This window comes from Gossypium raimondii, chromosome 9 (genome assembly GCF_025698545.1).
Source record: "Gossypium raimondii isolate GPD5lz chromosome 9, ASM2569854v1, whole genome shotgun sequence".
Classification (NCBI taxonomy): Eukaryota; Viridiplantae; Streptophyta; class Magnoliopsida; order Malvales; family Malvaceae; genus Gossypium; species Gossypium raimondii.
In genome coordinates, this window is record NC_068573.1 from 42,300,945 (window position 1) to 42,428,292 (window position 127,348).

The 127,348-nt window shown below is 33.3% G+C and overlaps 16 protein-coding genes and 1 non-coding gene across 25 annotated transcripts; 10 read left to right on the plus strand and 7 right to left on the minus strand.

Moving 5' to 3' along the window:
- Positions 1–2,694: 2,694 nt before the first annotated feature.
- On the plus strand, positions 2,695–7,770 carry LOC105799880 (uncharacterized). 2 transcript variants are annotated; one of them, XM_012630677.2, is made up of 5 exons: positions 2,695–3,112; positions 3,835–3,923; positions 4,099–6,096; positions 6,634–6,814; positions 6,924–7,770. In XM_012630677.2, exons 1-5 carry the CDS (start codon positions 3,007–3,009, stop codon positions 7,535–7,537), a joined length of 2,988 nt encoding a protein of 995 aa, XP_012486131.1. In that variant the 5' UTR covers positions 2,695–3,006; the 3' UTR covers positions 7,538–7,770. The 2 variants fall into 2 exon arrangements, with proteins under 2 accessions (XP_012486131.1, XP_052476577.1); XM_052620617.1 differs by having other exon boundaries at positions 4,122–6,096.
- A 144-nt stretch (positions 7,771–7,914) lies between these two features.
- LOC105799881 (probable pectate lyase 4) lies at positions 7,915–10,447 on the minus strand. Its single transcript, XM_012630679.2, has 5 exons — positions 9,994–10,447; positions 9,208–9,559; positions 8,927–9,137; positions 8,757–8,825; positions 7,915–8,388 (listed from the first exon to the last, which is right to left on the minus strand). Exons 1-5 carry the CDS (start codon positions 10,238–10,240, stop codon positions 8,158–8,160), a joined length of 1,110 nt encoding a protein of 369 aa, XP_012486133.1. The 5' UTR covers positions 10,241–10,447; the 3' UTR covers positions 7,915–8,157.
- A 2,697-nt stretch (positions 10,448–13,144) lies between these two features.
- Positions 13,145–16,298, plus strand: LOC105799882 (ankyrin repeat-containing protein ITN1). The gene is made up of 5 exons (XM_012630680.2): positions 13,145–13,474; positions 13,845–14,203; positions 14,362–14,554; positions 14,857–15,266; positions 15,350–16,298. Exons 1-5 carry the CDS (start codon positions 13,453–13,455, stop codon positions 16,172–16,174), a joined length of 1,809 nt encoding a protein of 602 aa, XP_012486134.1. The 5' UTR covers positions 13,145–13,452; the 3' UTR covers positions 16,175–16,298.
- A 1,604-nt stretch (positions 16,299–17,902) lies between these two features.
- Positions 17,903–20,996, plus strand: LOC105799883 (ankyrin repeat-containing protein At5g02620). Of its 2 annotated transcripts, none has more exons than XM_012630685.2 (4): positions 17,903–18,153; positions 18,567–18,956; positions 19,158–19,567; positions 19,914–20,996. In XM_012630685.2, the coding sequence occupies exons 2-4, from the start codon at positions 18,647–18,649 to the stop codon at positions 20,787–20,789; spliced, it is 1,596 nt and encodes a 531-aa protein (XP_012486139.1). In that variant the 5' UTR covers positions 17,903–18,153; positions 18,567–18,646; the 3' UTR covers positions 20,790–20,996. The 2 variants fall into 2 exon arrangements, with proteins under 2 accessions (XP_012486139.1, XP_012486137.1); XM_012630683.2 differs by having other exon boundaries at positions 17,903–18,139.
- Positions 20,997–22,837: 1,841 nt separating this feature from the next.
- On the minus strand, positions 22,838–24,787 carry LOC105799884 (probable membrane-associated kinase regulator 3). Its single transcript, XM_012630686.2, has one exon. It carries the CDS (start codon positions 24,604–24,606, stop codon positions 23,551–23,553), a length of 1,056 nt encoding a protein of 351 aa, XP_012486140.1. The 5' UTR covers positions 24,607–24,787; the 3' UTR covers positions 22,838–23,550.
- Positions 24,788–28,200: 3,413 nt separating this feature from the next.
- On the minus strand, positions 28,201–33,665 carry LOC105799885 (phosphatidate phosphatase PAH1). The gene is made up of 10 exons (XM_012630687.2): positions 31,625–33,665; positions 30,938–31,518; positions 30,774–30,847; positions 30,290–30,374; positions 29,726–29,812; positions 29,385–29,457; positions 29,016–29,059; positions 28,783–28,911; positions 28,591–28,689; positions 28,201–28,482 (listed from the first exon to the last, which is right to left on the minus strand). Exons 1-10 carry the CDS (start codon positions 33,048–33,050, stop codon positions 28,429–28,431), a joined length of 2,652 nt encoding a protein of 883 aa, XP_012486141.1. The 5' UTR covers positions 33,051–33,665; the 3' UTR covers positions 28,201–28,428.
- Positions 33,666–38,022: 4,357 nt separating this feature from the next.
- Positions 38,023–39,781, plus strand: LOC105799886 (protein CANDIDATE G-PROTEIN COUPLED RECEPTOR 7). The gene has a single exon (XM_012630689.2). The coding sequence runs from the start codon at positions 38,183–38,185 to the stop codon at positions 39,497–39,499; it is 1,317 nt and encodes a 438-aa protein (XP_012486143.2). The 5' UTR covers positions 38,023–38,182; the 3' UTR covers positions 39,500–39,781.
- Positions 39,782–42,097: 2,316 nt separating this feature from the next.
- LOC105797963 (uncharacterized) lies at positions 42,098–43,154 on the minus strand. Its single transcript, XM_012627825.2, has one exon. The coding sequence runs from the start codon at positions 42,778–42,780 to the stop codon at positions 42,358–42,360; it is 423 nt and encodes a 140-aa protein (XP_012483279.1). The 5' UTR covers positions 42,781–43,154; the 3' UTR covers positions 42,098–42,357.
- A 1,800-nt stretch (positions 43,155–44,954) lies between these two features.
- On the plus strand, positions 44,955–47,814 carry LOC105799887 (pentatricopeptide repeat-containing protein At2g37310). The gene has a single exon (XM_012630690.2). It carries the CDS (start codon positions 45,516–45,518, stop codon positions 47,508–47,510), a length of 1,995 nt encoding a protein of 664 aa, XP_012486144.1. The 5' UTR covers positions 44,955–45,515; the 3' UTR covers positions 47,511–47,814.
- Positions 47,815–49,033: 1,219 nt separating this feature from the next.
- On the plus strand, positions 49,034–50,770 carry LOC105799888 (uncharacterized). Its single transcript, XM_012630692.2, has 4 exons — positions 49,034–49,382; positions 49,489–49,606; positions 49,683–50,065; positions 50,144–50,770. The coding sequence occupies exons 1-4, from the start codon at positions 49,333–49,335 to the stop codon at positions 50,391–50,393; spliced, it is 801 nt and encodes a 266-aa protein (XP_012486146.1). The 5' UTR covers positions 49,034–49,332; the 3' UTR covers positions 50,394–50,770.
- A 968-nt stretch (positions 50,771–51,738) lies between these two features.
- Positions 51,739–53,949, plus strand: LOC105799889 (probable protein phosphatase 2C 38). Its single transcript, XM_052620415.1, has 4 exons — positions 51,739–52,673; positions 52,748–53,115; positions 53,199–53,435; positions 53,523–53,949. The coding sequence occupies exons 1-4, from the start codon at positions 52,394–52,396 to the stop codon at positions 53,751–53,753; spliced, it is 1,116 nt and encodes a 371-aa protein (XP_052476375.1). The 5' UTR covers positions 51,739–52,393; the 3' UTR covers positions 53,754–53,949.
- An 825-nt stretch (positions 53,950–54,774) lies between these two features.
- LOC105799891 (protein MODIFIER OF SNC1 11) lies at positions 54,775–57,924 on the minus strand. Its single transcript, XM_012630697.2, has 6 exons — positions 57,471–57,924; positions 56,798–56,878; positions 56,595–56,723; positions 56,415–56,475; positions 56,269–56,309; positions 54,775–56,156 (listed from the first exon to the last, which is right to left on the minus strand). Exons 1-4 carry the CDS (start codon positions 57,785–57,787, stop codon positions 56,442–56,444), a joined length of 561 nt encoding a protein of 186 aa, XP_012486151.1. The 5' UTR covers positions 57,788–57,924; the 3' UTR covers positions 54,775–56,156; positions 56,269–56,309; positions 56,415–56,441.
- Positions 57,925–60,471: 2,547 nt separating this feature from the next.
- Positions 60,472–62,870, plus strand: LOC105799890 (glutathione S-transferase L3). The gene is made up of 10 exons (XM_012630696.2): positions 60,472–60,622; positions 60,710–60,781; positions 60,920–60,980; positions 61,103–61,189; positions 61,352–61,450; positions 61,532–61,634; positions 61,721–61,797; positions 61,924–62,031; positions 62,439–62,522; positions 62,625–62,870. Exons 1-10 carry the CDS (start codon positions 60,612–60,614, stop codon positions 62,634–62,636), a joined length of 714 nt encoding a protein of 237 aa, XP_012486150.1. The 5' UTR covers positions 60,472–60,611; the 3' UTR covers positions 62,637–62,870.
- Positions 62,871–71,353: 8,483 nt separating this feature from the next.
- Positions 71,354–77,865, minus strand: LOC105799892 (two-component response regulator-like APRR7). Of its 4 annotated transcripts, none has more exons than XM_052620429.1 (11): positions 77,752–77,865; positions 77,585–77,641; positions 77,068–77,135; positions 76,520–76,865; positions 75,762–75,923; positions 75,508–75,641; positions 75,022–75,183; positions 74,079–74,262; positions 73,041–73,491; positions 72,105–72,924; positions 71,354–71,798 (listed from the first exon to the last, which is right to left on the minus strand). In XM_052620429.1, exons 4-11 carry the CDS (start codon positions 76,851–76,853, stop codon positions 71,688–71,690), a joined length of 2,358 nt encoding a protein of 785 aa, XP_052476389.1. In that variant the 5' UTR covers positions 76,854–76,865; positions 77,068–77,135; positions 77,585–77,641; positions 77,752–77,865; the 3' UTR covers positions 71,354–71,687. The 4 variants fall into 4 exon arrangements, with proteins under 4 accessions (XP_052476389.1, XP_052476390.1, XP_012486153.1 ...); XM_052620430.1 differs by having other exon boundaries at positions 77,065–77,135; XM_012630699.2 differs by having other exon boundaries at positions 77,585–77,849.
- Positions 77,866–82,782: 4,917 nt separating this feature from the next.
- On the plus strand, positions 82,783–85,023 carry LOC105799893 (thioredoxin-like protein AAED1, chloroplastic). Of its 3 annotated transcripts, XR_008188549.1 has the most exons (10): positions 82,783–83,037; positions 83,141–83,283; positions 83,381–83,426; positions 83,522–83,581; positions 83,755–83,791; positions 83,890–83,969; positions 84,082–84,173; positions 84,398–84,448; positions 84,590–84,650; positions 84,830–85,023. XR_008188549.1 is itself a non-coding variant. In XM_052620478.1 (9 exons), exons 1-9 carry the CDS (start codon positions 82,852–82,854, stop codon positions 84,887–84,889), a joined length of 747 nt encoding a protein of 248 aa, XP_052476438.1. In that variant the 5' UTR covers positions 82,783–82,851; the 3' UTR covers positions 84,890–85,023. The 3 variants fall into 3 exon arrangements, 2 of the variants coding, with proteins under 2 accessions (XP_052476438.1, XP_052476437.1); XM_052620478.1 differs by lacking the exon at positions 84,398–84,448 and having other exon boundaries at positions 82,783–83,042; positions 83,164–83,283; XM_052620477.1 differs by lacking the exon at positions 84,398–84,448 and having other exon boundaries at positions 82,784–83,037.
- A 9,680-nt stretch (positions 85,024–94,703) lies between these two features.
- On the minus strand, positions 94,704–94,810 carry LOC128032901 (small nucleolar RNA R71). The gene has a single exon (XR_008189241.1). It is a non-coding gene; the product is annotated as a small nucleolar RNA R71 (small nucleolar RNA).
- A 20,950-nt stretch (positions 94,811–115,760) lies between these two features.
- LOC105799894 (protein REVEILLE 8) lies at positions 115,761–118,869 on the plus strand. Of its 2 annotated transcripts, none has more exons than XM_012630706.2 (8): positions 115,761–116,108; positions 116,697–116,754; positions 116,837–116,960; positions 117,044–117,205; positions 117,315–117,440; positions 117,534–117,643; positions 117,979–118,038; positions 118,295–118,869. In XM_012630706.2, the coding sequence occupies exons 1-8, from the start codon at positions 115,942–115,944 to the stop codon at positions 118,388–118,390; spliced, it is 903 nt and encodes a 300-aa protein (XP_012486160.1). In that variant the 5' UTR covers positions 115,761–115,941; the 3' UTR covers positions 118,391–118,869. The 2 variants fall into 2 exon arrangements, with proteins under 2 accessions (XP_012486160.1, XP_012486161.1); XM_012630707.2 differs by having other exon boundaries at positions 115,763–116,108; positions 117,047–117,205.
- Positions 118,870–127,348: the final 8,479 nt, after the last annotated feature.

Consider the following 127,348-nt stretch of genomic DNA (forward strand, 5'->3'; position numbering starts at 1 on the left):
TATTGATTATGCATTGATTGTGCTAACCAGACCAAAAAATTGTTAAAATTTTTATTAATGTAAGTTTTTTACATACAAAAATTGTAAAAAATATTTATATTATTAAAAATGGTATTTTTTTAAAATAATTATTAAATATATTAAAATAATTTAAAATTGTAAAAGAGTTATTAAAATTATAAAATAATATTTAAAATTTGTAAAAATAGAAAAATTATTTAAAAATGTAAATAATTATTAAAAATATAAAAATTATTTAAAATTTTGAATTGTTCGCATTTAACCAAAAATTACACAATTTTTAAATGAATTTTACAATTTATACAAATTTTAATCGAATCAAATGTTGTTCTGTTTCAAGACCATGGATCTAAAAACAGTAATGTTAGAATAAATCAAGAAAAGAAAGTAGATGACAACATAGAGAATCTTCTTGTATTATTTTAGAATTTGTAGAGAAAATTGAAGAAGAATTTGTTTTGTTAATTATTTACGATTCTAATAGTTTTTAAAAATTTTAAATAATATTTTGTTATTTTTAATAAATTTTTTTATAATTTTAAAACATTTTAAAAATATTTATTTTTTTTTACAAATTTTAAGTATTTTATTACAATTATATATATTTTAAATATTTTTATATTTTTTAATATTTTTCTACAATTTTTTATTTGGTCAATGCTGTCAATGGCCACATCATCTTCCACATTAGCAGTTGATGGGGACATGTGCGGTGTTCTAATCAGTTTTTTGACACCATTAGCAATAGGGGTCAAAAAGTTCAATAAAACTATAGTGCAGGTACCAAAATGTGATAAAAAGAATTTTAAATACTAATATGAAAAATAAGTATAGTTGAAAGACCAAACAGTAAATAAAGGCAAGTTTAAATAAAATCCAAAGATATATTTGACTTGCAAGAGATGGTACACAGCTAGGATTTCCAAATTCGGTTAGAAATATTAAATAGAATATTTAAAAGATATTAGAAATTAAAAAGATCAACACGATCTACTTTTTGTTTCCAATCAATTATGCATAAATATCGCCTAATTTCAAGTTTACTTGTAAACAGGATCATAATATTAATATAAAATGTATCTTTTCCATGATTTTGACCTAAATTCTTTTGCCTTAACAATTATTGTTTATAATCATCCTCTATTCTTTAATTTAATTATTTTTAAAATTATAAAATTTAATTTTGACATACATGAAATTTATTACATCTATTAATTAGCTTTTTTTTTCAAAGTAATATGTAAAATTATTAAGTTGGTATGATATTAAACAAATGATAATGTGTTGACCGCATAAGATTTTTGAAAATATATAACTTATGTTATGTTGGTTACTAGTGTAATAACGTGAGAAAAAAAAGCGCTTGTTTATGGCATATGCATTACAATAATTAGACATAAAATAAATAATAATTAGTACAAATCTAAACTTAAAATTAGAAAAATAAGTAAAACTCTTGTAAAAATAAGAGCTCTTCAAAATAAGCGGAAACTTTTCGTTCTCTTTACTAAAAATAAGTCATGAAGTTGAGGTTAAATATTACCAATTTAATTAGTTTATTGTTAACTCATATATAAAACATGTGTAAAAATAATATTCCTATTCAATTAATTAACAGTTACTATTCGATCATCATGAAATTTTAAAATTTGAATAGTATAAAGATTAAAATGACCAAATTAAACTACAAGAACTAAACCTACAACTTACACATAATATAGAGGTTGATAACATAATTTTGCCTACTACAATAAAGTTCTTTGTCGAGTTTAAATATCAAAGCTAACTCATAAAAAATTATTTGATTTCGTGTTTAATTTCACAAACTAACTTGTAAAAATTAAAATAAAATAAACAAATTAATCTAAAAATAATTAAGTATTTAAAATTATAAAAATACATGTCATCAACCATATGTGAATCAGTACAATAATTAATTTTGGTGTCTCGTAAAAAGTAACACTAATAGTATACTAGAATAATTTGTATAGCATTTAATAACTTCAATGCTAAAGTGAAAAAAATTAATACTAAATTAAAAAAGTGTAAAATTTAAACACCAAATATTATATTAAACCATTTATTAATAATCAATATTAATATTTGATATAACATAAAATTTAAAGCATCATTTGACTAAATATTTAATTTTTATTTTTGAATATCAAATTAAGGATATGTTTTCTCCAACTCGTCTGTAGGTTTAAAACTTACACTATTGACATATTAAATAGTTATATTCAATAATAATTTATTTTTAAAAATAATTATTAATTAGATAATTTATTTTAACTAAGAATTTTATTATATGCGTATATATATGTGAAAACAATGTATTTTTACGTTTAAAATTTAATATTTTAGTCATAATTTTCACTGATAAATGATTTGATTATTTTAAAATATTAATAGTTAAATTTAACTCTTTTAAAATAATAGTATTAAAATTAATTAAAAATAAAAACTAAATTAAAACATATATATAAATATTAACACATTAATGTGTTGTTATCAAAAACACTTTCTTTTACAAATAAAAACCAGCAAGGGAGAAAAAGTGGAAATACATCAGAGTGACACGTGTAAAATACAGTTCGGGGTACGAGGCTACGAGCAATCCTTTCTTTGCCTCTCTCTGTCTCTCTCATATGTATTTGAATGTTCAAAAATTTTAACATTGTCTTTCTCTCTCTTCACTCGCACGCTCTCTTTCCTTTCCCTTCCCTTCCCTTCCCTGTCTTCGACGGTTCTAACTGACCACTTCCGCGACTCCCTTCTTTATTGCCCCCGCCGTTGTCACGCTCTCAGCTAACTAATTTATTTCTTTTTTTTCTTAAAAATTACTGAACTTTTTTTTTTCCCTTTTGTTTACGAGATCTCTATTCTTTTTCTCTCCTCATTGCTGCCTTTTCTTTTTCTTCTGGATTTTCGAACTAGATTTCTTCGGATTTCCTGTTTCTTTTTTCTCTTTTGTTGGTTAAATGAATGGAAATGGAGACATTTGGGCAACGGAGGCCTAAGATTTCCAGCTTCTCTTCTGATCAGAGCTTAGTCGATTTGCTACCTTCAACTGCCCCTGCTTCATCCAGAGGTTCCATTTTCTCTTCTTTTTTACGTATTTTTGAACGAGGTTTTCGTTTGTTTTTGTTGTTGAGGAATCCGAGGCCAACAGTTTTTTTTTAAAATTTTGTTTTCTTTTAGTTATATGAAGATTCCGTAGTTGCTTTTCCATTTTGAAAATGAGTGAATTACACTGTTAAATGTTAAGTTTTAATCCACTACACTATTCTCCTTACTCTCTTTCTTGAAATTTTAGTTCATTTTTTTGTTCGTTTCTCTTTCTAGCATGCATTTACCTTTTGTTTGTTTTAAAATTTGTTTTCTATGCCCTGCTTCTAGCATTTGCTTATGTGTTCGTTGAAGTTAGTCTTTTTCTAACTACTTTCTGACTTTTCTCAGTGTCTGTAGTGGTATAAACATGATTTTGCTTGTTTTTCTTGGGTCATGATGAGCCATGATTGCTTCGCAACCGAAATTTATTTCCCCATTCTCTGATTTCTTGCTTTATTCTTCTGCTTATTACTACTTGTTTAAACACTTTTGCAAAGATTGAATCTAGATTTGGGGTTTTTATGCCCAGGTTGATTTTTTTGTGTGTGTGAGAGAGAGAGAGAGAGAATAATTCTTATGGTTTTTTCCCCGTTATGTTGATTTGATGAATTTTTAAGCGTAGCTTCTATAATAAGTTTAAATCTGCCCCTTTCTTTATTACTGGAACAGCTATCTAAAACTTTTATAAGGATCTATTTCCAGGAAACAGGCAGCTTCAGAAACAGAGAAAAATTCCAAAATTGGCATCTGATTCTAGTTCTTGCAGTAGTGATACTACAGAGGAAGATCAGGTGTGCTGCTCTTTTTTATTTTTATTTTTCTTGTTTCCATTATTGTTTTATATGGTAAGGCTTATCTTTCCTAGCATTAAACTCTTTTAGCTCTGGATTCTCCTGATTTTTTTATTTTTATATGAAATGATTCATGAGGTAATGGTTAATAAACAATTGTTTCGGGTTGTTGCAGTTAACGTTTGAGTTGACTTGTAGATCTTCAAAACAATCAACTGGGACACCAATGAAGAAGTTGTTAGCGAAAGAGATGACAAAAGAAAACGAATCTAGAAGACGACCACCAAGTGTTATTGCTAGATTGATGGGTCTTGATGGACTGCCACCTCAGCAGCGTGGCCACAAGCAGCAAAAAAGAAATGAGAATAGTCATGAGAAAGTTCAGAAGGGTAGTACATCTTATAGTTGGCAATCTTCTAGGAAAAGCTCCAAGGACGAGCAGGAATTTAAAGATGTTTTTGAAGTTTTAGATGCATTAAAAATGGAGGGTGCTAGTTTCTCTTCACAAGGAACTGTAAAGTCAAAGCTTTCTGATACTGAGGTGGCCTTTATCCGGCACAAGTTTATGGAGGCTAAACGTCTTTCAACTGATGAAAAGCTTCAAGATTCTGAGGAATTCAATGATACCCTTGAAGTTTTAAACTCCAACACTGATCTTCTGCTGAATTACTTTCAACAACCAAATTCATTATTCACTAAGCATTTGCATGATTTGCGAGTGCCACCCCAATCCCATTGTGGTCGAGTATCTGCTATGAAGTCATCGCATACTCTGAATAATGAAAATTGTTGCTTTGCACAAAGAACTGGGAGAGAAACTCAAATGAAGCTCCACTGTAAATCTCCCATGGGGCATCAAGAAGATTGTTTGAATCACTCTTATGGGAGATATACTGCTCACAACCCCCCCAAGTCACCGGTGGTTCAATTAGAAGAGAAAAATGGGCCAACTATTGTACCCACAAGAATTGTTGTCTTGAAACCAAATCTTGGGAAGTCACAGAACTCTTCTAGAACTGCTTCATCACCTTGTTCCTCTCATCATTTTCCATCCAAGTGCACAAGACACTCAGAAATTCTAGGTATCCAAAATAAGGAGGCAGAAATTTGGGGCAAGAATAAGGTTCTTCAAGATACTGGGTTTTCAAGGTATAATTCTAGAGACTCTAGGGAAATGGCCAAGGAGATTACTAGGCAAATGAAAAATAGCTTTAACAATAGCCCAATTACAATTTCAACCTCCAGGTTTAGAGGATATGCAGGGGACGAGAGCTCATGTGATGTATCTGGATCTGAATCTGAATCTGCAAATGATTCAGATGTAACAACGGTATCCTACAGAGATAACATTAGCTGGAATAAGCGACGACATAGGAGGTCATCATCCCGTTCTAGTGAATCATCAGTCAGTAGGGAGGCCAAGAAGAGATTGTCTGAGAGGTGGAAATTAACGCACAAGTCTCAAGAGGTGCACATGGTTAGCAGGGGCAGTACACTGGGTGAGATGCTTGCCACCTCAGATAGGGAAGTTATTCCTGGAAATTCTAGTGGCCCAGTTGGTGTGGAAAGATGCAATGAGATTGGTAATCATTTTAGGCCTGCAGTTTTGAATGAACCATTAGGTATTAGCAGTAGGGACGGTTGGAAGGATGGTTGTCTTGGTAATCTTTCAAGATCACGATCTCTTCCTGCTTCATCTACCAACTTTGGAAGTCCTGGAGTAAGCATCCGTCCTGAAAGTCTTCGCAGAGATAAGAATGTGAATCCAAAAGAGGGTTTCATGTGGGACAGAAACAAGGCAGTAAAAGGCAATTTCAATCAGAGGGGAGCTCCATTACCTAGCAACCAAAGATCCAGTGTTAAGAAATCTCAACTTCTGGGTCGTAGTTGCAGTAGTAGTAAGGAATACAGTGACACTTTAGCAGGTTCTAATGTCACCCCATATCAAGTAAAGCAAAATATAGAAGGGGATAAGCAATCTGAAAACAATGTTTCGGTCTCAGGGGCTTCTAGCTCTGCCATGGATTCAAGTTCAGTTCTTGAAAATGCAGCCGATGTCAATGATCAGAATAAGCCCGTGCTTTCTGAACCTTCTCAGATGGAATTATCACCTCCTGCTTCTTTGAATCCTGCTATAGTTTCTACTAGTGACCTAGATAATTTGGACTCGCAGGTATTTCTGAATGTTGTTTTTGTTTGATGCGTCTATTCTGATCATGCTCATGGTGTTGCATACTGGTTGTTATTTGTTATATTTGACAAACTGGGCAGCCTTTCCCTTTCAAACAAAATTCTGAATATGTTTAATGCACAGTATAGCTTTACAAGATGGACTTCTACGTTTTTATGTCATCTTTCCTTCCTGGTCAATTTTAACCGAACACATCTTTATGTCTTTTTTTTTATTCTTTGGTTTTCTATTCTATCATTCCGTTCTACTATTGAGTATTTTCTTTATCTGTTGCTTTTGCCTTGTAACATGCACACACGGGATGTTTGCTCAATAACAGTCTGTATTCCTAAATTGTGCTGTTAGCAATATATAGATCTTTTTTTTTCAACTGACTACAGTTTCCCATAGTTCTGTTGGAAATTTGCTTGAAATGGTTACCTCAAAATCATTGTTTATAGAATTATAGATTATAGAATTGTTAAGGAGAAATTTCTCTACTCAGTTTGACATATGAATCTCTCTTGTAATAATCTCCAGGAACCATCCGAGGGACCATCTAAGCAAACCACACCGCGTTGCCCTGTATCTGAACTAGAATCTCAAGCAAACTGTAAGGAGGCAGATCAACCTAGCCCAGTCTCAGTTATAGAAGCTCCTTTTACGGATGATTTATCATCTGGTTCTGAATGCTTTGAGAGTATTAGTGCTGATCTCCATGGTAATTTAATGATGGTTTTAGTTTTGTTACCTTTTGTATTTGGCTTCCATTTGGACTAGAAAACCCATTGCTTTTTTTTCCTCCTTTTTACTAGTGTTTATTCTTTCAGAGCTTCGGATGCAACTTCGACAATTAAAGCTAGAATCTGAAGCATATGAAGATGGAACTTTGCTTCTTTCGAGTGATGATGATAGCAATGAAGTGTCTGTCGGGTTTGCTGAGGAAAATGGGAGACCAAAGGCTGAAGAGAATTGGGAATCTGTATACATTGTTGATGTCTTGGTTGGTTCCGGAATTGATGGAGCTGAACTGGATACCTTCTTAGCTGCATGGCATTCTCCAGAATGTCCAGTGAATCCGCTAGTATTCCAACAACTCGAGAAAAAATATTGTAGCCTAAATTATAGGTCAAGGGCTGAAAGGAGGTTGATGTTCGATAGGATTAATTCAAAGATACTGGAGATGTATCAAGAATACAATGACCAACCCCCTTGGATGATATCTGGAAAAAAAATCATTCCAACATGGAACATCAGAGAGCTTGAAGATAGCCTGCACAAGTCACTAGTAAGCCAAAACAAGATAAGGCAGATGGATGTAGGAGAGATGGTGCTTGCAGGGGAATGTCTATGGTTAGACTTGAGATGGGATATTGATACAATAGGACGGGGAATCGAGAGGTTGTTGGTAGATGAACTAGTAGCTGAGGTATTGGCAGGTTAGTAAAGATGCCTTTGGTTTAGGAAATTTATATACAAAATGCTGGAATAGGTCTGATATATGATCATTCATGACTGTATCAATAAGTTCTACATTTTTACACCAGCAAGAATTATGGAAAACCCAGAGTATCAATATAGAATTTGGTTGAAATGTAAAAAGTTAGGTCTGGATTTGGTAGAATTTGTTAAATGACAAACTTTTTCCCCATGAATTTCAAAGCCCATATTCAATTAGCGATGAGTTGAATGCGACGTACTTTTAAAACGAATGCATTTCACTGTTGCAGCCACTTTTAAAATATTCCTCTATTAAAGCCATCTCCCAATATTTTCATGGAATGGTAGCTTTTTTTATAAAATTAAAAGAAATGGAAAATATATCTGAGAAGAGTTAAATATATATAGGTGATGTAATAATAAGTTATCATCATATTCTCTCGAAGTAAAGCAAGAAGACCATAAATTGTGGCAACATATTATTTAAGTTATTATGGTTATGCCCTATGATTGAAAAGGTATATTTTATGAAATTTATATACGCCGTGCAAGAACAGTTGCAGTATAAAGAGTCCAGAGTCCTTTAGGGCTATTGCAGCAGCAAAAAGTCCCGAGGCAAATTGGCTATGAAGATGCTTCAGCTGGCCGAGGAACAGACTGCCATCCAGTAAACTGCTGTACTATATGTTTAAGAGCTTCTGACGGAGGTTCCACTGTCCAAGTAGGGTAGTATTCACTTGGATGAAACATGTTGGACATAACATTCTCGGTCAACAACCCTGCTTGGGTCCCGGTCATAAACAAATCCCCTTCAGACCTTATGCAACCGCTGCAAGCTTCATCCTTGTCTGCAGCCTGTATAACCAATACATCAAATGATAATTGGAAGATGCAGATCCTTTCTTTTTATAGGATCTTCCACACTTTTTTTCCTGCCTCAAAATTTGTGCCCCATGGGGAGTTCATGACTTTCTAGAGGAAATGTTATCGACATTTTAGGCAGTCAGAAGATCAATTGATGATATGCAAAGAGAGTTTATAGCTTCTCAATCCAAGGGAATGGCAAACATGGGTTCCAAAGTAAGACTCAAGGGAACATTAAGCAAGGCAGTAAACTGTTTTCTTCTTCAAAAGCCATAGAGTTCAGATACCAAATGATTCTTCCTGGTAGCATAAGCATTTGCTCAATATACCAAATTTAGAAACAAATCAAGAAGAGATACCTTTTCATGAAGATACTTGAAGGCCACCTTCTTCTGCCCTGCTTCGTATATATTGCACTGAGAGTATATCTGACATCATTTAGTAAATTAAACTGTTATCTTTTCGCCATAAGAAGGTTGAAATGATGAAACCTTGGAAAGAAATTTTAGAATGGTAGGAGAATGATCACCTGTGATTCCACACTGGCACAAACTGCATAAATGCCCCAATTTCTAGTGTAATTATTGTACAAATGTACCTTCCCATATCTAACACGAGGGTGGCGTTGCCGAGTCCCATCGAAAAAGCAATGGTGAATGGTCACCCGGATACACCTATCACCGACATGAGAAGGGTCTGCTCCAATAAGCATCGTCTTGTCATGCTGTGCAAAGTGACACCTGAGAACCCAATTAACAATTTCATTTTGTGTTAACTGCTGTTATTTTCCCTGAAAATAATATACAATACCTGGAAACAGTAATATCAGTGCTTCCTCGGGTGATGTCTATCAACCCATCATCATAATCGTGAAGGCTGCAACGGTCTATCCAAATGTGCTTGGAGTTGGGTTTTATTTGGATCCCATCGACATCTGGTCCTCTACCACCTTCAAACTCCAAATTGCATACGATAACATGCTCACATTCCTTGAGCCTCAAACCTTTCCCGGTGAGTTTTATCCGTTGGCCACGTCCATCAATGGTCTTATAAGATGACACACTCAAGGTAGAAGAAAGATGAATGGTTCCTGAAACTTCAAAGACAATCCAAAGGGGTTCTTTTCTGCGGCAACCATCACGCAGCGATCCTGGTCCATCATCTACAATCACACAGCAAAATTACTTCTACTTTTACTTTAAAGAAACTAAACTATCCACAGTCAATTTCCATACTCTACACAAGGGATCTCAAAGGCCAATATACCACTCAAATGATCAATTCAATAATTTGTAACCCAACCAACAAAAGAAGGTTCCCCACAAAATTCAACTTAAATTGACCAATATCCAGAGCCCTAAAACAATCAGCAATAAATATTTAATCTGGAATTCTAAAAGATGTAGCTAAAGGGGGCTTCAATTTAACTTCAAAACTCTTATTTCATACACAGACAAAACGGAATTCCAAGCACAACCCACCTAGGAGAACTTCAATAGTTCCCCAATCAACCCCCCCCCCCCCAAAAAAAGCTTTTTTTATTTTTATTTTTGTGGTTAACATAGCCAACGAAATAGAAAGGCGAAGGAGTTATACCGGATAAAGTAGTGACATGGTAGATAGGGCCGTGCAGCCCACCAATGGCGAAGCGACCAAAGCCCTCAGCTTGACCGGCAAGAGCTCGAAGACTAGAGTCGACATTTAAATAAGGCAAAGAGTGAGGCATGTGGGGTTGTGGCATGTAGCTTGGGACATAAGGTTGGGGAGATATATAGTAAGGAGGGGTAGGCGTTGGGTGATGGTGGTGGTTACGGTGCTTGCGGTGGGGGTGAGCGTTCCCCATTTATGGTTGTAACAGCTAAGCTGATGAACGTTTAGGAAATTGATTGTTCTGCAACGGAAGAGCCTTGGCTACATATCCTTTCATGCACCAATGATTTTTTGCCGACAAAACATTTTGGGGATACCTACGATACTTGGCGTCTCAATTGATTTATTATAGACTGAATGTGAAGATTTCCGAGTCAAGTGAAAGGATGGAGAAGTGCTCACCGTCGGCCCAATTTCATCTGATTTAGACTATTAATATTTTTTAATAATTATTTTTATTAATATCAATACTAAACATGGATTTTTTTAATAAATTTTGATTTAATTATATATATATATATATATATATGAAATTTTAATAGTGGTTTAATTACGCACATTAAACTTTGATTTTAAATAATTATGAAAATTTAAATAAATAAATATATCTAATTTATTTTTATATTGAATTAATATAGTTATTTGTGTATGTAATATTATGTTGCTAGTGGTTTGTAAAAATTTAATCAAATTAAAATATCATCTATAAAATTACACAAAATCAAAATTTATGTATAGTATTATACATAAAACTAAAGTTCATGGATAATTTTGATATTTATTCCTTAAATTTATTTATTAATCCTTAAGCTACTATATTTTGTTTAAACAATTATACCATATTTGTAGTTATATTGGCTCCTAATCGGTCGCTTTTTACTTACGGACGTTCTTGATTTTAAGTAAAAAATATTTGGGATTTTAAATTAATTTGTATTTAATGTTGATGTGAATTTAATAATAATAGTTTATTAAATAAAAATAAAAATATTTTTTAATTTTTTAAAAGTGCTTACATATAAAACACATTTAATTACTCTTTTGAAAATTTTGATGTCTCTTTTAAATTTTATGTTGATGTTAAGGTGTATATAATTCCTATTGCGTCAAAACAAATTATATAAGAGCTTGAAATTCAAATTTTAGGTTTGGGGCTTATTTAATTTAACTACAAAAATAATTTAAGGGCTTTTAAATAAAATCTTGTAGTTTAAAGGCTCTTTTAGTATATTAAAAAAATATATGTAAAAATTGTATTTACTAAAAGTTTACCTAAAAATTAAATGAATATTCAATTGAAATGATAGAGTCAAAATTTAAATTTAAGGTGTCGATTCAAATCTTATCATAATTCATATGTGAGTATCATACATTGTCAATGGAGTTTTAGATAAAATAATTTTTTAAATATAAAAATAAAATGCATGTTATCTTGTGAAGTTTTTCTATAAAAATTATATATAAAATTAAAAGTATGTATTTGGTATATTAGTAATGTACTTTTCTATTTCACTAATAATCTTAAAAAATTGACATGAATTTATTTTTAAAAATATTTTATTATATCTTTATAAAATATTGGTTGACGCTTGTGGAGTTAAAAATCCGCTAACAGTATGTCAAATAATTTTTAAAAATTAAAATACATATAATTTTTTCTTTCCTGCATGGGAGTTTTTATATAAAAAAGAGACATTATTATGCGAGGACGCGGATCATGAGATTATCATTTTTGTTTGGACAAGATGATCCATGGCCAAAACTCCAACTCTCCTGTTTTTGTTGTGGAAGACCAAGATTTCTGTTATCAGATTGAAGCTGTCCTGAGCTTGGTAGAGAAATTGTCGCAGTACATGTAGTTTGCAGGAATTCAGATCCCAGTTATGAAGACAATCACTACTTTGCTTTATAATATACCCTTCATGGTTTACAATAGCAAAAATCCTTTTTTTTCCATGAGATATAGGCTGTGAAGCCTGATTGCTGGTGGAGAGAAATAAAAGATTGAGGATGTTGCGAGATGACCAACCTCGCATAAATGGTGAACAGTTTAAATGCGAATCATTTTGCGGATTGTTGTTTGACGAACTGTCTCGTTGATTGACATTATGCGGGCAGTCCATATGTGAGAACGAATTTGCGGACACATAAAGCTGCGATCTGTATGGCAGGGTTGAAGAAATGCAGAGTAAATCTGTGGAATGTATCCGAAGATTGAATGAAGATGTTCAGTGATGAGTGCGTGTTTGTTTTAGGTAAAACCAAGCTTAGTTGGTAGATTTTTTGATGTGTTTAGTTAATTTATTTTGTGTATAAAAAATATATTTTAAGTTTCAAGAATGTATTAGTGAAATTTGTTAAATTCTCTTGTAAAGAAAGAGTAAACTCGTTATAACACCAACAGAGAAGATATCAACACTGGTTTAGAATGATCACAATTTAGGAAAGCCTCTGTTCACTGGTTTGCACTGACAATTGCAAAATTTACTGCCTGAATGTCATCTTTTCAGCATGGCTGGTAGAAGGTAAATATATGTTTTACTTAATTTTTTTTAAAAATTTTTTTAAATACAACTTATCAATACATACCAAAATTTCAACTTTGCTTACAATTATCCCTGATAATAATATATCAAATCTTTTTAGTAAACTTTTTAATTCCACATCACATGTCCCAATTATTAAAAAATTGTTTTTATTATTGTATTGCACCCATTTATCCCTTATTTATGAAGTTTTTACTAATAATTTTTCTTTATAAAAATATAGATGATAAATTTTGATTCGTTTGTGTGATATGAAACACGTTTAAAATATTCAAACTAAATTACATTGAAATTTTAAAATATTCAATTTTTTAAAAAATAGAAGAATTGAACTAAAAAGAATCTAAAATAGTTCTATATTTGCACAAAATATAAAAAATCAGAAAACAAGGAAGTCAAAATTATTTAAATATAAAGCAGTTGGGAATGTAGTTGCCTCTGACCAAAAGAAGAATGTTTGTCTGTCGGATTTTCCGAAACGAGGTCTTTCATTTTATTTTTTGGTTCATACAAATACAACAAAAACAAAGCAAAACGGGGGTTATTGGGTATTTCCAACATGTTGTGGAACAACCAGAACGCGACACGACAGGAGACTCTGCCAAAACTACACCACATTACAACTTTAATTCAGCAAAAACTCCCGTACTTACCTGGACTTCCCAATCCTCCGGTGACCCCACTGTTCGGCCTATCTCAGGGCCCGGTCTGTCCATTTCTCCATTCCCCTTTCTCCCTTTTTTTCTTTTCTTTCTTTTTATTTTTTCAAACTCAATTCTTTGCTAGTTTCCATCAGATAATCCATGGAATCAATGACAAATTGATTTAACTTTCTTTTTCTTTCTCTTTTCATCTCCTGATGGACTATTGTAAGCAAGAAGGTACTTTCCAATTCTTTTTTGCTTTCTCATTTTTTGTTTCTCAATCCGATTCATTCATTTTAATTCAATGTTATTGAATTTAAGGGTTCTTTTGAAAGAAGGGAAAATCTGAAAGGTGTATATAATATACATAGGTTGAGAAATGAAACATAGGCATAGGATCTGGGATTTATTTAGATAGGAAAAGGGTTATCCATGTTTGGACATGGATCTGGTGTTAATAAAGACTAAACAATGCAATTTATTTATTACTACACCAGTGCTTAGTTTGACATTGGATTTGGAATTTGATCGATAGAGATTGCTTTTAATAGGGTATGTTTTGGAACTGATGTCATTTTCCTTTGGTTTTTGAATGGAATGTGTAAAGAGTGGGAGAAGGATCTGGAGAAGGGACTTTCTCCACGGAATGTCCCGGCGGCAGTGGCACAACCGACTTCTCCGTCTGCGCTAAGGCGTGCTCTGGTTCTATCTAGTTCATCCAAGGCCCTTTCGGCCTCCAATTCAAGTAAGACCCTTCTGGTCTCCAATTCAAGCAAGTCTCTTCTAGGCTCTAATTCTGGAAAACGATTTGATAAGAAGTATGTCAAACAAGTTACCGGCCGCCACAACGACACTGAGCTACACCTCGCTGCGCAGCGTGACAATGTTGGATATATCAGGCAGATTTTAGCTGAAATTGATTCTCAAATGATGGGGACAGTTGGTGGAGCCGAATTTGATGCAGAGGTAAGGTGTATTGTAGAACAATGCATGATTAGACTCTAGTTTCAATCATGCAATGTGATCCCAAGTGAGATGTGAGTTTAAGAATGCATTGTCAGAAACGAGTCGTTTGTTGCATTTCTCATTCTGATCCTGTCTACATGCTTTCTTATTTTAACAAGGTGGCAGAAATAAGGTTAGCCATTGTGAACGAGGTGAACGAGTTGGGAGAGACTGCGTTGTTCATTGGAGCTGCAAAGGGGTATTTGGATGTGGTTAAGGAGCTTTTGAAGCATACAACTGAGGAGGGGCTTAAATTGAAGAGTAAATCTGGGTTCGATCCATTGCATATTGCTGCAAACCAAGGTCATGAAGGTATTAGGACTAGCCTTCTCTCTTATGAGTTTAATCAATGTAGTTGAAATTAACATATATGTGGTTAACAGCAGAGAACATTCTTGGGTGGTTGTGTAAACAATAATTTTTGCTTGTTTATACTGCCAACAAATTGGCATTGTTTTAGAACTATTGTAACATAAAGTTGTTCTTTACGTCTGCGATGAATCACAAATTGCATGTGTTCTGCTTGCTTGCTGGCTTTCATTTTATTTTGTTGAGCATAAATTACATGTTAGGATTGTGCAGTTTGTCTGAGGTCAATACTTACCTTTATGCAGCCATCGTCCAGTTGCTACTGGATCACAATCCAGAGCTAAGTAAAACAGTTGGACAAGCCAATGCGACCCCTCTTGTATCTGCAGCTACAAAAGGACATACAGCTGTAGTCAATGTATTACTCCGCAAAGATCCTAGCTTGTTGGATATACCAAAAGCAAATGGAAAAATTCCATTACACTTTGCTGCCAGGCAAGGACATGTGGATATTGTTAAAGCATTTCTTGACACGGATCCTCAATTGGCAAGGAAGACTGATAAGAAAGGGCAGACAGCATTGCATATGGCAGTCAAAGGGGTTAACAGTGAGGTGGTGAGGTTGCTTCTTAAGGCTGATTCAGACATTGCTATGCTCCCAGACAAGTTTGGTAATACAGCACTACATGTGGCTACTAGGAAAAAGCGGATAGAGGTATTCGATTAACATTATATATATACATACATAGGCAATAATTTCCTGTTAGTAATTGAAGATACGAAGGTCTTTTGTTGCAGATAGTGAACGAACTTTTGGAACTTCCTAACATTGATGTGAATGCATTATCTAGAGACCATAAAACGGCGATTGACATAGCTGAAGGGCTTCCACTCTCTGGGGAAATCGCTGAAATAAAGGAAAATTTGACTAATTGTGGTGCTGTCAGGGCAAACGAGCTGAACCGGACACATGATGAACTCAGGAAAACTGTGAAAGAGATCAAGAAAGATGTGCATACCCAGCTTGAACAAGCCCGCAAAACCAACAGGAATGTGAATGGCATTGCCGTGGAGTTGCGTAAACTTCATAGGATGGGCGTTATAAATGCCACCAATACAGTCACAGTTGTGGCAGTGCTTTTTGCAACGGTTGCATTTGCAGCTATTTTCACAGTTCCTGGGGGTGATTACGACAGCGGAATAGCTGTTGCCGTCAAATCGACATCATTCAGGATGTTCTACTTTTTTAATGCAATCTCACTCTTCACTTCGCTTTCAGTGGTGGTGGTACAAATGACGGTTGTAAGAGGACAGTTGAAATCAGAGAGAAGAGTAATAGAGGTGATCAATAAGATGCTGTGGGTGGCTGCGGTCTGCACCACTATTTCATTCATGGCTTCGTCGTACATAGTGGTCGGTAAATATAACGAGTGGGCTGCAGTTCTTGTAACAGTTATAGGAGGAATTATAATGGCAGGTGTTCTCATTGCCATGACTTACTATGTTGTGAAAAGCAAACGGATTATAAAAGTAAAAGAGAAGGAGAAGAGTTCGAGGAACAAAACAATGTCAAATAATATATCAGATTCGGAGCCAGAGGTGAACACAATTTATGCCATTTAATGTTCATAGGTACTACTTTGAACTGGCCTATCATCATAACTTGTAATTCAAGGAAAATGAGTGAAGCAGAAAAGAGGAGGCAGTTTTGTGTTGTTGTTGTGAGAAGTAATTTTCTGTAGATACATCTTCTCATCTTTCTTATTCTTTCCTTCATTCCTTTTTATCCCATATTTTTTAGGATGAATATAAAGACACTTGGTCCAAAAAACTTGATGAACATCATCGCATGCTTACATTTTCTTGTGGTATACATACATACATACATACATACATACATCTTGGAGGTTGCGCTCCCTTCTCCATGCTTTATTTGCAGTTGAAGAAGCAGATGGTTAGGACTTTTAGACTTTAGATGTTCTACTGTAAAGTGCAGCAGTTTTGGATTGTATCATTTCTCTTTGTCTAATCGACTCGGGTTAGACGGAACTATGACCTTTGAATAGAAGGCCCCATTTCTCTTTTAATCCGATTTGATCTATAGATAGGTGCCCCCAAAGTCAAAAGAAAAGTCTATGAAGCTATCAAGATATTTGCATATGCAAGGGGGTGGGGGGGGGCAGCGATTAGTTAAGCAATCCCCAATCATGGAAGTAGAGACCTGATTAACACCACTCTATGCCTCCAATTAAATAGATTAGGTACTCTAATCCCAATTAATTCATTTTGATTTCCATTTTAATAAAAAAATAATTTTTAATGTAATTTAATTTGAATTAAGTTTAAATAAAAATTTAAAAAATAGTTGAAATCAGATTAGAGGCGTTCAAACAGTTGGTGAGGTGTTTATAATTAATTTCGGTAGTTAATCGAATTAATCAAAATTAGTTCATGATTTTTCAAATAAGTTTAAAACATAAAAAAATTCATTACGATCTTTTCCTTTGCTTTTAATTCAATACAAATAATACAATAACAATATTAAATCTTAAAACATAATAATAAATATTACATTAAAAACATTAACTTTTACTTTTCTTTGTTTGTTTGTTTTTTTGGTTTAATGCATACTTACTTTAGTCCCTAAAGTATACTGTTTTTCCCACTTTAGTCCTAAAAGTTCTTTTTTACCCTTTTCAGTCCCTAACATTTTCAAACCTTGCTTAGTCTTTTGGCCATTAAAACCAATGAATAAGATATTCAACTAATCATATGCTGCCACATGTCATATAATAATATTATCATTCAAAAGCCATTAAAATAATTTAGAAATAAAAATTCAAAAAGTTTTAAGAAATATAAAAATCCAAAAATATGTTAGAAAATAAAAAATTAGAGAAAAATTATAAAATTACAAAAGAACAATATAAAATTTTACTAATTTTTTAAAATATTAGAAATTTTAATATTTTTAAAATTTTATAAATCACATTTACAAGAGCTTGAATATAAGATCGTTATCTCTTAGAAGAATATCAACTACAATATATTTTTTACAATTCAATCAATCAAAATTTATAATTAGTAGATTCTTTAAGTAATAAATTTAGATTAAAAAATTTCAAATTGTTTAAAAATAACATTAATTTTCATTATTTAAATAAATTTAAATATTGCGAATATCAATATCCTAAACGCTATGCTCCACACGGTTATTACGTAGGAAAGGCCAAAAAAACACCCGCAGGATGTTTGATTGATGATGGGAGAACATAATTGGTTGTTACTGTACGCGTAGGACCCCAACCCAAATGGGATTTTAAGGCAACCCCTGCTCCATGTTTCAGTGGTGTGTGATTGTTGCTTACAAGCTTTTTGCACCAAAAAGTTCTCCTCCACTTGCCCATTTCGACTAACAATCATTCTTTTTGTCCTTTTTTGCTTATAAACTTTCTCTTATTATTTCTTCCTCTTTTTCTTTTGTTCTTCACCGCTCTAAACCACCCTTTTCTTTTTCAATTCCTTTTAATCTGTTTCTAAAACAGAGAAGGCAGGGGGATTTTGGTTTTTCCAGAGCTAGGAACCAAGGTGAGTTAAATAAAGTAAAAGCCATTTCTTTATTTTAGTCTCTCTTTTTTTTTTTTTGAACATTTGGGGTCTTTGGCGTTATAGCTAGTATTAAATTTAACTACTCAATTACTCTCTTTGATTCATTGAATGATAATAAATATTTAAACTTGAAGAAAAAGTTTCCAATTTTTACAGTGCTTATCCAATGGTTTTCTTTTCGTGTCTTTTTCATACGTTTTTGAATGATTTGTGCTAATAAATATATAGATATGAAGCCGTGGGGAGACTAATGTGTCTCATTTTTATTTCAAAGATTAAAACATGTGTACGGAACTTGGGTTGCAAGAGAAATGTTAAGATCATGATGATATCAAGGAAATCAAGCTCTAAGGTTTTCTCCACGTGCCCCGTCAGTCTTCTGAATCATCTTATCTTTTTATTTCAGGGATTCTTTTATGCTTAGGGTGAAGTTTTTGATCCTTTTATATGGTGGATAATTGAAGTTTGCATCAAAGGAAGCAAACTATGGGAGAAGAGCAAATTTTCCAGAAAAAGATGGCAAAGCAGTTGACAGGTAAAAGGGATGATACACCACTTCACTCAGCAGTGAGAGCAGGGGATCTTCACCTGGTTTTGGAAATAATTAGAGGATGCGAAGCTGGGGACTTGTTTGAGCAGAATCAATCTGGTGAAACTGCCTTGTATGTTGCTGCTGAGTGTGGTAGGGCTGATTTAGTGAAGGAACTGATTAAGTATTGTGATATTGTTTTGGCTGGTATTAAAGCAAGGAATGGCTATGATGCTTTTCTTATAGCTGCCAAGCAAGGGAACCTGGGTGAGTTCTTCAGTTTGATTTTCACCTGATAATCATTATGAATGTCCAACCCTGCAATTTCTCTACCAAATAATTTTATGAAATCAATGGTTGTAGTAAAGGTCAACAATTTTGAAGTAATTTTATTTGCATATACAGCTTGAGGGTATTTTATTTGTGTATTTGCCTACTGATTATCCTTTTTTCTCTACTATCTCTCAGAGGTATTGAAGATTCTCATGGAGGCCAATGTTGATCTTTCGATGACTTTTGATTCTTATAACACCACAGCGATGCACACTGCTGCATCACAAGGCCATGCTGAAGTGGTGAATTTCCTCTTGGAAAAAGGCAGCAACGTGGCTGTAATAGCAAAGAGCAATGGTAAAACTGCCTTGCATTCAGCAGCAAGGAATGGGCATGTAGTGATAGTAAAGGCCCTTTTGTCTAAAGAGCCTGGAATCACAACAAGAACAGACAAGAAGGGGCAGACAGCTCTACATATGGCGGTTAAAGGGCATAATATTGAAGTGGTTGATGAGCTGATAAAGTCAGATCCTTGTTTAATAAACATGGTTGATAATAAGGGGAATACTGCTTTGCATATAGGGACTCGAAAGGGTCGAATTCAGGTAGTTAGTATTGAAATTTTGGTGATTGCCGTGTTTCCTGATTAGAGTATGCCTTTTTATTTTGGCCAACTTAATAAGCATACAGGATGAACTTATAATGGCTTTGCATGCTGTCAGATATTGAAAATCATCTTAACTAATCATGTCTTATTTCGAGTAATACAAGGTTTTGCTTTGGGCTTTAGAATAAGCACCAATTTTACTTACTATTCAAGTATTTCTTTTCTACAAATGCGTTCTGCAATGGCCAGAAGTAACTAACCAAAGTTGCTGATAGAACATTTTTGTCTCTCTTATAGTGTTGAAAAGACTGTGTGCTGGTCTAATCTCTAATTCGATCTTTCAGATTGTTGAGAAGCTGCTAAATCAAAATGGAGTTCACAAACTAGTCATCAACAAGTCCGGGGAAACAGCTATTGACATTGCAGAGAAACACAAACTATCTGATATTGCAGGCATCTTAAAAGAGCATGGAGTCCAGTGTGCCAAATTCATCAAGACACAACCTACAAATTCGGCTAAAGAACTAAAACAAACTGTAAGTGATATAAAGAATGGGGTTCATCACCAGTTTGAACACACACGCCAAACGAGAAAACGCATGCAAGGTATAGCTCAACGAATCAACAAAATTCATGTTGACAGTCTCAATAATGCAATCAACTCCACCACAGTGGTGGCTGTTCTCATTGCCACTATTGCGTTTGCTGCCATATTCAGTGTCCCAGGCCAATATGCTGACAGTCCAAAAGATATTTCACCAGGAGTTTCTCCTGGACAAGCGAGAATTGCTTCAAAACTGCCCTTTTTGATTTTTATTGTCTTTGACGCTATAGCCCTCTTCATATCATTGGCTGTTGTGGTGGTGCAAACCTCGATTGTAGTTATACACAGAAAAGCAAAGAAGCAGATGATGGCAGTTATTAATAAGCTCATGTGGTTGGCTTGTGTACTGATTTCAGTTGCATTTCTAGCCCTTTCATATATTGTAGTTGGAGATGAGTGGTGGTTAGCTAATCTAGTTACTGGTATAGGGACTGTTATCATGGTATCAACATTGGGGACATTGTGTTATTGGGTGATTGTGAACCGTATCGAGGCTTCAAAACTACACAGCATCTGGAGATCTTCAATGAATAGTGGATCTCGATCATTTTCAATGTCATATGTGTCTGACACGGAGATTCTGAACAATGAACATAAGAAACTCTATGCAGTTTGAGCTGCAACGCGCCTTATGGCCTTCACCTAGACACCCACCTTTTTATCTGTACATGGATCTCACTAACTGACGCAGACTGTCAGCCTAAGCAAAAAATGCAATATTGAACTTATACAGATTGTATAACATCATATATATGTAGACAGACGTTTTTGTAGTTAAATGGATCGAGGAAAACAAATTAGCCAATGATTTGGCTTTATTGTCTGGATTTTTTGTTACGTTCGTTATATATCTGATAGTTTTTATGTCTGAACGTGTCAAACTACAATCACTCTAATCTCAGAACTTGCTGATTGCTTTGTTCCAATGATAATCCAAAAGCATATCAAATGAGTATGTATGATATATTTCGATATTATGCTGTGCTTTTCCAGGTCGTATGTACAAGATTCCCAGTTAACCGTGCTCCTTTTCCTCTTCTTGCAAGACAAAAAAACAAGGGTGCCGTTAACTGCTGAGCATTGCGGTGATTCTCCTACATAGTTTCCTTCTCAGTGAGTCTCCTTTTACCACATTCATTGCAAAAGAAAATATCTTATGGAATAACTCACAAGTTTTTAAAAAGGGATTACTTAGAACAGTTATGATTATTTTATACATGGTAACATTATGCTGAAGGTGCTTAGTGCTTCAGAACAAAGTGGGAAACAAGTTATTTACAGAAATTTTATACTTCCAAAATACTTTCTTTGAGGATATACTATTGATGCTTTGAATCTATTCTGACATTTTCTTCCACATGCTAAAATGGTCCCAAAGCAAAACTTTGAAAGAGTTCATTGCTGAAACTTACTTCTAGGGGGAGATTATGATTGAATGCAATGGTAAGTTATCTGTAAATCTCATCTGTTCCATCCACTAACACAATATTTCAAAGCAAGAACTAGAAGGGCCCTATTTTTCTATATTTTAAGCAAAGTATATGCAGCAGCAACTTTTCCTTTCTTCAATACCAAATTCAGCTAGCCCCATAGTTTACTCATACAAATTACGCATGATAAGCATATAATTTTGGAATCCAACTTTTAGTTTTTTTCACATAAACATGAAATAAAGATCCAAATTACTAGCTTACAAAGTGTTAGACCCTTGCACTTCCATTTTTTTCTCACCAAGTGGAGAAGAAAAAAAGGTGATGATCATACATGTAGGGAAAAGGACTAGTTGCTTTTCTATTCTTGTCTGTACTCATGGTGCTCAACATCTGTCAAATTAGCTGCAATGCAATTTCATTATTTCCATGTCAAAAATCTAGCAGGCATGTTTTGTTTTAGTTTAATGGTTAGTCAAATTCATGAGAAAAGAACAATAAGATATAATGAATTTCTTTGCTTTATAGTTGGGGTCATATCGTTTTCAGTTAACAATGACATTGCACATTTTCCATGTAGATGGTTACGTATAGGGTAGTGATGAAAATCATTTCATAAATAGAAATATAATTGCAATAACCTAAAGCATTTGGTATAGTTTAGTCTCAAATTGCAGTAAACCATGGTGGTTAGCAGGTGGGATGATCATGCTACTTCTGAATAAAGCATAAGTTGGTTCCTTTAATCAAGTTTTTTTAGGCATCAAAGTATAATTTAAAACCTACTTTTTTTTAAAGTAAGATTGCAGGGTCTCTCTCCTTGATGTCAAGGGAGTTATTTGACCAGTAAAAGAATGACCACTTACTGTTATTTCCTTGTTTAGATTAAGTGAAAATAGATTATTATTATTATTATTATTATTATTATTATTATAATAACTTACTTTACTAAAGTGAAAAGTTAAGAAAGATGGTAGAGGATTTTCTGGACTTGCGGATTTAAATTTTTATGTTAATTCTTATATTTTTAAATTTTATGCAATAAATTTATTATTATTATAATCACTTCGAAAAATGATTTTTATGAATTTCTTTTACCATATCATCCATGATCATTATCAATTAAAATAAACATATACTTAAAAAGTTGATAAAATAATTTTTCTTAAACTGGGAATTTCAGTTTCGTTAGAAAAAAAAAAGCCTGAAAGGCTGAAACGGTAATAAAAAAATTCTATTTCTGGGAAAAGCTTCAGGTAGAAAAAGGGGCTTTTTGTAAAATACGCAGTTTATACAGAATTTAAGATTTAAAGTTCTGCTGATCTTACTGATAGAACGGTTTCTTTTTTCTTTAGGAAAAAAAATTTTGGGGATTCCTATTTCACTGTTATCAACAGAAATTGACTTTTAAACTTGGCATCAATGGAGTAAAACTTTGAGATCATTGTCAAATGTCAAAAGATGCTCTAAGAAAACTGGCAAGTCCTTGTAAAAGAGAATGTCTTGTCCCAGCCCAAGGAGGAAAACAAAAATTAAAAATAAAAAGGAAACAGGGGAAATGAAAATTGAAGCAAACATTCAACCAACTCTAATCATGCAATATCTTGAGCAAGTACAAAAAGGAAAAGGCCATATAGTGACCATTGATTTTGAATGATAATCTTCCATGGAAGAATCTCCACACTTTTTTTTTTTTAAATTAGATTAATAATGGGGTTTTCAATATGTTCTTCCATAGAAAGCTATTACAGTAACATTAACAAATTGATCTTGTCTAACAGTGAAGGAAAATCATGCAAAGTATCTAAAATATCTCACACTGCAACTGCATTGAAAATGACTCACTTTGGAAGAATGTAACAGGAACTGGGTACCAACTTTGTGATTCTCATGGTGGATTTTTCAGTGTCCCCCCCCCCCCAAAAAAAAAAAAGTTCTTTCATATGATTATATGCTGCAAAATCCTGGTCTTTCTTGGTCCCCGTTAACTGAAATCTTTCTTGAACTAGACAGCTGCTGAGACTGCTTACAGTGAGCAATTGCTCCCTCAATAGAATTTTCCATCTCCGAATTGGCGCTGTTGCTTCTTTTCAGCAACTGTAAATCATAGAATCCGCTTGAGCTGAATGAAAACGATGAAGACGACGATGAAGAGGAATCGGATGAAGACGTAGATGAAGACTTTGTTGTAGAATGCCTTTGAATTACTCCTGAAAAGGACCTCCTATGGCTATTTGCAGCATCCTCAACCACCTCCTTATCAATGCTCTTCATAATGATACTTGATATCTTATATCTCTCATTATCAATCTTACCAAATGGATTCTTCTTTGCCATTTTCATGTACTTGTTTACACAATCTTTGTTCTTTGAAACATTACCTGCTTCTACATTGCATGCTGCTTTGGCACAAGATTCATCTGAACACCCAGACTTGCTGAACAAGGACTTAAGATATGCCCGAGATGTCTTGAGCTTTTGGCTTATTGAGGATTGCTTGATCTGCATGAGCTTTCGGCACCAAGACGTCTTCGAAACCGAACCGTTGCCGATGAATCCATTCATTTCAGTTGAACATTCAAAGAAATAGTCATCAGCATTTAGCTCACTACTCACCCTACAGGATTCTGATGCAGAGATGCTGGTGCAGTATTCCAGTGGGAAACTTGTATTAGTTGAAGGGATAGCAGGGTTTGGTTCAATGGGTGGTTGAGTTTTGGAGTCCAAGGCAGCATTGTTGGAACTTTGGCGTAGTTTCTGAACCATTTGGAGGCGAGGAGGGAGGTGGAGGGGAAGGAGCTTGCCCTTGTAGAAGAGTTCATCAGCTGGATAAGTAGAGGTAATATCTCCATCTGGAGAAACTGAACACATTTGGAACTCAAACTCTCTACTTTGAGGTGGAGAGCTTATGGAATAACATAAATAGTTGGAGGATGAGCTTACCTCCATATCTATATAATCTTCATCTGCATGGTTACTTGAAGCTTGGCTTATGGCCATCATTTTTCAACTCTCAAAAGCACCTCTCTTGGTCTTTGGGGGATGCTCAGTTATGGGAAGGTGTGAGGTTGGTGACGAAAGAGAGGGGTATCCTTTAAAGTGAAGATGGAGTCAAGTTAGAAAAAGAAAATCATATGGTAAGGAGTTGTCAGATCTTTTCCATTTTTAATTTGCCACCCTTTTTTTTTCTCCTTTCTAGTAAGTAATATCTTGAATGGTTCCAAATAATAAAATGGCAAAAAACAGCTTCTGACTGACCCATATATGTAGTATTTTTGCATATTTATCCCTTCAATTCTGCATCAAAATGACCTTGCTGTTATTATTTTTACATCAGATACCAATTCCCAAAGGTGAATTACAACCATTTGTCTTTTTATTCCAGATAATTTCCAGTTCTGAAATTAAAAAATGCAAAGAATCTTCTCATGTTAATGAATGATTTGCATCCATAGCCATTAGCCAATGAACTTCTAACAGGTACAAACTAGTAAAGCTTGAAAGATGAGCTTAGAACCATATGATCAAATCCCTATAATGCAACAACTGTTGTTTTAGGAAAGTGGGATAACAATGTTGGTGAACCCCATGTTTATGTACTTTGAATTGAACTTGAAATGTGGTGGCAGAAGGTAAGAATCTTCCAATATCAGCAGAAAGAAAGGTGACAGTTCCCTTTTGTTTTTGCTGAAAGTTTCATTGTAAGCAGCCCATGCATATCTCTTTCAACAGTGTTGAAGAAAATGAAAGTAGGAGAATGAAAAATTTAGATCAAAAGAACTCATGGAATCTTCAAATTATATGATAATGACATGTATAATAATAGTGTATCCACTTGGGAATTCTCAAGGATTTAAGCATCTACTACTTGTCTGCCTCAATTTTAACCTATATTACGTCCACTCTTTATTTAATATACTCGTGTCTAACAGTTAAAAACTTTTGAAATAGAAACAGCATTATTTCCTGAATATAAAACAAAAGACCAATTATTTATTTATATATATATACACAATAGGGGTTGTAGTTTTCTGCACCTCCGCAAACTTCTTTCACTGCAGCAAAATTTAAATTTGAAAAGGGAAAGCCAGCCAGCCCTGTTTCCAAAACCTGTTTTTTTGCAGTGTCAAGTTTTACAATTCAATACTGATAAATTAGAGCCTAAGGGACAGAGAGCTATTATTATATATTGAAAGTTCCAAAACCTTTAAGCTAAGCTAAGCTAAATTATATGTGTTCTCCAAGAGCTGTGATGTGATAATGATCTATCAGAATCAGACAATGCAATGTATGCCAACCAGTATTTGACTTGGTCAAAGCATGGGAGACTTGTACATTCCAGATGAAGTTATCTTTGGAGGATAGTTGTATGAATTAACCTCGGTTTTTAAAACATTAGATATTTTGTATTTTTTTTCCTCTTGATTTTCTTTTTCCTATTTTCATTCACCTCACTAAAAACAAACATAAACGCCATTCATTCACCTACAAAAAAATCAAGTTTAACAAACTCCAATATTTATGTGGTGGGACGTGGTTTATCCAAGGCTGGGGGGCTGCTTTTTATTTTTGCTTGTCTCCTCTTGTACTAATTGTTTAATTTTGGTAAAAAACAACCTTCAAATCTTTGATCCAAAACCACAGCCGCAATATGTTGAATAGGGCTCATTGAACCTTGTATATGCAGTTTTCTACTCTGTACTCCAGCCCGAAAAACAAGAATATATATATATATATTTTTTTTTAGTGTTATGTTATGAGGGTGAAGGCCAAGTTCTGGTGTGGAATAAAAGGGTAAGCTGGGTTTCGCTGCAACAAATGAAGCAGGTGATCACGTGATGCTGGTCACTGAGTTCAGAGGGGGAGGGATCTTACTTTCGGTCGTGGCAATTAGCTTTTAAAACACTAATGCCTGCATCATTTGGCTGAGCCACTGTCAAAAAGACTCAAAGTTGCATCATTTACAACTCAGAGCTGAGATCTCTGAAAAGTTCAAGGCCAAGACCCAATGGGTAATGGGACTCACTTTTATTTTATAAGTGGGTTTTCCTTTTTACTACTTTCTGAGTCTTACAATTGATTCGAATGCATGGCAAAAATATTAACATGTTTCATTCTGAAGCTTTGATCCTGAACCTGCATTTACTCCATCTACATTTATTAGTTTTTCCCTCGTCCTAACATCTTAGCGTCCTTGGTTCTTTACCTTGTTATTTCTGTCCCTGTTTTTGCCTTTTTGTCTCCTTATGGTCCTGTTTCCATGGCCCCTAAAAGTCCTAACACAACAGCATAAATACATCGTGGTTGAAGACCTGGAGGAAGAACTCATAAATTTGGATCTTATATTATTATATAAACTTAATAATTATAAAAAAGTTTATACCATTAATAATTTAACGACTCAACTATTAAATTTATTAATATAATTGTATTTGCTATGTATGGAAATTTTCAAATCAATATAATATATCTATCATATCAATCTAAAATTTTGTATATATTAATATCTATTTAACGGTTAGAAAAATTTCTTTTACATATAACAAATAATTAAAAAATTTAATTTATATCAAATTTGACATGCATAATCTATATAAGTGATCTATAGAAGTGAAATATAATATATGATTATTAGATCCTTAGATAATAATTACATAAAAAAATATAGAAAATGATGTAAAATTAAAAGGTATAAGTGAATCCTTCCCATTTCTTTAAACGGGAGGTTTGCTTTTCAATTGGAGCAAAATACCCTAGTGAAAAATTAGTGCTCCAATGTGGTATGAGGTTCACGATTGAATAAAATTGTTGTTATCTAAACGCAAAATCATGGTACATTTGTACAGAATATGTGAACTCATTGAAACGTGAGTTCTACTCATATCCAAAGGAAGCTGTAATCATCGAAAACAATAGTTGATCCTTAAGGAATGGTTGGGTATTAAAGGCATTGAAAATGTTGATCTTCAACATCTGAATTTTGAGTTCAAATCCATAACATGCCACCATAACAATGCACCAAAGAGAATCGGAAATGTGTTTGTTATTATAGATTTTCATAAAAATGGCGATGAATTATGTTAGAGTAATATTATGTGATCTACAACAATCATCAAATTAATCAAAAAGCATTTGAGCGTTGTGGTAAGATATATTACATTCTCAAAAAAAGAACATAAGTTCGAATTTTAGAAACGATATTATTAAGAAAAACAATTATAAACTCTAAATAATAACAGTAAGAAAAGTTGCATGGAAATGTTTTGTTGAACTTCAGCTAGTGCTCAGTGAATCTTTATATTGGATTTTCAGAGCTGATGATGAAAACATCTTATATAACATTATTAATGGCCTTATCATGCCATATTGCCATAGCTTAGGTTATTGTTACTGCAATCAACCCTTTTAGGAACCAATCCCCTTCAAGATGTAGTTAAACTCAAGTTTTTGTTAATTATGATAGATTGTTCTCTCCCCTCCATGAAACATATTGTCCACTTTTTCATCTTACAATAACAAATATCCATATTTTTAATTGCAATCGACAACTTTTTCGTCTTAGGAACTCTAATCAACCATCCAAATGAATAAGTAGAATGTGTTAAAATGCACTTTATATTAATCATAGAAATCAACAAAACAATGTTTTTATTTCTATGGTACATACATCTGTGGGAGGCAATGATTTTGATTTTGAAGGTCACAGATGAATATAAATGTGTGGGAAGCAGTCACGACAATCTGCTCACCATGGGGCCACTTTACCCAACTCATCATCTCATTAACTAGTTGGTAGAAGCAAACTGTATTCCTTAAGCCACCATCTCACTTAATATCCGGTAATGGCACTTTCCAAAAATTCCATGCGTTATAATCTTCCTGCAAAAGTATTTCCATATCAGGGAAACCATTGAAGGCTCCAAAATAAAATCCAGGGACAATCTTGCAGAGAATTTGTAGTAAAGAGACAGGAAATATACTCCTTACCTGCTCAACCAATGAGGCTGGCGGAAACATGTCATCAACAAGAGTATGCAATGACGTATACGATCTCACATCAATACGTTGACTAATAGCCACCTCACCCTGCCAAGATTATTAGAAAGTCAATAGTAACCGCAAGACAGGCTTCAGTTAAGTTTTATGTCTCTTTTTTCTCATACAATCATATGGTTGTACCTTAGGGTTAATTATAAATATCTTGCCCTTCGGGATTCCAATTTTTCTGTAACTGAGCTCATCTGTGTCTCTGTTTCCAAAGCCAGCATAAAACGGATTGTGATCGGAAGGGAAAAGTTTCTTGATATCCTGCATGCACATGTAACCAAGAAATCAAAGGTGAAAGACTGATCTGATCATAGTAATAGTTTAAATCTATATTGAGAAACAAGGTTTATTATTTCAGAATTTACCTCTAAACATGCTATTTTGAATTCATGAGGTGCTCTTCTTATCACTGCCATGAATAAGGAGGAAATTGTAGAATAACTCGGAATGGTACTCATATGTTATTACAACTAAGAAGAAAATGGAGAGGGGTGAAGAGGATACAAAACATAATGCATGCAAGTACATAACTACATACTACAGTCAAAAGATTTCGACAAAAAAGATCAAAAGTGCAAAAATAGACGCTTTTTATCATTCATGGGTTCTATGATGGGATGTAATTTCCCTTGTGTTACTGAAGCCACAAAGTTGTGATGCAAACTTGAAACAACAAGCTATATTTTACTTCAATAAACAATGGAAAAAATGGGGGGGAAAATAGAAGACCTTACCTTCACGGTACAATGAAGGAAACAAACCATCAGGGGAAATAACAACGGGTCCATTCGGTAAAGCTTTTCCGTCCTGCATGAAAAAAGGAATCAGTTAAGAATTTGATTACATACTCATGATTTCAACGATTTTTTTTTTACAAGATGGCTCTAGATGTGTTGGCTTATTCATTTAGTTGTTATTTTGTCATTTTGCCTTTTTGCTTCCATAAGTAAAACGTAAAAATTGCTTTCGGATGCAACAGAAAACAATTCTTTTGAAGAAATAAAAAATTGTATATTAGAATTTTCTAACATTGAAATAGGAGGTTAAGAGCAGCAAAACCTGGCTATTTTGCTACCTGTTTTAGGTTGAGTAAATAGTTTCTGGTTAAATATGCCTGAACGATTGCACGCGCACTGAGAAATAGCAGCTGATATCCATTCTCCTGTTGTGAACACACAATTCGGTATTTGACATCAGATACCAAGGAAATCACTTTGCTAAATCAAACTCCAAAGTGACTTGATATTGAACCCAATGTTCCATAGAAGCAATATTGTGTTTGTGTATGCAAAAACATGGTAGTAATAGAGAAAAGTTAAGGAGCATAATAATGGGATAACATTCACATCATCATGGTGCTAAGTCTGTCAAATGTTATTCCATAAACTAGCATTATAAAACCCGATGAAAGAATATATCATCACTTAGATCAATAGAAATTTTATAAAGAAGAAGAAGAAGAAGAAACAAGAAAAGGAAAACATGAGACTGAGGCGACTTTTGATTGGTGGTGGGTATACAAAAGGAAAGGAATAATGCTGGAGTCATTTCATAGATCCAGTTTTGCATCATAGTACAGAACAGAATTAAGGCTCAATTAAGTCAAGATAAACAATGAAACATATGAGGAAAAGCATACCTTAATAGCAGAGAAAAGTTTGGCTACACCAGACTGTGTCCAGTCCCTTCCAACTAAAGGCATAAACTGGCCTAAAACGTCAGACCTGAAAGAAATGTGTCAAGGTTATCGAAAGATACATTTTGTTCTTAGACAAGATTGAAACACATTCAAAACAAAGATTTCACCATAAATCAATTAGGAAATGACAGGTTGTGGAAATGCTCATTGTTGCTTTAATGCTGAAGGTCTTAGGGGAAGATCAATCTCAGCTTCAAATATATAAGTACCTGGCTTATTTATCTCCGGTTCTTTTATAATCCAGTTTTACTTATTAGTTCAGTATTGAACTCATCATAACAAGTCTATTAAGGAAATCATGTACCGATTGAGAATACACATATCATAATAAGAATTACAGGTGAGTCTAGACAAGCCCCTAAATGAGTGAAACAGAACATTTTAAATAATGCAGAGAGATACGTCAGGAGGTAAAAATCCCTACTTGGTAATAGTTCCATCAACATCTGAGATTACAATCTTATCATTCCACTTCCACAAGTAAAGATGAGCGTCAACCTGTTAAAGATGCATAGGTTTTAGAGGCTGACATTTAAGCATAACACAAACCTCGAAAACATGATGAGGAATTTAGTAGAGAACTGAAACCTCTTGGTTTCCAAAAACCCTGGTGGAGAAACTGAAAGTAATCATATTTTGACCATCTTTCAGATTCAAGGAAGCTATCTGCTCAGTAGTGGGAACATTGGTTCTAATAAATTGCTTGCGGGAAGAATCAAGAGTTGAACCTGCTTGTGTATTTTGTATATCAGATTCAGAATCAACAAACAACTCCTCACTTGATGAATTGCTATCAGTGTGCTCAAGTGTTTTGCCCTTTGTAAATGGAATAGGCCAGAGGTTCCATCCGCGGCTAGAGGATGTGGAAGTGACTACAGAATCATCACCCCTTGAGTTTGATGACTCATCCTGTTCAACACGGATTGCATCTCGGGGCTCAAGAGATAACTCTGAACCAAATGCAGCCATTCCAAGAATAACAGAAGCAGCTTTTTCCCAAGGAAAATACCTGTCTCCAAACCGGACGATAAGGTTTGAATTCTTAATAATTGACCTTGCATTATTTTTAAATTCTTCCTTTGATATGCGGTGTGCTTCAAAGACTGCAGCTGCAGCATCTAACCCCATACCAGCATGAAGTTTTTTTCCACAGAGAGAGATCTCAAATCCTGAACAGACAAGGTGAGCAAGAGAAACCAAGTACTCCATGAGAATCAAAGCAAGGAAAAAGAGAGGGAAATAATTAAAGGAGGAAAAGGACTCTTAGCTCCTTACCTGGATTAGCATGAGCTTCTGTCTCTTTACCAGAAGTAGATTCAGTTTTGACACTCTCACTTTGGCTACTCTTATTCTCAGGTTCAGGAATTTGTGGACTGCCATTTATCCCATCAGTCAATGCTGATGTGCCAAACTGTTCATCGTTCACTTGAGATCCATTACCAACAGACGCATTGTTAGGACCCAAACAATCAGATTCCAACTCTTTGTTTTCAACTGGTAAGTCAGGAGATCCATTATTGTTGGAAGAAGACAACAAATCTTCCTTTCTGGAGTCACCAACATCTCCATCTTTGATTTCATTAAAGTCTGGAGGGCTGCAAGAAGGTTTATCATGGGAAATGTGAGCTTTAGATGGCTTATTTGTACCTACAGGATCAGTGTTCTCACCATGTCTTCCCAATTCAGATAATTCAAGGCAGCTTTGAAAAACCTCCCCCCTTCTCTTAATCACAGATGCATCTCCAACATCACTTGGCCTGTTAAATTCACTTTGATGGTTAGAAAGGTTTTGAGTTACTTCGGTTTGACAGCCTTGTTCCCTCCCTTCTACACAAACTTCTGGATGGTGTCTCAAAGCAGTTGAATAACTGTTCACACTAATATCATGAGAGTCCTTATCCGCTGCTGAACTGAGCTTATTAATACAACCAGCAGCACACACATCGTCACCTGAAATTAGCTCCTCATTACCATTGCAACACTCAGGTTCTTCACCTGGTCCTATATGAAACCTGGGTGTGCTTAATTGCACATCTTCATCATTTTCCTCCGATGCTGATACAGGGGCTGTAAGCATATGACCATCCACACTGACCAAGACAACTTCTGAATCTAAATCTTGTGCATCACCAAGACATGCACCATCTGAACCATCACATTGGCCAGGCCCGACATCTGACACATTAACTGAATCCTCTAGAAAGGATTGCTCATCTTGAAACTCATAGAACCTAGCATCAGATTCCGACCTTTCAAGCCGCTTCGGATTAATGGCATCTAATTCATCCCTCAACAGAGCCACCCTGGAGTCTGAGAGACTATGTTCAAGTCTACAAAATTGAGCAATGTGTCTATTACCATCATCGTGTGTCAGTTCAGACTCAGAATCTTTCAGCTCACCATTTGTATCATATCCTTTACCAGCATCAACCTCCCTTGCGAAATAGGCTTCCCCAGAGTTATCAAGACACATATGAAAATCTGCTTCAACGCCATTAACAGTTATACGAACAACCTTCTCAGCCCCTTTTAAAACACCCTGAAACTTCCCGAACCGAACATACCATGGCGTGCTTCGAAATGTCCCATCTTGTTGCTGAACAACAATGACATCAACAGCCCCGCCAAAAGGATGGAAAGGGGTAGCAACAGAATATACACCTTGTGAAATTAAACTCCCAACTTTGCCAACCACATTCATTTGTCAAATCTTAATCCTTTTTCGGATTTAACAAAATTCAAGGGAAAATAACGAAAACCCTTTTTCAGATTCTTTATTTTCCAATAAAAAAAGAATAAATAAAAAATCAACTGTATAAATCCAACACCTTCCTTTCCTCTCAATGGTATTCACTCTTAATCTTTAGGTATCTGCATGCAATTCAAAATTAAACCAAAACCCAATGCTCCCCTTTTGATCAACAGCAAAATATAAATAAAAGAAAAAGAAAAGCAAGACCGGGGATCTAACAGCTACTAGTTTCATACAAAATCTTGAAATCCCGCTTCACAAATATTATATGAAACCCAGTACAGAATGTCATGAACATATTACTTAGAATAGAAAAACGGAAGGAAAAAATAAAAGAAACTTAACCTTTTAGAAACAAGAAAAACTGGAATTACTTATTCCGCCAAATTTCTCGGCAACGAAACAGAATTTAAACGATGATTGTACAATTAAAGCAGTCAAACGCAATTGATAGAGACACAGCAATGCACCTAAATCTATTAATGCTAATTACAGAACATCAACTCAATGATAAAATAAAATGGGCACACTAGAAACGTGGGTGGAAGCGAGGAAAAACATCGTGTTAAAATATTTGGAAATATAAGAAATTATTTGACGTTAATGGTTAAAAAAGGAAATATCAGATGTATTCTTTTTTTATTTGGCATAATTTCAAAACTAGTTCCTAACGTTTGATTATTTGGTCAGTTTAGTCTTTTGTTTTTGTTTGGAGCACCTTAACTGGGGTGAGCAAAATCCGATTCGATTCAAAAAACTCAATAATTTTTTTAAATTTTGAATTAAATAGTTTGAGTTATTTGAGTTAATCAAGTTATTTGGATCAACTCGAATAAAAAATTAAGTTTTTTGGTTTAACTTGAATATGAATTACACAATTCGAGTTATTCGAAAATCCGAATAAGAAAAGGCAAAACTACGCCTTTTTGTTAAATGCTTACCTTTTCTAAAGTTAAAAGTCAAAATCATTAAGTTAAAAGGCAAAACTATGTTGTTTTGATAAATGTTTACTCATTAAGTTAAAAGGCAAAACCATTATATTGTTTATGTAGTTAAATAATTTTGTACTTCGTTAACTAGTTAAATAATCGGTTCAATTAAACACAATATTGAGTATAAATAATAATATTCGTTAACTCGACTCGACTTGACTCGAATTTTTTTGACTCCATTCATCCAATTCGAAAAAAATTCAAATTGAGTTTGGTTGCTAAAATAGGATTCGTCAACTCAACTATCTCAAAAAATTTTGACTCGATTCGACTCGACTTGATCAAATACTCACCCCTAGTGATCCCTAAAGTTTTAAAAATTTTAAGTGTTTTCGAAAAATTCTCTAAGTTTTCGATTTAGTCTCAATTTGTTTCTACTGTGTATTTTGGGCCTCGAGGGCTCGTATAAGGGATAATATGAATGATTTTGATTGGTTTTTTATATGAATGTTATATGATATGAAATATTTGCATTTTCTATTTGTTTGGTTTCTAAACTCTAGTAATGCTCTGTAACCTTGTTTCAGCGACGAACTCGGGTTAGGGGTGTTACAAATTATGCGAAAGAATATTATCCAAAACCTGTTGTAGAATTGCATTTTGATTTCCAATGATATTTTGGGGTATGCTTTTAAAAGTTTTCATACTAAAACGTTATATATGTTATTTCGATTTTGGTTTAGGGTTTTATAGTTTAGGGACTTTCGTTTAAGGTTGTTGAATTTGGAGATTCTAGTTTAGTGTTTTTTTAGGATTTTAGTTTAGGGTTTAAGATTTATGGTTTTTGATTTTAGGGATTTTTGTTTAGGGTTTTCAATTTGGCTACTAATTAGAAGAGGAATTTTGGGTATTTTAGTTTTTTTATTGTTTAGGGTTTTCAATTTGGATACTAGAAAGAAGAGGATTTTTTAGTTTTAGTTTCTTGGTTTAGGGTTTTCAATTTCATTAATGATATTGGTCAACCCCAAATTTGACAAATTTACATGTTTCATTATACTTTTTGGTTCAATGCACGATTTTTATCTGGGGGTTATAATGTTGGTTGATGGGGGCATTAGTTCTAGGCAGAGTTCAATAGGTGAACTTATTGAAGTGATCCCTGCATCTTTTGTTGTTGTTATGTTATATATATAAAAATTTTATAAGATTTGATTATATAATTATTAAATCATCTAACTTTATATGCATTTTGTATTGTTTATATTATTTTTATATTTTGTTTGTGTGCACCTTTTTTGGTTGCACTTTGTTTGTCTGTTAGTCTAGAATTTATTGTTTTCTAACTTTTGTAATATGTTTTTTATTGTTATTTAAACTACATATGTTTGTAGAGGAGAAATACTACATAAACTTGTATGTTGGAGGTATTTACGTGATCTCCATATTGGGTATTCAAGTGGTGAGATGTTGAGAATTAAAGAGGATCCAGATACGATATCATATTTTAAGCTGTGTAAAATAGTTAAAAAAGGGTTAGGGTTCAATACAGTGCAACTAATTTATTTCCATGTACATGGTAGTGGGACTTTGCAAGATAACTTTAAGGTTGTGTGGAATGATAGTAGCACTATTGACATGTTGAACTATTAGTTAAGCATAATGAGATAGACCTGTATGTAGAGCTTGAGACTGTCATTGTTGTTTTTGTTGATGATGATTTACTATTAATTGCAACATCTATTGAAGGTTCTGGTGATGGCAATCAAGGTGGTAAGGGTGAAGCTGATGAAGGTGGTAAGGGTGTTTAAGGTTTAAATACGCGAATGCCTCCAATAAATCTTGAACATCCCCCCTTAGAGTAGAACTTTTCACCAACATATCATCAACATACACTTCAGCACTTCGTCCAATTTGCTCTTTAAAAGTTTTGTTTACCAACCTCTGGTAAGTCATATATGTATTCTTCAAACCAAAGGGTATGACCTGATAGTAAAATGAACCTTCCTCGGTAACAAAAGATGTCTTGTCCTGATCCTATAGGGTCATAGATATCTAATTATAACCTGAGAATGCATCTATAAATATCATAAATCTATGCCCCGAGGACGCATCAACCAACCTATCAATCGAGAGTAAAGGAAAAATGTCCTCAGGGCAAACTTTATTAAGGTTGGTGAAGTTAATACACATTCTCCACTTGCCATTAGCCTTCTTCACCATTACCACATCCGAAACCTAATCAGGATATGTGACCTCTCTGATAAATCATGTTGATAGCAGTTTCCCCACCTTCTGATTTCCTGCCTCTACAACCTATGGAGCAAACTTTCTTTTCTTTTGTTTAACTGGTATAACCTTAAGTAACACATTTAACATGTGAACAATTATTTGAGGATCCACCCCAGACATATCCGCAAAAGATTATGCAAAAACATCAGAATTTGTGAGCCATCTCATACAAATCTGCCAAACTCTGTGGCATGTTATAAGTGAACGAGTATTGCACATGCTCATTCAAGACTCCCATAATAAAAGCATCGATGGCCCATTGGTCCTCTAGATTTTTTGTATTTAACGTCGTTGCATGAAAACGATTGATATAATCTTGCAAACTTTCCCCTTCTCTCTGCTTAACAAACATTAAACCCATAGGAGTACCCATTATTGTCCTATGTGCTTGAAACCTACCTAAAAACATTTGACCTAACTGTGAAAAACTTTGAATAGAACCCTGCGGGAGAGATAAATACCAATCTTTTGCGCTTCCCTTAAAGCTCATTGAGAAGGCCTTACACTTCGCAGCATTAGAAGTTCCCAGCACATTCATATGATCATTGTACTGCATAAGATGTGCTCGAGGGTCCCTCCTACTTTCAAACATTTCTTTTGGAACTTTAAAATCAGCTTGTAAACTTATAGTTGCGATCTCAAGAGCTAAAAGATTGTTAGAACAAAACAGTTAATCCATGTCTTGAGAGTTAGGATGCAAAGCCCGTACGTCTCTACGTAGAGCATCCATCTCGTTCTGTCACGATTTTGCATGTACCCCGGGGCCTTTTTTATGCATAATGGCATTATCATGGAAATCATAATTATTTGACTGTTCCTTTTTCCTCAGCTCTTCATTTTGCCTTAATAACTCTTACTAAAATGTTTGTTGCTACTCAAACCTAACATTTTGCAGAGTCATTTGCTCCCTCATCAATCTCATTTGCTCATGAAGAGTAAAAAAATTGTTGTGGGGATGCCTCCTAATCGGAAGGGAGTGATAATTTCTGGCCAAAAGGGATATTCAAGTTAAAAGAATTTGAGGCTCCTGCATGAGCCGAATCACCCAAAATTTCTGGCCGATTGGCAAACCAACCAGCAAATAAATCCATCTCACTGGGCTGATTACCAGCACCAGAAACTCCAGGTTGTCCTATAAAAAATTAATGGGAAAATTCTCATTGGGGTGAGTTATTTTGATTTTTTTACAAACTGAAGATTTGAAGATCGAAAATTCTCCATGCTTATCGCGCCAATTTGTTGAGTGTTTTTCCCTGTCTCTCTTAAATGGTGAGGCTTCTCTATTTATATGATATGGTATTGTTCATCGATATAACATACTAAGTGGATTTCATACATGTCAACATGTATCCTACCCTAAACTTAACACCCGAATAGGTTTTGGGCCGATGATAACAAGTATTATAACAAAAATCAATTTTAAATAATTTCTTTAACGTATTTGATGTTTAGTTAATTTATGAAATCAAAATGATAATTTAACTATAGCAAAAGGACGGGAAGAGTCTTGAGCCTAAAATAAAAATGGGTTGGACCATTTTCAGGCAACGCATTGATTTTTGAACCCATTAAGTTGGACTGACCCAACTCGCCAATGTCCATCAAACATGGAGACCCATTTTCCGGTTCGAAACGACGCCGTGTAGACTTGCCTTGAACTGGAGATTACGATCTGAATTTCTCTGATAGATCATAAAAGCATCACAAAAAGGAAAACAATCTAAGATCCCAAGCAAAACCCGATATCCTTAACCTTTTAAATTCATTCATTATTCATTCACTTCCTCTAGTTTCGTTTCCGTCCAACCCGCCGTAACTACCACGCCGACCGTCATAACTACCGCCGTAAATTCTCCCAAAATGGCGAAACTACCCTTACAGATCCTCCTCCTCTTCCTCCTTTCCCTCATTTCCTCCTCCATCGCAGAGATCAAAACCCTAACCATCAACTCCGACTCTCGCCCCATGATCCTCTTCGAGAAATTCGGCTTCACCCACTCCGGTCACATCGCCATCTCTGTCTCCTCCGTCTCGGTCACTTCCTCCGCCAATGCCCCCAATCCCGACGCTTCCCGCCTTGGCTTCTTCCTCTTATCCGAGGAAGCTCTCCTCCAAGTCCTCCTCGAGATTCAACAGAATCCTCACTTTTGCGTCCTCGATTCTCGCTACATCCAGCATCTCTTCACCTTCGGCGACCTCTCCCCACCTCCCCTCTCGCGTTTCAACCACACTTACCCTGTTTCTTCACCCAATGAATACTCTCTCTTTTTCGCCAATTGCGCCCCCGAAACCCGCGTTTCGATGAACGTCCGAACCGAGACCTACAATCTCGAACGCGACGGTTCCAAAGATTACCTCTCCGCTGGTCTAACCCACCTCCCTTCCCTTTACACCTTCTTCTCCATCCTCTACTTAGTCTTCTTGGGTAGTTGGATCTACGTTTGTTATACCAACAAACGATCCGTGCACCGGATCCATTTATTGATGAGCGGTTTACTTTTATTCAAAGCTTTGAATCTGATCTGCGCTGCCGAAGATAAGCATTACGTTAAGGTTACCGGAACTCCTCACGGCTGGGATGTTTTGTTCTACATTTTTCAATTTATTCGTGTCGTTTTGCTTTTCACCGTCATCATTTTGATCGGCACCGGTTGGTCCTTTTTGAAACCATTTTTACAAGAAAGGGAAAAGAAGGTTTTGATGATCGTGATCCCGCTTCAAGTTTTAGCTAATGTTGCTTCGATCGTGATCGGGGAAACTGGGCCTTTTATTAAAGATTGGGTGACATGGAATCAGTTGTTTTTGCTGGTTGATATCGTCTGCTGTTGCGCTATTATTTTCCCAATTGTTTGGTCGATCCGTTCATTGAGAGAAACTTCGAAGACCGATGGGAAGGCTGCAAGGAATTTGGCGAAGTTGACCCTGTTTAGGCAGTTTTACATTGTGGTGATTGGGTATTTGTATTTCACAAGAATTGTGGTGTTTGCTTTGAGGACGATTGCAGCTTACAAGTATCAATGGGTTAGTAATGCCGCCGAGGAGACCGCGAGTTTGGCGTTTTATTTGGTTATGTTTTACATGTTTAGGCCGGTGGAGAAAAATGAGTACTTTATTCTTGACGAGGAAGATGAAGAGGCTGCTGAAATCGCTCTTAGAGATGAAGAATTCGAGCTTTGAGAAAACCCCTCCGGCCGCTGAAAAGAGAACTTATATAAGGGTACTTTGGATTTTTACTTTTGATGCAAATTGGGGCTAGTTTTGAGGTTTGTTCTTAGTGAATTTTACGGATACAAGTTGCTGCATACAACTGTCGCTGTTCTTCTCTTTACTGTTTTTATTATGTTTAACTTGTTGCTAAAATTTGAATATGTTTCTGTATTTCTGCCTACTGCTTAATGAACTTCTCTCAGAAGGTTGAATTTAGAAACAAAGAGTTTTAAGTTTTTTTCCGTTCTGCAATTCTACGCATTAAATGAAACATTATGTCGAAAATGATTGATTGTCTTGATACTGGATGATCATGGCTTGAGGTGGTTTTCACTACCCAGACAATGCAAAATTTTAAAGTTCTCTATGGGGATTTTTTTTCCCTTTATATTATTATTATGGGTTTAGGGTTGTTGAGGGATCGAACTTGAGATTGGTTTCAACCGATGAACACAAGTCTTGTGTCCCAAGTGGTTTAATCAACTGGGACTAAGATCTTTGATTATTGTTAGTCAGTGTTTGGAGTACATTTTGGGCAATACCTGCAAGTCAATTGGCTTAAAGTTTTGTTATCTCAACTCTCGTCTTTTTGCCGTAATGTATTTCCAATTTGAATGGCAATGCCTTGCGTTTGTTCTTTCTTATTGGCAGATTTACTGTTTAGTGGTCAAGTTGAATTTATTTATCAGCAAGTCAATTTACCTAACATTTTGTTGTTTCAACTTTTGTCTTTTGTCTTTATCTATTTCCAATTGGTCTTCACAGCAATTTGAATGGCAATGCCTAGTGTTTGTCCTTTCCTATTGGTAGACTAGTTAGTGCTCAAGTTGAATGTATGTGTTCTTGTGGTTATTATTGAATTGGCTGGCTAATGAGTAATGATATTGTTAATTTCCCAAACGCAAAGAAGAAAATCTTGTCAAAATGCTATAGCTGTTAGTTCTCAGCCTTGGTGTGATGAATTTCTTCCTCGTTTATGATCTACCCATACTTTTCCATAATCTTCTAAATGGTTGGAACACTAAATTGCATTTATTTGTTTCTTTTGTGCCTATTTTAAGCTGAATGATAAATCATCAGTTGCATATATATAAATAAAAGATTTGCAGTATTTAATCAGGTTTGCCCTTTCCCTTTATGGTGGTTGTTGCTGCCTACTAATACATCTAGAAACACAATATAAAAAAGATATAATGGTTTTTTTGGCTATCCAATTTTATAAAAAAAGATTTTTATTTTAGTCTTTTATTTATTTTTAATCTTTTAGCCTTTAAAATTGTCTTTTTGTTAGATCACCCTAAAATAAAAGGAAAAATTAATTTTTTTAAAAAATTGTTATCTGAGCGTTTGATCAAATCTAGTCAAATCAAAACTAGTGAAATATTTTGAGTTGATGAGTTTTATTTTGTCATCTTATCGAGTGAAATGAAATTGAGTTGAATCTAGTATGATAATAATAAAAATAAGATATTTTAACATGATAAACTTGAATCATTAATTAATTTATTTAGGTCTTAAAATTATTATTTTAGAAAATTTTTAAAATTTAACTTTCTTCATATATTCTTTAGAATTTTTAAATATATATATAAATTTTGAAATTTTTATAAATATTTTGAATTTTTGAAAATTTTGACGAGAGAGACCAATTTGGTTATTTTTAAAATTAACGGGGACCAAATGGATATTTATACTAATTTGTTATTTGAATTGTAAAATTCAACTTGACTCAAGCTCGAAACTCAAATAACTTGATTTAATTAACTCGAAATTTAATTTTTTTTTTACTTTTTCGAATCGAGTTGAGTTTTACTCACCCTTACGTTTTATACATGTGGATGATATGCCAACATTTAATTAATTTTAAATTAAAAACAAAATTAAAAAAAACTATTTTTAAAAATAAAAATCATTAAAATTAATAAAATTATACAAAATGTTTTTTAGTATTTTTAAATTATAAATTAATTAAATGTTGACGTGTTATTTATATGACAATTCACATATATGTCACGTCAACAAAATTAACTCACATTAAGTTTTCTATAAATTTTAAGATGATTTGATAAAAAATATAAATTTAAAGATTAAAAGAGATAAAAAATTAAATAAAAGGTTGAAATGATTTATTGATAAAGTTGGAAAACTTAAAAAGAAATTATTATGTAAAACAAGAAGGTTTTCCTCTGACCGTATATATTAATATTATTATTTACTGAAGAGAACTGTAAACCTAGGATTCTAAATGAATACTACAATTTATAAATAGTTTTGATTTTTTTTGCTTGCCATGAATGAATAGGATTTTGAGGTTAGGCACATTAATATTTACGAACAAACTTATTTAAATGAAACATTTAAAGTTTATTTAAAATTTGTTTATTATTTAATTGGTGTATACTTAATATTGTTATTGTTTGTGTGTTTGGTTTATTTATTTATAATGTAATTAAAATATTTATTTTTAAAAACAAGAAATAAGTTTATTTATTATCTATGAATAAATTTTGAATATATTTAATCATATGTGTATGGATATAATAAATATAATTTTATTAAGAATTTGAAGATTTAGAATAAGGTCCTATAAAATTTAACTCAATTATATTGATATCACATGCTTCAAGTATTTGCTCATTACAAACTTACAGCTCGTATTTAAAATGTATTCATTTAAGGGTGGGTGATTAAAATGGAAATGGTTTTTAGTAGAAATTAGGATGCAATCTAATTTTTTAATTGGAAAACATGTTTGTAAAATCAAGTAAAAACTACCCATTCCGTCATGCTTTGAATATTTTGAACAAATTAAATAAACCAACAAAAAATCAGAAGAAAACAGTCTTTTGATCCACAACATCAACACTAGCAGAGCAAGACAGTAGCCTATTGAAAAACCTAAACAATGCTACCTTCACTTTCCTCCATATCAAACACCTGCTTCTAATACGTCTCTTCTGCTTGTATCTCCTCTTCCTTTGACCCACTTTCTCCTTAACCCTCCCCAAGCATTTCACAGTCTTCTCAGGCACAGTTTCTTTCCTTGAGAACCTATAGCTCCTCAGATACATCTGCCTGCATGAGATACTGTCAACAACTCTACCACCATGCAAGGACCCTGATGAGCTCCTTGACCTCACGAACTCCGCATCTGACTCTGGCCACTTGTAAAGATTCACATAAGTTGCCCTCACAGGCACCCCAGGGTCTCTGGCATCATTCAAGCAATTAGAGATGCAAATCGAACTCATTTCTTCAAAAAGATTTTCTTTTGCTTTTTGGAATGTGGGTAAATTTTGATCAGAATTTATGAACAGGGGGTTTTTTCGCTTTGGAGCTGCAAATTTTAGCAAAGCTTATATTGCAAGAAAAGGCTAACAAAAATGAAAAGAAAGAAAGTGAAGGAAAGCAGAGGGAGATGATGGGGGGAATTGGGGTTGGTTCCACTTCCAAGTGGAATTTATGCATGCCCATATGCTATAATTAAACATAATTACAGCAGCAATGAAAGGCTTCTTTTTGGCAATGGCGTGCTGTTAGGCAAAGAGTGGATATGCTAATGCTGTTTATTTTATTGACCAAAAATGAGCCGCCGTTAAGTAGATTTAAGGTTGGAGTTAGGAGTTTCCGAGCATTTGTCAATAGGGAAAAAAAAACATTTAAGCAATTCACAATGAATTTTGGTCCTACCAGATCCACATATCCGCATTTGTTCTAACCTGAAAATTTATACATCTTAAATCTACTTTATAATTATTTTTACATATTTTTATATTATATTTTAGCTGTATTTATAAAAGAAAAAAAAAACACAATTAGGCAGTTAGATATTCATGGGGTTGAGGGTTTTTGATGTTGATGGTTGGAATCAACCTAATTCTTACTCTCTGTTCTGTTCCATATTCATAGCGGCAATAACTTGTTGGGTCAGACTTCTTCCGTGATAAAGGTCTCGACATTCATTCTTTCCATCTCGATGGTTGACTTGTAGTCCCAAGAAGGGACTCAACTTCGCCATCTACAGGAAACTCCTACGGGTGTGGTGGTCCGGCCTAAGCAAGAGAGGAGTTGTTTTATGTTCCAATTTTTCACTTTATGTTTCGTGTTGCTCTCTCTTTTATTTTCCCCTTTTTTTTTTGATATTTTGTGTTAGTAATTTTCTAATTCAGTGTGCTCACATATTAATGTAGGTATACATAGGTTACCATCAATTAACCATAGTCTACATGAGCATTACGTGGTGGAAAATGAAATTAATTAGACTATAATTTTAATTCATGAAATTAGTATAAGGTAACGTTAATTAAATCATATTAATTATTTTAATAATTAAAATATGATAGTGGGAAACGACTGCGACGTACGGCCATCACAAAGGCCAGGAAGTAATCCGGGAACATCTCTGCAATGAATGCCACTATTTAACTCCCGCCCAGAAAGTACCGCACGCTGCGAGGAAGTAGAAGAGGAACCCAGAGAATCCTCCGGAAAGGCCGATTGCCCAGAAGGTTATAAGACAGAAGCTGAGGGAAAGGACGATTAATGCTGGGATTGAGATGAAAGAGCGAGCGAGAACGTATGAAGAACGTCGATAAGCATTGTAAGCAGTTTCCCTCACGAAAATAAATCTTTCTTTGATGAACTCTATGGTTTCCGTTGTGCAGGTGAAGAAACCGGTGCTTATGGAAATTGCTAAGCATCCTAATCTACCTTGGGCTCCTCTTGGGGGAATCATCAAGCTGCCAAAACGTGGTGCCTAGCACAAGTCTGGTGATGATTATCATCGCTAACCGGAGTTTATTACTAGCCTTTTGAGGGAGGGTGAATCTACCAGGGATGACCTAGAGAAGCGGTTGGCCCGACCCGACTCACACAAAAATTTAAGGGTAAACTACTATAAAGGTCATTAAACTATCAATAAGTTTCCGTTTTGGTCAATCAATTTCAAAAAGTTATAAAATGGTCACTGAATTATTCGAAAGATTTTATTAAACTCACTAACCGGTTAGCGAGCTCTAAGTGATGATTCGACGATCGATATGGGGGATCAATACCCATCAACGAGTAAAATAACATATTTAGATCCAAGTCGATCTGACAATTAATATCAGAAATAAAAAAGAAATTGTTTAGATTTTGATTTATAAATTTGTGGAATTCAAAATTATATCATAAAAAAAAACAGAATTGTAAAACAAAAGGGAGAAAAAAAGGAACTTTTGATTGGTGTAGGGGATGCGACCGAAGAATGTCATATAGCGGTAATTTTAACATCTTCATGACTTAAATAAAATTTTTAAATCATCCCGTAATCGTTTTATAATTTTTTGAAGATAATGACTAATAATTTAATGATTAAAAGTGTAGTTAATGTAAATTCTGACCGTGATTAATGAAGAAACACTCAAAGAGAAAAATAAGGGATGCATTATGATAATTGCCAAGGCTTTGATCATACTCGAGTTGAGTGCGTCAATACATTAAAGAAAGTGTTACAGAGTTATAAAAATTCTTGAGGCAGTTTAAAAGAAGACTAAGAGCATCTGAACAAATATGTTGCCCTTATCTTCCAAAATCATCATTGCTAATTCTTTTAAAAAAGCATGCCAACGATTCTCAAAACAATAACCCGCTAATAATGAGATGATTGATTGTGAAGTCAAACATCCATTTTGTCGAACAGGTTTCATCTTGCGTTCCTTCCAAATTCCCGTCATTCACCAGACCCTTTACCCTGACTGAAATTCACCATCTTCCTTGTTTAAACAGTACAAGAGTGTTGCAATTTGGGTTTAAGTGAGGCATCCCATTAATGAGAACAGCGTCATGTCATATGGTGTTCTTCAGCCTTTTCAGGCACCACCTGAAAACGACGTCTTTTTAAGGTCTTTCTAGTACGGCTGGGATTCGGTGTTGTTCTCCCTTTGCTCGATGAGTTATAAATGGAAGTCATGAAGCAGATGAATGAGCAAAAGCAAAGAAATGAATGAGGACCGCAAATTCATTGTTAAACAAACTTCAGTGGCCGCCGACCAAACTCCAGGAATCACTCCGAACTTTAAACCCATCCAATTCCAATCTCAATTATGGTGCGTACGGTCACCTTATCCAACACTTCACCAACCATCACCTCCCTCGCCAAGCCAAGCAACTCCATGCGCGCATCGTTCTCTCTTCAGTCACTCCCGATAACTTCCTTGCTTCGAAACTTATTTCTTTTTACTCAAAAACCAATGGTCTTCCCCAAGCTCACCATTTGTTCGACCAAATTCCCCAACAAAATACCTTCTCTTTTAATGCCTTGCTCATCGCCTATTGCCAACATAACAAGTTTGCTGACACTTTGAGGTTGTTTTCAAGTTTCCGCGACGTTATTAGGCCGGATAATTTTACCATTACGTGCTTATTAAAGGCGCTAGCAGGTTCATTTTGTGAGGAAGGGGTGGCTAAGGAGGTCCATTGCTTTGTTTTGCGAGGTGGGTACAATGAGGATATTTTCGTTTGTAATGGGTTGATCACCTACTATTCAAAATGCATGGAATTCGGCTTGGCGAGAAAAGTGTTTGATAAAATGGGTGAAAGAGATATTGTGTCATGGAATTCGATAATTTCAGGTTATTCACAAGGAGGGTTTTACGATGAATGCAAGGCTTTGTATAGAGAAATGGTGAATACTTTAGAATTTAAGCCTAATGCGGTGACTCTACTTAGTGTTTTGCAAGCGTGTGGACAATCCAATGATCTTCTTCTTGGAATGGAAATTCATCGGTTTATCATTGAGAATTCTATCGAGACGGACGTTTTGATTTGTAATGCTTTGATTGCATTATACGCAAAATGTGGGAGTTTGGATTATGCTAGTGAGTTGTTTGAGGGTATGAGTGATAAAGATGAAGTTACTTATGGCTCACTTATTTATGGTTGTATGTTTCATGGGTTCATTGACAAAGCTATGGAGCTTTTCCGCCAATTGAAACACCCAGGTTTGAGTACATGGAATTCTGTGATTTCAGGATTGTTTCAGAACAAACAGTATGATGGGGTTTTGGATTTAGTTTGGGAAATGCAGGCATGTGGTCTTAGACCCAATGCTGTGACACTATCAAGCATTCTTCCCACTTTCTCATATTTTTCGAACCTGAAAGGAGGGAAAGAGATACATGCTTATGCTGTTAGAAACAATTATGAGAGCAACATCTATGTTGTGACTGCCCTTATTGATACTTATGCGAAGGTGGGGTTTCTACGTGGGGCACAACGGGTTTTTGATCAATCAAAATGTAGGAGCTTGATCATTTGGACAGCAATAATTGCAGCATATGCTTCCCATGGAGATGTTGATGCAGCTCTAGGTTATTTTCATGAGATGCTTTATAATGGAATTCAGCCAGATCCTGTCACATTCACTGCATTGCTCTCTGCTTTTGCTCATTCAGGAATGGTAGATTTAGCTCAGAGGATCTTTGATGCCATGCTCGTAGACTATGGCATTCCACCCTCAGTTGAGCATTATGCCTGTATGGTAGGGGTCCTAAGCCGAGCAGGGAGACTCTCAGAAGCCACAGAGTTTATTTCTAAAATGCCAATTGAACCAAGTGCTAAGGTTTGGGGTGCATTGCTACATGGGGCTTCAGTTTGTGGTGATGTTGAACTTGGGAAGTTGATTTGTGATCATTTGTTTGAGATAGAGCCTGAGAACACTGGAAATTACATCATCATGGCAAACCTATATTCACAAGCTGGTAGATGGAAAGAAGCTGATATGATCCGGGACAAAATGATGAATGTTGGGTTAAAGAAGATCTCAGGCACTAGTTGGATTGAAACTAGTGTAGGCTTACAAAGCTTTATTGCGAAGGACAGATCAAGTGAAAGAACTGAAGAAATATACAGTCTGCTAGAAGGGTTGCTTGGTTTGATGAAGGAAGAAGGGTATACTTTGCATGATAAATTTGATGAGGAGAGTGTTTATGATCATTGATTACTGATCAACATAATCGCTGCAACCTTCTCAAGGATTTAAATGCACCCTTGAGGCTTTAAAGCAAAAATTATTGCTAAAGATGTTGAGGACATCGGATCCTTAATGCATTTCTCTTTTAATTCTAGCAGAAATTGTTACTTTATGGCTAAAACGAAGAGACACTTTCGAATTAAATACTGTCACATGTAACTTTTCTATTTTCTCTCTGGTGCAAATTTCACTTGTGGACTTGGCCAGAGCATTATTTTAAAACAATTTTAGCATTTATCCATCACATCCGGCAGACATGGAAGTTGGATCATCTTCATTTCTTTGCGTAGTTGAGTTTGCTTTTCTTAATTATGCTAGTCGAGAACCTCTTCTTGCACCTGGAAATTTCTATTGTGAAAATAATACTATTTCAAGTGTTACTCTTATGTACGAGTCATTGAGTAGGTAAAATGATAACATCCAAGTTTTTGTCTGTACTAGTGTTTCCATGACAGTTTGTCTGGAAATGGTGATAACTGACCCTGATGAGCCCACAAGCTTAGCTTGCATTTGCAACATAACAGACAATAGGATGGAGCTTGGGGAAATGGGTCAAGCATTTCCATTTCCCCTTCTGCTTCTTTTGTTGCATATCGAAGTTGGAAGAGATAATGAAAAGAAATAGGGTGTCAAAGATGTTTGAAATGTACATAATTGATGACAAAATGGCTATATTGTCATTTTCCGGCCATTCCATTAAAATTCCAAGGCACCAACATCCCCCTTTTGGCTCCACATATATGACAACGCAAAACCTCTCTATGCAATAAATGCTCAATCAATCTATACGATTAGCAGCAAATCATATTCAAATCTCACTTAATTCGTGTCATTAAAGCATGACTTCTTATTAAGAGTCAAAAACCACAACAATGACCATCTTTCAGTTCCTAGTTTACCGCAATTGGGTTTTGTTTGAGTGAAGTGAAAGCCAATTTTCCCATACTCTACTATCATGCAATCATGTAATTATCCCTTGTATAACTTTTGATGATTTTATGTATTAGAAAAAAAATTTATATTAATCATTTCCTACTTAATTAAGGGCTTTAGTCTACTATATTTTTAAAGATTACAATATTTCAAAACTATATTCATAAAAAAGAAACTAACAGAATTCAGAAAATGGTCTTAAAATTGCAAAAAAAAAAAGTAAAAAAGAAACAAGAAATGCTACTACATGCCTCTGCATCCATCTATTATCCTGATGGTAAATAAAACTGACATTTCTCTCTACTGATAGGGTTGAATCAGCTTGTTTTTATCAATTTGGAAGCATACCAAATAAAATATGAAGAACTGAAACAAAATCAAATAAATAATTAAATACAATGAAAAATTATGTGGAAGGATGAATATGCAAAACATGATGATTTGGTTTGTGATCATGATGTTTTTGTTGGAAAAAGATAAGATGAAGAAATGTAAATTTTACTATTACCCGGTTATAATGGTCTTAACCAGCTCCTACATTAGATTAGTGGATGTCAAAAAAGTTTATTTGATTGATACATGTCAAAATCTCAGCAACTGAAACGATAAACACTTGATTGCTTTGCTCTCATTCTTCCAATCCTTATTTTGTATTAACCCCAATTTGCAGAAATGTCATAAAGTTTGTGGCAGTGAAGCGAAAACTGTGGCCAAATGTTGTATTCTTGAAGAATGATAATGACATATAAGCCACCTGGAACGGATAATGAGTCCAAGCCTTCCACCTTGGATTTCCAACACTTTTAGCTGCCCGAGGATCTTCTGTTTGTGAGCAACCCCCCATTGATTACAGGCCATGGCTTACTTTGCTTCCATTTTCTTTTCTTTTTTTTTACAAGCTGCAAGGTGAGTAAGCTCTGATCTACTGTATTATGGTAACTGAAGTATAGCTAAGATTTTGAGTGTCACTGCTTCATAATGTGATTTGGTTGTTTTTGTATTGTCCACTCAGTGAAAAGATGGAAAGAGATGAAGGATTGAGGACTTTAGAGTGCTTGAGAGGAAGGCTTCTTGCAGAGAGACAAGCTTCAAAGACTGCAAAAGAAGATGCTGAACTTATGGGAAATAAGGTTAGGTCTTCTTTTATCAATTTAAATGCTAAAGGAAAAACGATGTGAAGTTTCTGTTTGTTCTACTGGAATGCAGGTAATAGAACTTGAGAAAAAACTCAAAGAAGAGACCAAAGTAATGAACAAAGCTGAGAAGAGGCTCAAACTGTTGAGGAAGAAGCTTGAGTCCCTCAAGTTAGTGCCAAGTTTGGAAGAATCAGAGCACCCTGCAGCAGTTTCTTGTGTTTCATCCACAAGCAGTTCAGGTACCAAAAACCCAGAAAGAACAGCTTCCAAGTCTCAAAATGCAGTTCCAGGAATTTCAAAAAATATGGAGGAAAATGCATCAGACACCACTACATCTATACCAAGCTTTAAAATTTCTTTCAGCAGAGAAAATTCTTTTTCTTCACTTGAAAACTCCAGTTTTAAATCAAGTTCAGTCCATGAAGATCCAAAGGTTGATGACACAAGGACAAGGTATTTCTCCACATTTTATCCTACTGACTTTGCTTAAGTATATATATATTATTTGATCACTTTTACCATTCAATTCAGCTCTTCAAGCCTGAAAGCTTCAACAATGGAGATTGATATGAATGGAAGAAATGAGAAGTATGAGGATGATGATTATGTTGATAACTCATTGGCATTGGTTCCTCTAATCCTACCAGAAACCAAGGTGGCCCCTCAGATAAAGGTAGTGAGCAGAAGTATAGGTGAAGTTCTTGATACACTAAGGCAAGCCAAGGGAAGAATTCAGAGCTCAATGGAGAGAAGACAAATGATTAGGGTAGGGCCTTCTTGAATTCATGCAAAGTAAACAGTAATTATGGTGGCATTTAGATAAATAAAATACAAAGTGACAGATGTTCTCTCGCGCATTGTATTTAAATTTGTGCCTTAATCAAATCGTTTAGTTGGTACAAAGTTTTAGTATAGCATGTGATGTGGGGATGTCATGTGACCCTCCATTGACTTGGGTCCCAAACCTTACCCACTTGCACTTTAGGTTGGTTTGAGTTTGAATAGCAACACAGAGTCTTATCTGGGTTTCTGTTTATTCTGTACGCTTGTCTTCAATGTACCGACAGTGTATATGTTAGTGAATCATATTAAATTACACACTAATTAGTAATTTTAAAAATAAATGTAATTATTATAGTTTTTAGGAGTTTGTATTCAGGTATGATGTTGCATTATTTTCTTTCAGTGGGTTTCTCCTAATCTTTGGTTAATTCTACCCTTTTAAATTTTAAATAAAATGTTATTGAAATAAATTTAATAAAAATTAAAACTTAATCGTGCATAGATTACTAATAATAATTTAATAGTTGTGTTTTTCATTTGGAGATATTTTGTCTTCTTATAAAATTTTAATACTAAATGCTAAAAAGTTCTCAAACCATTATTTTACAGTGTCTTTAAACTAGATTTTTAACAAGAAAAATAACATTAAACTAAGCCTTAAACTACAAAAGACTGAGATAAATGGAAGGAGAAATCCATGTGAAGATTACCCTCCAACCTACTTTAATAAATAAGTAATAAAATAATGTGACATTATTGTATATCCTGACTACTGGATAGTACAAGAAATTGATTTTAAGTTATTTTGTAGCCATTCAGCCATTAATGTTAGTGTACAGTAAGATTAGGGTGTTCATGGTTGTAAATGGTCCTGGAAGTCAGGTGGGAGGTGAGCCAAAATTCAACTGATCGGTGTCCAACAAGTAGCTCAACGTATAAAAGCTTCTCAATGCATGTACCAAATAAATATCAGTCAATCCAACACCAGACCAATGGACCCCTTCTCCCAGCTGTTTAATTTATTTATTTTTTAACTCCAAAAGATTGCAATCCTTCACATTCATCAATCCAAACCCAGAAAATGGAGTCAATGAAAGTTTGGCAATGAAAGGAATCCTATCCTTTTCTTCTTTTATAGATATTCTTTAACAGTAGTAAGAAATGAACTACTGATGGAGAATTTGCAGAATAATATGAGTGAATTTCCGTTCATGATTTGCCCCTTCAACTCTAATGCTTGTTAATGCGTGCAGGAAAGGGACAAGTAATAAAAATAGGCATGAAGTTAGTAGTGTGTAATACAAAATATCAAAGTATAGAGTAGTGTTGGGTTATTGCAAGTAAAAAAGGAACTTAAAATCTCAACCATGCAATAATAATAGTACACAGCTTTAGGACAAGCAAAGAACATAGAAATACACCAAGTAGCTAAAACACAAGGAAGGGAACAAAGAAAGAAACAATTACAAAAACAACAATGTCAGAAATCTCTTTATTATTATTATTATTTCTCATCCATCTTGGATCTCCTCTGACAACAAAACCCAAGATCTTCTTCTGACATAAAATTCCAAAATCTTTTTTTTCTCTTATCCAGTTGCTTCTTTTTCTTTTTTCTATCACTTTGATCTCAGACCAAACTCTGTCTCCACCAAATCCCAAGGTGCTTTTCCAGCTAAGTCTGTTGCTCAAACACGCCACACAGTGAAGGTGCCAAAAGCGATTTAACTCACATTCAAGGTACACGCCCACCACTACCTCTCCATATTCTCTGTACTCACATAAAACTAATGCTTTCTTGTCTCTAATACGCACTTAGCAGTTGAGTAAGCCCATACCCAACTTTGCTCCTTTGTCTCAGACTTGTCATTTACTCAGATAAATGATGTCTTCTATTTCTTTGGTTATATACTTCCACCTACTGGGATTCTAGTATATTGTAGACCAAACAAAAAACTTGACCCCAGATTGAATCTTGGTCTTCCTGCTTACTCAAAAATGGTTAAATCCTGTTGGAATCCATCGGCTGAGGGTGATTCTGGTGGGCGTGTTGATGGTTTATTGTGGTGTAAAGATTTGGGGCAACATATGTATGGCGAATTTTCCATGGCCGTGATTCAAGCTAATAGTATGTTGGAGGATCAAAGCCAAATCGAATCCGGGCCGTTGAGTTCGACTACTTCCGGTCCTTACGGGACTTTCTTCGGTGTTTATGATGGACATGGTGGAACTGAAGCTTCCCGCTACGTCAATGACAACCTTTTCAGCAATCTTAAGTGTAAGTTTCCACTTAAAACTTTGCTAGTCTTTAGTATTTAGCCAAATGCTTATTTTACATCCCTTGATGTGCAGCATTTGCATCTGAGCATCAAGAAATATCAGCAGATGTTCTGAGAAAAGCTTTCTCAACAACAGAAGAGAACTTTCTTTCGCTTGTGAGGAAACAATGGCATGTTAAGCCACATATGGCGTCGGTGGGATCGTGTTGTTTGATAGGGATTATCTGCAATGGACTGCTATATATTGCTAATGCAGGTGATTCCAGAGTGGTGTTAGGCAGATCAGGAAGAGGAACAAAGCAAGCTAAAGCAATGCAATTATCCGTAGAGCATAATGCAAGTATAGACACTGTAAGAGAAGAGCTTCGGTCATTGCATCCCAATGATCCACATATCGTTGTGAAGAAACACAGAGTTTGGCGTGTCAAGGGCTTGATACAGGTTTATATTCTATTCCTTTTTTCATTAAGGAAACTGAGCTGGAAGTGAATACAATTGTGGGTTCTTTTTTTAATGTTTTGTAGATTTCAAGATCCATTGGTGATGCGTATCTAAAGAAGGCAGAGTTCAACAAAGAGCCTCTTTTACCTAAATTTAGACTGCCTGAACCCTTCCAAAAGCCGATCCTTAGTGCTGAGCCATCAGTGTTGGTACACAAACTACACCCAGATGATCAGTTTCTCATATTTGCTTCTGATGGTCTGTGGGAGCACATTAGCAACCAGGAGGCTGTCAAGATTGTTCAGACTAGTCCGCGAAATGTAAGTTTCCAGAGATAGCAGGGAGGGAGTTGTCAAAAAGGAAATGGTTGAGCATGTTTTGGACACTTATAAATTTACATGATGCAGGGAATTGCGAGGAGACTTATCAAAGCTGCACTCAAGGAAGCAGCAAAAAAGAGAGAAATGAGGTACTCAGACCTGAGAAAGATTGATAGAGGGGTGAGGAGGCATTTTCATGATGATATCACAGTCGTGGTTGTGTTTATAGATCCCAACTTGATCAATGGGGGCTCCTCCTCCTACTTTCCGTTATCGATAAAGGGTGGACGATTTGCTGCTGGTGCCGGTGTCCCATAGCCATGCTTAAAGAAGCAGGGGCAACAACTTTCTTTAGCATTCCCATCAAGGGTAATAGTATAGTATAGTTTGAGACTGGTTATTGCCAGAGAAACTTAGGATCATGAGACTGCAAGATAATCTGTAGATATGATTTCCATGTAATTTAATGGTTGATTGTTTGCTCTCCTTCAAAATGCAACTTTCTTTACCACCATTGCTGATAACATCTCTCATTCACTATCCAAAATTATGTTTCTTATAATGTCCTATTGCATTTTGATCATCTTTTGAAAAACTAAACTAATTACTTGACATCCACCAAATGACTTTTTACAAGTATATATATATTCGATTGTGAGTTCAATGCCATGATACCAGTTCTCTTGGCAGTTAGCAAGACGACCCTAAAGATTTAAAATTAATGCTTGGTCTACAGGAAATTTTAGTAAGAAATGAGAAGAAAGATTCCTTTTAGATAATCATAAATTAAAAAATGATTTTTTACAATAATAAATTTAGCTCCTAACTTTTATTTTTTATCAATTTAACCTTAAATTTGATCATTAATTTTTTTAAAAGTCAAATTACTTTTCTTTAACAGAAATATTAAGTAAAATGTTAATTTTTAACAATTTTGACATAATATACAATTCATATTAACATGACACTACATATTTTATATATCATGTTAACAAATAATTTAAAATTAATAAAAATTAAAAAAAAGCATGTGAATTGCGTCTAGTTAAAAATATCAAATTTGATGTCAAATTGAAGACCAAACTTGAGTAAAATAAATGAAAGTCACATTGACATTAAGCTTCTTTCTTTAAAAGTAAGCAGTGAATTCTTTAAATGCTCTATTGACCTTCATCAATTCAACCATGGAAACAAATCCATCTTCCAAACATCCAGTTGACACGTATTTCTTTTTTTTATCATTCTTACTTTCAATCCTCCTTTCTCTTAACCTTTCACTTACCAAGAAATACTTCAAAAAATCCATTGAGGATTATGAACAAAGAAATGAGAAAACAAATGTCAAAACAAAACATTAGATATTCGAATTCCAACCAAAATTCCAAGGAAGCTAGTCGTTGTGAACAGAACACTTGAATTTTAGTTCAAAAAGAAAACATAAAATATTACACGACTAAACAAAAAAACTGAGAAAACATTAAACAGCCTTCACTCCAAGCATATAATTACCTTGCAGATCAGCGAACCCACCTGGTGATATCAAGGGATGCTAGCAATCACCCATATTGTTCACTTATCTCAAATACAAACCAGAAATATCAGATATTTTGAAGTAGATGGCTTAGCAAAAGTTTTATCTTTTGGATCAAATATGTAAATCATCCACTGAAAATATTCTCCATAGGCAATTTTCACGTTATAAGACCTCCTAGGTTGCAGCATTTCTCTCACAATCAAGTGCTGAACAGCAGTAGTATTGTACCCCCCCCCCCCCAACAACATTAAACTGATTATTTTACGACAAGTAAGATACTGGTAATTGATTATGTTGACTAAATGCCATTTGAAACATGAGTATGGTGACACAGAAGCAGAGATATGAATACAAACATGCAAACAGATGCATGTAAGCCTGCAAACAAACACATCACGAAAATGCACATGTCCATTAAAAGGTCATATTTCTTTTTTCCTTTTTATAACAAGGAAAAATGTCAAATCTATTTAAGAGGAACAAAATTAACAAGACTACAGTCAGAGATAAAGAGAACAAACAATTTAAACAAGAGCAAACTCAATTATCAATCTAAATACAAAAGTAGAAGTTATCAATGCTTGCTCGGATCAAAGGCATCTATGAACTATGATTACCATTTGTCCTACAGCCACACCAACAACACACGCCAAAAAAGAAAAACAACAATATATTTAAAAAACAAAGTTAAGAATAGAAATTCCTCTTGCATATTTAGCTAGAAAGTCCAAGGATTCCTATAAAGCATATGTCTGTATATATATTGCTATTATAACCCAGGGCAAGAAGTCAGACTCGATATGAATTACAATACTACTGCTGTCTTACACTTGATCGTATGACGCAACATAGAGGAGTATAAGCAGCTGCCATAATCTTACCATAAAAAAGACATCAATTGATATTTTAATAGGAAACTACTTACCAACCAATACTTTGTCGATTATATTATCGAAAAGGAAATGTTAAAAAAAAAATTGGCCATTACTTCAGAGTTTCTAATGCTCTTTGTAAGATTTGAGACAGGTTAACACTACAGGTGGTTGCTAATTCCTCTAGGTCTCACCAAGCCTCTTCACTGCAGTGGAATTGATATGAAGGAATACTGCATCTAAGAATTCCTCAGTTGGAAAGAAAGCATTGTAAGGAAGCCACTGAGGGAATCAAAAACTGTTAAAAAATTAAACCTGACAAGGAAAAAAGAAAAAGATAAATGTTAAAGACAGGTAATTGATAATAATAATATGACATAGCTATATATATATACAAGATTAAAGCAATGCAAATCTCCAACAATACCATCTATGTAGTCCACCAGCCTTTCCAGCAATAGGAACCTCCTGAAGGAAAGAGTATATATAAATCAGTATCCCGGACAGCACCTTTAAAATACCTTATATTCTCCTATCAAAGAAGTATGTCAAAAACAATTAACAAGGCCTTACTGGTTCAATATTTCCATTGCCATTCACCTAAGATAAAGTAGTAGAAGAAGGATTCGAAAACCTGGAAGGACCGAAATTTTTTTTTCAATCTCAAGCATAAACCTTTTAAATAACGATCTCTGAAGGCAAATTACAAATCAGTGAAAATGTAGGGAAAAGTCCTTTAGCAGTGGAACAGACCTGATAGCCCGTAATTTTCTTTTTTCTTCTTCAACTGAATCAGGTTTGGAATATGGTGCAAATCTAGCAAGACGAGCTTTCTTCTTTGCATCCTCATCAGTTGCTGTAGTGGGTGCAGCAATCCCAAACCTGTGAAACCAGGAAATAAAAATACACTCTGCAAGCGATAGTATAACAAGGAAAAGATAGTATGGAATAAAAACCTCTCTGCTCTAGCCTTCCTCTTCAGCTCCTCCGATTGCTTAGATTCTTCCGATCCCTTTGAGCTGGGTGCAGTGCCAAACCTACAAAATTATTGGCCAACAATCAGTAAGTTACAAAGACAAGCCAAAAGTCAATAAACAGAGTTCAACATCCACAACTGCACCTTCACCATCAAGAAAAACCCTTCTAGTACAAATTGAATAAAGAGTCATAGAATTTATCTCTAATTAAATACAAATATATATCTACGGTAATATTTAACTAGTCCTGACAAACTTTTCCCAGGCTCCAATCTAAACATGCAGCCATGCTTAGCAAGGCCAGTAGGTCAGATTATGATGGGTTACACTCATATTTTGAGAACTAATGCATAAATTGGTTAAAACTTAAATTTAAGACAATAATTTAGAAAATTATGAGCTTTTTAGAGATTCTAAATAATGTAGTTAGAGAGAGTAAACTAGAGAACATATTCAAGAGCATTACCCTATGCATCTCAGCGCATCAAGAATAAAAAAGTGCATTCAAAGAAATTATGAGAATAGTCATTTTCAGAAATAAATCAATCTCTTCTCTTCAGAAATTCTCACCAACCAAAAAGGGGGGGAAGCATGAACACCAGATAAATCCTAAATATTACCCAAATGAAGAGGGAAAAATAAAAGAAGTTACCTTTCGGCCCTAGAATTACGCTTTTCTTGCTCAGATAACTGGATGGGCACGCCGAATCGCTCAGCTCGTCGAATCTTCTTCTGGATATCGTCGGCGGGACCGCTGCTTTCCCCAGCGGCCAAGCCCACAGCAGTCCCGGTGGTCTTCAAACCCTCGCCCTCCTTTACAGAAACTTCAGCATCGGAAAGTGTTGAAGCGCTAGGAGGATCTGACTTATCCATAGAAGGTGAGGCAGCGTCCAGGGTATTCTTAGGGTTTTCTTCTGCCGATGAATAGGCGGCGGCGGCGGTGGTGGTGGTGGTGGTGGTGGTTGCCATCGGAGCAGTAGTAGGGTTGCGTGAAGAAAACGAGGCTAAGAGCGTTGTCTTTTCCTTTTCTTAAAGTCGCTGGATACTTCTGGAAGGAAGAAATGTTAATATATCATTCTTCTCGAATGGGAAGCGCTGAGATATTTTTTGCTTAATTTATTACGATATTCCTTGCGATGACGTTTGTTTGATTGGTCAAAGCACTAATTTCCCGGCCCTGCTTTATGAAAAACAATATTCTAAACCCCCTTCACATGCCAATTACCCAATTTTATACGCTATTTAATTAATATTAGTAAACTATATATTTTTATGATTTAAATCACACTTTCAGCCTGATTTAAATATTTTAATTATTAAATTACAAAAACTTATTATATAATTATTATTAACTTATATTATGTTCTAAACCATTCTCTTCTCACCCCCAATTAATCTACCATCAAAGTCATTAAATATAAACAGTTGATTCTCAGTCTGATTGGTACAATTGAGTAGTTTAGGTAAATAAATTATTAAAAATTAGGTAAATCACATCAACAGTGCTCAACTTTGAGGTAACTAATAAAACAGTCACTTAGGTTTCATTTCAATCACTCAACTTTTAAAAAACAACAAAACAGTCACTAACATTATAAAAAAGTGACAAAGCAGTCACTAATTAACAGTTTTCATTAGTGTCTTAACGAGACCGCTGATGTGGTAAGTTAACTAGTTAAGGTGGCCAGCTAACTTGCCACGTTGGATGTCCACAGTGAAAACCCATCCAATTTATGAAGAAACTGAAGAAAAAAAACTCCTTAATAACAAAGAAGAAGAAGAAGAGACTATAAAAACAAAAAATGAAGGTAGCTAAGATAAAAAGAAGCAAACCAAGTTTAAAGATCCTCAAACCTAGGCCGTAGCTGCCCTCTCTTCCTCCTATGACATTAAATTCTAGAGAAAAGTTAAAACAATGATGCAATGCACCAAGAAGGTGATAAGTTCGCACCATCCATAACCCTCGTCTAATTCAAATTATGTTCATGGCAGAGTTGATTAATAGCTAAAAAAAAAGTACTCAAACCTCATTTACAATTATTCTAAAGATTAAACTACAATTAATCCCCTACTTCCATTTTACATCAATTAACAAGTAGGCTAAGAAACAAATCATACCAAGAACAACATCAAAAATTAAATAATTTTACAGTTAATGCGATTTAAATAAAAAAATCAAGTATTATCTCAATGCAATTCCTAAGCACTTATATAACCATTTAGGAACAAACACACATTTCCTTAATTCCTTAAAATGCATTCAACTTTTCCCTTAATAACAAACACTCATTTCTTCAAAGTTTTCAACTTCTCCCTTAACCGGTCAAAATTAGGAACACGCAAATCCTAAAACTAAAATACCCAAAGAACCAAAACATGAATTTCCACCATTTTTTCAAATGGATAATCCAAAAAAGAAAATATGAATTAAAAAGCTAATATATCTCCCTTGTAAAAGTGCAAAGCTGACAGGTCTCACCTTCCATCAGTTACACTTGCTTGCCCCTTGTCCTTTCCTGCTTAAACTCCAATAAACAACATATTATATTATCCAAAACAGCAGGGTCCATTGTAACAAATCCCATAATTTGAGGAAAAAAATAAAGAAATCTCTCCAAAAAAGTAATAAAATATTTTTTCTTTGTTTTCTTGTTTTTGGGTTTTTCAACTTCATTTCATTTTTTGGTGTTATTGAAAAAGAAGAGGCGGAGAAGAATGTGGCCTGACTTGCGCGTGGGGATTGATAAAATTAATACTAAAGAAGAAGAATTAAAATAAAAGTGGTGGTGAATGCAAGTCCGGAACGACGGAGAAGCCTAATTTCTATTTGTAAGTATTAAACTTCGTTCGGGTCGATGATATAAGGCTTGGTAAATAGCCATTGATGGTTATAAATTTTCAAAAGAACCGGCCAGCTGCAGCTGTCATCTGCCATGTCATTTTACCGTTACGTTTGTAAGAGAAAACGGTAAAAAGGATTGTTTTATTATTTTTTTAAAGTTGAATGACTGAAATGAAGCTTAGGTGACTGTTTTGTCAGCTATCCTAAAGTTGAGTGACTGTTGGTGTAATTTACCCTTAAAAATTTGTTAAAATAAAAATATACTTAAATTTATTTCCTCTGAAATTTGGCTGTCCACTGTTGATTGATTAAGCCCATTTGTATTGTAAGATAAATTAAGAATTACGGGCTTAGCCCATTATCTTCCTAGGCTCTAACAATTCGATACATTACCAAAGCTCAGAAATTGAAATGTTGTAATGAGCCCAAGTCCCAATCCATCATCAATTTGATTAAAATATGATGTTAGTGCTTCTACTTTTTTGAGATTTAATATTGACACTTGAAAAAATTAAAAATTAAGTAGTACTTTTTTTTTTTATTTAAAAATCTTAAGCTAACTATTAAAATCATAACCGCCATCTTGACTAAATTGTTTTATTGTGATATTGATTAAATAAATATATTATAACAAAAATTATCAACTACAATAATAATTGAGTTAAGATTTATATAAAAGAAGGAAGATGGGTTCTCGACGCCGGCGTTGATGACGACTTTTGCCAACCCCTCCATCTTGCTTTGATTTGGTCAATGTAAAAAAGGAAATAAACGAGCATATAAAAATATTATTAGACGTTTAATATTTTTCTTATTGATTTCGTCATTGCTGACCATCACTCAACATTTCCTACGCTTTATATAAAGCGAAGAATTTCCTTCCTGAATGTAGGCACAATTGTTAAGCAAAACTAATAAACATCAACAATAAATCGGAATTCCCCAGCAGCAATGGCTACTCCGTAAGAATCTTCTCAATTTTCAAGCTTATCTGTCAATTTTAGCCTTTTGGTTTCTCTAAATTTTTTTTTTCTGGTTTGTGATTTCAGAAGTGTAGAGTATTTGCCTCCTCCATTGGATGCTACTGCACAGCAACCCGCTATCTTTGATGGAACAATCAGGTTTCACACTTTCTTTTCTGGGTGCTTTTAGAATAGTCTTTACTCTTTTGTTCTGTTCTACTTCTTTTAACTAATATCTTGTTTGCTTGTGTTTATTGCTACACAATAAAGTTGACGCTTTTCTTCTTCCTTTTGAAGGTTGTATCTGGCTTACCCTTGCCCTTACGCACAGCGCGTGTGGATCGCCAGGAATTGTAAGGTTGTCCACTTTCGTTGATTATGTTTGCACTATTCTTCCCCCCCCCCTCATGATTTGCGGATTACTTTTCCTTTTCCCCTGTTTTGCAATTAAATAAATCTTTGAATTTGGTTGAGTTGCAGGGTTTGCAAGACAAGATTAAGTTGGTTCCTTTGAACCTTCAAAATAGACCTGCTTGGTACAAGGAAAAAGTTTACCCTGAAAACAAGGTCAGACTTGTGAAGTTATCAATATATTATGTGTTTTTAGACTTGTTAAATTAGTGATCAATTTCCCATCACTTCTTTTGGGGTTTTGCTTAAAATTGAAAGTTTCAACCATAAATACCTCTTTCCCTACTTAATTATTGTGTTAAATAATTTCATTTTCAGGTGCCGTCCTTGGAACATAATGGAAAAGTCATTGGGGAGAGTCTTGATTTGATTAAATATGTTGATAGCAACTTCGAAGGGCCGTCTCTTCTACCTGATGTAAAGATCTGTGGAAATTTTTCTACTGATCTCTCTCTTTATCTGTATTAACTAAGTAGTAATCTTCTGGAAATGTGTTAGGATGCTGACAAAAAGGAGTACTTTGAGACGTTGTTATCACACATGGACGAATTTCTAGGGCTGGTGTATGCTACATTTAAAGGAGACTCAACAAAGGATGCTGGTTAGTCTGAAACATGCTTCTGATTTCCCTGTATCCTGTATTTGTATAAAATATGATTTGAACTAAAAACTTCGGACTTGCATCAGATGCTGCTTTTGATCACTTGGAAACTGCTCTTGCAAAATATGATGGTCCATTCCTCCTAGGCAACGAGTTTACTCTGGTAAGTTGTCTCGCCAGTGAAGCTAAAGTTTATAGTTACTTTAATCTATAAAATAACTATAGTGGTATCATTATATGTGGTTTGAGTTTTTGTGCAAAGATATATGAATGATTTTGTCATTTTCAGGCGGACATTGCCTTCATTCCTTTTGTCGAAAGGTTCCAGATCTACTTATCAGAGGTGTTTAATTATGACCTCACAGCAGGCAGGCCTAAAGTGGCCGCATGGATTGAGGTATAATTTAAAACATATACATATACATGCATATATGCTTTGCCCTTCTCGTAGCTATCTAAACTTCCTCGAAGAGTAGCCTTTAGATTTAGAGTCACTCTTCTGCTGAAGACATGCAGATTTTAGCAATATTGCTAACATTATAAGCACATTGAGAGTTGTTGTTTTTTACTTGGGATGGTGGAAGAGATTACAGATATCGGGATTCATGCCCCGACCTACCACTACCAGATGTTCATTTCTTAGAGAACAGTTGCATGAACCAACTGACTAAGCCTCAAGTTGTTTTGGTTACATCTAGTGTTCCCTGCCTCCATGTTTGTCTGCAATGTCATTATTCTGCAACATTTCTGTATCTACCTCGATTCTTGAATAAAACATTTTATTGTCATAACTTGGTGATGCAGGCGGCGGACAAGATCGATGCCTATAAGCAGACAAAGAAAAGTGATCCAAAAGAAATAGTGGAAATTTATAAGAGGATATTCTCAGTACTGTTCTACTTGTACCCTTAAACATAGATTACTAGTGTTTCACTGTCGATTATTATACCAGAAGTTGCTAACTAGTGACATAAATTCTTATTGTTGCAGGCCCAGAAGTGAAGATGAAATTGGCACCATGTATGTGAAAGAGAATAAGGTCTGCTTGGATCAGTGATTACCAGCTATTTGAGTTAATTTGAAGAGTCTGATGTGATCGTGTTGAATTTAGTATAATTAAACATGAGTCATGTATAATATAATTTGGTATAATTTAGTACCAACTCACCTGCGTTGCCCATGAGTCATGTATAATATAATTTATATCAAAAGAATAATATACAATTTGATTCTTAATGAGAGAATCTCATGGTTTCTCAATCTAACGCTAACGTATTAGCTATGAAATCTAAACATTTTAAATATATATAGTTTTTATCTAAAAATTTAATTTGATTTTAAATATGATAATGCTAACTTCAACATTGTAATATATAATTAATATAATTATATTTAATTATATATTTTATAATAAAATAGAAATTAGTATTTTATTCAATTAAATAAAATCTTAGTTCGACTTAGACGTACTTAAAAAATAAAATTAGGAAAATCACTCAATATATAAAATCATTGAATATAATTGACTTAATTAACAAATCATGAAATCTAGGCTTTTTATAATTAAACATTTTAGTTAAAGAAATATAATGTTTATTTACAAATTTTCTTTTATTTTAAATCCGGATATTAACATTAACATTTATTCCAACATAAAAATATATAATTAATATTTTGATAGTATCAATAAAAATATATTTTATTTAATTATAAATTTTATAATTAAATTAAAATTAATACTCTATTAATAAATATTATATAATCAATTCAATTTAATAAAAGTCTTACTTCGGGAAATAGTTTGACTTCTTAAGAAATTAAAATAAAAGTTGCTTAATTGAAAATTAATAATATGTTAGTTATATTTTATAGGTCAATTTTTATTTAATTTTTTTTTGTTTCTATCGCTAAAAATTGTATGATTTATTATTATTATTATTATTTTATATGTTTAGTTTTTGTTATTATTTGATGTTTAAAACTTTTACTATTATATGCTTTTTAATATACTCACGTGCACCATTGTGAATTTTTTTATCACAGTGTTACTATTTTATCAACTAATAATTACTTATATTAATGCAAATTAAATGAATATTTTTAACAATAATAAAAGGGATATAAATTCAATTATAATAATTTTAGATGCCAATAATTTAAATATTAAAAGAATGTTGAGGTATAATTTAATAATTAAATTTATAATTTAAGTATGATAGCTCAATTTTAAAAAAGATTGATGTAAATTTGTGTTTTAATTTGAATAGAATTTTCGGTATAAAAATATAAAAGATTTTATCCACTAATTATCATTTAATTAATATTAGAATTATATACCAATTAAAATTAAAATTTAGTTATATGATTAGCATCCAATAGATAGAGATATTCAATCAAGTAGCAACTAAGAGTAATTGCCAAGAAAAAAATAGAGATTGTTAAATACAGTAAGTTAGAAATATCTAAAAAAATGATGCATTGAAGTAATGGTTCTTGAAAAGATAATATCAAGTTATATTCAAGCAACAACGGCACCAAATAGAGATGAAAGATTATTTTAATTGGTGATGAGGTAATAGTTTAATTTACAATATATCAATTTTTATAGTTTTTCAAATGTTTTAATGATGGTTGAGAAATTTTTATTTGCACTATACTTGAATGTAAAAATAGAATGTCAAGTAATAACAATATATCACAAATAAAACAGAAAGGAAAATAAAGAACACACAAATTTTTACATAGAAAACTTTTCGAGAAAAAACCACGAGTAGAGGAGAAGAAAATTCACTATGTTAAATTCGAATAATTACAAGAAGAGTAGACTATGTCTATTTATAAACTTGTAAACGATATTCTAATAGGAGTGTAGTAAGATTGAAACACCTATTCGAATCAATATCAAATAGATGAAATTTAATAAGGTTTAAAAAATCTTATTCTAAAATAAAATAAAAGAAGTGTAGTGCTATATGGATTTTACTTTTATTTTATTTTACCACTGTATTTTATTTAAATAAGGATTTGGATCACTTAATTCTAACAATCTCCATATTGCCACGAATTCTCAATGAACAAGTTCTTCATCGCGAACTCTCAATGAACAAGTTCTCCACCTCTTCCATAATACCTCTTAACGGTTTAACTTCAACAATGAACACCAACCAGGTCTAAGCAATGCTCAAACTTGGTTATAGGAAGTGACTTAGTCATCATATCAGCAGGATTACCAGATCATACCTCTTGTGGAGTCTTTTTCTCAATGGCAACAGGTGGAGATCAGTTGATCAAAAAACATGCAGTAGAGGCTGCTTCGGCCCAAAACAACTTCGGTAAGTTAGCATTCGACAACATACATTGAACTTTCTACATGATCATTCTATTCATTCATTCTGCAACGCCGTTTTGTTGTGAAGTATGACGAACTGTCAAGTGTCTCACGATCCTTTCTGACTTGCATAGTTCATTAAACTCATCAAAACATAACTCTAAGCCATTGTCTGTGTGGAGGTGTTTTATTTGTTTTGCCGTATGTTTTTCAATCATAGTTTTCCAAGACTTAAATGAGAAAAACACATCGCTTTTCTACTTCAGGAAGAACGTCCAAACTTTTCTGGAAAAATCATCAATAAAAAGTTAGCATATAATTAGCTCAACCTCTCAAATGCACTCTAAATGGCCCCCACAGATTAGAATGAATATACTCCAACATTCCCTTTGTGTTATAGATTCCTCTGGTGAATCGAACTCTCTTTTGCTTCCCAAAAACGCAGTGCTTATAGAACTTTAATTTGCAAATTTCTTACCCATCAAGAAGTCCTCTTTTTCTCAATTCTGCCATGCCATTCTCACTTATATGCCTTAGGCGCATATGCCAAAATTTATAATATCATCATCTGACAAGGAAGAGGAAGCGACAACTGCATCACCAGTAACAGTAAAACCCTGCAAAACATATAACTTGACAGTCTTTCTCTGCCATTTCATCACAATGAGAGAACTTTTAGAAATCTTCAAAACCCCAATTTTAGTTGTGTATCTGTACCATTTGAATAAAGAGTACTCAACGAAATTAAATCTCTCTTCAATTCTGGAACATGTCGCACGTCACTAAGTGTTCTAACAACTTCGTCAAACATTTTAACTTTAATCGCTCCAACGCCTGTAATTTTACACGAATCATTATTTCCCATCAAAACAACACTTTAGACCTGTTTTGTAAGTTGTAAACCAATCCCGATTGGGACTCATGTGGAAGGTGCAGCCCGAATCAAGGATCCACTTCTCGCTCACTTTAGAATTGTTGACAGAAGCGACTAGAAGTTCACCATCGCTATAGTCTTCTACAACATCAGCTTGACCGAAATTTTTTGGTTGTTTTACCTTTTAATTCGCAACCTCCCTTTTGATCTTGTTCTGTAGCTTATAGCACTCAGATTTAATGTGTCCTTTCTTCTTGCAGAAGTTACAAGTTTTATCTTTGTTTGAAGACTTCGATTTACCCTTAGATTTACTGCGAGGATTCTGTTCCTGTGTCCTTCCACGATTGTAATACCCCCTACCCGTATTCATCGCCAAAATAGGGTATGAGGCATTACCAGATTTTTTCGAATAATTTTTTTTTAAAACCGAGACTAATCCAACACAACCAATTCATTTCAAAATATTTTCAAGATAGACTTACCGTATTCATAAAATAATCTTATCACATACCAAAACCAAAATTTGTTAGCCATACCAATGGCTAACCATACATTCATTCCACATTAACATCTACTTTACTAGCTTATACATGCCATTGATTTCCAAAATAAAGTTTCTTTATGTACCGAGATCTTGAGATTGATAGTGTGATGCGTCTTCGACCAAATCCGACCTCCAAGCTCTCAACTCTACAAACAGGGGGAAAAAGAAACAGGGTAAGCACTTTGTGCTTAGTAAGCTCATGTAACAGGAATTATACTTACCTAATATTTTTAACACAATGCAATAAACATTCATACATCCATATTCCATTCAATACATTATTCCCCTATCATACACAAACTCAACATTCAAGTTAGTCTAATAATTTCCATGTATCAATAATATATATATCGTGATTGATGAGCTCATCAATTCCATGATTTCCATTCCCATATTATGTTTCCATATTTATCCCGTTGAACTACTTGGAATTTCGATGGACTTTCAGGGGTACACCTAAGTGTACAAATCTGGGTCCGTCAATTCATATTCATGTGCGCACATTTCCATTTCAGAGAGCACACTCCATGAACCTCATCCTTACAATAGGATTACCAGTCCGAGCTAAATCCAGTAATATAAACTCACGAGTATTGTCGGGATTACCGGTCCAGGCTAAATCCGCAGCGACAATTACTCTAATGAGCTTGGATCCGAATTACCAGTCAAAGCTAAATTGAGACCTAATTCGGATTACCCGTCCGGGCTAAATCCATTTTCCACATATTCTTCGGGACGGCTATATCAGGATAGGATCACCCGTCCGAGCTAGATCCTTTTTACCGTCAAATCCTTTTCAGAGATCCATCGAATTTTCCTTTCATTCAACCGGGAGTTATTTCCTCTTTTCATCAAGTATATCAATACTTCATCAATTACCATACAACAAACATCCAACTCATATTCACATCAATAACAAACATTTCAAGCATTTATGAATATAATTCAAGTTACACGAACTTACCTCGATACTTGTTCGTAAGCAAAAATCTACTAATCCCGAACTTTTTATTTTCCTCGATCTTGCTTCGTATTTGAATTTTCCGGATCTAAATAAATAAATTTAATCATTAATCTAATACATTTCATGTTCATATGTAGCTTTCTCTACAATTCCATTATTATTTATAGTGCAGTCAAAGCTGCCTCACTGAGTCACAGTCACTAAATTATTTATATCTTGAGGTACGGAACTCCAAATTAAGATCCGTTAATTTTCCCTGAAACTAGACTCACATATCTTCTTACCATAAAAATTTCAGAATTTTTGGTTTAGCCAATAAGTACAGTTTATTCTTTAAAGTTTCCCCTGTTTCACTGTATGACAGTTATGACCCATCTTCACTAAAAATTAATTATCTCACAGTACAGAATTAGGATGATGCTTCCCTTTATTTCTTCAGAAAATAGACTCATTAAGGATTCTAAACATATAAATTATAACTCACAATCATTTTTGTACAATTTTTAATGATTTTCCAAAGTCAGAACAGGGAAACCCGAATTCATTCTGACCTTGTCTCACAAAATCTATTATATCTCATGATTTACAATTCCATTGCTTACACCGTTTCTTTTATAAGAAACTAGACTCAATAAGCTTTAATTTCATATTTTATTCACCCTCTAATTCAATCTCTACAATTTTTGGTGATTTTTTCAAAGTCAGAGTACTGCTGCTGTCCAAAACTGTTTTAGTGCATGGTGTTAATTACCATTTTTCCCTTAAACTTTCAACAATGATAATTTCGTCCCTGCTCAATTGACCTCTCAATTGAGCTGATTTTTCTCAGTAAACACTTTATTATATCACTTTAAACTACCTTATCACCTTTGGAAATCAGAATTTCAGCACTAAACTTTAATTCTAAACTTTTTCACAATTAGGTCCTAAAATCAATTTCTATTGGAATTACCTAATAAAATCATCTCATAAACAAATTAAAGCATCAATTTCATCCTATTTCCTCATAAAATTCCAGCACATATTCATATCAACTTTCAATATCATTCATAAAATAAAAACTAATGAATTTAGTAATAGGACCTAGTTGTAAAAGTCTTAGAAACACAAAATTACAAGAAAAAGGCAAGAATTAACTCACTTGGTGCAAAATTATGAAAACCAGCTTGAAGAAACCCTTAGGACGTTTTTGGCTGATGAGAGTGCAGAAAATAAAGAGAAATCTAGATAATTCCACTTTAGTCCTAACTTTTAAAGCAAATTTTGTAATATTCCAATTTTACCCTTATTTCTTCAATTCTCCTGATTTTTCTCAGCGTATGCCGCCCAAAATATCTCCTTTTGGGGTTATTTGCAATTTATGTCCCTCCTCATTTCACAATTGAGCTATTTAATCCCTTTAGTAACTTTTACGCCTTTTTCAATTTAGTCCTTTTTACTTAATTGACTACCCAAACATTAAAATTTTCCAACGAAATTTTAATAACCATATTACTAACACTTCATAAATATTTATAAAAATGTTTTTGACTCGATTTTACGAGATCGAGGTCTCGATACCTTATTTTTACCCAATTTCTTCAATAATTTCTTTTTCTAATTAACCACTAAATCGGTAAAATTTTTCTATCGATATTTTCATACGATTTTCCTATCATATCAATATTCATGCAAAAATATTAAAATAAATTTCTCTTTAAATCGGATTTGTGGTTACGAAACCATTATTCCGATAAAATTGAATTTGGGCCATTACAACGATCATCATCAGCATTCTGATCTTGTCTCCCACGAACAATGAGACCCTCTTCCTGAGAGTCAATTTTAACCACAATATGCTTCATCTTAGCATACGAGGTCAAAGAATCATAAATCTCATCAACTGTGAGAGACTCACGGCTATATAAAATCGTGTCTCTAAATGTTGAATAAGACGGGGGCAACGAACAAAGTAGAATCAACCCTAGATCTTCCTTATCATACTGAACCTCCATGGCCTCCAAGTTTGAGAGAATTTCTTTAAACACTGTTAAGTGTTCGTGCACAGACGCACAATCCTTCAAACGATGAGTATAAAGACGTTGCTTCATATGCAACTTGTTGGTTAGAGTTTTCGACATACATATTTGTTCCAGTCTCTTCCATAATGTAGCGGCGGTCTTCTTCTTCATCACATCCTGCAAAATTTCGTTAGACAAATAAAGATATAACTGTGTTAACGCCTTTCGATCCTTATACTTCTTCTCTTCCTCTGTCAATGTCGAAGACATCTTATCTACCTTAGCAGGGTTTCCTCTAAGTCCATCTGCATCTTTATTTGTCACAACGCGAATTTAGTGTTGCAATCCAACAACGGAATTTCATACTTCAAAGACGTCATTACCGTGATTGAGATGAACAACCCGAAAGCTTGGATACCATTTTGTAAAAATAGAATGTCGGTAATGATAATATATCGCAAAGGAAAGAGAAAGGAAAAATAAAGAACACACAGGTTTTTACGTGGAAATCCTTTCGGGAAAAAAATCACAGGTAAATGAGAAGAAAATTTACTATGTCAAATTCAAATAATTACAAGAGGAGTAGACTATCTATTTGTAGGCTTGTAAAATTATATTCTAATAGGAGTGTAGTAAAATTGAAATACCTTATCAAATCAATATCAAATAGATGGAGTTTAATAAGATTTAAAAACCTTATTTTAAAATAAAATAAAATAAAAGAAGTATAGTTCTATATGAATTTTACTTTTATTTTATTTTACCACTATATTTTATTAAAATAAGGTTAGGGTTACTTAATTCTAACATTGAATTATTAAAATAATTTATATATGTTAATTAGCTATTATTTTGAATAATGTACTTTGCATTAATTATGTGAAGTAAAACTATATTATATATTGAATATGTTAAATTTGAATTAATTTTTATTGTAATATTTGATTTATTAAATAAGTTAATAAATTTAATTATATTTAATAATTTGAATAAAAATATAAAAATAACATTTAAAAAATAAACATATAAATCGACATTTAAAACTAATTTCGATAAATAGCCGTACAGTCTTAGGCTTAAAGGAAAGCTCTGTTAAATACAAGGAAACCTAATTAAATGAATGCCTCTTTGATGAAATCTTGTAATAAATCAAATTTAAATCACTACAAATCCTACAAACAACCTTTCTCTCCTCTGCCATGATCGGCCTTGTGCCGGCTGTTGTTTGCCTTCCTTTCCTTGCTTTCCTAACACAATAATGTCCAAACCTTTCCCCCCTCTCTTTCGTCGGCCTTTGACCGAAGATAAGAGGCTTTTCTCCAATGGCTTTGGAGGCTCCTCCCCCCCTTCTGTTCGCCACATTGGGTTTGGTCCGATTGGCTTCCCCAGTTTTTTTAGGTGGCACCACTACCACTTTAGCCTCCCTGGTTTGAAGCGCGAGGGAGATCGAACACTGCTGCACCAACATTGTTCCTTTGGTGGCTGAAGGTCGATGTGATGGCCGCAGTCTCTTCCCTCTAGTTGCCGGTTCTTCTCTAACCCATGGTGGGCGTTGGTGCAACATGGCCTTCTATCGGAAGTGTTACATTCCGGTGATAAGTACATGTGCCTCGACTTTTTAACCTCCCGTGGCAATCTCCTCCCCCGACTTCTTTCGTTTTCTTTGACTTTGAGTTTTCTTTTGTGGGTCCCACTAAAGCTAGATGTTAAAAATAAAATTAAAACTAAAGTTAAATGATGTGAATGCAGAATTTTCCCTTTCATCGTTCAAGAGTGAAGGCTGTTCATGGTTCCTTGAATCATTCCTTATCTCGGAAGATAAATTAAATGGCTATTAAAAATGGAATATCATTTTTAGATGATTTCGGGTAATGTATTGTCTTTCAAGAACAATTGGGCTTTACCTATGTTCATGGATATTGGTATTTGCGAAGGCCTATGGCTTAATCAAACCATAGTCTAGTAATTCATTTGCAACTTCCAAGGACGGTTTGCGAATGAAGCCACGGTTAAAGGAACACCACAAACTAACCAATAGAACATGATTTTAAAATGGTTTACAAAGCACCCAATTGTTCAATGATGTTCATGAATCCAGCACACCAAATCAAATAGGGTCTTAATTTAGAAGTCTTCTACCTTCTCCAGTTCCCCTAATGCACAATTTATGTTCATAACAACAAATTATAAAATTAAAAGAAAAAAAAAAGGAAAAAAGAGGAAGGTCTATAGCAATAAAACACAGTTCATCAAGACTAACATTGTCAAATAGTCTAGACCGGTCTCTTTGCAGTACCAGCAAGAAGGTTTACTTTATCTCTTGTTCTGCTTTTTTCTTGTTCACTATTCGTCGCATGAATTGGATGCTGGGTCGTTGTTCACTGTTTGTCGCACGAATTGACCTCTGATGCGAGGTCGTTGTTCTGCTAGTCGTTTCCTGCTTTGGTACCTAACCTGAAAAAAAAAAGGAGTATTAAGAAAAGTTACTCTTGAGATCCTGAAATTAATCAGCTCCAAGTGTTAAAACAAAACCAAACAAACAAAGAGGTGCAACCAGTTCCCATACAGTAGGAAGATGTCTCAATGAGCTAGAAGGAAAATAGTTTCAGTCAAAATGGAAACAAAATCTTGTGTTACATAATTCTCATGCATCTAATATGTGCATGTCAGAAATATATGGCATGATGTGCTGGTGGCTTGAAGATTTTCAAGTAGAAATTGACTAACTAGAATATTATTAAACAGCTCGATGTAAGCTACCTTTTTTTGGAAGCATCTCTCTTTCCTTTTCTGGCGAAATTTGGTCAAAGCAGCTTCCCTATGAGCAGACTTGCTCTGGTCTGCTTTGCCCCCGCTCCCGCTCCCGCTCCCGCTCCCGCTCACATCACCACTTCCACTTTTCCCAGCTATTCCATTATCACTTTCCATATTTGTCCCTACAGTATTGACTGCATTGCTACTTCCATTTGGCCCATTGCTTCCATGGTTACTACCTGAGGCACTTCCATTGACACTGTAGTTGGCAGCATTTCCTTCAACCAGCCCACCCAACACATTTGATGATCCACAATGAGGAGCATCTGCAGCCAATTTTTTCAAAGATAAATCATCATGTTCTGGTGGCTGCTGCTGTTGCATACCATGAGTAAGATGGTGATGTTGATCATAATGGTTTGAGGGATGTTGCATTTGCAGTTCGTGGTGAATGCCTCTAGCTTGAGCCAGTCCTGCTGTAGTAGATACATCATCAGCCTTGTCAAATACAACTTTCTGAGTAGCCCTTAAAAGGTCATTTTTCATTGGCTGGAAAATAGATGATGGGTGCAAAGATCTGACAGTGGATGATGCAGCTGACTTATTCTTATCAACTGCTGCTTTGGCAAAAGCATTGTTAGTTGTGGAGCCCCTATCAATGTTATTGCTACCGACATTTGAGCTTTGATTGGGAAGTTCATTAACCAAATGAGATTCGTTATTGCATACTGATCCTTGTCTTGTCAATTCTAAATTACTATCAAGTGCAGACGAGCTTCCAATGTTGACAACGGGAACCTTATTTGCATTTGATGCAGTATTATACCTGCAGGTAATAGACATAATTGTCAGAACTAATCAGAATTCAACAAATCACAACAGAGTACTTTTTTTGGGATTCACTGAAGTTGATGCTCCAAAGCATTAGTCTCTACTTCATACCTTGAGAAGGCTGAAGAGTCTGATCGTCTCAAAACATTCCGCTCATCCCTAACTACAGTCACAGCATCTTTAACACCTCTAAGTCTCTTCAACCCAAGTTCAACAGATGGTGGTTCTTTAGAATCATTGATGGTTTTATCATTGACATCTGGGATCTTGGAAAGCCTGTTTGAAACCTCATTCTCTGCAATTTCCTTCTTAAGATCAGTAGTCTTAGATGTAGTTCCAGTTTGATTAGCAGCCTCAGACTTTTGTTTGTTTGATGGGCTTTCACTATTGAGGTCCAGCTGCCTTTTCTCAATCTGTTCACTGAATTTACTGGAGCTCATATCAAGCAGGTTAATCTGTTTAGCTCCAACTGTTCTGATTGGGACCTCAACTGGACACTCTAGTTGTAAATCTAAATTTCTAGGCATGCCTATATCCAGGTCCTTACCCACTGCAACATTGTCTGCAATAGAAAGGATCAATAAGGCTAAAAGAAGAGAAGAGAGACAAGGCAGTTCTGCCATTAAAAGAAAGAAAGTTAAAAAGGCACTCAGATTAAAGATGTTGCCCAGCATGGCATGCTTCAAGCTGAGGGTGTAATGAGACACTGCCTGCAAGCTAATTGGGTTCCACTCAACAAAAATTGAATTCAGTTTGGTCATTGTTGAGCAGACCTCAAGCTCGGCAACTCAAGCTATTAAAAGAGCTCAGTTTGAGTATCTTAATTCTCAGCTTGAGTAGTTTGCTTGCTTAATCGAACCCTTCTTTTAGTATATGTTTATTGTTTTTATTTACTATCAGAAAAATCATTGTTAGAACCCGTGCTTGAGTTCAAGTACAGACAGTTGAGTTTGAAGTCGAGTATGGGAAATGAACTCATCTTTACTAGATAAACGAGCCTAGTTGAACGAGCTCAAGTAGTTCAATTTTTATCTAGAATCGAGCCTGAATTGAGCCTTGAGCCTCAAGTTTCAAGTTGAGCTCCAGCTTCTTACTGCGATGACTCAATCCAAACCTACTTCAAGCTAAACATTTGAAATTCATATTTACCAAGCTGTTCATCTTGTTCTTGGCACCCCTTTGCTGCAGCAACTGGCACCCACTTGTTCCCGGATAATTCTGCATTTGAATGGACAACTTGGGCACATGTACTATCAGGGCACTCAGCAACTTGATCTGAGGGTGAAACCAGACGAGGGCTGTCAACTTCTACCGCTTGTTTTGTCCAAGAATTCTGCAAAAAAAAAATGCACAGGTATTAGTTTTCCACTACATATATTTCCAGTTTTATAACAACTTTGTGACCTTTTCATCCAAGTTTCGAGAGAGATGAAGTTCAACTGTTAAGGATGAGGAATCAGAGGTTATAGCCCAAATACCACAAAGTGATTAAGAGGATGTAGCATTTGTAGATAGTTAGCCCTAAATTTGGAAAGAATAAAATAATTCATGCAGACTGCCAATAATCTCTATAATGTTTATTCTAAAAACATAATACCTACAATGTTATACATGTATCTGTATGAAATTGATGGTAAACAATAAATAATGCCGTTGGAGTTTAGGAGTTCAGAACCTACTTGTTTGTTCTTTCATATATACAAAGTTCAGACACCAAACAGCTCTCTTTTCTTGAGAATATGTACATTATTTCCTAAGCAAAGGTTAGCACAGGCAGAGCTTAATGTAGTCCATGACTTATAAAATTCATTTCATGATGGCTTCAGCGAAACATTACACGTCATAAATTAAACTTGAATGAAAGTCCATTACAACTAAAAACAAATATCTTTAAATATTATAAATTAATATAAACAGAAAAAAAAAAAAAAAACTACCCACTCCGCACTATGATATAAATAAATGAAAGAGCAGTTCAGAAGTAAAAGTTGCTGACTATAGTTCAGTACAATCCAAGGCCTAAATTTCACTACTAGATATTAAAACATTTTTTTTAATTAAAAAATGCAACTGAAGGACAGGTTTTGAATACCTGAGTGCCACTCCCATCATCACTACCATCTCCGATATTTAGACCAATGCTCCCGTTATTTTCCTCATCATTGCTGCCACTGTTGTTGTCAGACTTCTCAACACTTTTTGATCTCACAGATTTTTGAGTCTGTGTTCCACTCTCACTTCCACTACCACTAGACTGAGGGAGCAGAAAAATAATCATGTGACAAAGAAAACTACGAAAACATAAATGTAATCCAATTCTATCTTTTTGCTTTTATTGTTTTTTCTTTTTCAAAACAAACTAGTACAACTAGAAGTTTTCCTAATCAAATACCCATCTTAGATGTTAACTTCTTCATATGGTTGGAAAATAAACTAATGGAGTATGCTTTTTATTTGAAATATTTTATCTATTTTTTTAAAAATAAAGCATGAAACAAAAAGAAAAACTTGCTAGTACATATTTTGCAATCTCTACTTGTAAATAGGGAAGCTAAATCTGAAGAAGTGAAGGACTCACACTATGGCATCTCCTCCAAACATGCTGCCAAAGGTTCTTAAGCTCATTCTTTCGAATAGGCTTCACTAAAAAGTCAACGGCACCTTTTGACAAACACTTAAAGACTAGATTCATAGAATCCTGAGATGACATCACTGCACTCATCAAAAATATTAGTTAAAAGTATATACTTAAAAGACCTCGAAGTGAAAGAAAGAATTGGATAAAAAAATACTAGAAGAATTTAAAAAAGGCAGAAGAGACTGGAGGCTTACTGATCACAGGAACATTTTTTCGTGTTTTGTGGCTCATAATCTTGCTCAAAAGAACAAGGCCAGATAAGGAAGGCATTCCCACCTCAGCCAAAATAAGATCAATATGATTCGTTAAATCTTCTAGAATCTTCCATGCTTGTAATACATTTGCAGCTTCAACAACTGGGAATGTGAAGTGAATATTTAAGTTAGCACAGGCTACATAAGCCCCTATATTTCACCAGATAAATGATAAGTTGAGTGTTCCAGAATGGAAGAGTGTATCCGGCGCATGAATAAATATCTCTTGTAGACAGAAAAGAAAAAGAGAAGAATCAAACATGAAATAACTGATAAGAATAAATAGGTATCATAAAATATCATCATTAAAATCTAATAAAATATTGAGTCTAGTGATGCTATGAATAGACAAGATGAAATGTACGATAAGAAAACTTCAGGCTTTAAGCGCTATAGCAAGCCAAACTAAGCTTAGCTAAATTTGGCTCTCAACAAGCAATATGTATATTAGAGAAGCTAAGTATCTAATCAAACTAGTTGAGATATAAGCTTTCCTTCCATGTGACCTGAAATATTTGAAGGTTGCATGTATGAGAAATTTAATAATTTATAGAATAAAATGAATAACCTCCAAACCATGATAACAATATCCAAGATAACAATTCTGAGGCATAAATCTGTTATTTTGCAACTGATCAGCCAAAAAAGAAAGCCAAATTATTGTGTGTTATAATCCTTGAAAGACTTGAGTCACTCACCATCATAACAGCAATTGCGGAGAAGTGCAGTGACAACATGGCGGGTAGAATCATCATTTTCTACAAGCAGAACTGTAACTGTTGTTAGATGCAGAAACCTCTGCCAATAACACATTGCATTTTGAGGCTGTTGCTGTGTTATTTGCCGCATAGCAGGAGCCTGAACGGCCACAACATGACCATCTTTCACATTTTGAGCAATCTTGTTAACTTTCACATCCTCCAGCATCACGTGCTCCTCAGCCACAACTCCATTTGTAGTTCTCTTGCTACCATCATAGAGCCTATGATTTAGTTCCCGTAACCCTTTGTCACCATCACCATCAACATTCATCTAGACGCTTCCCTGTAAATCAGATTAGACAGTACTGGTAACAAACAATAAGGACAGTCCAAGATTGGAACAGTAAAATCCTTCTTCAACTCAAAAAATAAGTAGTACATAGCTTTCTCTTTGAAAAGTCAAACCTCTGAAAATACAGAGAGTTCAACCTAAAACAAGAGCAAATAAAAAAAGAGATCCATAACTAAAAGGTTAAACAAACCACCACAAGGAAAATGTTAACTCCGTTTAATCTTCAGAAACCAACTCTATACTCCCTAAGCTGTTTTCACCCTGTATAAAAACAACAGAGCATCCCGTCAAAATAATCCACCAGAATCTAATCATTAAGAACAGCCAAGTAAAACTCCCGATATTTTCCTCATTTTAAGGAAGAAACCCGTTACAATACAAAACAAGCTTAATCTTTATAGATAAACATGTAACCACAAGTTGATTTAAAATTATTAAAATAAACAAGTAAAATTTTTAAAGACTTCTATGCCAAAAACCCTAATATCAAGCACCAAAAATCTGCTGCTAAAATTAAAGCAAAGTTTTTCTACTCCTAACCAAAACCTAATCTAAAGCTATCAACAATTATAAGTAAATTACTAAATTGAAAATTTTGAATATTCTACAGTATCATTTCTTTGTAGTTCTAAATAGAAAATGAAATCTATGTCATAAAGAATTCAATAAAATAAATCTTTTCAAATCTGATATAAAGCTGAAGAACTTACAGGCATTTGAAATGAAGATAATCCTCCGCAAAGCTTCAACTAACCATCGTTATTCAGCTGGATCGAAAACATGTCCGGATTTAAAAATAAAATAGCCCAAAACTCAAGCAAAAAAATTAATTTCAAAGCATAATTTTTACATTGAAATGAAAATTTTCAGTTATTACCAAAAAAAAATTTCCTAAATTTAACGCAGATTAGATTTTATTTTTTAAAAATAAATTGACTGCCTGAGAAATAGAGAGACTCGGAAGGAACAGATATCGCCGACCTTTAGATTAGGCGACGCGAGAGCGAAGAAGATATTAAGACGAGCCCATCCATGCTGACGGGGATAAAATGGAGGTATAGAGCGTTCCAGAAATTCCAGGTAGGATGGCGGATAAATCCACGTGGACAAAAATTTGGGGCCGATGGGTTGCTGAGCTGGACAAAATCAAAAGCCGGGAGCTCGCTAGTCTCTATAGCATCTCTAAAGATCTTGGAAATCTCGTATGCGACACGTGGCGTTTAAAGACGTGGAGAATATCGAGACGGAGGGTTACGTCGTTTTCACGGACGTCAAAGGCTGCGTTTCTCATTTCAAAGGATCTGCTGGTTTATGCCGTTATTGTTGAAGTGTGGTCATGACGACGTTAAGTTTGTGGCGTTCGATGACGGAAGTAACCTTGTTATTACAAAATGACAAAACTATCCGCAATTTTGGCTTGGACTCGAACTATGGGAAAATATCTAGGTGAGTGTTTAATACAGTATGAGTCTGTTACACGGAATTAAGAATGTCTTGGCCTTCCTAAATGACAACATTACCCTTCTTTCTAATTTTTTTCTATATTTGTCACGAATTTTATTTGATGCAAATTGCAATGTTGTTAATTATCATTTTAGTCCTAAAAAATGTTACAATTCAATTTAAGGTTTTTAATACAAAATCCATGCTTTGTCTCTCAATAATTTTTCTTTTATTTCAAAATATTTCTCACTTATTCATACAAAATTCCTTCTCTTGAAAATTTTAAAGTCTTGAAAATTTCCATTCACTTAAAAAATATTTTTATTGTTAAGTTTTAATTTGTTTCTTAAATATAATTTTAAAAAATATTTTTAAATAAAGGAGTATAATGAATTTCCGTATAAATAAATGCACTCATTGAAGTTACACAAATAAAAATCTATAATAATTATTTTTCTTAAATTTAGAAAAAGCAATTAAATGTGAAAATAAATTCTAACTTAATAACTAAAAAGCAATACTATATGATAAAATAAAAAGCAGTTAAAGTAATCTTTTTATAGTTTATATTTTTATTCTTCAATCAAATTTGGACACACAACAACATCCGACGACAACAAAAAATAGACTGACATATTATAAAATAGTAAATGTAGCTTTGGATAGTGGTGTCTTCTTAAAGCTTCGATGAACTTGCCCTTCTACCAATTGCTAACCGACAGGCTCAGATGTCTCAAAAAATTTTGCAATAATAAAATGGGTAAACTAAATCTAAGGTTATTAAATTATTAGTAAATTTACGTTTTAATTATTCGACTTCAAAAAGTTACAAAATGATCACTAAGCTATTTGAAAGTTTTTATTTAAGTCATTAGGATGTTAAATCGTTATTGTATGACCTTCTCTATTTGCGCTGCTTGTACCAATCCAAAGCTTTCGTTCCCCTTCTTTTCTATAGTTCAATTTTTCATGAAATAACTTTGAATGTCACGAATATGCAAACCAAAATCCAAACAACTTTCGTCTCCGAGCTCCGACATTGACCATCAAATCAAGTTGGATCTAAAGTATGCTTTTCTACCAGTCGATTGATACTGATTCACTGTGTAAGTCGTCAAATCGTCGCTTAGAGCTCACTAGTCGAACATTAAAAAAAAACTTAAGAACTAGTGATTTAAATAAAACTTTCAAATAGTCCAGGGATTTAAAAGAAAAATTTTGAATAATTTAGAGACCATTTTATAACTTTTTGAAATTAAGTGACCAAAATATAAACATACTAATAATTTAATAACTTATCGTAAGAAACAAAAGAATGTGATGGTTATTCTTTTTTAAAGATCAGAATTTGTAGATAGATATAAATCTAAATTATTATCTAAAATTTTAATTAAATTGATATCAATCTAAATTTAGTCCCAAGATGAGAATTTATAAATAAAAATTAAAAGTATTTCAACATTTTACATACAATTTAATATATATATATATTTATACATAGTGAAATTTGAACCCAATACCTCAAAAATCTTTATTCTCTTAACTAAAATCATATTTAATTTTTATATATTTATCATGCATATGCTCTAATCTAGGACTATAATATGAACTTTATAATTCAAAAGAGTCCAATCAGAAATATCAAAATATCAAATTTTGTGTAAACGAATCATTGAAAGTATAGATGGTCAATTAAAGATAAGTTGATTGCATTTACCCCTGACTTCGTTCCTCATCATTTTGAAGAAACACATGTCCAAGAAATTTATTGGATCAATATTATAGAATTAACCGAGAATCCATTCTAATAAACAACATCTTTTGGAAGTCTCTTTAATCATCAATAGTTGTTCATAAGTTTTAAAGTGTTTCATGTTTCTTCCAAGTTTATTTAATTGATTAAATAGTTATTCTATGTAAAACTTGTCAATTTGAATATTTAATTAGTTTTAAGAGTTAGTTTAATTATAGATTAAATTATTTGTGCTAAATTTTATATTATTTTATTATGAGTTTATCATTCGAGTTCTTATATAAAGGAGACTTGATTCATCAAAATTCTCTTTTGCCTCATGTTTGATTTTATTGTTGAAGTTTAGATTCATAAAGGATTTTTTATTGAATTTTCTAATCACAAGTTGATTAGATGTTTTGCAAGATAAATTGTCTATCTCTTTTATTTTGATTTATCTTTTAAATATTTTCTTCTTTTAGTTACTTTCGTAACTTATCTTTTGAATTATGTATAGAGAGATCTACTTACATCGGTGTAAAATTAAAATAGTTTTACACTTTCTATTATATTTTATATGATTAAAATTTTAACGATGTAACATATTCCATTCATATAAACCATGCATGTCAAATTTGACATAAATTTAAAATTTCTACTTTCAATTATTCAATATATATTAATATATATATATATAGTATTTTAGATTGATATGGCAGAGATATCAGATGGATTCGAAATTTTATATACATGATAAGTATAATTATATCAATAAATCCAGTGGTTGGATCATTAAAATATCAATCATACAAAAATATATGAAAGAATGTAAAACTATTTTAATTTTATAGATTTACTCCCTGTGATATATAATTGGTTCATTTTGAATTCTTTCCCAACGCTTTGATAATGGTCTGCAAAGGAAGAAGTGTTTTAGCGAAATTGCAATGAAAAGCCGTAATTTTCTTTCCTAATACTGCGTGGTCTAAATACTCTTCTTCTTTTTCCTAATTCCTCTCGACACTTCAATGGATTTTGTGTTAGCTTTGCTAAGAACGAAGCGAGGAAGAGATAGCATCTTCGTGATTGTGGATTGTCACAAGATTGATGATGTACTCCATATTGTGGATCCAAAAACTATTGTGTCTAATTGCAACGTGAAGTTTCTTAGTCACTTCTAGATAGTGTTATATAGGGTAAGTTAAGATACTAAACTACTTTATTATTTGTCATCTTCAAACATTCTATCAAATCGAGTCTTGAGATTTCTTTTTCAAGCTATAGTGGGTAAGAACATTAACCCATGAGAAGAACGATTACCTTTTGTTACTATGGTTTGCATTAGATTTAATCCCTTTAACTTTGAATACGATTGTTAATTTAGATGGTGAATAAAAAGTTAAGTCAGTGAAAGAGATTCATGTGAAGGCTCGAAAGACAGTTAAAAAAAATGAGCCTAATGCATACCACACGAATAAAGGGTGCAAGCAAGTATTGTTCAAGTTTAGAGATTGGATTTTGGTGTATATGTACAAGGAATGTTTTCTTTCCAAACGAGTGAATAAACTAAGTCCAAGAGGAGATGGACCAATATTCTAAGTTATGAGAAAATCATAGATAATGTTTGCGGAATTGATTTAATAATGTTGATCTTTCCCCTATTGAATTCAGTGCAAGTTGAGTTTCGAGGATGAATACAACACATTTATTTGAACCAACAAGGATTTCAAATAAGTTATGCTACATTGATGGTTGGATACGTCATTTGACATTCAAGTCACTCTATCCATCCTTAATAAACTCAATTTAATATTAAATATTAAAGTATAAACATATAGGCATCATCCAAACTCATTGAACAAGCAAAAAAAACATCATTTTTTTGGGCCATTTTAGGTTATAGGTATTAATACTCATATAATTGATATCAATACTTGAGCCTTTAGTGTCGATACCTAGAAGTAAAACTGTCAAAATTCAATTTAAAAACAATTTAAATACTCTCAATTTATATCATTGAAAGAGCCACATATCATACACATATCAAGTAGTTAACAATAATCATTTTAAGTTTACGCAAAAGAACATGTTATATCTCATCAATAATTCATCTAGTATATACAATTGGTTTCAATTTAACTAGACACATGTGCATGCCATTCTCAAACATCAATAATTCATCTAGTATATAAAATTGGAACACACGTGCATGCCACTCTAAAACTAGATTAGAAGGGTATTCAAAAGAAATAATGTATTTATATTTTTTGAATATCATGTTTGAAACTATTTATATCTTCTCCTCATTTCATAAATAGAAGGATAATGAGCTTACTCAACTCACAAACAGGAAGATAATACTTTTTAGGGCACTCAAACTCACATTCTCCTTACAACAACATCTATTCCAATCGAGTTAAAACTTAATAAACATAACAAAAATGTATTTTTGATGTTTCGAGTGATGTGAATGTTGAAGTTGAATAATTGCCGGCCGACTACTTTCTTCTGAAATCCAATTTACTGCCTATAAAGCTGTTTTCTCCTTAGTTGCCACAAAAACATTAATTTCTATGCAGTGTAAAACGTAAACAGAGAATACAATTCCATCGGAAAATTCACACAAGACACGTGGCAGATTGAACTGCAATCATCATATGTACAAGGTTTAATTATAATCCCTAATATCCTGCCACGTGTCAGAACGGCTGCCATAAAACAGCCTACGAATCTACGGTTTACAATTTTAGTGCAACTTCTCGTTTTTTGTCTGTAACGAATTAGTGTTCACAGTTCACAAACATGGCGATTTCCCTATCGACAAGTCTCTTGCCAAACACTTTCCAGTGCAACGGGAACCACAATCATCGTTCGACGCGCCTCTTTCCCAACCAACCATTGAATTTCGGTCTCAAACACCATAGAAACGAGAACAAACTCTCCACGCCACGGAATCCGCCGGTGCTCTCCGCCGTCTCCGGCTCTACCGGAAAGTATTCAATTTTCTTCTTCCTTTAGCTGCTGCAGGTTTTGTCTTTTAATTCGAAGCTGATCAAAGGGTTGAACTTGGAAGTGGTTGGTTTTGTTAACAGGACTCGAATCTTCTGCAGTGAGTGAAGATAATGTTGATTTGTTGGATACGGTTAAAGTGTTCGATTTGAACGGCAATGAAATCCCCATCTCTGATTTGTGGAAAGATCGGAAAGCTGTTGTCGCATTTGCTCGCCATTTTGGGTGGTTATTTTTATTTGCATCTTTGTAGTGTAGGGTATGGATTTTGATACTTTTAACTAAAGATTCCTAATAGTTCTTAGTCTTTCACTGCTTTTAGATGTGTCTTTTGCCGCAAACGGGCTGATTATCTTGCCTCCAAGAAGGTAAACTACTGCTTAATAATAATAATCCCCAACTCGAAAACCCATACTTTGATGGTATGTCATCTTTATTAACATAGCCCTGGTAATAATGGCAGGATGTAATGGATAAATCAGGTGCTGCACTTGTTTTAATTGGACCTGGAAGCATTGAACAGGCAAGTGCACCAACAGTATATGGGTTGTTTAATGCATGTAGTTTGTTTTATTTTTGGTGGCTTATGTATATATCCATGAAATTTCACTTGGCAAGTTCATCAGACCTTATAAGTTGCATGAAAGTATGAACTAGGCTGGATAGTTGTTATAACTACTGCTTTTATCCCTGCAGGCCAAAACATTTGCAGAGCAAACTAAGTTCAAAGGAGGTACCGAAAAAATTCCTGTTCTGCATCTATTTTGCTATCTTATTATTAACACTTATTGACGAGAAGGTGGTGGTGTTATCTTGTTGCTTTTGGTTCAGAGGTTTATGCAGATCCAAGCCACTCATCATACAATGCACTAAGATTTGTTTCTGGGGTTACAACCACATTTACCCCCAAAGTATGTAAAAAAGGAAGCATTGTATAATTAATGGCTTTTGTTTCTTAGAAATGATGTTGGATTTCTGTGATTCTAGCAACCTTTCTCATTTAGGTATTTTCTTGAATGGCAGGCAGGTCTTAAAATAATACAGTTGTACATGGAAGGCTACCGACAAGACTGGAAGCTTTCTTTTGAGGAAGACACTGTTAAGAGAGGTGGCTGGTACGTTGATCATTTTATTACAATTACCCTATTAATGAATCAACGCCGACCTTCACAAGCTAGTCTTGCATAAGACACATACATTCTGCAAAAAAATGTTACCTTTGGGATGAACTTTAAATTTTTACTTCAATCTTTTACTCTCTTTTTTGTGGACACCTTCCTGCCTTTCCTGGATGTCAATGAACATTTCAATCTGCTTATGACCTAAACAACGAATCTAGAGACCAGAACATTAAGTTTGCATGTGGTTCCTGCCTTTCCTGGAAGTCATGGTAGGGCTCTTGTCACTTGTTCAATTTATACATAAGATTAAATCTGTATGATAAGAATGATTTTCTGCCTTGATTTAATTTGTCTAGTGTTGCAGAAAGACTGTTTTCAGTCATAACTTGTACACACTGTTCACTTTGCAGGCAGCAAGGTGGAATTTTAGTAGCAGGTCCTGGAAAAACCAACATTTTATACATTCACAAGGTATTTTGCCTGAAAAGATGACAAAACTCGAACGCCACAAGATTTTCTTGGCATAATGATAATGTGAATTTTAACAACTATTTCAACTGAAACCATTATTAATTATTATGTAATAACTTGTCATTGATTCACAGCTTTCTTTCCCTAACATTGGCTCTAAAATCCATTTCCTTTGACAGGACAAAGAAGCAGGGGATGATCCAGATATTGAAGACATTTTGAAAGCTTGTTGCTCATAAGAAATGGGGCCTATAATCTCAGTGAAATTTCGAGTTTATAATCTATCATAGTGTATATATGGGAATTTTCAGTAAACTCTTATGTTCTTTTCCAATAATGTGTGATACAACAGAAATAGAAAGGAGTTTTATCATTTTCTTTTCATTTAAATGATCTAGGCTTAAATGCTAAAATAACTCTCTTAAAATAATTAAATAATCGAAAGTTTTCACTCAATTAAGGTCTAAGTAAAATGTAACAACTGCTGTCTGCTGCCATTAATGAAAAGTTTCCAAATTTTACGGGACAAAAGTTGCTGTACATTGGTTTCAGAGGTAAAATGTAACTACTGCTGCCATTATAACTTAAACATATTGGCCCTGCATCTTTGATCATTTTCCATAAAATCATGCCATCACGAGACATTTTTGACAATAAAACTAATGGAATGCAAACAGTAAAACGGATTTTGTAATTAATTATCTTAAAACTGCCCTGCTTCTGAAGATCTTTAGGTTTCATATCTTACCCTACCTTGATCCTAAGAGGGAGTGAGGTTGAAAAAAAGCACCTCCATGATTGTGGTGTTTCTAAGTAGTCATATCTAACATGTATTGTTTCTGGTTTACTGTCATCTTAACTTGAGAGGAGCAGGATCTTCGGTCCGCATGCAGTTTAAAGAATGAACTCTATGATATTGACTGCTGACTGAGCTTCCCTTTGATCCTGGCAGAGTAGCAGCCAATGTTCATTACCTATAAGCCTAGTGGTGCATGAACATATGGTGAAACTGCCATTTTAGATGCTGGGTTTATCCCAATCTACACTGGTTTTTCATTAACTTTTTTTTTTTTTTTTTTTAACTTTGAAGTTCGAAATGCACATAGGCATGATATACTCTCTTGAGGAATAAAAGTCGTTGCAGTATTAATTTAATGTCATTTACACTGCTTTATATTCATTACTTGTAGTGTCGTCGATCAAAGAAGATGCATTCATATATATCTGATATGCAGAAATTTTCCATAATTATTCATCACCGTTGCCGTACGGAAAGTGCTATATGCCTGCCATTCATTTTTGCTTCATCTACCGTAGGTAAAAAACAATAGAAAAAAAAAACAATTTTGATCAAGTCTAAAGATTTTACGATAATGCTTGAGGACTGCATTTAAGGTTCAGCAATAGCTCTTTAAAAAGTCAGAAACAAACAAGAATGGAGTTTACGACACTCAACAAGACAAAACCGACAAAGAAAAGGAGACAAAAAGGGAAAAAATTCAACCTAGAAAACGAGCTCCACTTCCATCTATAAAGAGCAAACAGCAACTTACACAGTAAATACTGTCTGGATGTTGTCCACGAACCGAACAATTCACGTCGTTTTGCAGTCAGATAAGTGCTTCAATAGTCATGGGGTTATCAACATCGCCCGTGCAAAAGCAGCTACATTATTTTAATTATTTTAATTACTACATTATGTCACTGAAATATGTTCTAAATCTTAAATTAGCTTAGCTGTTTAATTGAACTCGTAACTCCAAATTATCTAAATTAAATGTTAGTTTGGATCTAAAATATTTTAATCGAACAATTTATATTTAATATGTAAAAAAATGGTAATTTAAAATTAGTTAATCCGTACGCTAATAGAAATCATCTGTCTCAAATTAGTGCTCCCGCACGTACTCATGCCACCTTCAAATTTTGATTCTAAGTCATCTCCAAACTTGCAGAGGTGAACAATTATGTTAATATGATATTCAGACTCAATTATAAGATTAAGTCATAATATAGGGATGTCTAGGCAATTATATCTTTTTAATCTATTTTCTTAAAATTAAAGAACATGTTTCAAAGATGAAATGATGCGGTTAAAGAAGGCAAAAATTAAGCTAAGATTAGTCAAGAACACAATGTAGGTTTGTCGGGTCAATGTAAAAGTTTGTTCACCTTTGAGGTGACATACTTGCTAAAATTTTATGGTAATTTTATCAAGATGATGAAATTGTTAATTTTTTATTTAGTATAAATAGATTATGATCTACTCTAAAAATATAGAAATCATATTGTGTCCGGGATAATTGAGTCTAAATATATTATAAAGTAAATATCTTTGTTTATTGGTGTTGTTTTGATGTATCATTCTTGATAAATTTTAAAATACTATAAATAATTTTAAAAATTTTAGTTACATATAAATATTTTAAAATTAAAATTAGTAATCTAGTCATTATATTTTATTAAAAATCAATTTGAAGTATCAAAATCTTATAAATAAAAATGGAGATTGGTTCACATGGGTTAAAAACTCATGTAGCAGCGGATGGGAGGTAGAAAATGATTCTAGAATGGATGGATGGAGTAATTTTTTCTTATTAATTTCAAACACCATCTTTTTGTCTGTTTCATACCAGAAATAAGCATGTAATAAACTTCCGTAAAAATCACCTTATCCAACCCAAACCAAGAAAGTACAGAAAACAAATTGAGTAAAAAAATAATATCTGGTATTGGAACATATAATATTTGACGATTCTTGTCCCCATGTGCCTCCAAAAGTACTTTTATATTTGGAATTAAATAAAGAAAAATACACAACACCAATTATTTGAGGATCCTTTTGCCCGTACAGTTAATCATGCTTATGTTTCATCCATGGCATCTGGTCTTGAAGTTCTACTTTCATGCAGCCAAAACCAGAGATGATGATGCTTTTATTTTCCCTGCTTTTTATTTTTTTATTAACCAAATAAAATTGAAGCCTTGAAATGTTAACGTTGCCTTCTTTTTTGCCATTGAAGCATTTCACAAAAAGGAAGCAAGCAATTTGGAAATTTAGAGCCAAAAATGAATGACGCAGATGAGTTTTTTTAAGTCTTGATTTGATACCAAGCATTGTCTGATAAAGAGAGAAAGAGAGTACATCAAAGTGATAGAATTGATGTTGATGATTATTAAAAGAAAGATACTGTTACATGAGAATTCTCATTGAAGAGCACTAGTTGCAGGCAACAATGCAGGAAAGGGTAAGCAAAGCTGCAATCAAGAATCATCATGACTATCTGGTTTTTGGAAGCTGTATTTGTTCTCTGAAGATGCCACCTTATTCTTCTTTCTTTGCAATCTTCTACCTACTTTTGATGCTATTCTTAAAACAGACTCCATTATAATGGATATGATTCTAACCTTGATCTGCCCTCTTTTTGGAGGTACCCTTTTTTGCTTTACCTCACCTTCTGCCTTTTCCATAGCCAAGTTACAGACTTGAAGGAATTTCAGAGAAAAGAAAATATTAGCATCAACTGATCAAACTGAGCTACAAAATTTGGCAAATTGTGAATGCAAAGTGGGAAAGTTGAGGATATCTTATATACTGAGGGGCCATTAGCTTGTTTTCCTTGCTTCTTCCTTTTTTTTTCTTTTTTTTGTTTTCTTTTTCTCCTGGTGGGGAAAAGGGTTGACTGCTGGGGGAGCAATTGACTTAGCTTTCTTGATTCACCAAATTCTTTTTTTTTTTTTACTCTCAGCTGAATTACCTTGTTATGTTTTGAATTTGATGACATTTTGAAGATTTGTGCGCTTATGTACATATGGTTAATTGTGCTAACTTCAACACATTCATGTATGGAATCATTGGCAAGTGCCTTTCAGCTTTGACGGTCTGCTCTGAATTAAAAATGAAAAAACAAAAATCTAGTTTTCAACATAAGCTAACAAAGGTGCAAAGCCCACACGTTCACCATGTCAATTTCACTATTATTATTTCACGTCTTCGTTGTCCACCTTGAAAATGACTTATGAAATAACCTTCAGTCAGAATTCCAGACAAGATTATACGTGGAAGCAGGACAGGATTTAAAACCAATTTTGGGTTTTAGTTCCACTTTCTTATGGTGTTGGGAACAACACGGAAAAGACCAAGGAATTCACATGACAAAGCGTCACTTCGGACAGTTTTGGTGGTGGTTGCTGTAATTTGCTTGAATTTTTTATTCTGCGCTCAACCTCAGACATAATCATCGAAAGGACAACAATCGTGCCAAGTAATTGGCTGACATGAGTACTTCCTAGGCCCTCAGCTACCTCCTATATCATCCTCTTCGACATTTCATGCAACTGTTGTTTCAACCTATAGCAGGTTGTGAATGGTCAAATGAACTGAATTATTGTTTCAACAGGATCAACAGAAAATCAATGGAAGAAGACATGTTTCATAGTCCTTCAAGACTAAAGTGACTGGGAAACCTCGAACAACGCATGCTGAGAATGCGTTTCCCTTACATTACTTCCTAAACCATGTCAAATGAATGCAAGATAGCCTGCAACCATTCATCAATAACTAACATCATAAGTCTTAACCTGTCCAAAGCAATTTCTCTATTTAGAAATAGAATATAGAATTTCTATGTATGCGAAAACTATGCCAACACCTCGTCAAACAGACTGTAAGACAAGCAGTAGCTTTGATTGTTTACAAAATTCTGGTTTACAAAACTATGCAAGATAGCCTGCAACCATTCATCAATAACTAACACCATCATAACTATACAAAATTCTGGCTTACAATACTTTTACAGCAAATGATCTGTGTCTTTTTGTTTCCCCCAAAGGGAAAAATAGATCACTTAACTGGTGCAAGAATGGTATAAAGTAAAGGAATAAGACTACTAAAATAATCCCAACTGAAGTAAATCCTGGGCTGGTCAATAACACGAGATTTCTTTTTATGGGATCAACCTCTTCAGACAAGGGATAGTTTGATTGTTTAGGATTCCAGGTGACATACTTACTAGGAGAAAACCCTGAGAAAAACGACCTTTTGATTTGCTTCTTGAAATTTGACCATGCCTTATCCCAGTCATTAGAGAATTTATCACCTGACACAGGTTCAAGAATAACTGTATTGTAAGAGCAATGTAAATAATAAAGTAGATACAAGTGATAACATAGTTAAAAATCATATACGAAGTAGTCCTATTCCTGAAAATTCTTTTCGATAACAGTCCAGCAATCTAGCTAACATGTGATCAACACTGCAATTTGCTGCAGTATCGATTAACACCATCCAAAAGTTAAAACCAACAAGCCATGCAGACATTGGTGGCAAACCAAGTTAGTATCGGGTACAAGCATAATTGCAGGCATGAAGGAGAAAGATTATGTATGATTCCATCTGTATGCTAATGTGCTGATGCATACACATTATAGCTGTGAGGAGAACCAACAAGAAGGAAGAACAATTTACGGTATCACAACCATTTAAAAGAAGCTAAACTGAAAAGAGTCTTAAAACAAAGGTGTTTTTGATGGGGTTGTTTAGGAACAAGTAAAATGAGCAAGGCAAAAGGTAAGAAGTGACAAGAACAAGAATGAGATTGAACTGAAAGGATGCATTTGAAATTGGAGCAAATCCTACATGAGAAATAACTAAAATTAGGATGATGGTCCACTAACGTAGCCGTAATCAACAACATGAAAACAAGTTTATCACTAAATTAACCATTACTAACCTTACCATGACCCCAAAAAGATGTGAAACATAGTTTAACTTATTTCCTAAAATTAAAGCACTAATAGGCACATGTTTAGCACCATTACATGGAACTAATGCACTCCTTAATGCATGGGACAACAAAAGGGCAGTTAGCGCTAATGTATTGATCTTTAAATGTGCTCACTCCAAATCAACTAACTTCATCCATTATTGCTTTAAAAATCAGAAGGAAGCAACATAAAAAAACTTCAGATTTGTAGAATGAAGTAACCACTAACCAGGAATATTCGAATTCTAAAATAGCTAATCTGACAACTAATTCCATCCCTAATCTTGGATTGGAATACTGTTATTTTCAGCCGGGATCATGTAGGAACCATTGAACTCAAACTAGAGGTGTTCATGGGCCGGGCGGCCCGACTCGGCCTGATGGCCTGCCCGAAATATGAGAGGGTTCGGGTAAAAATATAGGCCCGAAATATGGGTTTGGGCAAAAAAACGAGGCCCGTTTTCTAAACGGGCCGGGCCTCGGGCACCACTTTTTTGGCCTGGGCCCGGCCCGGCCCGACCTGAATATAATAAATATATTTTATTTTTTAAATTTTAAAATAAATTTTTGGTGTTTATTAAAAAAGGGTCGGGCCGGGCTTAAAATTTTTTTCTCGAGCCGGGCCTGGACAAAATTTCAGGCCCATATTTCGAGCCGGGCCGGGCCGGGCTCGGGCCTAAGACGCGGGCCAAAATTTTTTTGGGCCCAGCCCATGAACACCTCTAACTCAAACTAATACAACTCCATTTGCTTAAAACTCTCAACTTAAAAATAGCTTAGTGACACTAACAGAAACCCAAATAATAACTGAAAACCAACGAAACCTTATTTACTTCCCAACAAGACAGGCATGACAAAACCCCATCATATGCTAAAATACCCTTTCGACACCAGAAGGAAAACCGTGCAAAGTAGATAGTAAAATATTTATAGTGTTCTAATAACCATGAATGAAAAGGTGTAATTAATCAAAAATTATATATTTTTATTATTAATCAATAATTAGGGCTATTAATAATAATAAGTATTTGAAGAATTATATCACTTTATTATTTTTATAAAGAATTATAACTATTTAAGCAATATTACTTAAAAGTTATATTTATTTAAGAGATGTTATTTGAATAATTGTATCACTTACTTCAATAATTATATTTATGTTACTTGAATAATTATGTCTCTTTTAAATATAAGATTATTTAGAAAAAACAGGTATTGAAAGTTATGTTATAGAGGCATAAGAATTCCTATAAATATACTAAAAAATTCTCAAAAGTTTTTTATATTCTTCCTCCATCTTCTACGATTCTTAGATTGTTTTATAAAAAATTGTTGCAAAAATTCTTTATAGAAATTAATTTACTTGTTATACTCTACTATGTGCTTAGTGAACTACTTTCGTCAGTGCAAAGCACAAATAGTCACTAAGCTTCATTATGTCTTTGAGATTCATTTGCTTGAATCTCATTTGCACACAGAGTATAGGTGCGGGCGAATAAGACTATAAATATAGTGGTTTGATAGACACGTTAGAGTTTTGTCATATTGCTTCATTTTTCTGTTTGAGTTGTTGTTCATGTTGCATTCGTGTATTCAAGATTTTCCTCATTGAAGTTCAACATTAACAAATTTAAACGTTGTAACCATTTTCATGATGGCTGATACAACACATGAAAATAAAACGCTAAGAGAGTTGGCTTCTAACTTTGTCGAGCTTGATCCATTTGATGGTGACAGTTTTCAATGATGGTAGAAAAATATGGATTTTTTACTATCAACTTTGAATGTTGCTTATGTTTTGGATACTTCAAGACTGAGAAGGAATAAAAACAAATCTGTTGCAGCAACCCGAGAAAAGCAAAAATGGGACTACTGATTACATGTGCATAGGTCACATATTAAATGGTTTATCCAATGGTTTGTTCGAAACCTACCAAAATAAGGTCAACGCTAAGGAACTATAGGACAAATTGGAGACAAGATACCTGACCGAAGATACTACAAGTAAAAAATTTATTGTTAGTTGTTTCAATAATTATTAAATTTCTTGTTATAGAATAATTTCGTGATACTAAAAAAATGTTAAATCAGTTTAAGTAATATGATATGAAAATAGATAAAATGATTGTTGTATCCTCCATTATAAACAAACTTCTTCCATCTTGGAAAGACTTTAAAAAGAAGTCTAAATCATAAGAACAAGGAAATATCTCTTGAGGTTTTGACAAATTATCTTCGTATTGAAGAAGAATATGGAAAGCAAGATTAGAACCTAGATTTTAAAAATGTCAAAGTGCATGATAAGTCATAAAAGTAACATATTGTAATTCCATTCTTAATGCGTTTTTGGATGATCAATTATGTAAATTAGTGAATTTGATACTCTTAATCCTTTAAATTCATGTTTCTATACTTAGGAGAGCATTTGGGATAGAAAGGAGTGAAAAATGAGCCAAAATGGGGCAAATAAAGTTGTTTCCAAGATCCACACAGCCTGGGCACTTCCACACGGGTTGGCCATACACCCGTGTGAGCCACACGCCCATGTGCCAGCCCGTGTTGATATTGCACCATGTTTCCCAAATACACGGAAAAACCCAATTTTTAGGCTTTCTGAGCATTCTAAAGTCTATAAATACCAATTAGAATAAGACCTAAGGGGGCATTAAGAGAAGATTTAAGAAAAGACTCGAAGAACGCCATCGAAATCAACTCAGAAGCGGATCTCCTTCAAGATTGAAGATCTCCATTTATTTTTCTTGAAGTTTTATTGAGTTTCTTTATGTCTTGTTGTTATCCTAACTTTGAGATGTTTCTATTTAGGATTATGAACTAAATTCCCTAGATACCTAGGGAAAATGAAACTTAGGATGAATCTTATTATTTGATTTCTGTTTTACATGATAAATATTTGATTCTTGTTCTCAATTATGTATGTTTATTTCGTGTTTTAATATTTTCAGGATATTAATTCATGTTTAATGTGCTTATTTCAGTGGAGCAAAAGTCCCTCTTTAAGAGTAGATCAAGCGTAATTGAGTGAAGTTGCATGCAATTCTACAAATAGGACGACATAAATCTACCGGATTAGAGTCAAATCTAATAAGGGAATTCATAGATCGAGTTAATGCGACAATAGAGGTTTTAATTAGAAAGATATTTCAATTAATCAACCTAGAGTCAGTTGTTCTTAGTCTCGAAAAAGATATTAACATAATTTAGGGATTTCTACGGATCAAGGCACAAGTGAATAAATCATTTAATTTAGATTCATAATAATAAGTGAAGTCTAGGTGAATTCTTTCCTGGGTATTGTCTATCTCATTGGTATATTCGATAATTTTCCTATTTTATTCTCTGCTGCTTTCTTAGTAAATTAGTTTAATAATTTTAGATTAAAAGCAATCATTCTAATTTGCCAGCTAAATAATAGAAAAACTGTAATTACTAATACTTTTAGTCATCGTGGATACTATATTCCCTACTTACCATAACTATACTATTGTTCGATAGGTGTACTTGCTTTAGTCATATTTATAGTTAGTTTAGTGACCATCAAGTTTTTGGCGCCGTTGCCGAGGACTAAAATATTAGGAACACTTGATTTTTATTAATTTAGCCATTTATTTTTATTGCATTTTATTTTTGTTTTTAGTTTAATTTTTGTTTTCTAGTTTTTATTTTATTTGCTTCTGGCAGGTTCATTTAGTTTATGACTAGAAGAAACCCATCGAGACCATTATTATTTGACTGTGAGATTGAAAGTACAGCGCGTAGAAACCGTAGAGAAGCAAAACAGAGTTGACAGAGTATAGTAGACGAGCAAGAGGACATTATTATTACTGAAGAGATGGGTGATAATCAAAATAATCAGCTACCTCCTGCAGTTGCTACGAATCCTGCAAATCCAAATCCTGCTCCTCGTACTATGTATGATTATGCCAAGCCCACTCTAACTGGGGCTGAATCGAGTATTGTGAGACCCACTATTGCTGTAAATAATTTTGAACTGAAGTCGAACACTATTCAAATGGTACAACAATTTGTTTAGTTCGATGGTTTGCAAGACAAAGATCCAAATACTCATTTGGCTAATTTTCTAGAAGTCTGTGATACTTTCAAGATTAATGGTGTTTCTGACTACGCCATTCGCCTATGGTTGTTTCCCTTCTCGTTGAAGAACAAAGCTAAACAGTGGTTGAATTCTTTACCACGAGTCTCTATCACTATATGAAACCAAATAACCGAAAAATTCCTACTAAAGTACTTCCCACCAGCAAAAATGGCCAAGTTAAGGAATGATATCTCTTCCTTCATTCAAATCGACTTAGAAACCTTATATGATGCATGAGAGAGGTATAAGGACTTATTGAGAAGGTGCCTCCACCATGAGTTACCTTTATGGCTACAGGTTCAAACCTTCTACAATAGTTTGAATCCCTCAACTGGACAGTTAATCGATGCAGCAGCCGGTGGTACTCTGAACAATAAAACACCTGAAGCGGCTTATGAGTTTATAGAGGAGATGACACTGAATAATTATCAGTGAAAGTCATGAGGACGAAGCCAATGAAAGCAGCCGGTGTTTTAAACTTAGATGCTGTCACCATGTTATCAAATCAGGTAGAACTTTTAAATAAGAAAATTGATGGTTTATATGTTTCTACGCAGATACATCCAATGATGCAGTGTGATACGAATGGAGGAGGAATAAACAGTCCAGAATGTCTACCCTATGGACCTAGCACAGAGAACGAACAAATAAATTATATGGGTAATAATTCTAAGCCTCAGAATAATCCTTACAGTAATACTTATAATGTAGGTTGAAGGAACCATCCCAATTTTTCTTGGGGTGGTCAAAGAAACCAAAGACCACAACCCCCTCCAAGTTTTCAATAACAATTTTACCAGCAAGAGAAAAAGCTGAATCTCAAGGAGATGTTGACGAAGTTTATTTCGGTATCAGAAACCCATTTTCAAAACACTAAAGCAACACTTAAAAATCAACAAGCGTCAATTCAAGGACTCGAGAATCAGATCGGTCAACTTGCTAAACTGATTTCAGAACGACCATAAGGTAGCTTGCCTAGCAATATCGAAACTAACCCAAATGAGCAACTTCATACAATTACTATTCGAGATGAAGAAGGGTTAGTTGAATTTGAACTAGAACCAAGGCAAGAAATTATGGTAAGTAACGGTAAGGTCGAGGTAAGCCAGAATGAACAAAAATCGGTCAGTAAGGAATATCCTCGAGTGCAATATCCTAACACGAGAAGAAAGACCACACGAACAAACAATTTGGTAAATTTCTTAAACTTCTGAAAAAATTATATATTAACTTACCGTTTATTGAAGCTTTCTCGCAGATGCCCAATTCTGTTAAATTTTTAAAAGAGTTTTTGGCAAACAAACGGAAGTTAGATGACTCGTTGCATGTGGAGCTAAATGCAGTATGCTCAGCCATTTTGCAAAATAAACTACCTAACAAATTGAAATATCTAGGGAGTTTTACTATTCCTTGTTTAATTGGTAGTTTAATTATCAATAATGCTTTGGCTGATTTAGGAGCGAGTATTAATGTCATGCCCTATAAAATGTTTAAACAATTAGGTCTTGGGAAACCTAAACAAACTAGGATGAGTATTCAATTAGCAGATAGAACCATTAGATTTCCTAGGGGTATTATTGAAGATATTCTAGTAAAAATTGATAAATTCATATTCCCAGTTGATTTTGTCGTTTTAGACATGGATGAGGGTAATAAAGTACCTTTAATTTTAGGAAGACCCTTTTTAGTAACTACTAGAACGATTATTAATGTTGGTACAGGTGAGTTAGTACTTCGTGTAGGTGACGAAACGATTACTCTCCAAGCTCATGATTTTGTTAAGACATCTAATGATTGAGATGATTTTACAAGTTCTGTTAATATGAGTAACCATGTGGCTCAAACTTCTTTGCAGGAAATCCCTCGAAAAAACGTGATGAAGCCACGTTCCAGTCTATGCGACAGAAACAAAATGACTCATGATAAATGAATGTTGCAAATCGATGAACTAGATGAATGGCGAACACATGTTAAGGAGAAACCGAAAAAGCACGATGAAGAGTTATGGAGATGCCATGATAAGCATATGGATGGAACCAAACAATTTAAGGTTGGGGACAAGACACTACTAGATAGAATGGATCCTCGAATTGCTACTTCGGAGCTTGATGCAAACGGATCAAATCCCTTTACGATACTAAATGTCTTCCTCTACAGTACAGTTGGGGTAACTCATTCTGAATTTGGCACATTTAAGGTAAATAGTACTCGATTTAAGCCTTATGTTGGTAATAGAATTGATAACGAGAAAGAGGAATTTCGACTCCGCGAACCACCGTGACCGTGCGAATATGAGGTAAGTCGAGCTTAGACTTTAAATAAGCGCTTCTCGAGAGGCAACCCGAGTGTTAACACTGCTAATTCTTTTAATTTTATTTTATGTTATTTTTAAAACTAATTAATTTTGAAAATTAAAAAAATAATAATAAAAAAGTGTTTTTGACCCACACAACCTAGACACACGGGCGTGTCCTAGGCCATGTGCACTATAAGGGGTTCGACAGTGATTTACACGGCCTGACGACATGGCCGTGTGACCTACACGACCTAGATACATGGGCGTGTCCTTGGCCGTGTGGATGCTGGGACTTAAATTTTCAAAAATTCGATAGTTACACAGCCTAAAATGACACACACGGCTTGGCGACATGGCCCTGTGACCCACACGACTTGGACACACGGGCGTGTCCTAAGCCGTGTGAAATCTGGAGCTATTTTTTTTTCAAAGTCAGAGAGTTACAGGGGCAGGAGACACGATCGTGTGAGAGACACGGCTAAGCCACACGGGCGTGTGGGATCTCACATAGGCGTGGGAGAAGCGAAGGAAAACACACATGGCCATGTGAAATCTGGGTTAATTTTTAATTGCACACAGGCTGAAAATACTCTACACGACCGTGTCACACAGCCATGTGGCCCAAACCCTAGAATTCCTTTATCAATTTGACTTTTTCTTCTTCCCCAACCAAGCTACCCATTTTATTTTATTATTTATTATTATTTGTTATATTATTTATTTATTTATTATTCTTATACTTAGATTTTAAATTTATTTAACTTTTCTGCTATTTCTATTATTTTTAGTATCTTTTTTACTATTATTATTATAATTACCTTTAAGTTTATTGGTATCATTGAGTTTATTATTATTGTTTTATTATTTTTTTATCTTTCTTTTTAATTTTGTTTTAGTTGCTTTATTTTTTTCTTAAACCTATTTTAATTATTATCTTTTGAAATATATTTTTATGGTTGTTTCTAATCGAGTTATAACCCCTTAATCTTCTCTATTATTTGTGTTTATTTTCTTATTAGTTTGCTCGGAATCATGTGTTACATTTAGATTTGACTACAATTACGCTTTTCACTATTATGGGGATTTCAACCAATATTCAGGGCAGTTTCAGTTCTCTCCCTCTCTTATAATATTCTATTTATACTGTGATTATTTATATTTGTATATTGAGGACAATGTACATCTTAAGTGTGGGGAGGTTATTTATATAATTATTAGAAAATCTCGAATTATGTCTTGTGTTTAAGTAATTTTCTCATACATATATTAGAATGAATTTTTATCGATTTGTGATTTTTATTGATATGTTTTGGATTAAATTCATAGATATTTATGCATTGGTTGTTTTAAACTTTATGACATGAGAGAATCAAGCATGATAAGTTTATTTTCGAATTAAAATTTTAGGTTGTTTCTCTGAATTGAGGTATTATCTTGAAGTTTTAAATTTACAAGTTTGACATCAAAAACCATAATTTTTTGTCTGAGATTTTGAGCTTTTAGAGTATACATTTTTCTTGCTCAATTTATTATTAGTTATGAGTGTGTCAATTTGATTTGTTATTCTAGAACTTGCGTCGATTATACATGTCGAAACTACACCTTTGATTTGATATACTGAAATGATAAAGCCACTTAGGTTTTAACCCACTTGTCCCATAAAAAGCCTACCTACATAATTAACCATTAGTGAACCCCATTGAGCCTAACACACCGTTTCTTGATTTACCCATTAATGTTAACTCATAACTCATTTTTTTCTCATTGAGAATTTTTCCCGTTTTATTGACTCCCTTTTTATCGAGATTTGATTTGGTTAATTGCCTAATTAAGTCTTTTGTTTAATTTGTTGAATTATTTTTATTGTAAAAAAATCGAAAAAATATATATTGATTATTATTTAGTTCTATGTTAATTGAGTTTGAATAGATAAATTCATATTTTGAGAAGAAGCTTGTGTTATTCTTGAACAGTTTTCGATTGATGTAATTATTTTTAATTCAACATTTGTTTATTTTTCTAGTTTAGTAATTTATCAATTCAATCTTGATTTTAACCAATTTTTTCAGCCTTTCTCCACACCCTTAACCTAAGCCCCATTACAACCTCAACCTTTTGATTTGTGTATCATCTCATTTTATAGTAGTGGAGATTTGATACTCATGCAAGCTTATGGTAAAGACTTTTCATATTTGACTATTGAGTGATTATTCTTGAACCTTAAACACTTTGAGTGATTTGAGTGAATCTTTAGTGAGGATGTCGAATCTTGTCAATTTTTAATTAAAGGTAATTACTTAGATATGGGGAAACACCTATGTTTTCATACCTTAAAAATGTTCGACTTGGATTGTTTGAATCTTTAGTGATCTTTTAGTTGAATTATCAATGTATGATTATTTGTGAATTATGACGAAACATTATTGATGAGAATTGTAAGTTGAGAAAAGATTAATTTTAATTATGAGTTGAGGATTTTGCTTGAGGACAAACAAACGCTTAAGTGTGGGGATATTTGATAAGTCATAAAGTAACATATTTTAATTTCGTTATTAATGTATTTTTGGATAATTAATTATGTAAATTAGTGAATTTGATACTCTTAATCCTTTAAATTCATGTTTCTATACTTAGGAGAGCATTTGGGACAGAAAGGAGCGAAAAACGAGCCAAAATCGGGAAAATAAAACTGTTTCCAGGATCCACATGGCCTGAGCATTTTCACAGGGGCTAGCCACATGCCCATGTGCCAGCCCGTGTCGATATCACACCATACTTCCCAAATATACGGAAAAACCCAATTTTTAGGCTTTCTAAGCATTCTAAAGTCTATAAATACCAATTAGAAGAAGACATAAGGGGGTATTCAGAGAAGATTGAAGAAAAGCCTCGAAGAACGCCATCGAAATCAACTCAGAAGCGGATCTCCTTCAAGATTGAAGATCTCCATTTAATTTCCTTGAAGTTTTATTGAGTTTCTTTATATCTTGTTGTTATCCTAACTTTGGGATGTTTCTATTTAGGATTGTGAACTAAATTCCCTAGATACCTAGGGAAGATGAAACCTAGGATGAATCTTATTATTTGATTTCTGATTTACATGATAAATATTTGATTCTTGTTCTCAATTATGTATGTTTATTTCATGTTTTAATATTTTCAGGATATTAATTCATGTTTAATGTGATTATTTCAGTGGAGTTGCATGCAATCCTACAAATAGGATGACATAAATCTACTGGATTAGAGTCAAATCTAATAAGGGAATTCATAGATCGAGATAATACGAAAATAGGGGTTTTAATTAGAAAGATATTTCAATTAATCAACCTAGAGTCAGTTGTGCTTAGTCTTGAAAGAGATATTAATATAATTTAGGGATTTCTACAGATCAAGGCACAAGTGAATAAATCATTTAATTTAGATTTATAATAATAAGTGAAGTCTAGGTGGATTCTTTCCTGGGTATTGTCTATCTCATTAGTATCTTCGATAATTTTCCTATTTTATTCTCTGATGTTTTCTTAGTAAATTAGTTTAGTAATTTTAGATTGAAAATAATCATTCTAATTTGCCGGCTAAATAATAGAAAAACGGTAATTACTAGTAGTTTTAGTCCTCGTGGATACGATATTCCCTACTCACCATAACTATACTATTGTCCGATAGGTGCACTTGCCTTAGTTGTATTTATAGTTAGTTTAGTGACCATCAGTGCATATTATAAAGGAAGTATAAACAACTAAACCATCTAAGAGAAAGTTTAAACAGACTGCTAGAACGCCTAAGTTAAAAAAAAAAAGACCAGGCTACCATTGTGGTAAGCCGGGACATTTCAAAAATGAATGTCAATTTTTAAAAAAGAAATCTTCTTCTAAGGCTGATAATAAGGAAAAATTTGTTCCCATGATTTCTGAAATTAATATGACATAAGATGATAATACATGGTGGATTGATACTGAAACAATCAAACATGTATACAAAGACAAAAGCATGATCATAAAGTTCACACAATGTGTATATATGGCAATGACTTGTACATGGAAAATTCTTTCATGGTAATAATTAAAAGCAAAAGGTCTGTTGAACTACAAAAATATTTTATAACCCTTTGATTGATAAAATTTTAGCTAAAGAAAATGGAAAACCTTATAAAAAAACTTTAGATTTACTCTTGTTCTTAACAATATGATATTTCCTTCAAGGTACATAGAAATAGTCCTCAAGTTGGTCCTTGAAATTGAAAATTAAATCCGAATTAAAAAATATGATTTTGAAAATTTCAGTTATTCAATCAATAATTATATAAGAAAAATTACAAACATTTAAGTTTTCATAAGAAAAAATGTTAAAGAATTAATTGAAATTTATTTTGTTACATAAATATGATGTTTTTAATTTTATAAACTGATTAAGAGATTACTATGTGTTCAATTTATTTTAATTATTTGTTTTAATTTTAAATCCAAAATAAGTAATATGTATCACTAGTAATCCTATTTAGTGTCAAATCATTTATCAACTTAATTAAAAACTAAAATTATGCTAGTTAGAGTGAAAATTTGTTTTTACAAATATTAAATTATTTATATAATTTTATTATATATTATATTTTTAAATTTTGTATTTTTATTATTTTTAATGGTGTTTAGTTAATTTCTAACACTAACTTCTTAAAAGTATAGACAAAAAAGGTTATGTACTAAATTGGATAATTACAACCATAAATAAAATAATTAATTGATGTGGAATGCCTATATTTTAAAAGTGAAAGCTTTAGTTAGAAAGTTTGATGATCAAATTGACAAAATTTGTAAATGTTAAGGGTTAAATTTATTGAAGTATTTAGAATTTGTTAACAATTTAACGAAAAACGACCAAAACAGAACAAATTCAAACATTAGTGCTTAAATTAAAAAAATTAAAGTTGAGTAACTAAAACAAGAACATAAGCATAGTTGGATGACCATTTGAATAATTTAACCATTTTAAAACTTTTTTTTGAATAATCTCGTTATAAATTATGATTATATCTGCTCATTTTGACACCATGCTTAAAACTACCCATAAATGCCCATCCCCAACCCATTAATAGGAGGGTTGTAACACCCCAAACCCGGCCTAAATATTATGGCTGAATTTGGCAATGTCACATTGTAACACCCCTTACCCGTATTTGACGCTGGAATAGGGTACGAGGCATTACCAAAACACATACATTTATAAACGTATTAAACTGAGTTATAAAATTTCATATAGATTAAAACTTTCAAATTATTATCTTCGAATCGCTAATTAGGGCTTACAAGGCCCAATATATATATATACTCATTCGATCCAAGCCTTATATCTATCACCATTTGTTCATTTCATAGCCATATATGAACTTATAATCCTTCACTTTCTCGTCATATGAATTTATCAATTATTACTTGCTTCTCGCAAGTACTTAAATTGATCCGTATCATTTCATATTCTCGTATCGTCATATTTTCCTATTAAACCATTGTAATATATTAAATATTCAATATCTTGTAAAGATTCGCTAATCTATCCCATTTACTTTCACACAGATTAATTCACAATTCACAAGTCTTATCATTTCAAAGCTTATAAGACACATGTACATATCTATAATAACTCGTATGAGTCTCATACTCATTCATATGCTCAATAAATCCGTTAAATCATTTCAACATCGAAGAATCCACATTATGTCGAAACAATACTAATAACAATCATAAATATTCTCATATTAATTTCATATATCACTTATGAATGTAACACCCACATTTGGGGCTAGTCGAAATAGTGGTTTCGGGACCACAAATTGACGAGAAAAAATTTATTCTTATTATATTTTTATGGTCTACAATTTCACAAAATGATTTAGTCAAAAGAACTAAAATGTAAAAAGTGCAAAAGTTGAGTTCTATATGTTAGAGGTGTCCAATTGTTATGAAATTTTAAATTGGAGTTCTTTATATGGTAATTAGACCATTGGTTAAGTTGATGGACAAAATGGGTATGGTTAGGCATGTTTCCAAAGTTTTTCATTAAGGGCATTTTGGTCATTTAGTTATTAAAATGAATTAAAAACAAAATTAAAAGCCAATTTTGTCCATCTTCAACCCTAGGCGAAAATTGCATGGAGAAACCATGGCTAGTGTTTTCAAGCTTCCAAGCTCGATTGTAAGTCCGTTCTATCCTCATTTTTAATGATTTTTATGTTTTTGAAATCTACGTAACAAGATTTACCTATTTTTACCATTGTTTTGAACTAGGGTTTGTGTTTAAAATTTACCCATGAATGAAATGCATGTATTTTGATGTTTTATGGAAGAATATGAATGTTTGGAGTGTGATAAACGATTTGTACTAAGTAATTTTCGATAAAATGCCTAAAATGATTAATTTGTAAAAGTTATAAAATATGTCACAAGTGTGTGAATAAGTGAGTATTGTGGACTGCTATAGTTATGAAAATGGTTCAGCTAGGCCTAAAATGCAAGTAAATTGAATAAAAATTATTTTACGAGCCTAGGGGCAAAATCACAATTTTGTAAAACTTTAGGGGCAAAAATGTAATTTTTTCAAAGTATGATTTTTGGACTGGAATGAATAGTGTGAAGGTTATATAAGTTAAATGTATTGTTATAAATCAAGGAAGACGAGAAATTGAAATTGATCAATAAAAAGAAAAGTGAGAAAAAGTGAAAAATTTCCGAATGAACCTTTGGAATAAAAAGGGATACGAATGAAGTGACAGAAATGATCACATGTGTGGCACGGATTGTGTGTAGGCCACTATGTAAAAGTGAAAGTGATGGTCACGTGTGTAGTACTATGTGCAGGCTACTACGTGTACCGGAATGATAGGTCGCATGTGTAGTACTATGTGCAGGCTACTATGCGTACTGGATAGTTTCGATCACGTGTGTAGTACTATGTGCAGGATACTACGTGTATCGGATGATAGTGGTCACATGTGTAGTACTATGTGCAAGCTAATATGTGAACCGAACATCATTGATTAGTAAGGTGGTTGCTATGTGCTGATTCCACCAGACATCATTGATTAATAAGGTGGTTGCTATGTGCTGAATCCACCGAGTATCTGTTATTATTCCGAAGTGTTCATCGGGAAATTGACTAAGTGTAATTGAATAATGAATATAGGTGTGGAATTGAATTGAATATCGACTTAGAAATGGAAAAGTGAATTTTGAATTGAATTGTGATTGAAAGTGAAAAAGTGAAATTATGAAAGAGTATATTTAGCAATAAAACAGTTTAGACAGCAACAGTTGTGTGAATTTGAAAATTCACCAAAAATGGTGGAGATTTAATTATAGGCTGAATAATATATGAAATTGAAGCTGAATGAGTCTATTTTCACATAAAAGAAACAGAGCAAGCAAAAGAGTTATATATTTTAAGGTATTTTAAGTTTAGTGAAATAGGGTCAGAATGAGTCTGAATCCCTATTTTGAATTTGGAAAATTTTTAAAATTGTAAAAAATAATTATGGGCTAAAATTTATATGTTTAGAACCCTGAATGAGTCTATTTTCAAGTGAAATAAACATAAACACCATCCAAATTTTGTACAGTGAGATAATTAATTTTAGTGAAGAGAGGTTAGAACTGTCGAGCAGTGAAACAGGGAACTTTAAAGAATAAACTGTACTATTTGGCTAAACCAAAATTCTGAAAATTTTATGGTAAGAATATATGTGAATCTAATTTCAGGAAAATTAACGGTTCTTAATTTGGATCTCTTTAGCTCTGGGTAAAAATAATTTAGTGACTCTGACTCGAAGAAATAGTTTTAAGTATACATGTAAGTGAATAGTGAAACTATAGAGAATGTTATTTCTAAGAGTGTTATGTGCATTAAGGATGTGGAATGGAGAGGAGGAGGAGGAAAATTGGAATATCATATGAATGATTTGTGTATAATTGGTCATATGCTCGATTATAATCGATAAACGATTGAAAAGAAATGATGTTTATAATTGTGCTTTATTAGTTATGGTTACAGTTCATGTGAGAAAATAAAGTTTCATAGTATGTCTATGTGGTATACTTGGTATATGGTTTGGTATGTAGCAATGTTAGAAATGGTTTATAAATTAACTCATGTTGATAAGTTTGATACATAAATAAATGTGGTGCTTATCCATACTTATAATGCTTATACTATATGCTTATTTGGCTAGCATGTTTGGTGTGTATGCTTAGGCTTTGGGCAAGTTGTGGCTGGATTACGCCACATTAAATTTACAAAATTATGCATTGAGATGGTAAATGCCTAGATGGAAATATGCTTGTGATCATAAAAGGGTGGTAAGGTTTAAAGTTTGTAATCTTTATTAAAATGGTTTATCATGTGGTTAGTCTTCAAAAAGAACTAGCTTGTGACTATGGTTGAGTGTAATGTTTATATCTTGTGTGGTATGCATAGGAAACGGAGTGGAAAGGAAATAAAATACTAAGTTCATGCTTATATCTCGCTCATTTTGACACCATGCTTAAAACTACCCATAAATGCCCATCCCCAACCCATTAATAGGAGGGTTGTAACACCCCAAACCCGCCTAAATATTATGGTGAATTTGGCAATGTCACATTGTAACACCCTTACCCGTATTTGATTTGGAATAGGGTACGAGGCATTACCAAAACACATACATTTATAAACGATTAAACTCGAGTTATAAAATTTCATATAGATTAAAACTTTCAAATTATTATCTTGAATCGCTAATTAGGGCTTACAAGGCCCAATATATATATATACTCATTCGATCCAAGCCTTATATCTATCACCATTTGTTCATTTCATAGCCATATATGAACTTATAATCCTTCACTTTCTCGTCATATGAATTTATCAATTATTACTTGCTTCTCGCAAGTACTTAAATTGATCCGTATCATTTCATATTCTCGTATCGTCATATTTTCCTATTAAACCATTGTAATATATTAAATATTCAATATCTTGTAAAGATTCGCTAATCTATCCCATTTACTTTCACACAGATTAATTCACAATTCACAAGTCTTATCATTTCAAAGCTTATAAGACACATGTACATATCTATAATAACTCGTATGAGTCTCATACTCATTCATATGCTCAATAAATCCGTTAAATCATTTCAACATCGAAGAATCCACATTATGTCAGAAACAATACTAATAACAATCATAAATATTCTCATATTAATTTCATATATCACTTACTGAATGTAACAGCCCACATTTGGGGCTAGTCGAAATAGTGGTTTCGGGACCACAAATTCGACGAGAAAAAAATTTATTCTTATTATATTTTTATGGTCTACAATTTCACAAAATGATTTAGTCAAAAGAACTAAAATGTAAAAAGTGCAAAAGTTGAGTTCTATATGTTAGAGGTGTCCAATTGTTATGAAATTTTAAATTGGAGTTCTTTATATGGTAATTAGACCATTGGTTAAGTTGATGGACAAAAATGGGTATGGTTAGGCATGTTTCCAAAGTTTTTCATTAAGGGCATTTTGGTCATTTAGTTATTAAAATGAATTAAAAACAAAATTAAAAGCCAATTTTTGTCCATCTTCAACCCCTAGGCCGAAAATTGCATGGAGAAACCATGGCTAGTGTTTTTCAAGCTTCCAAGCTCGATTGTAAGTCCGTTCTATCCTCATTTTTAATGATTTTTATGTTTTTGAAATCTACGTAACAAGATTTACCTATTTTTACCATTGTTTTGAACTAGGGTTTGTGTTTAAAAATTTACCCATGAATGAAATGCATGTATTTTGATGTTTTATGGAAGAATATGAATGTTTGGAGTGTGATAAACGATTTGTACTAAGTAATTTTCGATAAAAATGCCTAAAATGATTAATTTGTAAAAGTTATAAAATATGTCACAAGTGTGTGAATAAGTGAGTATTGTGGACTGCTATAGTTATGAAAATGGTTCAGCTAGGCCTAAAATGCAAGTAAATTGAATAAAAATTATTTTACGAGCCTAGGGGCAAAATCACAATTTTGTAAAACTTTAGGGGCAAAAATGTAATTTTTTCAAAGTATGATTTTTGGACTGGAATGAATAGTGTGAAGGTTATATAAGTTAAATGTATTGTTATAAATCAAGGAAGACGAGAAATTGAAATTGATCAATAAAAAGAAAAGTGAGAAAAAGTGAAAAATTCCCGAATGAACCTTTGGAATAAAAAGGGATACGAATGAAGTGACAGAAATGATCACATGTGTGGCACGGATTGTGTGTAGGCCATATGTAAAAGTGAAAGTGATGGTCACGTGTGTAGTACTATGTGCAGGCTACTACGTGTACCGGAATGATAGGTCGCATGTGTAGTACTATGTGCAAGGCTACTATGCGTCTTGGATAGTTTCGATCACGTGTAGTACTATGTGCGGATACTACGTGTATCGGATGATAGTGGTCACATGTGTAGTACTATGTGCAAGCTAATATGTGAACCGAACATCATTGATTAGTAAGGTGGTTGCTATGTCTGATTCCACCGGACATCATTGATTAATAAGGTGGTTGCTATGTCTGTGAATCCACCGAGTATCATTATTATTCAAGTGTTCATCGGAAATTGACTAAGTGTAATTGAATAATGAATATAGGTGTGGAATTGAATTGAATATCGACTTAGAAATGGAAAAGTGAATTTTGAATTGAATTGTGATTGAAAGTGAAAAGTGAAATTATGAAAGAGTATATTTAGCAATAAAACAGTTTAGACAGCAACAGTTGTGTGAATTTGAAAATTCACCAAAATGGTGGAGATTTAATTATAGGCTGAATAATATATGAAATTGAAGCTGAATGAGTCTATTTTCACATAAAAGAAACAGAGCAAGCAAAAGAGTTATATATTTTAAGGTATTTTAAGTTTAGTGAAATAGGGTCAGAATGAGTCTGGAATCCCCTATTTTGAATTTGGAAAATTTTTAAAAATTGTAAAAAAATAATTATGGGCTAAAATTTATATGTTTAGAACCCTGAATGAGTCTATTTTCAAGTGAAATAAACATAAACACCATCCAAATTTTGTACAGTGAGATAATTAATTTTTAGTGAAGAGAGGTTAGAACTGTCGAGCAGTGAAACAGGGGAACTTTAAAGAATAAACTGTACTATTTGGCTAAACCAAAAATTCTGAAAATTTTATGGTAAGAATATATGTGAATCTAATTTCAGGGAAAATTAACGGTTCTTAATTTGGATCTCTTTAGCTCTGGGTAAAAATAATTTAGTGACTCTGACTCGAAGAAATAGTTTTAAGTATACATGTAAGTGAATAGTGAAACTATAGAGAATGTTATTTCTAAGAGTGTTATGTGCATTAAGGATGTGGAATGGAGAGGAGGAGGAGGAAAATTGGAATATCATATGAATGATTTGTGTATAATTGGTCATATGCTCGATTATAATCGATAAACGATTGAAAAGAAATGATGTTTATAATTGTGCTTTATTAGTTATGGTTACAGTTCATGTGAGAAAATAAAGTTTCATAGTATGTCTATGTGGTATACTTGGTATATGGTTTGGTATGTAGCAATGTTAGAAATGGTTTATAAATTAACTCATGTTGATAAGTTTGATACATAAATAAATGTGGTGCTTATCCATACTTATAATGCTTATACTATATGCTTATTTGGCTAGCATGTTTGGTGTGTATGCTTAGGCTTTGGGCAAGTTGTATGGATTACGCCACATTAAATTTACAAAATTATGCATTGAGATGGTAAATGCCTAGATGGAAATATGCTTGTGATCATAAAAGGGTGGTAAGGTTTAAAGTTTGTAATCTTTATTAAAATGGTTTATCATGTGGTTAGTCTTCAAAAAGAACTAGCTTGTGACTATGGTTGAGTGTAATGTTTATATCTTGTGTGGTATGCATAGGAAACGGGAGTGGAAAGGAAATAAAATACTAAGTTCATGCTTGAAGTGTAAAATGATGCAAAAAGGTGACTTTAAGTTAAACGATAAATATGTATTAGTATTGAACTTAATGAAATTGAACTGTACGTGAATTAAATGGAAATTGCAAATGATATGATTTGAATTAAATGAATTATTGTGGTATTGAAATGTATATTGGATTGAGAAATTGAGTTGAATCGTGAACATGAGAATCGTGAATTAAATGAAATGGAAATGAAGTATTGAATTGTATGAGTATGTATTGAGTCTTAGAAGCCCTATTTGTTACAAGTATAGTATTTTGAAGTTATAACGTGAAGATTTCTAAAAGCATGTTAAAAATTGAAGAGTTTAAATTTGAATGAAATTTTATAACTCGGTTTAATATGTTTATAAGTGTATGTTGTCTAGTAATGCCTCAAACCCTATTCCGCTGTCGAATACCGGTAAGGGGTGTTACACTGAACTTCAAATATCATTTCATAAATATGTAATTCACTAACACATCTTGCCATATACAATATCCAATTGGTGAAATCACTTAATTGAATTCAACTTCAACAATCACAATAAATCTATCACTTGAGTGTGAGTCCATGTAACACTTACCAACATTGTCAAATTAGTGAATGTCTTATGGAATTGAGTACTTTATTTTCTCGATGCCATAGTCCAACTATGGTCTTACACGTAATCACATAACATATACCGATGCCATAGCCCAGCTATGGTCTTACACGGAATTACATATCACTTATTGCCATGGTCCATCCATGGTATTTTCCGTCAATTCGTCTTTATCACTGAACGAAAGTACTCAACCCTACGTTCTACTCAATTTGAACTTTCTTTCCAATTTATCTATCTTTCTCAACAATCATAATTCAACCATGAATATATATGATACGAGTCACAGAGGCCCAACCCAAGTTCTTGAAGGCAAGGCCCAATAAGAGGATTCCAAGCCCAACCAAGAAGTCAAACCATACTTAGTTGAAAATCAGGGCAAATTGTCAAAGTGGCCCAAGTTGTAAAGTTTTATTTTTATTTATTTATTTATTTATTTTACTTAATTTAAATTTTTATGTAAATATTCAGTCCAAGAGTCCCAAATAAAAGACCCTTGGCCGAATTTCTATATTAAAATAATTAGGAGTTTTTTTTATTTTAGTTTTCTAATTAGATTAGGACTAGTTATAAGGCCTATTTAAAGGCATGGTTGGCCACCTTGTAAATAACTTCTCAATTATATCAAAAATATCAGATTTGTTTAAGTGCAGAATTCTCTTTGAGTTTTTCTCCAAGAATTCTCTCTTGAGTTTTCTTTAGAAGTTGTTTTAACAATCTTTTGATTGTGGGAGCCATCTTCAGCCTTCTTCTTGCCATTGATATTCTTTGGAGGGGAGATTAGAGCCGTTTGAAGGGAGTTGTGAGATCTTTCGGGATTTCAAGGCTTCTTAGGACTTATCTTTTAATTTCTTGCTGTCAATTCTTTCTTTATTTCTGCTTGTGCTGAATCTTTATCTAATTTATTTTCTATTTTTTTATTGTGTTTTCAGCCTTTTTCTATCTTAAGGAATCAGCCCAAAAATCCCCAATTTCTAGGGTTCTTCCATACTCTTTTTTGGTGAAATCAGATTGTCGAAATTTGGGGAAAACTATCTTGGTGTTCAATTGGGCAGAATCGCAATCTCCTTTAGGGTTTCAAGAACCCTTATTAACACTTATTTCTATTCTCAATTTGATTCTTTGCTCATTTGGGGATTTTTAATTTCAGATCTGATTCGTTTTAATCTTATTCTTTGTTTTGATTTTCAGATCTGTTCGTTTAAAGTTTTCGTAGGAGTTTCTTGTGACTTGGCAACTCGATCTTGGTCCGCGCGCAACCCCGTATCAATATATATATAGAATAATACATTACGTCATGCATAATACTAACAAATAATTGTTTGGTTTCATCCATATGAATTTACAATTCTAATAACTAATTGAAATGAAACATTATGTCATTTCTAATTCAACATTTATCAAATATAATCGGCATATGACCAATTTATATACAAATCATTCATATATTTTATTTTTCCTCCTCCTCCTCTCCATTCCACATCCTTAATGTACATAATACTCTTATAAATAACATTTTCTATAATTTTACTATTTACTCACATGTATATTCAAAGTTGTCTATCTGAGCCAGAGTCACTAAATTATTTTTATCTGGAGATACAGAGCTCCAAATTAAGATCCGTTAATTTTCCCTAAAACTAGATTCACATGTCTTCTTACCATAAAATTTTCATAATTTTTGGCTTAGCCAATAAGTACAGTTTATTCTTTAAAGTTCCCCTATTTCACTACTCAATAGTTCTGAACTCTCTTCACTAAAATTTAATTATCTCACTGTACAAAATTTGGATGGTGCTTATGTTTATTTCACTTGAAAATAGACTCATTTAGGGTTCTAAACATATAAATTTTAGCCCATAATTATTTTTGTACAATTTTTAACAATTTTCCAAATTCAAAACAGGGGATTCCAAACTCATTCTGACCCTATATCACTAAACTTAAAATATCTCAAAATATATAAGTCTTTTGCTTGCTCTGTTTCTTTTATGTAAAAATAGACTCATTAAGCTTTCATTTCATATCTTATTCACTCTCTAATTCGATTTCCACCATTTTTGGTGATTTTTAAAGTCACACAATTGTTTCTATCCAAAACTATTTTGTTGCTAATTCTACTATTTCATAATTTCACTTTTTCACTTTTGATCACTATTCAATTCAATTCCACACATATATTCATCATTCAATTACACTTAATCATTACATGATCTCATGTATTTTCACTTAGTCAATTTCCCGTTGAACACTCGGAATATACACGGATACGTAGAGAATTAGCACATAAGTGCCACACTGATATGTAGTCGAAGCTACCACTGATACGTAGCCGTAGCTACCACTGAAATGCAGCCGAAGCTACCACTGATATGTAGCCGTAGCTACCACTGAAATGTTGCCGAAGCTACCATTGATCAATAACACTGGAAATGTCCACGGGCCTGCTCACACAAGCTATCAGGTGTCTGCAACACATGCTAGATCACCTAGCACCCGGGACTCACTGTAACACTGTAACACTGGTCTCTAGTGACATGTCACTTGTATCAACTTCTATTCCTAAGTTCAACCGGGAATTTACACTTAACACTTTATTTTAAGCACTTTATCACTTGAATAATTCATGAACAATTTTCCTTCCACATTCAATATTAATTCACATATCAAATATAATTCACAATTTATAAAAATATATTGCTATTATTTACACATAACTTACTTTGTTGGAACAATATAAAAATTTAGCAATTTAGTCTTTAATCTTTTCTTTTCTCCGATCAAGGTCGATTCCACTTCTTTCTTGACCTATAATAACACATTTGACTTATTTAATACTCACATTTATCAAAACAATCCTTGGCTCAAAATTTGGAAAAATTATAATTTTGCCCCTAAACTTTTGCATATTTACACTTTTACCCCAAAGCTCGTAAATTAAACTTCATCCCTTATTATTATGTATTATGACATGCTGAACATTTTTCTCTTCTATGGCAACATCGAATTCCCACTCTAACACTTACTTATGAACATTAGGTATTTTTATCTATTATGTCGTTTTACTCGTTTTCACTTAAAATCGCTTAGCAAAAGTTGTTTAACATAATTTCAAGCTTCATATTCTACCATAAAACATCAAAATAAACACATTTCATGTATGGGTATTTTTCCAAATATAAACCCTAGGTTAAATTATTGCTAAAATAAGCTAAATCAAGTTACCGAGACTCCAAAAACGTAAAGAACATTAAAAACGGGGCTTGGAATCATTTACTATGGAGCTTGGAAGCTTGAAAACCCTAACTATGGCTCCCCCCCCCCTTATGAAATTCGGCCAAGGCTTGAAGATGGACAAATTTTTGGCTATTTTGGCCTTTTTAATTCTTCTAATTGCTAAATGACCAAAATGCCCCCAACTTAAAAAATATCCTATTTCATTTATCTCATGTCCATTTTGTCCAACAAGTTAACCAATGGTCTAATTTCCATTTAAGGATCTCTAATTTAAAATTTTATAACAATTGGACACTTTTAACATGTAGAACTCAACTTTTGCACTTTTTACAATTTAGTCCTTTTTACTAAATTGAGTGCTCAAACGTCAAAATTTTCGAACGAAATTTTCACAAAATCATTCCATGAAATTGTAAACCATAAAAATATAATAAAAATAATTTTTTTCCTCTTCAAATTTGTGGTCCCGAAACCACTGTTCCGACTAGGCCCAAAACTGGGCTGTTACAAGGGTAATGTGTTTCAGCGCGCTCGAACCCACATCCTCCTGCATTGGAAATAATACCCATGCTAATTGAACTAAGACTCAATCGGTAAAAAACTATTAATTCAATTGGAAAATAAAAACCTCCCTATTTAAATCGATAATTTTTTTTCATAAATTTGAAAGATTATTTTTTGGGGGAAAAATATTTATATAGTTATTTGAGTATAAATTAGATATTTGTATAAATAATTTTAAAAAATAAATATTTAATAACTCTTAACATTTCCGTGTCATGGTATATTTTTGAAGAGAGAGCGCTCTAAAAGGTTGAAAGGAAACTATTTAATTATATTTTGGACTTTGATCATGATTTGGATGGAATATTTTAAATTAAAATTGTTTCTTTTTTATTAATAAAATTGTGTTTCTTTAAAGTACTTAATTATGGATGGTAATTCATCGTATAGATTATCATTTTATCTTAAAATAAAAATAAAATCATTTTACTAATTGAGTTTTATTTTGATCAAGATAGGTATTATTAACAATATAGAAAGATGTGGTTATGAGTGAACTGAAGTCTATTATCCTCTTATTTATAGATTAAAGAGAAGCTATACTTCATTCTAGACATTATGTCAAAAAAATGATAGAAGAAATTATTAAAAGAAATTATTCCATGTTAATTGAAGGAGCGAATCCTTTTAATTATATTCACATTATTTTAAGAAGAAAGTGGAAGAAACATGGACTAAGAATAAAATCCCAACAAAAAAATGCGTGTGGCATTATCTAGGACTAGGAGGATTCGACTTTTAATGAAGTAATTACGTTCACATTATACCATGCTTCTCCAAATTAGACTTGAAACGAAAAGTGATAAACCAATTTATTCAATCATTTGAATGAAATTTTATTGTCGTTATTGAAAAACAAATTTTATTGCTTTATTTATTTATCATAAAAATATATATTTGAAAAATATTTTATTAGGACTGAATCAAGACATGTGATTTGATGTAGTCAAACATCATATATATTATAATTTGAGGGATATAAATATAAAATTGGTTTAATGTGTAATTATATATATAAATTTTAATTTTGTGTAATTTTATACATGAAATTTTGATTTAATTTAATTTTTATAAATTATTAACATAATTATTCATATAACATCATTAAATAATTATATATTACATACATAGATAATTATATTTATCTAATATAAAAATAAATTGATATATTTATTTTTTAAAATGTATAATTAAATCTAAATTAAAAATTTTAATATATATAATATATATAATTAAAATTCATATATAATTTCAAAATTTATCATTAATTTGAATGAGAGCCGCGACCCGACATGCCTTCACTAACCACTGTGTGTCCCCATTGGCACGTTCTCTAAAATGGTCGGCAGATTGGGCTGGACCTAACACAACACATCCCACGCTATTGGATCATCATTCTACCACGTGTCCTTACATCCCTTACCTTAAAAACCTCATAACCAATGTTTTTAGTATTTAAAATTTTTATTAGTTTGGATAATTCTTAATTTTATACGATCAACACTGGGAGATTATAAGCAGAAATTACAAATTCAGTTAATTTCATTTTATAAAAAATGAAAAATTACAACATATTTTAATTTGTTGTGCATGCTAAATTCTAACTAATAAGATATCAAAGTTAGAATTTTTACTAATAAAAAGTAAAATGTGAAAATTTTAGTCAAATTGTTTTAATATGTATGCAAATTCAAACTATTATGAATAAAATGAAAACAGGGGACAATTGGGACACACAAAAGAAAATTGGGTGGTTGTTGATTTAGTGGAAGAGAAAGTTTGGCGGGTAGCTTTCAGAGGGTAGGACCCACCTTCCTTTTGGGTCTAAACTTTAAACTTCTCAAACATCGGCGGCGCTAGGCTTAAATTCCTCTTCTCTAGGTGCTCCTCTGCTTCTTTTCCATTGGAGCTTCGGTGCGCCCAATTTTAGATGGAAAATACTACTTTCACTTTTCTAAAACAATTTGGTAATTTCACTTTAATTCATTTTCTTAATTGTTATTTACATTGATTTGAGGGAATTTCTTTTTAAGATGCGAAATATGATTTTTACGGGGTTAATTTTTTACATAAATTATACAATTGAAAATTTTATTATAATCAATAATTTCTTTTTATATTTTATCCAAGTAAAGGTTATGATTTTTTCATATACAAATTTTAATTATCCAAATAAAATATAGATTTATCATTTTTTAACCTTCGTGTTTTTTATTGAGGGTAAAGTTTGAGAATTGTTAGAATTAAGTTGTATATTTTTACAAGAATTAAAATGTAATTTTAATATTTTAATAGCTTACATCTTTATAAATTTTAAAATTTAAATTAAAAATTTATCTTTTTAAGAGTATTGGAATGTTAAATTTTGATAATTTTATTATTTTTTGAAATATAATAATGATAATGATAATAATAATAAATTTCGAAAGGTAAAACCCCCATTAATTTCATCCATTCGTTGAATTAGATAGTGCATAGCGAATGAGACCGCACACGAAAGACACCTCTCATTAAGTATAAAGACCATAAACGAAAATCTCGGAAACGAGGAATTGAAACCAGACGATTAATTGAACGGTCCTGAGACGACTCACCACATGTATCACCCAGCCCAACCAGCCAGACAGCTGAGCTAACCTCTCTCCCAAACTCAGCCATAACTCATATTGTCTACTGTTAGGTAGCAAAAAGGCAAAGCCAAGCCAAGCAGAGGAAAACATGAACTCATCACCCAATCCTCCACAACCCCCTCCGCCGCAGTCTTCCACTTCCACCACCGCCACTGATGGCTCCGGCAAGAAAGTCAGGAAACCTTACACCATTACTAAGTCGCGTGAGAGCTGGACTGAAGAAGAGCACGACAAATTCCTTGAAGCTCTTCAACTGTAACTTCTTTTTTCTTTTTTTCTTTATATTATATATATATATATATTTAAAGATGAAAACTTTCGTTTTTTCTTCTTCTTTTTTTGTGAAATTAAAGTGAATTACGAGTACCCCAACCCATGTTTTACTGTTTCTTGGTTTTCCAAGTTTCCATCTCCTCTTTAGTGGGAAAGTTTCCTTTTCGGGGGGTCTTTTTTTTTTTTTTTGTTCATGTTGTTTCTTAGTTTCAATTCTTCTGTTTTGGCTAGTTTAGAACTTAGAAAATCTTGACCGAGTCTTTTCTTGTTTCAACTGCTAAGTGGATGCTTCGGAGAAACCGTAATGTAATTTGGTCTTCAATTCAAGTTATTTTGGAGCTTAATTTTAGTTGAATTTGGTATAAAGCTTCCTTATCAGCTCCTGTATTGAGCCTTGTACGAGGATGCCAATGGCAATGCATTTACTTCCTTTTTTTCTTGTTTAGGATGCCAATAGCAGCTCTTGCCTTGTTCCTCTTTGTGTCTATTACCAGTTTGAGCTAATATTGTTTCGTTAAAGAAAAATATTCATGTTAGCCTATTAAATAGTTATCTTTCTTGCTGACTTAGGTTTGATCGGGACTGGAAAAAAATTGAAGATTTTGTCGGTTCAAAGACAGTTATCCAGGTTTTAAGAATGGAGATTTGATGTTTTGTCTTTGATCTTAGTTTTTCCATCGTTTATCTCATTCTGCTTCTGCCTTTTTCAGATTCGAAGTCATGCCCAGAAATACTTTCTGAAGGTTCAAAAGAATGGGACGATTGCGCATGTGCCGCCTCCTCGTCCCAAGCGCAAAGCTGCACATCCTTACCCTCAAAAGGCCTCCAAAAATGGTTTGGTTTTTAGAATGGATTGTGATGATATATTCTATTGACTTCTTGGGGTATGATTACATATTGACATGCTCTTATATTAGCAGTGTTAGTGCCATTACAAGCATCCATGGGTTATCCTTCATCGATAAATACCATTGCACCTGGATATGCTCCCTGGGATGAAGCTTCCATGCTGGTAAACACTGCCTCAAGTAAAATCATGTCACCACAAGATGAATTTACAGGTCTTCGAGGAACGGAAGGCATGAATTCTTCTCTCTGTTGTTTTTCCTTTGTTATAATAGTAGACGATTGGATTTCCTAAAGGAAACTTTCCAGCATTTTCTTATGCATATAACGTTACTGATTCAGCTAATATTGGATCGAAGGGCGTAGCTAAGATTAGTAACAGTGGTGTTAGTGGCATTGGAAGCTCAGGTCAAACAATATCTAATTCCGATATGTCAAAGCAAGGGAAACAAGCGTCCATGCTTCACGGTAATTGCATTTCTGTATACCATAATCAATTGTTTTCCCCAGTTACTCTGTTTGTACTTGATGGTATTGGCCAACTTTATCTTTGTTTTGCAGGTATACCTGATTTTGCTGAAGTGTATAGCTTCATTGGGAGTGTCTTTGATCCAGACACTGATGGGCACGTACAAAAACTCAAAGAGATGGATCCCATAAATTTTGAAACTGTAAGTAAAAATTTGCATTTATTGTATCTGTCATGAGATGCCCTAATTTATGTTACATGGAAGTCGTAAATAAAAACCATAAAAGAAACTTGTCAGATGAATTTGTTTGCAGTCGGTTTTGTCCATAACCACTCAATAAGGTTTGCAAAGCAGTATCTCTAGGAATAACTGATGATAATCTAATCTGTTTAAAATTGTAATTGGCCGGTGAAACTTATAGAACCAGAAGACATAACTGAACATGACTTTTGATTCATGTGTCTTATCTGCCTTATAAAATTCATCTTGTTCTAAATGGAGTTACTGTATGTATTTCCTTTTCTTATCCTGTGCAGGTTTTGTTACTGATGAGAAACCTCACTGTTAACTTGTGTAGTCCAGATTTTGAGCCAATTGTAAGTATTCTTATCCTACTGCACCCCCAAGAAACTGCTTTCAACTTTCTGTTTTTGTTCTTCCTTTCGATGTAAAAATTTCTAACGAGTATGTCGCCACTTCAAATTGCATTTTGTCTAGAATGCTTGAGTACTCTTATATTTCAATTCCTTCCGGGTTACTTGAACAATAGAAAATAAATATATACATACACATATATATTATTGAAAGACTGTTGTTAAATGTTTGACTAACTATTCTCCTTGTTTGTTGCAGAGGAAGGTCCTATCTTCATATGATGTCGGCACAAACACGGTGGGAGTTACCAAAGGAATTATTCCCCAAAACCAAATGAATGATATATTGTGTTAAGGTGTTTATTATGTAGGATTTTCGGGCAACTACGTTCCTCTCATATTATACTTCTCCAATGCTGCCCCCAGAACAGAATCTGTTTTCTGTTGATTGCTATCTTAAATCTAAAGCGAGTGATGGGAATTAGGGGCAGCATCCTTCGAGGTTTACCAGGTGGAGAAGTTGCAGCCAGCAGCCTATAGAAAATGCTGGAAACGATGAGTGGAAGCAAGGTTCTCTACTAAGAACTTTCAAGCTCCTCGTAATCTTGCAAGATCAAATGGAATGGTTGTCACCTTGTTCTTACCTGTTAACCAGATAAATTGTGTATATTCTTGTGAGGTCCGTCTTTTAGCCGTAATTGCGCTGTATGGCTTAGTATAGAAGTGAAGTACGAGAATTCAAAGATATGTGTAATAAGGATCATGATTCTGCCGTTTGAATGTAGGTAGAAGGATCTCCATAACAAAATATGATAGATTTCTTATCTATTCTCATATTGGTTTATTAAATTATAACCTTAGTTATGGCATGACGGACGGTACAAAGATGAATGGCGCCAAGTTGCTGATATTCACGAGCTCATGGAAGAAAACTCACATTGATTAGCCAAACTGTAGCCACTTAAATCACAAGAATCGTGAGCCACATACTCCTTCACTCTTTGCAACTTGATTAAGAAATCAATATTCTCGCCTTATCCTCGTCCAACTCCAGGAGTATCCCATGAAAGTATTACAATTTGAAGATTGGGTATAAAATGTAGGGTTTATATACTATTTAGTACCTAAGTTTGGCTTCAAGATTCATTTTAGTACCTGAATTTTTTTTTGTCCCAATTTGGTACATGAGTTTGACTTCAACATTTAATTTGGTACTTAAGTGATTTTTTTTTTATTTGTTCCAATTAAATACTTTTTTTTACTAGAGCATACATGCCAAACATTCATTGGACCGCATTATGTCGTGTGATCTAGGTACCAAATTGAACCTCTAAATCAAACTTAGATACTAAATATAAATTAACTCTAAAATATAAATCCCTATATTAAACCTCCATTAAATAGTTATGTTGTAATACATGCATCACTTGTTTAAATGCAAATTCATGTATAGATAATGATTAGAAGTGTGCATGGGTCGGGTCGAGTACAACCAAAATCTTAAGCTTGTTTGCTAGGCTTAGATCCAATTCAGCCCAAAAAATGGGCTTAAAATTTTGCCCTAGCCCAGCGCAGACTAAAACCCAGACTTGACCCACCTGTAATAATTAAAAAAAAATATAATACATCAAAAATACTAAAAACATTAAAATAAATATTTCCCAACAAATTGAAAATAAATTTTAAAAAATATGTATACTTAAATAACACTACGATAAAAACAAAATTAATAATAAAATACAATATCCAAACAATAACAACAGAATAGTAGTAATATAATAATGAAATAGTAGCAAAATAGTAAGAAAACAACAAGAAAATAGCAGCAAAACGTTAAAAAAATGGTAATTTTCTTTTTGCAAATTTGAGCTGTCGGGTTGGACTCAGACAAAAAAAAGCCTTACCTGAGACCAAGTCTGTTTGGAAAATGGATCTTATTTTTTTTTGTTTAAACTCATTTTTCAAGACTATATTTTTACCTAAACTCTCTCACTTTTCAAGCGACTCGGCCTGACCCATGAACAGATCTAGTAATAATGTATTAGTTTATTAAATGTACCTCTTCTATGTGTTTATGATTAGAAATCTTATATAAGAACAAGCAAATAAAAAAAAATATTAGCTTAAAATATGTTGTTTGTCCGTACTCTTTGATAAAATTAGAATAGTCCCTACATTAGTACACTTAAAAGTTAAAAATAAGTCATTTACTTTTTTTATTTAAGATTCTCAGTCCAAGCATTAAAATCATAAGTGATTTTTGTCAAAATTTATTAACTTTAAATTTTGATTAGGTTATACTCATATAACGTGGCATATGATTGATGAAAATAAACATGTTAATTAATAAATTTTGATGAAACTATGAACGATGATAATAATTAAACTAAGATTTTTAAAATTGAAAAAGGAAAAGAATTAAATTTTTAATTTTAAAGTATATGAATCAAATCTCAAATTCTATAAATATATATATATATTTGTTTAATTTTCTTTTTTATTCTTCTCAGAGGCCTTGGAGTTGTCCAGTATATAGCAGCAAGTCAAAACCGTTTTTGATATAAACCAGTCCTTAATAACCCCATTTTTCTTTTGATGGAATGAATACCCTCTTGGCATATAGAAAATTGCTTATAAAGGTAATCAAACCAAAACTTCGGGTTTTTCATAAAAATAACTCCAAACTTTTTATTAATTATAAAAAATAGTCTATTTTTTTATTATATACATAAATGACTTAAAATGAATAGTGAAGATCGATGGAGTCAAAGAGATTGACATCACGGGTTTTTTATTAAAATAATACAAAAGAAATAAAAATATACCAAAATAATATAAAAAAATTTATTTACCAAAATATGCCAAAAAAAAAACTGAAGGAGGGTAATGGAATGGCGGCACCGGTGGTGCTATTCCCATTGGCGGCACATGATTAAAATGTAATTATCTGCAGTTTTAAGGACCTGACATGCAAATTTACCATTTTTAATTTTGAAAGTGAATTGGTGCCGCCTGTGTCTCAGCGCCAAAGCTGAAACTTGGCTAATTGCTTTCTAAGCCCTTCTTATTTATTATTTTCTTTTTATTCCCCCTTCAACTCACTTTTTTATTTAATAAACAAGCCCTCAACCTATTTTTGTAGTTAAATAAGCTCTTAATCTATGATTTTTACTCATAAAAGCCCTTTATTTTATTATTAAAGTAAATATATTTTACCTAAAGTAAAGCTATTTAAAAAGTATAAACTAATTAGCATTTTATGAATTATTTTGGTAATTTGATGAGAATAGTTTATTAAATAAAAATTTTACTTTAATTAAATCTAATATTAGTTAAGTGATAATTAAGATACTTAGAATTCTAATTAAGTAATAACTCTATTTTACTTTAATAAAAGTAGCATCGTCAAATTTTTAACTAATAACAATAATTTATAATTATAATTATCACAATATTTTGTCTTTTCCTATATTTTATGCTTAGAGTTCTATTTAAATAACAATTCTATTTTAAAATTAGCAGAATATTTTTAATAATAATTGCAATTTAAATTATAATTATTTTGAAATATATAATTCTCACAACTTCTATTAAATTATAATTATTTTTAAATTTATAAAGAGTATTTATATATAAAAATATTTTTATTTAATTAAAAACTTGAATTCTTATTATTTTAAATTCATCCAATTATATTCAATGATTTTATAGATTTATAGTTTTATTAATTAATAATATATTATGTTTTCTTTTAAGTAGAGCCTTTATAATATATGACCAAATTAATTAATTTCACATTAATATATTATTATTTTAATTAATCTTACTTTTTATTATTATATAATAATATTAATAAATTATTATTCTAATGTAGTTTAGTAATATAATTAACAATAAAGGATATTTTTGTCGGTTCAAAAGTTTTTTCAAGACTCGTGCTTTTATATATATTGTAGATAGATATTTTTATGATTTTTATCGGAGATATGAAAGATTAAATCACAGCCTATCATATTTCGTCATCTAATTGGTCCGTTAATTGATTTTAATGGTTAATGTAACGAAATGTGAAAATTATTAGTGTAAGAGCTTAATTAATTTTTCAGGTTAATGATAAGGGATCAACTGGGTTCAAATTAAGTCAAGGGGCTTAGTAACTTTTTTTGGTTTTTTCTTAAGGGACTATTATAGCTATAAGCCTTTGATAAATGTAGTAATTTTTTTATTTAATAAACTATTCTCATCAAATTATTAAAATAATACATAAAATGCGAATTAGTTTATACTTTTTTAGATAGCTTTACTTTAGGTAAAATTTATTTACTTTAATAATAAAAAAGGGATTTTATGAGTAAAAATCATAGATTAAGAGCTTATTTAACTACAAAAAATAGGTTGAGGGCTTGTTTATTAAATAAAAAAGTGAGTTGAAGGGGGAATAAAAAGAAAATAATAAATAAGGAGGGCTTAGAAGGCAATTAGCCAAGTTTCAGCTTTGGTGCTGACACACCCACATGCGGCACCAATTCACTTTCAAATTTTAAAATGGTAAATTTGCATGTCAGGTCCTTGAAACTGCAGATAGTTACATTTTAGTCCTGTGCCGCCAATGAGAATGGCACCACCGGTGCCACCAATGAGAATGGCACCATCGGTGCCGCCATTCCATTACCCTCCTTTAGTTTTTTTTTGGTATATTTTGGTAAATAATTTTTTTATATTATTTTGGTATTTTTTATTTCTTTTGTATTATTTTAGTAAAAAAACCCTTGACATCACCCACTTGCTATGTCAGCCAACCATTGACTGTTAGAATTAAAAAAATCAATTTTTGGGTGTTGATAATCTATTTAGCGTCACCTGTATAAATACCACCTCCAATGCTAATATTTTCGTGGGCCAAAAAATAAATTTTGGGGAGGTGCCAACCTATTTGGCGTGATCAATGGTAGAATAGTGGTGAAACCAAATAGATTGGTGTCACCACTTTTATTGTGTTAGACTTTTTTTGAAGTAATTTTAATTTTTTTAAACTCAAATTATTATTATCTTTTATTTTGTGGCAACATGGTGGTGACGCCATTCACTATGGGCACCACCAAATAAAAAAATAATTTGAGTTTAAAAAAAATAAAAATCACTTAAAAAAGTCTGATACAATAAAATTGGTAACACTAATCTATTTGACTCCACCACTATTCTACCATTGATTACACCAATAGACTGAAACCTCCCCAATATTTATTTTCTGGCACACGAAAATACTGGTATTAGAAGTGGTATTTATATAGGTGAATAAGTGGTTGACAACACCTAAAAAATTGATTTTTTTTACTGCTAGCGGCCAATGATTAGTTGATGTGGCAAGTAAGTGGCTCCAATTTCTTTGATTCCACCCATTTTTACTATTTATTTTAGGTCATTTACGTATATAATAATAATAAAAAAATTTAGATAATTTTTATAAAACTCCCCCTCCAAAACTTTCATGTTTATAATCATGGATTACCCGTTTTCTATTGCTTTTGCTGATCCCACTATGATTTTAGCATCTTCTTGTATGAGTGTTCTTAAAATTAAAACTTTATTGAATAATATTTTTAAGAGATAAATATCAAATTTATATATGAATTTTGATTTAGTATAATTATACACATAAAATTTAAATTGTGGTTTATATGTATACACAAAATTTTGATTTTGATTCAACTATACACATTTAAAAAATGAATTCATAGATTTATTTTCACATTAGATTAATATAATTATTTTTGTATGCAATATATCAGTACAATAGTGTTAATTCGATAATATTGTTAGTAATTTGTGAAAATTGCATTAAATTATAATTTCTTGTATAAAATTACACAAAATCAAAATTCATATAAGACATTATATATTTATATTGATCTCTATTATTTATATTTGGTCAACATGAGAATTAATTGGCTGGTTAGAATAAGTGGATTCTAAAATTGCTTTCTCTATTTGTATACACTGATTTGCAAACCATATCTTTGTATTTAATAGGATGTTTATCCTTGATTATCTGTACGAATTATGCATTTCACCGATGATCACGTTTATTGCATAATTCAATATCATTCAAGTAAAATTATAAATTTAATCGAATTCTATACGGCTGTAAAAGATAGTGTGAGCAGCTGAAAATGATACTCAACATCAACATTATACTATAAAATATATATCTATTTGATCCTATCCTATTTCCGTAGGACACTGTCCTACATGTAGAAGGTAAACAAGAACTGAAGATACAAAAAGGAATCATGGAAATGGAAAACGGAAAAGGCAGGCAGGCAGGCAAATGGGATAGGATGGATGGAGGATGCCGTTGAGAAACTGACAAATTCTGGGATGGCGACTGTCCATGTGGCCAAAACTTGAATACATGTTGACCATGCGGCGACCCACAGTGGCTGATACTCTCACGTTTACTTCACTTTGACCCTAGCTTTGGCCCCGCCTTTGCACATGGATTTATCCTTATTTTGTCTCTGTTTCTCCACCTTGTTTTGTCTTTACTTGCCTATGTGGACCCTTCTCTTTTTCATCATTAGAGAAGATGAAATCTTTTGTTTTTTCTTCTATAAAGGTGCATTTCATAAACTAAAAAGTAATAAGATACATCGGAGAGCTGTTAAGATCAGCTTGAGCAAAAGAAATTGTATGTGTGCAATTGGAATGCTCTATGTGCTCCAATTTCAAAAGGGGGAATAGGTTTGCGGCAAGCATAGTAGGTAAATGATGCCCTACTATGTAAACAGGCCTGGGGATTATTCATTGAAACGAAAAATCTAGCGATTCTGCTAGTTATTTTTATAACGTCACTAAAAAGAATAGGGATTACCGGCTATTAAAAACCTTACAGAACGGTAGAGGAACCGATGTACACTCTAGTACGGCTAATGTAGTTTGTATAGTAGATAACTCTCTCCATGTTTACGATACTCATGCTACGATGCATCCTAACATAATAGAGTACAACTTAGTAGGTACTTTTAATCTTGAAGACAACATTGTTAAGAAGGACAATTACGAATCCTAAATATGATCGAGGCATGGAAAATACCAAAAAGAAAAGTACTTGCGGATTAAAAGTGTTGGTAGATTAACAGTACCTGCTAAGTTGTACTCCATTTTGTTAGGATGCATGAGTATTGTAAACATGGAGAAAGTTATCTACTATGCAAACTATGTTAGCCGTACCAAAGTGTATAACGATACCTTTCATGCAGATGCCTCTACCTTTCACTAAGCTTTTTAATAGTCAGACCCTTCCAACACTTGGAAACAACATTGTTAGGAGACGCAACCACAAACACCGAATATCAACTATAAAACGAACATAGAGAATATTAAAAGGAAGATGGTCTTTGGAAACTTTTATTGCCATTCATGTTGTGCGAATAGGGTAAAAAAGAATAGATTATTGTACTAAAAAATCACACTAGCTGCAATTTACAGGAAAAATTGGAAGGGTCATAAAAAATCCGCTTAAAACCTAACATCCTAGACAAAATCTACCTATAATTTATTCTAATAGCACAGTATATCATCACAATTGTGCCCTACAAAATAACAATATAGAACACGAAAAATTTAAGGAGGCTCGACAAATTAATGCACTTTCAGGATGCCCTTTATTTTATGAGCATAATAAAACTATCGATAAGTTATTTAGGGAATGTAATTTTGCTAGGTAGTTTGGTTTTGATGCCATCTGTCACACAGATTGGATGAGTTATGTCACATGACGTTACTTCAAAATCTACAGGTGTAACAACTCGATTTAGGGCCTAGTCGGAACAGTGGTTTTGGGACCACAAATCTGACGAGGAAAAATTTTATTATCATTATATTTTTATGGCCTACAATTTCACGGAAAGATTTCATGAAAATTTTGTTCAAAAATTTTGACGTTTGGGCACTCAATTTAGTCAATTTAGTCAAAAGGACTAAATTGTAAAAAGTACAAAAGTTGAGTTCTACATGTTAAAGGTGTCCAATTGTTATGAAATTTTAAATTGGAGGTCCTTATATGGAAATTAGACCATTGGTTAAATTGTGGACAAAAATGGACATGAGATAAGTGAAATAGGATTTTTTTTTAAATGAAGGGTATTTTAGTCATTTAGTTATTAAAATGAATAAAAAACAAAATTAAAAGCCAATTTTTGTCCATCTTCAAGCTAGGGCCGAATTTTACAAGGGGAGAAGCCATAATTAGGGTTTTCAAGCTTCCAAGCTCCATAGTAAGTGATCCCAAGCCCCATTTTTAATGTTCTTTACGTTTTTGGAGTCTCAGTAACTTGATTTAGCTTATTCTAGCAATAATTTAACCTAGGGTTCATATTTGGAAAAATACCCATTGGTGAAATGTGTTTATTTTGATGTTTTATGGTAGAATATGAATCTTGGAATTATGTTAAGCAACTTTTTCTAAGCAATTTTAAGTGAAAATGAGTAAAACGACATAATCGGTAAAAATACCTAATGTTAATAAGTAAGTGTTAGAGTGGGAATTTGATGTTACCATAGAAGGGAAAAGTGTTCAGAATGTTATAAAACATAAGAATAAGGAATGAAATTTAATTTCTAAGTTTTGGGACAAAAGTGCAAATATGTAAAAGTTTAGGGGTAAAATTGTAATTTTTCTAAAATTTGCGTCGAGGGCTGTTTTGATAAATGTGAATATTAAATAAGTTAAATTTGATATTATAGATCAAGAAGAACGTGGAATCAATCTCAAACGGGGAAAGAAAAAGATTGTAGATTAAATTGCAAAAAATTCTATATTTTGCGCCGATGTAAGTTTTTATGTAAATAATGCATTAATTTTTATTTATGATTTTATGTCCTGACATATTTTATGATATGTGGACGAAAGATATATTTTATGATATATGTGGTTGAATATCGAATAAAATTTACAAAATAAGGAAGTGTGAGAAATTTTCTCGGTTGAACCATAGGAATAGAATGTGATACAAGTGGCATGTCATTAAAGACCTATGTGAAATTGTGAATAAAGTGGATCCGGGTGCTGGTCATAAGTTCTACCAGTGGTTGGGTATACTGGCATATGTTGCAGATACTTGACAGCTTGTGTGAGCAGCACTGAATAGTAATGAGTGACTGACAGCTTGTGTGAGCAAGCCCGTGATGCGAAACTGTGATTAATGTGAACTCGGGTGCTGGTCTTAAGTTCTATTAGTGGCTGGGTATACCAGCATATGTTTCGGATACCTGACAGCTTGTGTGAGTAGCACTGAATAGTAACAAAAGACTG

Bases quoted from the DNA above. Each gene is read 5' to 3' on its own strand.
- LOC105799891 (XM_012630697.2), bottom strand. From the start codon at position 57,787: ATGGCAACCACCACCACCACCACCACCACCGCCGCCGCCGCCTATTCA. The intron at 56,879-57,470 runs GTAACTTCTTTT...ATAATTTTGTAG, and splicing joins CGTAATTCTAGGGCCGAAAG to GTTTGGCACTGCACCCAGCT. The intron at 56,724-56,797 runs GTTTTTATTCCA...CTGGTTTCACAG, and splicing joins AGGAAGGCTAGAGCAGAGAG to GTTTGGGATTGCTGCACCCA.
- LOC105799880 (XM_012630677.2), top strand. From the start codon at position 3,007: ATGGAAATGGAGACATTTGGGCAACGGAGGCCTAAGATTTCCAGCTTC. The intron at 3,113-3,834 runs GTTCCATTTTCT...ATCTATTTCCAG, and splicing joins TGCCCCTGCTTCATCCAGAG to GAAACAGGCAGCTTCAGAAA. The intron at 6,097-6,633 runs GTATTTCTGAAT...AATAATCTCCAG, and splicing joins TAGATAATTTGGACTCGCAG to GAACCATCCGAGGGACCATC.
- LOC105799893 (XM_052620477.1), top strand. From the start codon at position 82,852: ATGGCGATTTCCCTATCGACAAGTCTCTTGCCAAACACTTTCCAGTGC. The intron at 83,582-83,754 runs GCAAGTGCACCA...TTATCCCTGCAG, and splicing joins GACCTGGAAGCATTGAACAG to GCCAAAACATTTGCAGAGCA. The intron at 84,174-84,589 runs GTACGTTGATCA...TTCACTTTGCAG, and splicing joins ACTGTTAAGAGAGGTGGCTG to GCAGCAAGGTGGAATTTTAG.
- LOC105797963 (XM_012627825.2), bottom strand. From the start codon at position 42,780: ATGAGTTCGATTTGCATCTCTAATTGCTTGAATGATGCCAGAGACCCT.
- LOC105799888 (XM_012630692.2), top strand. From the start codon at position 49,333: ATGGCTTACTTTGCTTCCATTTTCTTTTCTTTTTTTTTACAAGCTGCA. The intron at 49,383-49,488 runs GTGAGTAAGCTC...TTGTCCACTCAG, and splicing joins TTTTTTTTACAAGCTGCAAG to TGAAAAGATGGAAAGAGATG. The intron at 49,607-49,682 runs GTTAGGTCTTCT...ACTGGAATGCAG, and splicing joins CTGAACTTATGGGAAATAAG to GTAATAGAACTTGAGAAAAA.
- LOC105799887 (XM_012630690.2), top strand. From the start codon at position 45,516: ATGAGGACCGCAAATTCATTGTTAAACAAACTTCAGTGGCCGCCGACC.
- LOC105799894 (XM_012630706.2), top strand. From the start codon at position 115,942: ATGAACTCATCACCCAATCCTCCACAACCCCCTCCGCCGCAGTCTTCC. The intron at 116,755-116,836 runs GTTTTAAGAATG...TGCCTTTTTCAG, and splicing joins GTTCAAAGACAGTTATCCAG to ATTCGAAGTCATGCCCAGAA. The intron at 118,039-118,294 runs GTAAGTATTCTT...TGTTTGTTGCAG, and splicing joins GTCCAGATTTTGAGCCAATT to AGGAAGGTCCTATCTTCATA.
- LOC105799890 (XM_012630696.2), top strand. The intron at 60,981-61,102 runs GTTGTCCACTTT...GTTGAGTTGCAG, and splicing joins GGATCGCCAGGAATTGTAAG to GGTTTGCAAGACAAGATTAA. The intron at 61,190-61,351 runs GTCAGACTTGTG...TTTCATTTTCAG, and splicing joins AAGTTTACCCTGAAAACAAG to GTGCCGTCCTTGGAACATAA.
- LOC105799881 (XM_012630679.2), bottom strand. From the start codon at position 10,240: ATGGGGAACGCTCACCCCCACCGCAAGCACCGTAACCACCACCATCAC. The intron at 9,138-9,207 runs GTATTGTATATT...TTGGGTTCTCAG, and splicing joins ACTGATATTACTGTTTCCAG to GTGTCACTTTGCACAGCATG. The intron at 8,826-8,926 runs GTGATCATTCTC...AAATGATGTCAG, and splicing joins GTGCCAGTGTGGAATCACAG to ATATACTCTCAGTGCAATAT.
- LOC105799883 (XM_012630685.2), top strand. From the start codon at position 18,647: ATGGGAGAAGAGCAAATTTTCCAGAAAAAGATGGCAAAGCAGTTGACA. The intron at 18,957-19,157 runs GTGAGTTCTTCA...ACTATCTCTCAG, and splicing joins TGCCAAGCAAGGGAACCTGG to AGGTATTGAAGATTCTCATG. The intron at 19,568-19,913 runs GTAGTTAGTATT...TCGATCTTTCAG, and splicing joins CTCGAAAGGGTCGAATTCAG to ATTGTTGAGAAGCTGCTAAA.
- LOC105799882 (XM_012630680.2), top strand. From the start codon at position 13,453: ATGGACTATTGTAAGCAAGAAG. The intron at 13,475-13,844 runs GTACTTTCCAAT...GAATGTGTAAAG, and splicing joins GGACTATTGTAAGCAAGAAG to AGTGGGAGAAGGATCTGGAG. The intron at 15,267-15,349 runs GTATTCGATTAA...CTTTTGTTGCAG, and splicing joins CTAGGAAAAAGCGGATAGAG to ATAGTGAACGAACTTTTGGA.
- LOC105799889 (XM_052620415.1), top strand. From the start codon at position 52,394: ATGGTTAAATCCTGTTGGAATCCATCGGCTGAGGGTGATTCTGGTGGG. The intron at 52,674-52,747 runs GTAAGTTTCCAC...CTTGATGTGCAG, and splicing joins CCTTTTCAGCAATCTTAAGT to CATTTGCATCTGAGCATCAA. The intron at 53,116-53,198 runs GTTTATATTCTA...AATGTTTTGTAG, and splicing joins GTGTCAAGGGCTTGATACAG to ATTTCAAGATCCATTGGTGA.
- LOC105799886 (XM_012630689.2), top strand. From the start codon at position 38,183: ATGGCGAAACTACCCTTACAGATCCTCCTCCTCTTCCTCCTTTCCCTC.
- LOC105799884 (XM_012630686.2), bottom strand. From the start codon at position 24,606: ATGATGGCCATAAGCCAAGCTTCAAGTAACCATGCAGATGAAGATTAT.
- LOC105799892 (XM_052620429.1), bottom strand. From the start codon at position 76,853: ATGAATGTTGATGGTGATGGTGACAAAGGGTTACGGGAACTAAATCAT. The intron at 75,184-75,507 runs GTGAGTCCTTCA...CTGCTCCCTCAG, and splicing joins TTTGGAGGAGATGCCATAGT to TCTAGTGGTAGTGGAAGTGA. The intron at 73,492-74,078 runs GTAAATATGAAT...TTTCTATTGCAG, and splicing joins AGAACAAGATGAACAGCTTG to ACAATGTTGCAGTGGGTAAG.
- LOC105799885 (XM_012630687.2), bottom strand. From the start codon at position 33,050: ATGAATGTGGTTGGCAAAGTTGGGAGTTTAATTTCACAAGGTGTATAT. The intron at 30,848-30,937 runs GTTTCAGTTCTC...CATCTTTAACAG, and splicing joins GGGTTTTTGGAAACCAAGAG to GTTGACGCTCATCTTTACTT. The intron at 29,458-29,725 runs GTAGCAAAATAG...TTTTTCATGCAG, and splicing joins ATTTACTCAACCTAAAACAG to GACGGAAAAGCTTTACCGAA.